Source organism: Cynocephalus volans, chromosome 2, assembly GCF_027409185.1.
Source record: "Cynocephalus volans isolate mCynVol1 chromosome 2, mCynVol1.pri, whole genome shotgun sequence".
NCBI classification, from domain to species: domain Eukaryota; kingdom Metazoa; phylum Chordata; class Mammalia; order Dermoptera; family Cynocephalidae; genus Cynocephalus; species Cynocephalus volans.
In genome coordinates, this window is record NC_084461.1 from 131775711 (window position 1) to 131919889 (window position 144179).

A 144179-nucleotide genomic window follows, 5' to 3' on the forward strand; every position below is an offset into this window, starting at 1 on the left:
CTTCCGCCTGCCCCACCAGGCCACTCACCAGCCCCGGGGCTGCCTCCATTTTCTCAGGTGGTGGCAGCTCCGGCCCGGCTTGGCCAAGCCTGTCCTCCTTGCCTGGCTTGGCTCCTCACTGAGCCTTCCCACTTGCTTGCCCTGGCGCGGGGCTTCCCGGGACCTGCGGGCCGGCCTCCCCTCCCACTCCCTCCATGGTTCTCTGGCGGGGCTGGTGGCGTGGGGCATCCCCGGCCAGTGTCAGGAGGGCAAGGAAGTACTGGCTGGGCCGACTGTCACTCCACCGTACCCTGGGCTCCAGCCCCCGGTAAATTTCCTGTTACCGGGAGGCAGATACCATCTCTGCAGCCACCAGTTCAGAAAAATGCCTAACCGATTTCTGGTTAGGAATAGTGTGGACAGAGAGTTCCCAAGTTTGCTTGAACCTGCCGGAGAGCTGACTGCGGGCGGGCACCGGACTTGGTCCACGCCAGGGGGATGCAAAGGTGAACTGTGTGCTGCAGGCTCCTCCCCCAAGGAGCTCACACTCTGGTGTGGGAGATAAGACAAGTACACAAATAACCGCGATACCAGGAGGAAGGTGATAAGTCCCGAGAAAGATCTACACAGTGCTACAAAGGCACCCAGAGTGACCAGTCGTCTGCACCTAGCAGAAACCTGGTAGACTTCCTGCGTGAGGTGGTGCCGAGCAGGGTCTTGAAGGCCCAGCTGATAGACGAGGGCTGCAGAAGACACATCCCAGCCCAGCCCAGTGTGCACAGAGCAGAGAGACGTCCGGCTAAGGAGGCGGAGACTCGACAGAAACCACGCACCCTGTGGGGTCACCACTGCATGATCCAAAAGCCCAGGCCAGAGCTCACAGAACAGGGAGAAGTCCTGCACGGGAAGTGGAAGCTCAGCAGAGACCACACACTCTGCGGTACCACCCCGTGACCAGCAGCCCAGCAGAGTCCAAGCTGAACAGAGAGGTGGCTCCCCGGAGAGGCCCAAGACCTGAGGCAACCACACACACAAGGCACTAGAGGCCAACTGAGCAGTCACGGAGGTAGCCATACCAAATTGGCAACCACAGCAACATCTTAGGTAGTCAATAGTCTCAAACCGGTGGACTGTGAAACCCCCTGCCACAATGAATAAACATCAAAAAAAAGATACCAGAAATACAAAAAAATCACCAAAGTACACCACCAAAAATTAATAAATCTAAAATTCTAGATCCTATAGAACAAGAAGCCCTTGAAATGACTGACAAGGAATTTCGAGTGATAATTCTAAGGAAACTGAATGAGATACACGAAAACTCAGATAGACATCATGATGAAACGAGGAAAAGTATACAGGACCTGAAAGAGGAAATGTACAAGGAAATCAATGTCCTGAAAAAAAATGTAGCGGAACTTGCTGAACTGAAGAAGTTATTCAGCGAAATAAAAAACACGATGGAGAGTTTAACCAGCAGGCTTGTCGAAGTTGAAGAGAGAACCTCTGAACTTGAAGATGGGCTGTTTGAAATAACACAAGCAGGAAAAAAAAGAAAAAAGAATCAAAGACATTGAAGAAAATCTGACAGAGATATCAGACAGCCTTAAGTGCTCAAATATGCGAGTCATGGGTATCCCAGAAGGGGAGGAAAATGGAGATCCCATTGAAAACATATTTAACAAAATAGTGGCAGAAAACTTCCCAGGTATAGGAAAAATCACAGATCTTCAGATCCAGGAAGCTCAACGATCTCCAAACATATTCAACCCAAAAAGGTCTTCTCCAAGACATGTCATAGTCAAATTGGCAAAACTCAGAGACAAAGAGAGAATCTTAAAAGCTGCAAGAGAGAAGTGTCAAATCACATATAAGGGAGCCCCAATCAGGCTAACATCAGACTTTTCATCACAAAACCTAAAACCTAGAAAGGAATGGGATGATATATTCAAAATACTAAAAGACAAAGATTGCCAGCCAAGAATACTCTACCTTGCAAGGCTATCCTTCCGAAATGAAGGGCAAATAGTATATTTCTCAGACAAACAAAAACTGTGGGAGTTCACTACCACACGACCACCCTTACAAGAAATCCTCAAGGGAGTACTGGGTTTGGTTCCTGAAAAATAACTACCATTGCCATAAAAACCCAAGAAAAATCAAAACCCACTAGTATAATAAAAATGGCATTCATGAAGAGAAAACAAGCAAACAAAAATGCTGTCTACAACCTAAGGAACCAAGAAACACAGAAACCAAACAGTAAATCAGAAAGCGAGGAACAAAAGACACCTAAGACAACCAAACAACCAATAAAATGCTAGGAATAAATCAACACCTTTCAATAACAACTCTTAATGTAAAAGGCTTAAATTCCCCAATCAAAAGACACAGACTGGCTGACTGGATTAAAAAGGAGGACCCAACGATATGCTGCCTACAAGAGACCCACCTCACCCATAAAGATTCACACAGACTAAGAGTAAAAGGATGGAAAAAGATTTACCATGCAAACAGAAAAGAAAAACGAGCTGGAGTAGCTATTCTTATATCTGACAAAATAGACTTTAAACTAAAAACCATAAAAAGAGACAATGAGGGACACTACTTAATGATAAAAGGACTGATCCATCAAGAAGACATAACAATCATAAATATGTACGCACCCAATGTTGGAGCAGCCAGATTTATAAAACAAACTCTATTAGACCTAAAGAAGGAAATAGACACTAATACCATAATAGCAGGGGACCTGAACACCCCACTGTCAATATTAGACAGATCATCTAGGCAAAGAGTCAGTAGAGAAACACAAGATCTAAACAAGACTCTAGACCAATTGGAATTGGCAGATATCTACAGAACATTCCATCCAACCACCTCAGAATATTCATTCTTCTCATCAGCACATGGATCATTCTCCAGGATAGATCACATATTAGGTCACAAATCAAGTCTCAATAAATACAAAAATATTGGAATTATCCCATGTATTTTCTCAGACCACAATGGATTAAAACTAGAAATTAATAACAAATGAAACTCTGGGAACTATACAAACACAGGGAAATTAAACAGCATTCTACTTAATGACATATGGGTCCAAGAAGAAATCAAGCAGGAAATCAAAAAATTTCTTGAAACTAATGAAAACAATGATACATCATACCAAAACCTGTGGGATACTGCAAAAGCAGTATTGAGGGGGAAATTTATTGCATTAAATGTTCACTTCAGAAGAATGGGAAGATGGCAATTGAACAACCTAACACTTCACCTTAAAGATCTAGAAAAACAAGGACAATCCAAACCTAAAGTTAGCAGATGGAAAGAAATCATTAAGATCAGAGCAGAACTGAATGAAATTGAAACCCAAAAAACAATACAAAAGATCAATGAATCAAAAAGTTGGTTTTTTGAAAAGAGAAATAAAATTGACAAACCATTAGTATGGCTAACAAAAAAAAGAAGAGAGAAGACTCAAATAACGAAAATTAGAAATGAAAAAGGCGATATTACAACTGATTCATCTGAAATACAAGGAATCATTCGAGACTACTATAAAGAACTATACGCCAACAAATTTGAAAATCTGGAGGAAATTGATAAATTTCTGGACACACACAAGCTCCCAAAACTGAACCATGAAGACGTAGAAAATTTGAACAGACCAATTACAATAAAGGAGATTGAGGCTGTTATCAGAAGGCTCCCAACAAAGAAAAGCCCAGGACCAGACGGATTCACAGCAGAATTTTACCAAACATTCAAAGAGGAATTGACACTGATTCTTTACAAACTTTTCCAAAAGATTGAAACAGACGCAAATCTCCCAAACTCATTCTATGAAGCAAACATCATCCTGATACCAAAACCAGGTAAAGATATAACCAAAAAAGAAAACTATAGGCCGATATCCTTGATGAATATAGATGCAAAAATCCTCAATAAAATAATAGCAAACGGAATACAGCAACACATGCGTAAAATTATTCACCATGATCAAGTGGGATTCATCCCAGGGATGCAAGGTTGGTTCAACATATACAAATCAATAAATGTGATACACCATATTAATAAAGTCAAACAGAAGGAACATATGATCATCTCTATAGATGCTGAAAAAGCATTTGATAAATTTCAGCACTTATTCATGACAAAGACCCTCTATAAATTAGGTATAGAGGGAAAGTATCTCAACATAATTAAAGCCATACATGACAAACCCACTGCCAATATCGTCCTGAATGGGGAAAAGCTGAAAGCTTTTCCTTTAAGAACAGGAACTAGACAAGGATGCCCACTCTCACCACTCCTATTCAACATAGTGTTGGAAGTACTAGCCAGAGCAATCAGAGAAGAGAAGGAAATAAAGGGCATCCAGATTGGAAAAGATGAAGTCAACCTGTTCCTGTTTGCAGATGACATGATCCTATATATCGAACAGTCTAAAATCTCTACAAAAAAACTGTTGGAATTGATAAATGATTTCAGCACAGTAGCAGGATACAAAATCAACAGACAAAAATCAGTAGCATTTCTTTTCTCCAATAGTGAACATGCAGAATGAGAAATCAAGAAAGCCTGCCCATTTACAATAGCCACCAAAAAAATAAAATACTTAGGAATTGAGTTAACCAAGGAGGTGAAAAATCTCTATAATGAGAACTACAAACCACTGCTGAGAGAAATTAGAGAGGATACAAGAAGATGGAAAGATATCCCATGATCTTGGATTGGAAGAATCAACATAGTGAAAATGTCCCTACTACCCAAAGTGATATACAAATTCAATGCACTCCCCATCAAAATTCCAAAGACATTTTTCTCAGAAATGGAAAGAACTATCCAGACATTTATATGGAATAATAAAAGACCACACATAGCCAAAGCAATGCTGAGCAAAAAAAAAATAAAGCTGGAGGCATAACACTACCTGACTTTAAGCTATACTACAAAGCTATAATAACCAAAACAGTATGGGACTGGCATAAAAACATACACACTGACCAATGGAATAGAATAGAGAATCCAGAAATCAACCCACACACTTACTGCCATCTGATCTTTGACAAAGGCACCAAGCCTATTCACTGGGGAAGGGACTGCCTCTTCAGCAAATGGTGCTGGGATAACTGGATATCCATATGCAGGAGAATGAAACTAGACCCATACCTCTCACCATATACTAAAATCAACTCAAAATGGATTAAGGATTTAAATATACACCCTGAAACTATAAAAGTTCTTAAAGAAAACATAGGAGAAACACTTCAGGAAATAGGACTGGACACAGACTTCATGAATACGACCCCAAAAGCACAGGCAACCAAAGGAAAAATAAACAAATTGGATTATATCAAACTAAAAAGCTTCTGCACAGCAAAGGAAACAATTAACAGAGTTAAAAGACAACCAACAGAGTGGGAGAAAATATTTGCAAAATATACATCGGACAAAAGATTAATATCCAGAATATATAAGGAACTCAAACAACTTTACAAGAAAAAAACAAGAAACCCAATTAAAAAATGGGCAAAAGAGCGAAGTAGGCATTTCTCTAAGGAAGATATGCAAATGGCCAACAGACATATGAAAAAATGCTCCACATCACTCAGCATCCGGGAAATGCAAATCAAAACCACACTGAGATACCATCTAAACCCAGTTAGGATGGCTAAAATCCAAAAGACTCTGATCGATAAATGCTGGCGAGCTTGCGGAGAAAAAGGAACTCTCGTACATTGTTGGTGGGACTGCAAAATGGTGCAGCCTCTATGGAAAATGGTATGGAGGTTCCTCAAACAATTGCAGATAGATCTACCATATGACCCAGGTATCCCACTGCTGGGAATATACCCAGAGGAATGGAAATTATCAAGTCGAAGGTATACCTGTTCCCCAATGTTCATCGCAGCACTCTTTACAATAGCCAAGCGTTGGAACCAGCCCAAATGTCCATCATCAGATGAGTGGATACAGAAAATGTGGTACATCTACACAATGGAATACTACTCTGCTATAAAAACGAATGAAATACTGCCATTTGCAACAACATGGATGGACCTTGAGAGAAGTATATTAAGTGAAACAAGTCAGGCACAGAAAGAGAAATACCACATGTTCTCACTGATTGGTGGGAACTAAAAATTAATATATAAATTCACACACACACACAAAAAAAAAAAAAAAAAAAAAAACCAGGGGAGGTGGGGAAGAAGATATAACAACCACAATTACTTGAAGTTGATACGACAAGCAAACAGAAAGGACATTGTTGCGGGGGAGGGAGGAGAGGGAGGAGGGAGGGAGGTTTTGGTAAGGGGCAACAGTAATCAACCACAATGTATATCGACAAAATAAAAGTTAAAAAAAAAAAAAATAAAATAAAATAAAATGCTTAAAAAACAAACAAACAAAAAATACCAATGACATTCTTAACAGAAATGGAAAAAACAATCTTACCTTTCATATGGAAAAACAAAAGACCCCGAAAAGCCAAATAAATCCTGAGCAAAAAAAATAAAGCTGGAGTCATAACTCTGCCTGACTTCAAATTATACTACAAAGCAATTGTAACCAAAACAGCATGGTACTGGTATAAAAATAGACATTCAGACCAGTGGAGTAGAATAGAGAACCCTGAAATCACTCCTCAGGCTTTTAGCCATCTGATATTAGACAAAGGCAACAAAAATCTACATTGGGGAAAAGATTGCTTCTTCAACAAGTGGTGCTGGGAAAACTGGATATCCATATGCAGAAGAATGAAACTAGATATGCATCTCTCACCATACACTAAAATCAACTCAAAATGGATTAAAGGCCTAAATATAAGACCCAAAACTGTAAAATTACTAAGGGAAAATATATGTGAAACACTTCAGCAGTTAGGTCAGGGCACAGCCTTTATGAACATGAGCCCAAAAGCACAAGCAGCAAAAGAAAAAAATAAATAAATGGGGCCATATCAAACTAAAAAGTTTCTGCACAGCAAAATAAAGAATCAACAGTGAAAAGACAACCTACAGAGTGGGAGAAAATTTGTGTCAACTATGCATCCAACAAGGGACTAATATCCAGAATATACATAGAACTCAAGCAATTATACAGTGAAAAAATAAATGACCCAATTAAAAAATGGGTAAGGGAACTGAATAGACATTTTTCAAAGGAAGACATACTAATGGGCGACAGATACATGAAAAAATGCTCAACATCACTAGTCATCAGGGAAATGCAAATTAAAACCACACTGAGATACCACTTCACTACAGTTAGACTGGCTATGATCAAAAAGATGGTGAATAACAAATGCTGGTGAGGGTGTGGAGAGAAGGGAACACTACTGCACTGTTGGTGGGAATGTAAATTAGTACAACCACTTTGGAAAACAATTTGGAGTTTTCTCAAACAACTACAGATAAATCTTCCATATGATCCAGTAATCCCTCTTCTGGGTATATACACAGAGGAATGGAAATCATCATGTCAAAGAGATACATGCACTCCCATGTTTATTGCAGCTCTGTTTACAATAGCCAAGATATGGAATCAACCTAAATGTCCATCAATAGATGATTGGATAAGGGAACTGTGGTATATATATACTATGGAATACTACTCTGCCATAAAAAAGAATGAAATACTCCCATTTGCAACAACATGGATGAACCTGGAGAAATTTACATTGAGTGAAACAAGCAAAGCACAGAGGGATAAATACCACATGTGCTCACTCATATGTGGGAGCTAAGAGAGAAAGCAAGTCAGGAAAGAAAGACCGCAGTAGTGCCATGATCCAACAGAGGGAGGGAACATTCCTAGGGCTACAAGTTGAAGTTGAGGGGAGAGGGAAAGGGGGAGGGAGGTTGGGGGATAATTGGAAGGGGACAAAGGGGACAAAAGCAATTTCTGGTAATGGGTATGTCCCGAATATGAATCTGCCCCTACATCATGGGCAGGAGGGGGGACAATCAGCTTTGTATCTCATGAATATTTGAAATAAATTTTTAAAAAGAAAACATATCTTCCTTAAACCAGCTTTTCTTGCCGTCTCTCATAGGCAAACCATCTTGGGGAAACTGAGAGCCCCCCAAAAAAATTTCACAGTGGTGTTCTCTGGCGTGGGGTAGGTGGCTGTGTTTTTTTCTTTCTCCAACTTATTTCTATCTCTAGTCACACCTGCAGTTCCTTTCTCCTTCTAGGACATTGGCTAGGAAATGTTCATACCTCCCTTCACAAGCAAGCTGGCCCTTGTCAACACACACACACATAAATGTGCTCGCATACACATTGTTCTGCTTATTGGTTGACAGGAGGATGACTGGATGGTCAGGTTAAACTCAAGACAAAATGCTGAACAAAGGAAGAGAGAGAAGGAGAAAGAGAGAAAAAGGAAGGAAGGACCACAATAATTCATGGAACTTTCAGAAGGAGAGAACAAAACTAAGGTTACTAGAGGTGGAGGGGAGAGAGGGATGGGGTTTGGGGAAGGATAGGTTGGGTAAAGGGCATAAAGAAAAATCATGATTTGTAATACTGAATATGCCAATAATAATAAATATTATTAGTGTTCTCATAATATTATCTATAATTATTACCAATATTCAATTCTCAAAATATTTATGCCATTGAAACAAGGAACGAAGACTCAGAGGCTGTCTGCCTTGCTCAGAATCCCATAGGTGGGCCCAGCACTCTCTCCACAACCGCCTGCCTACAGCTGAAACCAGCAGAGCAGAGGAGGTGCTTACAGGTGGGTCGTGTGCACCTCTTGCTGTGCTCTGAGGAAGGGAGTCCATTTCACCAGTTATAAAATCCACGGTTCCCTCAACAATGAAGCTAAACCCAGCTGTATGAGATCATTCTATATTTCCCAGTGCCCGGGAGCCTTTGGAAGTTTCTTGAGCAGGCTTCCACCTTAGTTTTTGCTTTGAGTCAGATAATAAGGTGGTCATATCTGAAGGTTTCCACAAGAGGCTACAGCTCTTCCAGTGGTAGTGACATTAAGCAGTCTCCAGACATTGCAGTTGGGTGTTTGAAATGTCTGCTCTGGGAGTGGCAGCCAGTCAGCTGGGCTTACAAAAACTTTGTAATTAGAATTAGGGTGACTAATTTCCAGGTAGAATCAGAGGCTCTTACAAATTGCTTTTGCAGACATCCAACCTTCCCTGAATCACTCTGTACTCACAGCAAAAACAGCAGGTGTCAGAGAGCTCTACAAATATGGCAAATAATCACATGGGACTTGATCCATGGAGACAGGCCTCCTCTTGCATTGGAAAGTGGTATGCTGATGACGTCACATCAGTTGCCAAATTCTTCCAGTATCTAAGATGAGTGTCAGAGTGCAGCCCTGCCACTCGTGAGTTGGGTGCCCTTGGGTGAGACTTCTCTGTTTCGGTTCTCCCTTTATAAAATGAGAGAGCTGAGCCAGATGGTCTCCAAAGCCTGCTAGCTGTTAACAGCTACCACTTTGTATGATAAAACATTTGTTCATTGAAGAGGTAATAAGAAGTAACTTAATTGAATGTTTAGCTGTTTCATGTAATAGCTCTATGAAGTTTATACTATTAATATTCTCATATTATAGATACAGAAATGGAGGCCCAAAATGGTTAAGTGTCTTGTCCAAGATCATGTATAGAGTGGGGATTTTTACTCAGGCAGCATAATTCCAAGGTCTTTGCTCCTAAACATTAATAATATTAATGAAAATACTAATAAACCAACCATGCATACTAAGGGTTTCAGATTCTCCTTTTCTAGTGTTCTCCATTTTTATCCATTAAGACTGTGTGTCAGTCTCAGGCATCACTGGCAGATGTATACATAACACCTACCTACATCCCAGTGTATCAACCCTGGACAGGTCCTGACAGATCACCTCGGCTAAAGGTTCTTAACTTATCACCCTTGGGCATGCATTAAAGGGTTCATAAGCCCTCTGAAATTATGTGAGAAATATGGGTTTATGTCCATAATTCTGAGGGGAGATGATATTTTTCATATTTTCAAAGGGGTCTGTGAAATGAGGTCTAGAGACTAACCCACATTTTGACAGTTGGTAAAATGGACCTTAGGTGAGAAATGGACTTGCCCACGTACACATAACAAGGAGTGACAGAACTAGGTTTAGACCCTAGATCACCTGACCCTAAGCCCATGGTTCATAGGTGCGTCACCCAGACCTCAGATGCCCCATGTACACCAAGGGTCTGCCGGGGTTGAGATGTTGTAGTGCGTATAACACGCACAGCGCTCCAGTCTTTGGGTAGGTTTAGAAAATCATCATGCTTCATGTATGTCTTTGAGTTTAATATTGAGCCTGTGCATTTTGCCATTTCTTTGAAGCTCTTATCATCGATCATTAGCACTGATCTCTCTCTCCACTTATCAGCTGTGAATGAAAACTTTGCCCACAGCATTTCATTTATATCTGGTCCAGTCTGCCTTTACCTGGCCCCAGTCCTGGCCTCTGTAGATGCTTAAGAGGGTTGGATATTTGTCCCTCACTGTTTGGGTTGAAATAATCAGCCCAAAATAAAACTGACAACAGCTAAACTACTGAAAGCAAAATGTATTCATGACTAAACATTGACCGAGGAATCAAACTGTCCTGACAAAATTCATATCAATCAAATTCAAACCAGGAAAGCTGGACTTAGTAGAAATAAAGCTGCAATAGAAAATTTACAGTGGCAGAAGCCAAAATATGACACAGCTAGATCATAATCAATAAATTAAGCCATCCTTATAAAACTTCATTTGCAAAAGAATTACTCTCTATAAAATGATTCTGATAAAGTAAAAAGGAGATAGAAAAAAGTAGAAATAGTTTAATTGCACTATACTGAACGTTGATCTCGGAGTGAAATGGCTTCATGAACATTAATTCAAGTGTTGTTGGAGCTTTCAATGCTATAGTTATAAGCATGGAATCAAAGCATTCTCAGTAGCAAATCATGGAGGTCAAAACATCCATCAGGTTAAACAGTAGGTTCAAAAGGACAGCCCCATATAGGGCAGTCAGAACCTCCTGTACCAGCGCTCGGTGAGTGATTAGTGCCATCATTTGCAGATGATGCTCTGAAAAAGTAAGACTGAGATCATCACTGCCTGTAGGCTCACTTGAACAGCCAAGCAACTAACAGACTCCATTCTTCCATGCATGCCTTCACCCCACAAGTTCAACAAAGCAGTGAAACACCAAGGAACAAATGTTAGGGGTATTCAGTGAAGAATTTCCTGAAGCTGGAGGAGAGTTCTAGAGCATTTCATTTACATTTTGAGTAAGAGGGGCTCTTTCCTCTGTACCATCCACTTACAGTGGGTGCCAGGAATTTCTTGCCCCATGTCATCCCCAGTACTAGTCACTGGCTCATCCACCAGACTTCGGAACTTCATGCCCACTCACTCTCTCATCTTCATCTTCTTTGACTGGGCTGGGGCTAGTGGTGTGCTAGCCTGCTCATGCCTACTCCTGAAAGCCGATTGTTAAATTTTCAGGAATTTTGAGAGCTGGTTATTAAACACTTTCATTCTTAAAATTTAAATTATACAAATAATATAAACTTATAATTAAATATATCACATTCGAAAGAAATAATAGGGCGGAACGCGTGGCGCACTCGGGAGAGTGTGGCACTGGGAGCAGCGGCGCTCCCGCTGCGCAGGTTCGGATCCTACATAGGGATGGCCGGTGCGCTCACTGGCTGAGCGTGGTGCGGGCAACACCAAGCCAAGGGTTGCGATCCCCTTACCGGTCACAAAAAGGACAAAAAAAAAAAAAGAAAAAGAAATAATAAATATTCAAAACTCATCACTCCTAATTAGCTAGATTTTGCTATTATCTATGCTCTTGGGCTTATTTACACCTACGGTATCTGTACGGTAGAAATACTATTCAAGATGCTCTGGTTTCTCTTCAGATCGTATAAATCTTTCGCCTTTTACTAAAGATTTCCGTGGAGAAATACTATTCAAGGGTACTTCAAAAAGTTCATGGAAAGATTCATTTCATCTTTTCATTCTGTTTTTCCATGAACTTTTTGAACTGCCCTTGTATAATGCTGTGCTCCAACACATCTTTCTTGACTCCTTATTAGCAGCTTGAAATCAGCCAAGGTGGAAGTATTCACACCATAGAAATTTGCAAAACTACAAATTAGAGCTTAGTTTACAGTTTTGTTGATTGTCTAGACTTAACAAAATTATGCTAATAATGAAGATTATCGGGGTGAGCACGAAACACTGAGGCAATGTTCTTTCTGATTCAGCAAAAAAGTCATTCACATGATTGATAAATGAATAATTTTCCAACGCCTTTGTGGTTTCACTTTCATCTTACTTGTTAATGAAAATATCAACCAATTCATGTCAAAACTATACTTGTTATCCAATTGCAACCACAGTTAGCTCTAGATATGAGTTCCCCATAAATCAATAAATGCATTGTCTGAGAAGCAATTGCCTATCTAGAATTTACAATAAAGAGAGTTGATATTTTATTATTTGTGAATTGTATGTTATAATCCTTTATAAAAGTAAAATTTATGATAAACTTTACATGTACACATTTTGTTCTTCAGAGAGCCAGTTGTCAGACACTTACCTCTGACTTCTGTCAAAAGCCTCTCCATCTCTTCACATAAGATCACCAGGACCTGCCATAGTCATCAGGCCTTTAGGGCAAGTGAGGTCATGGTGGGCCCAGGGAAGTGCCTGGAAGCTTCAGGCCAGAGAAGAGGAAAGCCAATGTTTACAGTGAGGCTTGGCTCCAGAATGGCTTTTGTCTGCTCCAGGCCTTTATTTATTTTCGCACCAGCCTAAGGCCTTTGACCCTAGTTTGAAGTCAAAGGACAAGAAGAATGGTTCTTTTCTTTCATAGAGATTGACCACATAGTTGGCTGGCGAAGAACTTCAGGCCTGGCCCAGGACATCCCAGAGCCCTGAAATGACACCTCATGTTGAAACTAGAAAGAGAACAACCCCCAACTTCCTTCTGGAAGCTGCATGTCCTGCAAGTCTAGAGGAAGCCCACACTCACACACGTACATCTCTATTTCAGGTCATGCTGGTAAACTATAGGGGGCATCCTTATTTATTACATTATTTTAGCCATGTACAACTTATGCCCTAAATAATTACTACAGTCCATTCATTTATTTGTTCATTCATTTATCCAGTAAATATGGAGCACCTTCCATGGGTCAGATACTGTTCTAGTGCTATGGGTGCAGAAGTGATCCAGACAGACATCTTTGACCTCGTAGCACATAAGGCCAAGTGGACAATATGGACATTCAACTGGTTTCACATCCAGTTGGTTGCAAACTGTATGCTCTTGCTCTACATGTTCCAGGATGAGTTCAATACCTTCTTAATCCAAACAAGTACTCTTCTGAAATATCTGTCAGCACAACAACAACAATAATAGCCAACACTTATATAACATGTGCCAGGCACTTTACACACATTAACTCATTTGATCTACACAACAATCTCTGAGATACGTATTATCATCACCCCCATTTTACCAGTGATGAAAGTGAGGAACCAAGAGCTTAAAAGCTTGTCTGAGGATGTAAATAGTAGAGTTGTTCGATGGTAGCACCATTCATTCCAGCCAGAATGTTTGGGTGAGCAAGATCTATCTAGATGAAGCTTCATGACATTTAGTAAAGTCAAGTTTAAGTTTTATGCAATATTTGCAGTATGAACTAGACTTGAATTGGTATCCTGAGTCTTGCCACTTTCTAACTGTGGGACTTTGGGTAAGAGTTAATCTCTTACTTAGCCTGTCTGAAGTTGTTCCTTCATATGTGCTACTAAACAACTAAAGTATGCAATTACTTCTTTGACGTGGGGGAGAAGTTAAGAGGAGTCAATGATATAACAGAAGTGCAACATTTAGTGCCTGAAGGATAAATGGACAAATCTAAGCTGTGATAGTGAGCATGATAGAGAACTTCATCAGGGGACTCTGGCCCACCCAGAAACCCCTAGAGTCCATGAGATCAGGGACTGTCATTACCGTGCTCACTGGAGTGTGAGCCTAGCACAGAAGAGGTTAAGTATTTGTTGGTTGGTTGGCTGGCTGGCTGGTTAGTTGGTTGGACAGATAAATGGATAGGCAGATGAATTAATGGATGAATGGATAGATGAACAGATGGATGGGTGGATGTGTGGATGGATGGATGGATGGATGGATGGATGGATGGATGGATGGATGGATGGATGGATGGATGGATGGATGGATTAGGTGGATGGATGGATGAGTAGGTGGATGGATGGATGGGTGGATGGGTGGATGGACAGATGTATGTACATATGAGTGGATAGGTGGATGGATGGGTGGATGGCTCTCTGCCTCCTCTGTCCCACAAGAGCTAAACTCAGATCTTCCTCCTAGCCCTTCTCACATATGCATCCAGTCTTCTCCAAGCAGACTGACAGGTACTCGAGGGCAGGGACCAAGTATTTTATCCTGCATTTCACCACACCCCCAATTTATGATTCCCCACAGAAGGAGACTTAGGATTCCACTTTCTACCTGTGGGACTTTGGGTAAGAAACAATACTCTGTGAAACAATACTCTGACTACTTAGAGCCCAAAATACCCTAAAAGTGTCATCTGTCCCCTGGTGATCTTTATTCCATGGAGCACTCATCGCTGAAGAAATTTCCTGTGGTGTTTGATGCAGTAATGTTTATACAAACCGTGGTTCTTGCTTCTAGATTTTCTGGTCATCTCTCTTCCTTAAAACAAAAGGAAACTATCAAATGTTCACAAGGGATATATTTCTCTTCAAGATCCTAAGTTCTGAAAAAGAAATTTGTAGCCAGAATTGCATAGTTATTGAAAGCAGTGATTTTCAGGTCAGGCAGAACTGATTTTGAAAATCTGCAAGTGTCTTAACTACTTTGAGCCTTGATTCTTTCCTCTGCAAAAGGGGGATAACAACACCTTCTCTGTGGGTTCATTTGGAGGACCAAATCCTACACTTCAGGTGAGTTACTTGGTATATGTCTGGTATGGATTCAATAAAAGATCACAATTATCCCTAGTCATAACTACTACCAGTTTGAAAACTAGGAAGAGACCCACTACATCTATCGCAACTAATTTTAAACAAATGAAAATGATGCTTAATATTCTCAACAAACTTTTACTGTGCACCTGCTATGTGTGCAAGGAGCCCTATAACCTGATATCTTAATCACTCATAAGCAATAAGCAGGTAGATTATGGTTTTAATACTTTCTCGCTCTCATAAGGCATAAGAAGGGGTCAAAAGCTGAATCCAAAGTTTCATTCATTCATTTTTTATTCACCCATTCAACAAATATTTATTGAGAGTCTGCCATGTGTCAGACACTGGGCTAAGCTCTGAAAATACAGACGTGAGTAATCCAGACAAGGTCCCTGCTCTCATGGAGCTTCCAGTCTAGGTGGTACACAGTATTATTTACACAAAAACTAAATTAATTAATTTAATTAAATTAAAAACAAACCTAAGCCACCCAACGTATAATTTTAAACTATGATAAGTGCTCTGAAGGAAAAGTACAAGGATCTATGAGAACATGCAAAAGAAAGAACTTAATCTAAGGACATGATTAAAAAGAAAGAGAGACAGACAGACTTTACATAACTGGAAAGAAAGAACGGAATGTCACAGGACTTGGAAGAGGTTCAGAATATCAGTCTACATAATACTTTAGGACTTTAAAACAACTCAAAATGCAAATCCTCCAAGTCGTCTTTCTCTTTGGCTATCCTTTCCTCCACCCACTGGAGTCCCAGAGCTACATGTTCTAGGACAGACAAAAGCCAGTTTTGTTTTGTTTCACGAATAAATAGCTGTTTGGTCACCAGGATTACCATGCAGCTGTTATTTCAGCCTGGTTCATGGCTGCTCCCCTGGGGAGGAAAGCAGATGTAGCTGCTGTCACAGCTGTCTGGTACAATGTTCAGAGAATTCAGGGGCATTCCTGTGAGCCTCTCTATGAAGCAGATGTCCAATATATCTCCAGATGAACAAACATCAAAAGTTCTCAATATACAAGAAAGTTCAGGAACAAAAAATTTATCTTCACACATAATATTTGGCCCATGCAAGAAAGGTAAAGTAGTTTAGAATGATACAAATCACATTTAAATACTCTACATCTGAAAGGTTAAAATCAAAGACAGAAGAGATCACCTATTTTAAGAGTCCTTTCCATAGGTAATGGCAAAAACTTGCAACCCCAAATAAAAATAAAATAGAAGGTTAAGAGAATAGATATTTAAACATGCCTGAATACTGTGAGTGAGTAAAAAAAAGTGCTTCTACCACTATTTATGCGTAAGAGTTAAAGCTTCTCTTCTGAACGTGGGCTTCTTCGGACTGTTTCACAAGACACATGTGGAGGATGATAATGTCCTGAACAGCTTTTCCATGATATCGCAAATAGGTTATTCCCTCATGCCTGTGAGCTCTTTCTGCCTCTGCCATTCAAGCTCTACGTAACATGCTGGCTGAGACTCATGAGGCTGCACCTGGCTGACTCCACTGCTCAGGTATCCAGAGTTTTCTGTTATTGACTCTGGGATCTCTTGCAAGGTCGCTTCACTCACCCCACTCCCCACCTGGAATTTTCTTCCACTCTAATTTGGAATTGGTTTTCACCTATCACCACTATGCCATTATAACCTTTCTGTTCCTCCTTCCCTTTTCCATTTGGGAAAGATGGTCTATCATTATTTTTCCAGGCTAAGTTACCTGACTGTGGTCAACTATATCCCCATATTTTTTTCAGGACCTCTTGGAAAATCAGGTTTCCCCAATCTTGTTCTGCAGTAATCCATTTTTTGATCCACTAGAATCACCATGTTGATTTCAGCCCAATATTGCAGGTTGCTGAAATAAGTTTTAATCTAGGTTCTATTCATGATCACATTAGTGATAGCATCTCTCCCAAAAATGTGTCACCTGACATAGACACACAATATAATGTAATGGTTTAGCACTCTAGTTATAGCATCAGAGAGACAGGTTCAAATCTTATCTCGACCACTTACTAACTGGAATTTTCTAAACCTCATTGGTGGCAAAATGTAATAGGATCTGCCCCAAATTGTTGTTGGACTACAGGAGAGAGTCCTCACAAAGGTTTTATATGGGACCTAGTGCATAACATGTATTCAGTGTCAAAAATTATTTTTATTTTGATATGTACACTTTCTCTGGTCTCACAAAGTTGTCCACCAAATGATATGTTAAGAAGACCAAAGGCCAGAACTCCGCTGCACTTTTATAGAGATCTCCCTCCAGGTCAGTGCTTTTCAGACTATAGGTTAGTGAATAAAAAATCCATTTAGTGAGTCATAAATTGGATATTTTTTAACTAGAATAGAATGTTTAAAAAATAAATAGAATAGAATGTGTCAGAGTACATTTCATGTTGCAAGGAATAAATGGTGTTTTGTCAAACCTATTATATATGTCTGTCTGTGCATGTTCATAATGGGATACAACCTGAAGTGCCTTTCTTACTTAGTGAGGCTCACAGTAAAAAAGTCACTGCTCTAAGCTGATCCAGAGCTATTAACCGGCATTCTTTGGTAATGATTTACTAGTTAGGAAAGACATTACTGCCCCCTGCTGGAGCTCTTGATTTCTCACAGAGAGGAACAACCATAGATTAGCCTCTCTTCTCACCATTACCCAGGTGACCTCAGCCATCCTCCCCACACCTACGCTGTCTGGAAGCTCCCCTAGAAGTCACTCATCCCTCAAGCTAGCTTGATGCCCTGGACAATGAGTCAAAGGCAGCACTAGAAGTGGAAGCTGGCATTCCCACCTTTAAAATAAAATTGAAAGCAGCGTCCTTCCCTCCCACCTTCCTCCCACAGTTTCTCTGAGCAGCCCCATTGTGTAGTCTCAGAGAACATGTTGTTCTTGGTCCCACCTCCGCCCCATCACAGCTGGGCCGAGTCCCCACTCCCTAAGCAGCCACCTGTCTCTGTTTCTCTGGGGAGAAAACACCCCTTAAAGGAATGTGAACCAACTGCATGTTCTCAGAGCCAGGGTTTTCATTCTCTAATTCCCCTGAGTTCTGAAATAATTGACTGGGGTTGGAGGAGCAGAGAGGTACACGCTGGGAAGATACGTTGTCCCAACCAAGAGGTAAGACTGCCAAGGTCAAAGCCCAGGAGCAAAGAGCACCCCCAACACACACACACGCACACGCACACGCACACACACACGCACACACACACGCACACACACACACACACACACGCACACGCACACACACACGCACACGCACACACACACACAGAGGTATAGGGCCCAGAACCAGACATGCTTACTAAGAATCTGTTTAATTCTGCTTCATTGTGACAGCTACCACTAATAGAGCACTCGTACCAAGTCATCCACACGTTACCGCGATTGCAACTCCAAGCAGAGGAATAACTGAGGCTTAAAGAGGTGAAACAAGTGGCTCAGGTCGCCCAAAAGAAGAAGGAGAGGCCGGCTGCAGACCCAAGTGTCCCTGAATGGAGGACCAGAGTTCCCAGCCACAGCTCTTGGTTGGCCTGCACTTCTTAACATCAAAGCTTGGGTTGAGAAAGAAGCAAAACATGACTGAATCGCAAAGTGGCAGATAAAACCTAATATAAAAAAAAAAGTTTAAACCTACCTTTAAAATAAATAAGCTGAGAGGTAGAGTCATAGAAGGCACCCAATTAACTCCCTTTAACAATAGCCTCCTTTGTTTAGAGTCCTGAATTAGGCTTCTTTCTTGCTTGGGTAGAGGCCTGTCCCCGAAGATAGAGTGGCTTCAGAACTGTTTATCAGATCATCTAGCTACATATGACAGGCTTTCTGCATGCACAGCACTTTTACATGCACTGTCTGATGTGATTCTGACGGCATTGGGCTCAGAAAAGTTAATTTGCTGAAGGTCACACAGTTAGTAAAAAGCAGATTCTAACCCTGGTGTGCCCAACTCTAATAGCTATTCCTTTGGTCCCACTCAGACTTCCTCCTGGGTGAGTGCAGAGCCTATTCCCTTGACTTCTCCCTCCCTTGCTCTTGGTGCACATATCTCAATGGTAGCAACTATCAAAAGGAAAGGCCAATCCTATCAAGGTCATGAAAAACAAGGGAAGACCGGAAACTATCACAGACCAGAGATGGCTAGGGAAACGTGACAGCTAAATGCAATGTGTTATCCTTGGAGGGATCCTGATCAGAAAAAGGACACAGGGAAACTAGTGAAATCTAAATAAAGGCTGAAGAATGCTGTTGCAATAACCAAGTCCTAAGTGTTCTTACACCTTCCTTCCTGCTGTCCTGTGATCAATCCATTCTCACGCTGCTTCCAGAATCATCTTTCCAAAGCACAAATATGACCACCTCTCTCTCCTCTGCTTATAACCTTTGTATGGCTCCTCACCATCAAGACGGAGTCCAAACTCCCTAAGGGTCTGTGTCCACCTCCCCTCTCCAACCTACCCTCCTCTCCCCTCCCTGCTTCCCTGACTCTCTCCAGTCCAGTCCCACTGAACTCACTGCTGTTCTCAGAAAATGTCATGCCCTCTCCACCTTCTGGAACTTTGCTTGACCCATGCCCTTTCTGTCAACAATAACCTACTGGCCTGCAGTTAGAATTAAGTAGATCTCTCTTTCAGAACTCAGTTTAAATGTCCCTTCCTCCAGAAAGCCCCCCGCCGATGCCCTCATTCCCGTGCCTTAGTCCCCTTCCCTGAGTGTCCACAGCATCCTGTAGTCAACTCCCATCACAATGCTTCTGATCCTGAATCATGTTACATAGTCTATCATTTGTCCCTTTCCTGTCACCCAACTGAGTCCCCACGTGGCACTGGATGTCATTGACTCTCATTGGGAGGTCAGTCCTCTTCCCACTTTCTTCGATTCTCTGATTGCTCCAGGAGAAAGTGGTGGATGCCAGTCTGTCTTCTGCACTCCCCACCGCTTGCCAATCTCTCTATTTCCAAACAATGGAATCAGACCTAGACTAGACACTTGCAGTAGGCAACAGGACCTGGTTGGACTTAGTGCATTGATTTGTTTTTATCGTATTTGTTATTATTTATGGAGTTCTTTTTATGGAAAGAAATATAGCTTTTTCTTCCACATAAGCCAGTCATTTTATAAAGTGAGTTGATATGGGTAAATGCAGTAAATCAATTTAGAAAGAGTTTGGTAAATGGTTCTTCAGGTGGTACATGGTGATAAATGCATGTATACATACACACATGCATACATATGCACGTGCAACTGTGAAGGTAGCCCTGAATGTCAGAAATCCTGTCATTTGCACAACTAAGTCCTTCAGTCATGAGATCTAGAATACTGCTGTGTTTGCCACTAACTACCTATGTAGCTGGGAGAAAATCAGTTTTCTGTTTCTCAGTTTACTCACCTGTAAAAAGAAGAGAATAAAATTGGGCTATAAAAATATATGATCTCATCTCCCAGATACCGTCTCTCATGCTGTTCCTACAGTGTGGAAATAACATTGCTGAAAAGAAACCAGAGGTGGTCATATTTTAGAGATCAGAGATCTGAGGTGTATAGAGGTTAAGTGACTTGTCCAAGGTCACTGAAATTTAATGTCAAAATCAAGACCAAAATCCAGGTATCCCCCCACTGGTGGTCTGCCTCCCCCCCAATTCTGATACCCTCCAACCTTCCCATACTCCCTTCACCAGATAAACTTGTCAGATAAGTTACACTGTATTTACAAAGTATAAGCAAACACACACATACACAGTATAATGGCATCTTAAAATAATAATTAAAAAAAGGATAAAAGCAATATTAGATTTCAGAGTGTTAATGCATTGGATTGGGAAGCAGTGTACCTGAATGCTGAGAAAACATGTTACAGGGTTTTCCACAATGTTGCAATTCCCTTCTTGTTTTTTATTTAGATGAATACAGGAACCAGGAGCCAGGTAGCCCAAGCAAGTTTTGGGGGGAGGGTTAGTACAAAGAGGTTATTTAATTCATCTTTGCCTTTGATATACAAATGTGTACTGTATAGTAAAATCTTCTTACACAGAGACCAGATCCAATCACCACTTCACTCTCTGTAGATCATGAAAAAAATAGCATCAACATGATTCCAAAGGGAATAGTTAGCCCACATTTTTAAAATAATATAGTTAAAACACTCTCAAAGACTATTTAAGCAAGTAGTTTACATATAAAATGTAGAAATTGATATTAGATAGCCTTGCCTTTGGAAGCATATTAAACATTTTTATAACTGACCTGGTTAGAGACAAATTTACCAGAATCAAATTTACAGGTGAATCAAAGTGCACAGAATTGGAAGATTTTAACCAAAATTCCCATTGAAATGTAAAATGGATAGATAAAATGCCCTTCACATATGTGTGTATGCATGAATGTATGTACGTGCATATTTGTAGCAATTGAGAAAGATCTGGCCGAACAGGAGATCACGCGAGAAGATGTAGAGGTTTCAAATGTTTATAAGCTCAATGTGAGCCAAGGGAAGATGTGACTGCTAGGGAGAAGAAAAACCTTAATACAAAGTTAAAATACAACATTAAATTACATTAAGTACATAAAATCCCTCTGCACTCTTCACCCACCCACCAACATCAAAAGCAGTTATGGGATCCACACTTTTAGAGGAACAGAAACAAATCTGGCTAGAGGAGAGTGATGGGTTGGTGGGGAAGAGGAAGGGATCTGTAACCTGAGTCAAATGGAGAATGGCTTGTGGCATGGGTACCAGAGCCAAGCAAGCTTTCCACAAATATAAGATGTGTAACTGCTCTGGAACGCATGAGCCTCTGACCGTCTCCCAGGAACGTTGCTGAAAGGACGCTGCATGAGAGATTAGACTAAATAACCTCAACCACAACAACTCTCCCAGCTCAGGGATTTTATGGCTTGTGGTGGGAGCAAACCCACATCTATTTTACATGGTAGTGGATTAGATCATTTCATGTCCTTCCTGGCAAAGAATACTCTCTAGAGTGTTTTGACAACTAACCAAGAATATATGTAGACAACCTTGGTGACTAGAAGATGCAACAGTCATTCAACTCACCACTCCCATCCCACCCTCCCACACAACCTACCATCTGGTCAGCCCAGAAAGCTAGAAATTAAGGGCAGATGCTCTGACTGTAAAATCTAAGCTAATGCACATCAGGTAGAGAGATTTATGGCTAGATTTCCTTGTATGTTGGCACACTCCAGAGCAAGCGTGGACCATTTGCATCAGGATGACTTGAGTTTCTTGATAAAAATGTATGTTCCTGGGTCAGATAGATCCCAGACCTACTGAATCAGAATTATTAGGGGTAGGAATCAGGAAGTTCATGTTCAACAAGTCCCGCAGGTAATTTGTATCACATTGAGAACACCTGTTGCAGAGCAGTGCTTCTCGGACTTTAGTGTGCAATGGAATCATCTGCAGAGCTTTTTATACCCAGGATTCTGGGCTCTAGAGATTCTGATTTAGAGGCCTTAGGTGGGGCCCCAGAATTTGCATTTCAAACAATCTCACAGGTGATGCCAATGTTGCTGGTCAGTGGGCAATACTTTGAGTTTACTGCCTTAGAGAATTGCTGGTTCCATTATCAAAGAACTCAGGTACTGAGGTAGGTATCTTCTGAAACGATCCCCAATGATTCCCTGCTTCCTAGTATTCCGCCCTTGGTAACCCCCTTCTTCCTTCAGTGTGGGCCAGACCTAGTGACTCACTTATAATGAACAAAATAGGCAAAACTATGGGGTTGTCACTTCTGCAATTAGGTTATGAAGAGACACTGACTTCTCTCTCACTCGCCCTCACTCCTGCCCCTCTCACTCACTCTCTGATGCAGCTACCATGCTGTGAACTGCTCCGTGGAAATGCCCACATGCCCATCACTGTAAGCAGCCCTTGGCCAACAGCCAGTGGGGACTGACTCCTGCCAACAACCATGAGTGAGCTTGCAAATGATCCTTCTCTAGCTGACCTTGAGATGACTGCAGGCTTGTGAGCCACCCAGAGCCAGAGGACCTAGCTAAGTCACATTGGATTCCTGCCCTATGGAAACAGTGAGATAATAAATGTTTCAAGCCACTCAGTGTGTTCTGCAATGACAGATAACGCATACAGATGCTTTGTAAAGGAGCTACACTAAAATCAGTAAGATACATTGGTATTTAATCCATCCTTCAAGTCTCCCATCTCATCTGTCCCTATTATAAAGGAGACAAAATGTGTGTGTAAATGTAAACATGCGATATTTAATGATATACACTATTTACATGTAATTTATGTCATAATTTTCTTAGTGCTCTGTTTTCAAGCCTTGGCCCTTGGAAAGCTTCCCTGGAGTTTCTGAGAGGTTATGTGGCAGGACGGAGATGGTGGTTCCGAGTCAGACCTCATGCCCTGTGCATTCCATCCGGCCATTCTGAGGCTGTGTCTTCTGAGCTAAGAGCATGGTGAAGTCTCTCCTGCTAGTCCCCATGAGCATGAGGACGGGCACCTCCTTTGGTTCTGAAGAAACAAAAGAAAGAAACCCCTGGCAAGGGGAAGGGGCTTTCCCTGAGAAAATCAGTGAAGAGCACAAACTCTCATCTGCTTGCCCTTTAGCCAGTGCGGTGCCTGATTTCCTCACTGGGGGAAGGAAAGAAGGTTCCCAGAGAGCAAGGTTTCTCATCTTCAGAATTATGTGTCAAGAAAGTGCATTTTAGAGGCCAGGATTTTTAATCATTGCTCCATCATCCACTCCTTGTGTGGCTGGAATGATCCCCTCTCCCTCTGGACTTCGCTCTTCTCATTGTAAAATGAGGGGCTGAGCCAGGTGATGACTCAGACCCTGCTGATTAGTATTTAAGAGGCTGGGGCAGAGAGGCAGCCTCTGGCCATGGCAACCAGTCAGCTCTCCTCAGAGGGCCAGGCCCCCACTACTCAGCCACCTCGCCCTCTCCGAGGAACACCCGGAGGGATTGCTGTGCCACAGGGGGCTCTGACAGATGGTGTCCAGCCTGTTCCTAATGGTGTCCTGCAGTTCTTTGTCACCCAGCATGACCGCTGCTGCCAGGGCCAGCAGGAAGTACTCAGTGGCGTCGTGGGCATCCTAACCCCATGGTATGGGGGCAAAGAAGAGACAGCATTAGCAAACACTTCCAGGGCAGATGGGGAGGCAGTGCTGGGGACTCTAGCTTCCTCTGCCCAACATCCCATCCCCATCTTCTCATTCCTTAAGGGAGCTCCTCTCCCACCCCTCTATGGTCCCCAGGGCATTGCTAATCACAGTCCCCCTCCACCTGAGGCAGAGGTGGTACCTTACCAGGCTCGGCCAATCATGAAACATCATTGCTCTGGCAACGGTGCTTCAGGGATGTATTCATGACCCACACATGGCCTACCCATCACTCCCCAGAACTTTTCAGTGTGACCCAGTAGGGGAAATGGTCCCTCCAGTAGCTGGAGGGGAAGGAGGCCAAGAAACAAAGAGAAGTAGAGACATACAGAGTGAAGGGATACACAGAGAGGTAGGAAATCCATGATGACATTTGAGTGCCAGGATCCAGAACTACCTGAAACTAAATCTATACCTCAATTTCCAGTTGTTTAGGTCAATAAATTGCCTTTTTTGCTTAAGGCAGTTTGAGTTGAGTTCTTCCCTTGGAAATCCCTAGAATCCGTGGTTGATACAATCAGACCACACCCTCTTGCCTGCTGAACCACTTCCTGGGAGCTGTGGGCAGAGGCAAGATGGCTAGGGAGTCCTTCGCTACCCCTGTCCCTCCCTACGTAATAGGGATGAGGAATAGATGCTTCTTTGAGTGAGACTCAAAAATGAATGTCTGGTTCCCATTAACCCTCATAAGTCAATAACTAATTCAGGCCAGAAATGAAGTCTGGTAAATCAGGAAAGGACAGCAGAGCTGCCCTGAGGGTCCCTTCAGAGCCAGACACAGGTATGACTCAGAGGCCACTGTATAAAGAGATTAAGGCTGGAGAGGACAGAAACCTCTGGGAAGAGGAAGCCATACCTGGGGACACAGTTTGAGGGTCAGAGTTGTAACAGAGAATTGCAGACCCCCAACACAATTCTAGAAGTGACTGGCAAAACAAGAGGTTCTGGGCAAGCAGGGCAAGCAGGGCTAAAGCCTTCTCAGGACCTAAGCATACCTATATTCAAGGGCCCCATACCTCATTGTCTCAAATACACACCAACATTTCTTATAAAATATAGTTTGATATAATTTTATAAGAAATGAGTTGCAGTTGACCAGTTACCCTGTAACATTTTGTGGACATACAATTAGGTATTAATTTTGATTTTAATTTTGAAGCTTATATTTATTTTGTTTTGGGGTCTCATATATTTTCATAGACTATTGAGGGGACTCACATGTACTAGACAATGTGCGTGTACTGCCTGACAGATAAAGCAGCCCCAGAAATTACAGCAGGGTAAAGAGAAAGAGGAGCTACTATCTATTTCTTCAGCAGAGATGGGATCACTTTTGAGGTCTCCAGTGGGGCCAAGTAGAAATAGTCATTGTGTCCCCTGTGGAGCCACTCCCCACTCTATGAGGCAAGACTCCCCATCTTGGCTCTTTAGTCATCTCAGCTTTACCCCAAAGGATCTCCACCACCTTTGTGTGAGTCAGAAAAGCATATAGCTCTCACATAACCTTGGAAGTCTAGCTCTTACCTTCAGCTGGTAGAAGGTGAGTTGGCCCAGGCGATAATACACCTTGGTATAGTACAGGGCTTCCTTGGGACTCTGCAGCCAGGGTGGACAGAGGGACAGAGTCTTCAGGTAGCAGTCCTCAGCCATCTCATACATATGCAGGGAGTAGTACACTGTAGCCAAGCGGTGAAAGGCCACCAGCTTCTCCTTCTGATTTCCTAGGAATCAGAAGACAGAAAGGTATCCTGTGGCCAACATTTTGCGTCATCATTCACTCACTCATTCCGTAAAACATTTTAAAGGTCTACTAAATGTCAGGGACTGTGCTTGGGGCATAAGAAACAAAACAGATAGGAGATCTCTGCCCTCGTGAAGTTTATTGTCTTCATAGGACACAGAGATTCCTTACATAGTTTCACAAACAACAAATGCAGAATTACACCTGTGCTAAGTGCTGCAGAAGAAAGCCTGGAGCTCTCTAGGAGAGTTCCTCAGTAGACTACATGTGCTGGTCAAAGTTTGCTGAGACAATTCTCTGAAGAAAACTGTCTCCTTATTGCAGATGTCACTAACTCAGAACTGAGAAAGAATTATTTCTAAATCCCTGTGATGGGACCTGCTGACAAGACTAGCTTGATCGAGTAGCTAAGAATACCGTGCAATAATACACAGTTATACAGAATAAGTCCGTATAACAAGCGTCTTCTCCACATAAAAGTCTCTCCTTCAGAGAGTTCTCTGGACTGCTGCCAAGGAGCAGTCACTCCACAGCCCCTTTACCAACTCTCAGTCTCAGATAGGTTGCAGAGACCCAGTCACTTCTAAACCATGCTTTACAACACTGGTTTCCAATGGGTCTATGACTTGTTGTTTGGGGTTTTGGTGGGTTTGTTTTTTTTAATGACTAACCAACCCCTTTAATACAAAGTGACCTTTATAGGGAACAAAGGCTTCCAATGACAACTTTGGAATATTTGCAAGGTAGCTGTTTGATACCATCTAAAAACATGACTTTTAAGCTTCAAAGGGCCAAAAGCAAAAATTAAGACATAGTCCAAGAGGAAGAAAATTCACTGATATGGAAAAATCCAGTCACAGGGAAGTACATGTAGGAAGGGTGTAAATAAAGCCTCTTTCCAGCTCCCGTCCAGGGAGGGGTAGAGATTGCTAAGAGAAAGCTGCCTGGGACCGTTGAGCCTTTCCTGAGATTAGCAAACAGTCACTCAGATGAGGTTTCTTGCAGTAAAGAAAAAGGTAGAAAAGAGAGAGAAAAGTGCAATTAGATACAATAAAGTCCAGTATCATCCACACTGGATGCTCTTGAAAATACCCAGAAGTCCCTTCTAGAATCATCACAGAAGACTCCATTTACCCCTACATCTAATCAAGGCTTCTTTAATAAAACCTGCTTTTCCTCAAGTACCAACATTCATGATGAGTAATTTTTTATCTTTTTTATTCTGCAGTTTTTCTGTTTTAATGACTTACATTATTTCCCACTAGCTTTTGCCGTAAATGCAAGCTATTTCAGCTATATTGTGAGTTAGGTTAATGAGAACCTGACCTTCATTTACACTTTGATTCCATGGGAGAATGTGATTTTGACTAACAACCAATTAAATATTCAGGACACAGTCCTTTTTTAATGGGGGCAAAGCCTATGCATAGAATAAAATACCATTTACCTCATACTCAGGGAACAATACAAACTGTAATATCATAATGATTATAATATAATAATTAGGATTTTTAGCAGCATGTACACATTTTATGTTTTAATAGTTAAGTATTTATTTTAATGTTTTGGAAAAAAGATCAATGATGCATCAAACCTGTGATTTCAGATAAGGCTAAGTTTAAAAAGCAAAGTTAATTTGAATAATTTGGAAGATGCAAAGTTAGTGTGGCATAGATAACACTTACCAAGGGCATAGATAACACTTACCAAGGACTTGCTATGTACCTAGCCCTGTGTTGCAGTCTTTATATGAATAATCACGGGTCTTCATAAAACTGCATGAGGTGGGTGCTATTTTTAATCCTGATTTGGCAATGATAAATTTGAGGCTTATAGAGGTTCAGTAGCTTGTTTCACTTAGGTCTCCCTGACTTTGGACCTGGGATTTGAACCCATGCAATCTAATCTGACTCCAGAGCCTGTGCCATTACTGTTTTGTTGTCCATCCTTGAGTAGTGTTTACCCCTCCCATTCAATATGCCCGACAGTGAAGACCACCGACCTGTGACTGTGCTCAGTCTGGCAGCCAGGGTGGCAAATTCCAGGGCCTTCTCATAGCCTGCAAGGCTGATCTGCAGTTCCGTCAGCTTGTTGAATATCCGGAGCTCTGTTCTCATCACTTTCATCCTCCTTGCTAAAGGAACAGCCCCAGCCTGAGAACAGAGGCACAAGGAACATTTGTGTAGCTGAGAATCATCAGTGCATACCAGGGTCTAGGAGGCCTCTATTCTCCCGGCCGGGGCTGGGTGGATGGGCTAAAGTGAAGGGGGCCGGTGCATTCCCGTGCATGCCTTTTCTCAACTCACTCTCCTGGTCCTTTCTCGTGGTGCTTTATCCAAATCTTAGAGGTGGAAGGATTAGAGGTCATCAGGTCTCCTGAAATTGGGGAAACCTAGAGCAGGAAAGGGAAGTGACTTTTCCCAAGATCACGTGGGAAGTTATTCGCCTCTCAGCTATGTGCTCTCTTAGCGTCCACAGCTCTAATTCATGAAGTACACATATGCATATGCTCATAGTGTCTGAAAGTTCTCAATAAATGTTCATTTCTATATTTTTTTATGGTAGGATTATAGGCAGGTCACTTCGTCTCTCTGAGCCTTAGTTTTCTTGTCTACAAAATGTATATGAAAATAAGCACCTCACTAGTCAGGGACGTGTTTCTTGTACTCCCCACCCCTTGCTCAGTGCCTGGCACAGACTGGGAGCTTGATAATGTTAGAAGACTAAACAATTGAACACACAAATGAATGAATTGCTGAATAAATGAAATTTTAGGATCAAATAAGATAATGAGGTTTCCAAACTTCAGTCAGTGATGAACAATAATTATGATATTTGACATATTTGCTTAACATCTGGACATTTCTTTAATTTGTATTATTTCTCAAATCTTTTATTATCTTGCCTCACTCTTTGCAATAATATCTGTGAAATCATGGGTTTGATGAGCTGGTATTATACACTTTTATTTTTTTTAAATACTTTTTAATACATGCTCAGTAAAATCATAGTAAACAAAAATGTTTATCCATGTACCACTTTATATCATCTCTACCGTGCCACCAGTGGTACATGGAAAACACTGGTAAATGTGGAAGTGTGCTACAAACTGTAAAGTACCATGCACAAAAGAGATGTAATTATTATGGTGTATAATCTTGGGAAGGATCATTTATCAAGCCTGAGAATGACATTTTATCAGATCCTTCCCTGAGCGCCTTCTAGGTTGAAGAGAGGAAGAGTAGGTGGGTGCTGGATATGTAAGGGAGGGAAGAAAAACACCAGCAAGAAAGGTGAAGAGGAATCTGAGATGAAAGCCCAGTGTGTCCCTGCCTACGTTTGTGCCAGAGCCCAGCTCAACACACTGCACAGCCGTGACTTACTCGGTAATACTCCACTGCACGATGCCTATGGCGGGTCCCATTGAAGAACACGTCACCTGCTTCTTCGTAGAGCTTGAGAGCCAGGAAGGGCTCCTCTGCCTTCAGGGCTGTCTGGATGGCAGCCTGGGTGGGATAGAGACGGCTGTCAAAGAAGAGTGAGGGGCTTCCAGACCTCCCCAGGACTGGCAGGAGTAAGATGCAGACCACCTAGTTTAACCCTCTGTTACAGTCCCCCAAATCCAAAATTGTCCTACGCACTCATAGGGCTAGAAAAAAGACAGAGCATTTCCCCATCATGGTACAAGAGGTTACTTTTGGTGGTGCTAGAGATGAATTTTAGCAGCACATGGATAGGCATTTTATATTTTAATAGTTATGTATTTATTTTAATGTATTTTAGAAAAAAGGATCGATAAAGTATCAAGTCTGTGATTTCAGACAGCATTGTTTAGCATAAGGTTAAGTGTAAAGCAAGGTTAATTTGAAGTTGGATTTAAAAAAATAAGCAAATAATGGTATAGAATGTACATGGATATAGCAAAACTATTTTCTTGATGTGTAAATGACTGAGATTAAAAAACAGTGATCTAATCCAACACCTACTCTTTCTGGATTAAGATAGTAAGGCTCAGAAAGAATGTGGAAACTCTCCAAGTTCACACCAATAGTTAGTGGCAAATAAATGCTAGTGTCTTCCAGCCCACTACCCTTCTCTTAGCCCCAACAGTCTCTTTATCTCTAGCAAGCTATTTCATATTGCACCTCAACCAAATGTGAAGAGGAAGTTGAACAGTGGAGAGTGTCAAGCCGCATCTGCAGCACAGTTACACAACCTCAAATAGCCTTAGGTGGAGAATGATTCACATTAATGAAAACAACCCCACCGAACATCACGTTAGGTGTCAGCCTGGGGTTGTGCGGGACCTTAGACCAGTTCTGGCCAGTGAGCACTTAAACACTCGGGCAACTCTGCAGTTATTGCTGTTGCATGTGCAGCTACACAGAGAGGGCCAGTGGCATGGAATCCCGGAGTCAGGAGTTTTGCATGATACAGTGCACAACCCAAACAGCTACCTCTCGGCTCCAGTCTCCCAGTCATGACAGAAGATTGAATTGTCTGCTCTTTGAAAACCCTTCTAGCTCTAAAATCCCAAGGCAGAATAGTGTAGAAGCTGAGAAGTGAAGACTCTAAGTCAGACTGCCTGTGTGCAACTCTCAGCTGCACCACTTGCCAGCTGTATCATCTTGGGCAAGTTACTCAGCCTCTCTGAGCTTCATCTGTACAGTGAAAATTATACTAGAAACTTCTACTTCACTTGTAATGAGAACTGAACTACATTAGCCTGGTGAAGTGTTTAGCAAAGTCTCCTGTTCATAGGAAGCATGCAACAATGTTATGCAGCCATTGTTAAGTCTCAACAGAAGGGAGTCTGTGCAAATTTACATAACAGTATAAAGGAGAATTAAATGAGAGAAAATAAAACATGGGAAGGAAGAAAAGATAACAGGCAGTTTTTGATGAAATAAAACATTTCACATACCATCATATTATCTAATGTCAGTATTGTACAGATAATAGTTATAATAGTAATAACAATAAAATACCATTTATTTATTTATTTTTTTTACGTGTGTTATACATGAGTGTTTAATAGAGTTAAATATGAATAACAAGCCATCATAATGGTAAAGAAATTGACTACCCGAATGAAACATTTCTCCCAGTAAGGCCAGCAACTCCAGGTATATAACTAAGCATATACACACGCACACATGCACACACATGTGTATACCATCACTGTCATTTTATTTATTTATTTATTTATTTTCCTAATTTATTTATTTATTTATTTTCGACTAAGAGATATTTTATTTTCTTTTTTTTTCTTCTTCTTTTTTTTTTTTATTTTATTTTGTCGATATACATTGTGGCTGATTATTGCTCCCCATCACCAAAACCTCCCTCCCTTCTCCCTCCCCCCCTCCCCCCCAACAATGTCCTTTCTGTTTGCTTGTCGTATCAACTTTAAGTAATTGTGGTTGTTATATCTTCTCCCCCCCCCCCCCGGTTTCGTGTGTGTGTGTGTGTGTGTGTGTGTGTGTGTGCGCGTGCGCGCGTGTGTGTGAATTTATATATTAATTTTTAGCTCCCACCAATAAGTGAGAACGTGGTATTTCTCTTTCTGTGCCTGACTTGTTTCACTTAATATAATTCTCTCAAGGTCCATCCATGTTGTTGCAAATGGCAGTATTTCATTCGTTTTTATAGCTGAGTAGTATTCCATTGTGTAGATGTACCACATTTTCCATATCCACTCATCCGATGATGGACATTTGGGCTGGTTCCAACTCTTGGCTATTGTAAAGAGTGCTGTGATGAACATTGGGGAACAGGTATACCTTCGACTTGATGATTTCCATTCCTCTGGGTATATTCCCAGCAGTGGGATAGCTGGGTCGTATGGTAGATCTATCTGCAATTGTTTGAGGAACCTCCATACCATTTTCCATAGAGGCTGCACCATTTTGCAGTCCCACCAACAGTGTATGAGAGTTCCTTTTTCTCCGCAACCTCGCCAGCATTTATCGTTCAGAGTCTTTTGGATTTTAGCCATCCTAACTGGGGTTAGATGGTATCTCAATGTGCTTTTGATTTGCATTTTCCGGATGCTGAGTGATGTGGAGCATTTTTTCATATGTCTGTTGGCCATTTGTATATCTTCCTTAGAGAAATGCCTACTTAGCTCTTTTGCCCATTTTTTAATTGGGTTGCTTGTTTTCTTCTTGTAAAGTTGTTTGAGTTCCTTATATATTCTGGATATTAATCCTTTGTCAGATGTATATTTTGCAAATATTTTCTCCCACTCTGTTGGTTGTCTTTTAACTCTGTTAATTGTTTCTTTTGCTGTGCAGAAGCTTTTTAGTTTGATATAATCCCATTTGTTTATTTTTCCTTTGGTTGCCCGTGCTTTTGGGGTCGTATTCATGAAGTCTGTGCCCAGTCCTATTTCCTGAAGTGTTTCTCCTATGTTTTCTTTAAGAAGTTTTATTGTTTCAGGGTGTATATTTAAATCCTTAATACATTTTGAGTTGATTTTAGTGTACGGTGAGAGGTATGGATCTAGTTTCATTCTCCTGCATATGGATATCCAGTTATTCCAGCACCATTTGCTGAAGAGGCAGTCCCTTCCCCAGTGAATAGGCTTGGTGCCTTTGTCAAAGATCAGATGGCAGTAAGTGTGTGGGTTGATTTCTGGATTCTCTATTCTATTCCATTGATCAGTGTGTCTGTTTTTATGCCAGTACCATACTGTTTTGGTTATTATAGCTTTGTAGTATAACTTAAATACCATTTATTAAGCCTTTACTAAGTCCTGAGCACTTAGTAAGTGTGTACAATGCATTTGCCACTATGCACATGAGATGTATGTTTGTGTGTGTGTGTGTGTGTGTAGTGCACATATAAGGTAAGATTAGGTAAGAGATATATATATACATATAACATGTATACAAATATGTATCTTACCTAATCCTTGCACTAAGAGATTGGGTTTCCCCATGAAGAAATTGAGGCCCAGAGTGCTCATGTAGCAAGCCCAAAGTCACACAGTCCATGATCAATGCCTCCATGATCTGATTCCAGGCTTTTGTCTCTTCAAAGCTCAGGCTTTTAATCACTACACTATACCACATTTCAGATATTAAAAGTATGAAAACAAAAAAATACCCACGAGAGAACAATGTTGTTAAATACCCCCACACATCAACCTTGCCTCAAATTGCAGCAAAATCCTAAAGTCAAAGTGCACATTGAGCTTTGGAAAGATGGGTATTCTTAATGTGATAGGTGAGCAATGGCTCACATCCCCCCAGGGCTCACATCCTCCCAGGGCTCACACATGGATATGGGACTCAGGGACTGGCTGTTTGCCACCAGTACTCAGCCTGCCGGACTGCTTAGTTTCCGTCATGTGTCCAGGGAGCAGCCCAGTGTTGATCCTCTGTCCAAGGGCTTGGCATGGACATCATGCCTCTCTAATTCCAGCTGGTCAATTTGGAGAGCACACCTACCGCTCCAAATAGCCCAAGTCGTCAGATCCCTGAGAGCTCTGCAGGAAGCCTACCTGCAGGTACAGCTCCACCAGCTCATCTTCTCGCATGAGGTAGTGGAGTCGCCCTGCCCCGAGCCAGGCCTCAGCGGCCTTATCTCTCTCCCCCAGGTCGATGAAGATACGCAGGCTCTCCTTGATGCATGTGAGGGACTTCCTGAGGGACCTGGAAGGTAGACACACATTTGTGAGATGTAAGGACTCAGAGTTCACTCAGCACAGAAAGAAACTGAGGCTTTGGAGGGAAAAACTGTCACAGATCACACAGAGAGGTCAGGATTTGATTTCAGTCCTGCCTCTGCCCCCAACCAGCTATGTGACCTTGAGAAAGTACAGAACCTGTCTGTGCCTTGGTTTCCCCATCCCATAAAATAGGGTTGTGTTTGTACCTGCCTAAGAGGATTGTTGTGAGATTTAAATGAGATAATAAATCTAGAGTGATTAGAGACAGTGCCTATCACATAGAAAGCACTTCATGAATATTTAAATTTAGTTATTATTATTATCATTATTATTATTGACCCATAGTCCATCAATCTTTCGACTGCACTATAGCATTTTTTTCATTAGCATCTAGCACTCAGTAGATACTGAATCCATATTTATTGAATGGATGCACAAATGAGTGATCATAGAGGTAACCTTATATCATCAAAAGATTTTGATGTTTGTACGAGAAGAGAAATCAAAGTAGGGTAAAAGTTTTAAAAGGCTGGTGTTTAATGGAGTATTTAGTTATGTGGAAAACCGTCTTACGTAGAAAACTCTTCCTGCCTGACAGGGATTAAGGAAGAAATGAGTCATAGGTAATGTAGTGTCACACAAATTCAGAATTCTAGAACAGGAACGAACACTGGGCATTATCTAGACAGTAGTTCTCAACCCCAGCAGCAATTAGAATCACCTGGAAGCTTTTTAAACATACATACACAGCCAAACTCTTCCCTAGTGTGTTGAAAGGCCAGAGCCCTGCATTCTGGGAGTGTGGCTCAGGCACCAGCATTGTGTCAAAGCTCCCCATGTGACTCTACCATGGGGCCTGGGTTGAGACTTGCTAATCTAGTGCAACCCCCTTATTTTATAAAGAAAACAGGCCCAGAGATAGAAGGAACTCACATAAAGTTGTACAGCACGTTAGGGGAAGATCCAAGACCAGCTTTCCCTTCTCCTGAGTCCCAGCCCAGGACTCGTCCACAACACCCCTACTTCTCAAAGTGTGATTCCTGGCATATCTGCATGTCATTCACTAAGGGGCTCATTAAAAACACAGACCCCCAGAGCTACCTCGGACTGACTGAATCAGAATCATTACAATTGCAATCCAGGAATCTGAATTACTAAAACACGTCCAGGTTACGCTCATGCACACCAATGTCTGAGAACCACTGCACCAAACCATGCAACTCCTGAACATGCTGATCAGCATCAGCCACACCTGGGGACAATTAGGTAGGAAGTCCTCGTCAAATGCAGCTACCACCTCATCATGGACAATTCAGCCACTGGAGCCCTTTGTGCACAGTGATGCAAACAAGCATTGCCTCTAACTAATGAGGCCCTCAGTCTTTCTTGGCAGTAGGCAGCTGTTGGCCTTCTGCAGAGAGTGCCAGGCACTTGGCCCAGGTAAGAACTGGGAAGAAAGAACTCAAGCTGTCTCCACTGCCCTGTCTTTGACACGAGATTTGCTGAGGATGATCACTGGCCACCCTCTCTCAAGTATTAGAATGTCAAACTTGCTGCTGCTGACAATGTTCTGTGAGCTGAGAAGCTGCACACAATGCCAAGGTGATCCCCAGCCTCCCTGGTTGAGCTCCAATAACCACAGGCCTCCTTCCCTATAGGAAGCTCTGTTCTCTCCCCACTCTGTACCCACGAACCTCAAGCAGGGTTAAGAGGCTTGGTAAGCCTGGCCTCCACCGCTCTCCCTACTCTCACTGGAACAGCTGATGAAGACAGGACCCATAAATCTCATCCTGATCCTATTTCCTGCTGTCCTGGGATACCCTTGGGCTTTAGTTGTTTTCCCCAGACCCTCAAAAAGCAAGATTTAGGTTATTACAAAGAGGTCAACTCACAGAGCAGGAATTTGCTTCTTGGATTTTCCTGAGTTCATTATGACTATGGAAGAGAGCAGATCACTATTTCTCTCCAAGAAACACCCATTGGCAGAAGGCAAGACAACAGAGACTCCGATACTCACACAGCACCATTGAGACTCCTTGTGAACGGAAGATTGTCCAAAGACAACTGCTTCTCACCAAGACTTACACCTGATCCATGATCTTCAGTAAAAAACAAGTGCCTCTGTGAAATTGGGAAGTGCTCTCCAGCTTTCTTGGTTTTTTCCTATCATCATTCACCACCTCACTATTTTACATCTGCCGGTGGCTGTGCTGTGTCACACACCAGCTGAGCCCTGGCTTGACCTGCAATGGCCCAGCAGCCCAATTTCTCCAGCCACCACCTGCAGGCTCTAGGTCCGGTTCAGCTTTTAAATGAAGAGAAGCAAGGAGCACTGCTGGTGGGTCAGCATTGACTCAGCCTTGTGCACTCCTGGGTCTCTTATGCATGTGCCCTGCTGTGATCTCTCTCTCCTTTCCCATCTTGATTCTTCTTTTTTTCTCATTTTTCCTGTCCCCAAGTTCAGTCTCTGAGGCTGAGTCCCTGTTTCTTCTTTCTTATCTGAACATCAGGTATGAGCCTGTGGCAAAGTGACCCCAATACACCTGCACTCCCAGACTTCCTCCTACCCACCTTGCTGAGGCTTTCCAGATCCCTGCCTTGCCTGAATGAGTCTAACCTCTGGCCAAAACCCAGCATCCTCTAATTGGTCCTGTCCTGTTTTGATAACAAGAACTGCCATTCACTGAAGGCTGACCCTGTTCCCGGTGTTGGGATATGCAACTTCAGTATACATTCTCTCATTTAGTTCCCAGAGAAATCCTGAACCATTAGGGTTCTTAGCCCATTTTACAAATAAAGAAACCCAGTGTTTTTTGTTTGTTTGTTTGTTGTTGTTTTTGAAACTTATCCAAGTCTCCCTGCTCATTTCTAAAGCTTTATTTTGAGCTCTCTGCTGCTTCATCTTATAACAGTGACAATGGCAGTGTTGTTACCTGGCATTTGCTGAGCACTTAGCATGTGCTAGATGCTTTACAAACAAAATTTATTTAATCATCACAACAGCCCCAAGAGATCAGTACTATTATTTTATCTATTTTGCAAATAGAAAAAAATAAGGCTCAGAAAGGGTAAGTAGCTTGCACCCGGTAATGAACGCTCTTTAAACCAGGATCTAACCCTGAGTCTGACTCCAGAATCCCCACACTCACACCCTCAAGTGATACTTAATTTCTGACTCAGATATCACCCTGTGGGAATATTTTTGCTTTCCTGTACCACTTTAAAAACCCTGGGGTTTTTAAGGACATAAACTGTTTTAAACCTTGACAAAGTTTCCTCATCTGCAAAAGTGGGGTGGTAGCCTTGTAATAAAGTGAGGACATACTGGCGAGAGAAATTCTTTCCTTGTTTAGGATCATAGAAGCGGTAGGGATCAGTCATATTAGTTATACTGAAAAAAGCAAATACTGAAGCACATTTTTCAGTTCCACAGAAAGAAGAAGCATAAGAATAAGTAAAAGCCAGAAGCAATGTTTCCTAGGCTACTATCATGTTCACATGCAAAGAACTGATCATTATTTCATAAAAACCTATTACAGGCAAGGAATTCCTTCTTCCTAAAAATAATATTATGTATATCCCTTGCGGGCACTCACCACAACTCATGTGATAACTTTGGTGACTATTTATATAATGTCTACTTCCTGTACTATTCTGTAAGCATTGTGAGCTCAGGGACTCCTTTTCCTTTGTCCAGTTTCTAGCACAGTGCCTGGGCCATAGTAAATGCTCAGTAAGTATTTGTTGAATTGATTCAATAGAGTCACAAAATTCTCATGGACTCAACCTGGCTCAGCTCTAGAGCATGGTGTCAATCTGTGTGTGTCATCTGAAGACAGAAGTCGAGAGCCTCTCCCATTGAGAAGCTGAAAAATATACCAGACTAGATTCTGTAGTTGTCACCGGGAAGGCAGAGAGAGCATGATCCTGAAGGTATTAGACAAAGGGACAGCAAAGTGTCCCAAGGCAAAAACCTGAAGGCTGGGCCAAGGTTTGCAGCATCTACTTGCCCTCCCCCACTATCTCCCACCTCTAAACGCTAGAGGAATTCAAATAGGAGGAATTAAAATCAGTTAAAAGCAGCATGGGACAGTAAAAACCACCTTAAATTGAGGTGTCAGTGATCTGAGCTAACAGCAGTGAAACCAAGAGATGTAATCAGTCTGCATCTCTGTAACAGGCAGCAATCCTACCTGATGAAAAATGAGACCATTGTCATTCATACAACTCCATGAGGTTTCACTATATAGCCACCCACACCTGTTGTTTATCTAGGGCGAAAATTGTTGGCTGGGCAGATAGAGTACATACAGCATACTTAAGAATATGCACTCTAGATCAAGAGTTGGCAAACTATGACCCAGGAGCCAAATACAGCTTTCCACCTGCTTTTATAAATAAAGATTTATTGGAACAGAGTCACATTCATTCATTGATGTATTGTCTATGCCTGTTTTCTCACTACAACTGCAAAGTAGAGTAGTTGTGACAGAGACCAGATGGCCCACCAAGCCTAAAACATTTACCATCTGACCCTTTATTAAAAAGTTTGCTAACCCTGCACTAGATTCAGCCTGTTTGAGTATCAATCCCTGCTGTGTGGTCTCATGCAAGCTGTTTGGCTTCTTTAGCTCTCAATTTCCACAACTCCTTCTACTTCATATGGTTATTCTGTGATTTATGCATTGCTTAGTAGACAACGCATGCTCACTGAATGCTTTCTGTTACTATCATCACCTCCGTTTTCATTATGGATGCTCACTGTGTAGCTCCGGAGGCCCACTGCAATGCCCTACACCCACCCTACTTCCACATCCCCTCCTAAAGGACAGGTTTGAGTCTTCTTTCTACCCATATTCAGTTCATTACCAAACTCTGTTAAATCTACAAAATGTCCTTCAAATGTGTCCCCACCTTTCTGTTGCAACATATATTTTCTCTACCTGAAATGCTATTTTCTACTTTTTAAAATGGTTCTTATCCTTTAAGGGCCTCCTCACAAGCTACCACCTCATAAAGTCTTCCCTGACAGATATCCCCACCTTTGCTGAAAATATTCTCCCCTTTCCCACCAACCTATCCCTGTAGAAGCCTGTCCCTTCTCCCGTGAACACTTCCTGCCTATGCTTGCAATGGCTTTGAGCTTTGTGAGAATGAAAATCCCTTTAGGGGAGTTTAGTTGAAGAAATGTGTCCTTTACATCAAGACCCACTTAATAAATTCCTCCTAGAAATTGGTGTTGGGAAAAAATTGCTCTGACAGGTACACTTATTTATGTCCTTTTTCAGACAGTGAGAACCTCATATGGATTTCCCCCTTTTATCTCAGCTACCAGGAAGTTTAGCACTAAATTACAGTAACCACTCTCAGGTGTGTGGAAACACCTATTTATCTGTGTCTGTTAATTGGTCTTTGTTCTTTTTTATTTTTTGAGTTCCTTGTAGGAGCAGGTTTATACATGCTAAATAAACATTGTATTACAACATATTCTCTTTGATGAACTGGCCATTCTGCAACGAGAAAGTGACCTTATATTTGCAGGGGTTTTCTCTGACACCTAAGGTATTCCCAGTCTTCCTCTTAGTATTACACAGATTGGAAGTAAAGCAGAAGAAGTGAGTGTTTATTTCCTCTCTATTATGTAAATAAGAATCTCAGAATTTAGAACTATAGAATATTAGGATTAAAAATCCTAATCCAGATCAACTTCCAGATGATGGAGTAAGAACCTCCAAAAATTCACTCCTCCATAAAAGCAATGAGAACACTGGCAAAAATTGTCAAAGTAAGCCTTTTCAGAACTCTAAAAATTAACCAAAGTTTTGCAAAAAGTGTTTATTCAAGAAAAATGGCTGGATATTATTAAAAATAGTGAGATTTGCTGCTTTTCAACTGGACCTTGAGTCATCCTAGTTGTCCCAGCTCTGTGGTAGCCTTAAAATTCAACAGCCTTACAATCGAGGTAGCTGGAAAAACCAGCAGCCTAGCAACCACTGTAGGAAACAATGAGTTTGGAATCCCCCAAAGTTCCATCCCCAGAGAATTGTAAAATTTTGCCCTGTCTGGACATTCTCTGAAAGCCCCACTAACAGGGCTCATTTTTATTTGGCCTGACTCAGAGCTCATCCAATGCAAAACACCCTTTTCCCTGGGGTGTTCAACAAAAAAAAAAAGAAAGAAAAGGAAAAAAATCAGCAGTAATTATTTAACACTATCACTTTCTGAGGTGGTGAAAACATCTAGAATAACAAGAATCTGAAAAAAACATAAAAGGAAAAGTTGGAGAATGAGATGGTCATAAGAAAGCTCTGACATATTCTGGGAAATCTAGAAGATCACATGTATGCGCAGGGCTGTGTGCATGCCCAGGAAACACCTGAGATTGCTATAAGTTAAAATGTTAATTATAATCCCCAGGGTTACCACTAAGAAAATAACTAAAAGAAATGCAGTATAATAAGTAACAAAAAAAGTAAGATGAAACACTAGGAAATATCTATTGAACACAAAAGAAGTAAATAACTGAGGAATAGAAACAGAAAGATATAAGATATATAGAAAACAAATTACAAAATGGCAGACATAAACCTATCTTACCTGTGATTAATTAACTGTAAATAGATCAAACAATTCAGTTGAAAAACAGGGATTGACAGAATGGGATTTTAAAGAATGACTGCTATATGCTGCCTACAGTAGAAACTCTTTAGATTCAAAGACACAAATAGTCTAAAAGTACCTTGTGAACAGTAACCAAAGACAGCTGGAGTAGCTATACCAATATCAGATAAAAAGACAAAAATTGTCACTAAAGATGATGAAGGACACTTTATGATGATAAAAGACTCAGTCCATCAGAAAGACATAATAATATATACATGTGCCCAATAACAGAGCCCCAAAGTGCATGTAGAAAAAGCTGACAGAATTGAAGGGAGAAATAGACAATTCAACATAATTGGAGATTTTAATAAGCCACTTTAATAATGGATAGAACAGCTAGACATAGAACAACAGGAACTAGAAGACTTTAACTGTAATTAGACCTAACAGATATCGATAGAACACTACACCAAACAACAACAGAACACACGTTCTTCTCAAGAGCACATGAAACATCCTCCAGCATAGACCGTGTTAGGACACAAAACAAAAGTCAACAAATTTAAAAGGAATTAAATCATACCAAGGATGTTTTCCCACCCCAATGGAATGAAATTAGAAATCAGTAACAGAAGAAAATTTGGGAAATTCACAAATATCTGGAAATTGAACAACATAATCATAAATAACCAATGCGTCAAAGAAGAAACCACAGGAATATTAGAAAATACTTTGAGATGAATGAAAACAAAAACAAAATTTACGAAATGGAGTGAAAGCCATGCTCAGAGAAAATTTTATAGCTGTAAATGTTTATATTAAAAAAGAAAAATAATCTTAAATTAGTAGCCTAACATTTCACCTTTAAACACTAGACATGAAAGAACAAAGTAAACCCAAAGCAAGCAGAAAAATGGAAATAATAAAGATTGGAGCAGATATACTAGATACAGAGACTAGAAAAGCAATAGAGAAAATCAATAAAACCAAGAGTTGATTTGTTTAAAAGACTTTTTTTAAAAAATAGTAGACCTTTCTTTGGCTAGTCTGATCAAGAAAAAAAAAGAAGGAAGAGACTCAGTGATTAAAGTGGGGACTACCAGCAGCCTTACAGAAACAAAAATGATTATAAGAAAATAGTATGAACAATTGTGTACCAACAAATTATATAAATTAGATTAAATGGGCAAATTCCTAGAAAGACAAAAACTATCAAAACTGCTCAAGAAGAAACAGAAAATCTGAATGAATCTACAACAATGGAATACTACTCTATCATAAAAAAGAATGAAATTCTGTCATTTTCAGCAACATGAATGAACTTAGAGAAAGTTATGTTAAGTGAAATAAGCCAGGCACAGAAAGTGAGATACCGCATGTCCTCACACATAAGAGCTAAAAAAATAAACAAATAAAAGAGGAAATAAAGAAATATACAACAATCACAATAATTTGTTGAACTTTCAAAAGGAGAGAACAGAACTGAGGCCACCAGAGGTGGGAAAGAGGGAGGGGTAGAGGAGGGTAGCAAGAAATTGGTAATGGGCCACAAAAAATGATTACATGGTGTAATGTTGAATATACTAACTATCCTGATTTGAGCACCACATACTGCACATAGGTATTGATATTCAACACTATATCCCACATATATACATGATCAATTATGTTCCAATTGAAAGATAAAAAACTCAAAATGCTGAAGAGATTGAATTAGTACTGAAGAAACATCTTACAAAGAAAAGCCCAGGCCAAAGGGATAAAGGGCCACAAATAACAATGATAGTGTATACTATTGAATATAATAGTTATTCTGACAAGTGAGCATCACATATTGCACATGGGGATTGATGTTCAGCTCTGTACCCCACAGATATGTACAATCAACTCTATTACAATATAAATAAATAAACAAATAAATAAATAAGATAGTGGAAAAGCCCAGGCCCATATGGCTTTACCTGTGAATTCTACCAAATGTTTTAAAAAGAATTAACACCAATTCCTCACAAACTCTTTCAAAAAATAGAAGAGGAGGGAACATTTCTCAGCTCATTCTATGAGGAACAAAAAGTGAAAAGACAATCAATGGGCTGGGAGAAAATCATATATCTGATTTACAAATAGCATATCTGATAAGGGACTTGTATCTAGAATATATCAAGAATTCTTACATCTGACAATAAAAAGACAAACTGCCCAATTTTAAAATGGGCAAACGACTTGAAGAGACATGTCTCCAAAGCTGAGATACGAAGGGCAAGTAAGTGCATGAATCAATGCTCAATATCTTTAGTCACTCGGGAAATGCAAATCAAAACCACAATGAGATACCATTTGCCACCCATTAGGATGGCTAAAATGAAAAAGACGATAACAAGGCTGGAGAGGATATGGAGACAGAGAAACCCCCATCCATTGCTCATGAGAACGTAAAATGGTGCAGTCACTTTGGAAAACAGTCTGGCAGTTCCCCAAAAGTTTACACATAGAATTACCATACAACTCTGTAATTCTGCTCCTAGGTAGATACCAAGAGAACTGAAAACACACCTTCACACAAAAACTTTCATGAATGTTCACTGGCAGCATTATTCATAATTGTCACAAAGTGGGCACAATCCAAATGTCCATTAACTGATGAATGATTAACAAATGTGTTATATCCATACGATGGAATATATTATTCAGCAGTAAAAAGGAACAAAGTACTGACACATGTGGCAATGTGGATGAAACTTGAAAACATTATGGTAAGTGAAAGAAGCTAATCACAAAAAGACAAATATTGTAAGATTCCATTTACAGCAAATGTCCAGAACAGGCAAATCCATAGAGACAGAAAGTAGACTAGTGGTTTCCAGGGCTGGGGTGGGCGTGGGTAATGAGGAGTGACTGCTAATGGGTACAGGCTGTCTCGTGGAGGGCATGAAATTTTCTGAAATTAATACATAACTGTGAATGTACTAAAAACTGAGTCGCACACTTCAAAGGCTGAGTTTTGTGGTATGTGATGTTGTTAAGAAGATCCAGATCCAACTCAATTCGGGAAACTCTTCTGTGACTTTCCTGAACAGCCAGCCGCTGCTTGAATACTTGCAATGACAACAGGCTCAACCTCACATAGTGTAGATTGTTCTGGTTTAGGATAGTTATTTCCATTTTTTTCCCCCTAATCATTGAATTCCCCAGCACCTACCACAGTACCTGACACACAAGAAGGGCTCCCATAGTGTGACAAAATGCTGGATCAACATTTCATACTGATATTTATAAATGTAAAAGACAAGTAACAGAACAGCATATTATATAAAAGAACTTTTATCATGATCCCACTTATGTAATTTAAACATTTGCCTATTATACTTAATATATCTAATATTTATTTAATATAGAGAATATGTATCATACATAATCTTTCATATTCACGAAATATTTCTCATTGGATACTTGAAAATCTTTAAGTAGTTACTTCTGAAGGGTCTTGGGAAAAGAGAAATTGGTTTATTGGTTTAATGTTTTTCACCTTATGCAAATATTTAATTTTAGAAAAAACTGCATTCCTCATTTGGGTGCAAATCCCTGATAATCAATACACTATGCATGATTTGGTTTCTTTTTTGTTGTTGTTTTTGGTTTTTGGCAGCTGGCTGGTTTGGAGATATGAACACTTGACCCTGATGTTACCAACACCAAGCTCTAACCAGCTGAGCTAACTGGCCAGTCCTGGTTTCTTATTAGTGAAGACTCCCCAAGAAAAGACCCACTGTGTTCTATGGCTAATGTGATATAGGCCAGTGTTCTCAAAGGGCTGTTGGAATGGGCATCTGAGGTTCCACTGATGACACTCTGACTACTATAACTGTCACTAAAGACCAGAGAGCCTGTCACCAAGCTGCAAGCACCTTTCTTTCTTTACCTGAGTCCTGAGCTAAGGAACCAGAAACTCTCTTGGGCAAAGCTCCCCCATTCTCCATTTTTTTAATTTTATTTTTTTGCATTTTATTTATTTATTTATTATTGATTATATATATATGTGTGTGTGTGTATATATATATATATGTGGGGTACAGAATCAAATGTCAATACATGTGTACAATATGTGGTGATCAAATCAGGATAATTAGTATACTCATGTTTACAAAACATAATCAATCTTTGTGACCTTAATTAGTTTTCTCACCAGTTCCCCTCTCCCTCCCCCCTTCTCACCTCTAATAACCACAGTTCTGTTCTTTTTCTTTTGGGAAATTTAATGTATTGTTGTGATTCTTTCTTTCTTTCTTTCTTTCTTCCTTCCTTCCTTCCTTCCTTCCTTCCTTCCTTCCTTCCTTCCTTCCTTCCTTCTCTCCTTCCTTCCTTCCTTCCTTTCCTTTTCTTTCTTTATTTTAGCTCCCACTTAACATAATTTCACTTAACATAATTTTCTCTAAGTTCATCCATGTTGCTTCAAATGGCAGAATTTCATTCTTTTTTATGGTAGAGTAGTATTCCATTGAGTATGTATACCACATTTTCCTCATCCAGTCATCTGTCAATGAACACACTCTTAGCTATTGTAAATAGAGCTGCAATAAACATGGGGGTACAGATATTCCTCTAACATGATGATTTCCATTCCTTCCCCATTCTCCATCTTAATCATCAGTGGCCAAGTCAGTATATAGCTGCAGCTCGAGGGCTGTGAGCTAATGGATCAAACAACTAATTAACCACTTGGCTTCCCCCCACAGACATGTACTGTATGTCTCCTCTGTGCTGAGTTCTGTGCTAGACATAATGTTTGCCCACAAGAACTTCTAAACATACTGCAGAGTCTTTTAAACCCTGAAAGTTTAGGTCTCTAGTCTCAAAGGCCCCCTAGGAGGCCCACAACTTTAAAATCTGCCCCCCAAATTCAAGACTCTTTATAGAGGTAGCAAGAATTCTGCTATTAATAGCCAGTGTCAGAATAGCATAGCTAGCTGGTCCCAGACTTGACATTTTAGAACTGGAAAGTACCTGATTCAATTCAACTTTATAAATAGAGCAACCAAGAGAAGAAGTGACTTGTTTAGGGTTGCATGATTAGGTGATAGCAGGATCGGTTCCTGAGTCTTAACCCCGTTTGGGTTGCTCCTCTCCCAGCTCTGTGGGTTCTGACTTCCTCAGGTTACTTCTTGGACCAACTGCAGCCCCACTCCTCACCCCCTCTCCATCACCCCATCACCTAAGAATCACAGTGATTCTGTACACCGTCTTAAATAAGGCCTCCACAGTCGGCGATGAAAGTGTCCATGGCTTTCTCTCTGGCTTACCCCATGGGATTTCAGTGGTTTTTAACAACTGGTGATGGGGAGCTGGTGAGCAAAGGGTGGCAGAGGGGTAAGGGTGGCTGGGAGCAGTGATTAGCTGAGACTGAGCTTGCACAGCAGCAAGAGGCAACAGTAAGGGTAACCCACATTTGGCACCCTTGCTCCAGTCCCACGATGCTGCACATGAGCATATGACTGTTTCATCTCAAAGATTAATTCAAGCCTGCTTTCTGGATCTGCTCCAAAAGCATCCAGACTCCTAGAGTGCCCTGGAATGGCAGCAGAGTGTGCTGGGCCAGGCTTCCCTCCTGTCCCCTCACATGCTGCATGGATCCAAAACTTCTTCCCTGGGACTAAAGGCAAAGTCAGTAGGAGGTTTGGAGGACACCTGATTCTTGTAAGAGAAAGAAAGAATGAGGGAAGGGGAGGGGGAGATAGAGTGGGCCAGAGCAAGAGACAGAGATAGAAAGAGAGAGAATTCATTTTATGATTATTCGTTATCTGATTGTCCAGGTGCCCAAGGTCACTGTGTAGCCTAGAAAAGCAATTGTCACTTAATTAGCCTCTCCTCAACCATCTGTCTCTGCTCCACACTAACAATCATCCCTGCTCTATTTTAGAAGCCATTCATAATTACGACTACAATGCTACAATGCAAATATATTGCAAAGTAAAACTGAAAACCTTGCAAACCACATGGGAATCAATTCAAGGCTTGTTAGAGCATAGAACTTCAAGCTGCCCACTGGCTTGTGAGGATCGAGAAGCTAGACCAGTGGAGAGACAAAGAAGAGAAAATCACCAGGAAATGACAAGATACCTAAAGTGAGAATAATTTGAATACCAAAGATTAGAAGAGGCCCTTGGGTTAACTGGTTATGTTTTGGTATATTTTTGCAAAAATTAGGCTTTTAAAGATAGTCCTGAAAAGTCGATCGCAAAACAAAGGATGTCCGTTGTGCTGTTATATATTTTGTCATCACAAGCAAGCCAGAAAGTCAACACTTCTTTTATTGTATGTTTATTCTTAGACTTAGTGCATAGTTGCAATACTATTCTAAGTATTCTTGACTAACAGGTGAAAATAAACTTTGTTTCATAATCTCCAGTTTCATTTTAAAGGTAAGGTCCCAATCAAACTTTTTTTGCCATGAAATTTTACACCCCTGCTTTAGGTGGATTTATTTACCTTACGTGTCCTTTCTCTAATGCCAATCGTTCCTAGATAATAAAGATATCCTGAAGGTTCCTCTGTCCTTGGCATAACTGCCACCTCTCTGAACTGTACACTTTCAGCCATGGTCACAGGATGGGTAGTTATGGAAACACACAGTAATAGTGACCTAGTTAACATTACTGAGCCCTTTTTATGTATCAGGCACTGTTCCAAGTGTTCCATGAGCATTAATTCATTTAGTCCTCAGAATAACACTATAGGATAGATGCCATTCTCCTCCTCCTTTGACTGATGAGGAAACTGAGGCATGGAGAAATTAAATAACTTGCCCAAGGCCACACAGCTAATAAGTAATGGAAGGCAGGTGCAAAGCCCCAACTCTTTTCCTTGATGCATGCATGTACTGTGTGCATTTGGACTTGACTTCCTGAGGGAAGGAACACTGTTTCTCCTTCAGGAAGAAAAGATGCTTCTGGGACTGTCCCTATGCCCTGACTCACCTGGCCGTGTTCAGGTTCCGATAGAGCTGCCCGAGGGACTCCAGCAGCCTCCCCTCCATCTCCCGGTCCCTGAGTTGCTGAGCCAAGGCAAGCCAGTGTTCGTGGTAGGTGATGCATGCCTCAGGATTTGGGGACACAGAGCTGTAGAAATGGCAGAGGGATTTGGTGACCTGGAGCTGACCTGAACATAAAGCAGGGACATGAGTGAGATGACTTGAGATAGGATATGGGCAAAATATGCTCCAAAGCTTTTCTCTAAAGCTTCCCAGCAGCACAGGATATACTTACTCTTTAGGTGTCGATGCTTTAAGCCAAACAGCAATGCCATTTCATAACAAAGGCAGCCATGGGTCAGCTGGCGTCCAGACACCAGAACTTGGGCCAGCCAGAGAAGCACCTGTACTAATTCCATGTCCGTCTCCTTGCTGGTCTGCAGTTCAGAATAGAGTCGAACAGCCTGCAGGAGGTAGTCCCTGGCTGGCTGCTGAGCCCAGGACTTAAGGGTCAGGTGGCCAAGATTGGCCATTGTCACTGCCTGGTTACGCACGTCCCCCATCTCCCTGGCTCTGTTCAGGGCCCAGAGATAGCTCTTGGTTGCCCTGTTTACCCGGCCTTCACTTTGAAGTGCAAGTCCCAGTAGGTTATGGACCACTCCCCTTTGGGTGAAATTCTCTGTCCCCTTCAGGGAGCAAGACAGTGGCTCAAGAATGTCCAAAGCCTCCTTTGCCTGGCTGGCTAAGAGATAGGCCCATGCCAGGCACAGAGAAGACTCAAAGGCTTCCTGCTCACCCAGCAGCCGCCCCAGCACCAAGGCCTGGCTCAGGTAGTAGATGGCACCATCAGGAGACCTGTGCTGGAGGTACATTTTGGACAGGATGAGACACAGTGTCCTCTGGGTGCTATGGTCTTCCTGTTCCTCACAGGCAACCAGTGCCTGCCTGAGAGTCGGACAGGCCAGGATGGAAACATCTCCCCAGTTTGGGGAGGGAACACGAAGGAGCTTGGAGGCATTCTGGAGGACCAGGTGGGCCTGCCAAATAGGAAGAGACATCCCTTGGGCACTCTGGGTACCACGTTGCTGGACAGAGGCCACTGCAAGGTGTGGGAGATATTTCTTGTCATATAGATAACTCAAGATGGTGGCCACAGCCTCCGAGGCAGGAGGGTGTCCAGAGAGAAGCTGCAGGCGCTCAGCAAAGGGCAGGACCTCCTCGTGTTGGCCGAGGCTCAGGAGCGATCGTATGGCCAGAAAGCAGGCCCTGGCCTCCAGGGGGCTGCTGCCAGCCACAATCCCCTGGCGCAGCACATAGGCCACCACATCAAGCTCATTCTTGGCACTGGACTCATGGTCGGGCAGGCAGGCCAGCAGGACACCTGCCTTGTCCAGCAGGGCCGAGCCTTTATGCCTCAACCTCTGCCGCAGGTAGATGGCGGCCAAATTGACGTACAGGGCAGCAGCCAGGGAAAGGTCCTCAAATGCCCCACTGAGAACATGGATGGCCTCCTCAAAGTACACCCTGGCCTGGGACAGTTTGACTTTCCTGACGCTCAGCCGGCCCAGGAGGAAGCAGAGCCGGGTGTGGGCCCAGGTCCGGTGGCTCCTCTTGGCCCACTTCCTCGAGGCCTCCAGGTAGGCCACAAGCTCGTCCTCCTCCGAAAAGCTATAAAAGGAAGAAGTGAGGAAGGAGAAAGAGGAATCGTAGAGGCTCTTAAAGTGGTCGGTGTAACCCTCATGATCCAGAAAAGCCAATATGGGAGCAAAGTTCCCAGCCTCCTCCTCCTCCTGACCAGTGCTAAGGTCCATGAACAGCTCTGGGTCATCGAGGTCATCAGGCTCTGGCAGGTGATAGCTGTCCGAGGCGGCTGAGAGGAGCTCCTCCTCTGGGCTGGAGTCCTCGGAGCTGCTGGACTGTCTGGAGCCCGCAGCCTGACGTTCCTCCCAGGCTCTGCCAGGCCTGGCCTCCTTAAAGCCTTCGGTCTGGGATGCTGTAAGGACACGCAAAGTGGAGCCACACTGAGCACCTGCAATGAAGGTCCTCACCCTTGGCAAGAGGACAAGAGTGTTGCCCTCAAGACCTGGAAGTCAGGCTCAGCATGATCTCTACTCACCACTCAGGTCATTCGAAAGGTTCTGGATGGATTCGAACCCACCTGAGTAGGGATAAAGAACAGACCTGACATTAGGTCAGAATGCGCCACTGTGCCTACACCTCCAGGTATACCCCAGACCAGTGGTCCCTTAGGAGACTGTGCTAAAGTTTCAGACTATCTGTCATCATTAAGGAATGGGACAAATTCCCCCCTTTATCATCAGTTTAAGAACTGCAGGGACCCGATCATTTTGTTTATCCCACTCACTTTATAATTGGGAACTGAGGTAGAAGTGAGACCCAGAGTCAGAAAAGAAAAGCTGGAAAAAAGCTCTGTGCCAAGAGGTGTGGGTGTGGGGGGATGATGGAATCTGAAGACCAGAGGGATGTGGCTCCCAGATCTCTCAGAAAGTTTATGATGGGGTGGGGACAGAATTCCACCCGGGGGCACATGGCACTGCCTCCCATTTCTGTGTGTATCACATCCTTCTGTCTTCCATCCTCCATCATTCATCATCATTCTCCTCGACAGACGTTAATCTAATGCGCACGATGTGCTGGACACCATGCATTGTAAAAGTGGCAGGACCAAGTGGCCAGAAGTCAATGGTGAAGAAAAAAGAGCAAAGATGCACAGAAGTTTCCCAGTTTTGTTCCCTGAAGCAGCTTAGTGGCATTAGGTGGAGAAAGGGACAGTCTTGAGTACGGTTTTAAAGGTTTTGAGTTTGAGGTACTTGCAGAAGATCTAGATAGAGAATGAAATAGGTCTGGACCCAAGAAAAAAAAGTGGAGACTTTACAAATACAGATTTGTGATCCACAGTAGATCACAAGGAGCTGGCCAAAGTCCCAGGACTGAATGTGGATCACACAGGTGAAGCATTTGGAAGAAAGAAAAAGTAAAGCAGGGGATGGGAGGGGGGTTGTTAATGAGCCTGAAGAACGTCAGCATTCACGGCAGACAGTAGCCAGCGAAGGAGACTGAAAAGGCAGTCAGAGAGAAAAGAGGAGTCACAGAGGACCACATGACTAACAATACAGCCACCTACTGCCACAAAACAAGAATAAGTAAAAACCGAGAAGACACCTTGGGTTGGGCAGCAAAGAACTGAAGACTCCTCGCTAAAGCAGCCACAGTGGAGTTATCTAAAATCGAAGTGAAATGCTGCCAATCAAATAAGATCCAGGTCATCAACTGAATAAGGGTCATAGCACAAATTCACAGCTGGGCTAGAATATAGAGGTATTCATTCTATTTCTGGTCAGGGACACTCTCTTAATCTTGAGGAACCTGGGCTTTCATTGGGGTCTGAGGACCAAGTACTCACTAAGTCGGTAGACAGACGTGATGTCAGTATGTGCAAGTGTGCAAAGGAAGCTAACACACTCAGCTTTACTGTCGTTTCCCAAAGCCCACAGGGAGCATCTTTCCTCATCACTGAAAAAGGGAGAGTTCTTGCTCCTGCATTGAAATAAAAACAAAGAGATAGATCAGTGCAAGGTTCCAGACTTGACCTCTTCTCTCCACACGAGGATGTAACAGGGGATGTAGGGAAGCCACCAACCCCTTTGTCCATGGCTCAAATCTCATGGTTGCATACTGTATTTAAACTGTCAAGGAAGAAAAGCTATTAGCACCTCATGCATGGAAAACTGAGCTGTGTGGTTGCCAAGTAGGTCAAAGTGGGAATGAAAATGCCCCTCCTATCAAAGCTCCATCTCCCCAAAAAACAAAGCTCCTTCTCACAACCCCTACCCATTCTTTGAGACCACGTGGTACCCATTTTTAATGGGAGAAATAGGAATTGCTTGCCATAAATGTTAGGGTTGGAAAGGAACAATTAAAAGGAGTTTCTTTGTCCTTAGGTTATTTTGGAAAAAGTTAAGAGACAAGTGACACAATCTAGAGAAACTGTGAAGAAATTTTCACTGTGGTCAGAAGGAATCTTTCACAATGGTTGAGATCTGATTCCATGACATAGAACTACAGCAATATGTAATATTAAGAGATGAAAGTGGGTAGGAGAGTCAAAGGCTAGAAGAAATTATTGTAAACCATAGAGAACTTTATACTTACCCTGTTTATAAACTAATTGTGAAGACTAATTTGCTTACTAGAGATCTGTCATAGAATTAGAGAATTTGAAAACTAGAAATCCCTTAGAAACCAGAAGTTCAGAAGGATACAGTCCAGTGTCAATCTGAACAATTTTTAAGCTCTAAATAAAGATTTTTTTTTACTTCAAAACCCTTTTTAAGAACAAAATTAATTTAGAAGGCTAAGAGTTAATAATAATAGGTAATATATATGGGGGGCTTATGATGAATCAGACACTGTTATTTCATTTAATCCACACCATTGCCCTATAAGACAGGTACTATTCTTATCTCTTTTTTACAGATGAAGAAACTGAGGCATAGCAAAATGAAGTTGGTGATTAGGGAATGGTAGAACAGGATATAAGACGTTTCTTGTCAGAGAGAGAACACCGCCAGCGCTGTTTTGCGCCCTCCCGCCGTGCTGACTCCTGCTCAGCCTCATTCCTTCACTTCGCTGAGCAGTTACACCTTAACCTGAGGGCAAGTGTAAAGGGAATGTAGGTTCAGGGTTGAGTGATTTATTTCTGCAGATGGCGTCTGTGGTCTAAACACTAAAATCACAAGACCTCCGCCTCATGGATCAAAAGATACCTGGTGAATGATATTACTGCCTTATTTTTTCTTAAGTCGTTTCCTTGAAGTTATTCTTAGTAACAAGGGCTTTGCTACAATAAACATTGTCTAACCTCAGAGAGTCAGAGCTCTCAGCTGCCAGCATCCGATTCTTCACTGCATCCGGCTTTCCTGCTCTGTGAGTCACCCCGATTAATAAATATCTCCTGATTACTGAATGGACCTGCCTGCTTTCTTCTTCAGTCTCAAAGTACCTTCTCAATTTGAAGGGCATTATGCTTTAACCCCCTCCTCACACACTTCTCTAGTTATAGCAAGGTTCAGAGAGGGGCTGGGATGCGAGTGCTATGGTCAGCCACTTACCATTTGTCTCCATAGCTCAGACAGACGCAGTTTGAAAGCCCGTGATGAGAAAACTAGCAGCTGCATGAACTGCTCAAGATCACATCACTAATTAGTGGCAGAACTGGCACTTACATCTGGCCAGGGATCTTCCCACCACACTTAATTAGCCCCATCTGTCTGGCCTGACTTCCAGAGTCTCCCCAGCACCATGAAAGTTTCCAGCCCCAAAACAGCATGTTGTGGACATCTACAACTAAATTCAGTTGGGATAAAAAAATAATATTTGGTCCCAAATTTTTGTGGAACTCTTAAATTTTCCAGAGCATTCCTAAATTTACTATTTCATTTATTCTTCATAAAAATCCAGTGATGTGGGTTTTTACAATTCATGTTTGCAGATGAACAAAATAGTTCAGAAAGGTTCAGACATGCTCAGAATTGCACAGCTTGAAAATAGTAAAGCTAAGACCTACACTGAGATCTTCTGTCTCTGCATCCATTGCCTTACAGTGGATCTGCTAGTGTCCTGAGTCCTGGGTATTTAGAGAGTCCAAGAAACTGGACAAATTACATTAAGAATTTCCAAACATGAAAATTTAGTTAGAAGAATATGGCAAAGCTTCTAACAATATGGTAGGCTGAAGTGTTCCTAAAGGGACTACTCTCCTCCATATACACAGAAAAGTCCTGGGTAAAATGTAACAAAGACGAATATTTTAATACATGCTTCAACTTGAGAGAAAGAAAGGAAAATCCCTGGGAGCCAGGAACAAAAGGATAAACCACACCCAGGTTGGTAGGTGAGAGCAGATGGCCCAGAGGATCTGGTGGTTTCAGCTGGGACATTGACTCTCAGAGCTGGGCTGACCTTGTAATGCTCCTTGAGAGACAGGAGATGTGTTTTTGGACCTGTGTGAAGCAGGGAGCTGAATTAGGCTCCCTACATAAAGCCTAGAGTCTGGAAGGGCTGCAACTTCCATAAAGAGGGGATTGGAAAACTTCTTATTACCTGCCAAGAACACATCCTCTCTCTGTTTGAGACCCTGGGAAAAATCAAACAACTAGGCCTACACCATTACAAGGTGTGGGATCTAAACTTACACTGCACAGTGCAGGTATCACATTCTGAGAACTTAACATTAAAAAATCAGTCCTGGATCATGAGTTCCTAAGGTTCCAGGAGAAGCAAATGCAAAACTTACTCCACAAGGAGGCTCTCTGCAGTCAGGATTCATGCAAAGTCCATCTTTTAAAATGTTGAAAATTAGTTCACATAACAAGAAATACAAACCACACAAGAAAGCCAGCTACTCACAAAGAGAGCCAGCAGTGCATAAATAGATAAACTAACACTACAAAAATTAGATATGACAATGATCTAAAGAATAATTTATCATAAGCATGGTTAAAATGATGAAATAAAAAGAATGAATAGAAGCTACAATGAAAAGATGGAGCATTGTGGGGGGAAACAACTGCATGTGAAAAATAGCAAAATACAAATTCTAGAAATAGAAAATAAAAGCATGGAAATTAAGGACTACATGGGTGGGTTAAACAGAAGGTTTAGTCATAGCAAAAGAGAGAATTAGTGAAACTGAAGATCGTTTGGAGGAAATCACCAGAATTTAGCCTAGAGTGACAAAAAGATGAAAAATGAAAGAACTGATTAAACAAGATTGAGGATAGAATAAGTTCAACATACCTCTACCAGGAATTCCTGAAGACAGACTAAAAAGAATGAGAGAGAGGCAATATTCAAAGGAAGAATGACTGAGAATTTTCCAGAATTGAAGAAAGATATGAGTCTTCAGACTGAAGAAACACACCAAGTCCTGAGCAAAATAAATGAAAATAATATCATTTTAACATGATGTCCATTTCTTAAAGGTTGTATGTCTTTTCAAGTTATCTATTTCTCCTACTCCTTCTTTCTGGGTTCAATTACTCTTTACTTAACTATTCAATTTCATGTGATGAAAGAATTAAATACAAAAGACAACAATAAATTAATAAAATAAAAACAAAGGAGAAAAATAATCAAGGTAAATGCTATAATAAATAAAATAGAAAACAAAGAAACAATAAAGATGGTCAACAAAAGAAAAATTGGTTCTCCAAAAAGACTAGTAAAATAGAAAAAACCCTGACAAAATGGATTTGCAATTTTATATTAATAGTTATTTTTTCCTCTACACTTTGAAAACGTAGTTCCGTACCTAGCTAAATTATCATTTAAGAGTATATTTTAAGTATATTTATGTCAAACAATGACTTAGGACTAAGAGTATTTATAACTCACAGATCTCTATTGAAATAACTACTAAACGATGTATGTTATAAAGAAGTGGACAATTTTCCATAAATATGTAATAGAATATATCACATCTAGACAAATCATAGTTCAATTAAAAAACATCAACGATAAAGAGAAAAACCTTAAAAAAACAACCAGTAAGAAAAAAACTGCCTCTCTGCAAAAAAAGGCAATGAGACTAACAGCAAAATTCTCATTAGCAAAAATAGATGCCACGAGAAATGGAATTACAAAGAAGACATAGACAAACAATCTGAAGGATAAAGAGGGGATATAACAAAAGATAGAATTCTTGAAATTTTAATGCTATGAAGTACTGTTCTTTGTCCTGTGTCCTTTGTTCTGGTTTTGAGTGCATTAATTTATCAGTCTTGCTTATTTTTTAATTTAGGCATTTAAATATATAAATTTCCTTTAAGTAACAATTTATTAAAATGAACTATATCTATTACAACGTGAACAAATCCTAAATTTAAATATATAAATTTCCTTTAAGTAACAATTTATTAAAATGAACTATATCTATTACAACGTGAACAAATCCTAAATTTACAATATCAACTGGGAAAAAAAGGCCAGTTGTAGGAAAAAAAATTATACAAAATCTTAAATACACAAAATCATAGTATTTTTGTTTATGAACCAATACCCATCATTAAAATATATCAAAATAAGGATGGGAGAGACACATATCAACTTCAAACAGCCTTTGCCTCTAAGATAGAAATCAATAACAGAAAATAAAAGTAGTAAGGGGTAATGAGGCATCTTCAACTGTATCTAAAATCTTTTTTTTCCATTAATACATACACACATACACAAACACACACATCGTATATTTTTGAAAGCATCAAACATTTTTTAAAAATAAGAAGGTGTGGCATTGTCACCCTCAAAATCTCTGAGATCCCCCAATTCTATGGGGAAACCCAAATTCTGAATAAATGCAAATTCGATGTCTATTTGGACAAAATGCCTGCTAAAGTTTGAAGAACTGGTTTTTCAGCAGCTGTTGCTGCAAAATTAGGTAGGTGGTATTTAAATCTGTGCAGTGAAAAAAAGGAAACCGACAAATTTGCTTCCATGGACTAGCAGGAACCATTTCCCATGCATCAGAGGTACAGATTAAATTTGACTCTGAAAACAGTTTCTGGAGAAATTTCACTCTCTGTAGACTGCGAATTTAGAAAACACACACACACACACACGCACGCACGCACGCACACGCACACGCACACGCACTTTATGGAGACTTCAGCAAATGCTGAGAACTTGCTCAGAAGCCTAATACCAAATGAACACAGGCGAAGAGTGACCCCCAGTGGCCAAACCACAGGCACATGCACAGACTTCAGCACCCTGGCTGCCACTTGTGTCAGCTTGTTTGGCTGTCTCTCCTCTGAGCCCAAAAATCGATCCCTCATTCACTGTGGTTCAAGGATGTCTGAAGTCTAGAGATTGCTTTGGGGAAATGGGCCAGTTCTCTTTTCCACTCCTCTCCCAGCCCTCCTGTTTCCTGACTCGATTCCCAACCAAGTGTGCAATCCACAGTGCATCTGGTCCCATAGGTGACCATTGTAGACCAACCAAAGTCACTGTGGAAATAAGGAGAAAGTGGTATTGCCACCTCAAGTGGTCTGGGGGATGCTGTTCCTCAGTGTGAATGTGTCCCTTCAATTAAGCCAGCTAAAATGTGATGAGTAGATTCATCTAGTGGTGCAGAATTATTGTCATTTGGGGTAAGGTGTGAGGTGCAGAAGTCCAAATAGAATGTATGAAACCTGACGCCTGACACAATATCCTATAAAAAACAGTTTCTTAAAGACAACCATCAACAACAATAACAAGAGCAACAACAACCATAATAAGAGGCAACAGCTATTGATCACACACACACACTGTGCCAGGCACCATTCTAAGTGCTTTACATGTATTATTAGCTCATTTAAACTCATGACAACCCTATTAGGCAAGTAGTAATAGTGTACACATTTTACAGATGAGAAAACTGAGGCATAGAGAGAGTAATGAATGTGTCCAAAGTCACAGAGCTGGTAAGCTAATGAAGACATGGGATGCACTCGCAGGGTCCCAAAATGCTTTTGGGCCAGTTTGACTCCAGTACTCTGTAAACCATTCAGCTACACTGCCTCTCAATGACATCCCAATGGCTGGTACAAGAGGCCTTTCCTCAGCCGGCCCCACATTTCCTCTCTGAGGACAGCGACAGTGTTAACCATCCCCCCACATCCCCCACAGCTGCTTTCTCTCTCCCAGGGGGCTCCTCTGCCGTCTTTGCTATGTTCTTTCTTCCTCTGCTCTGGGAGTGCTTCTTCCTCACCAAGTCCCTGTTCTCTTTATTCTTTCTCCCTTTCACCAGGACCCCTCACCAGAACTCACTGGGTTTAACATCAGGATTCTGGGGTTCAGCCCCTTCACTGCTGGGGTCCTCACTTCCCCCTGCGGTAACATGGGGGGTGGTTTGGAGTGATTGTTCTCATCTTGGCTGCCCATTAGCCCCCCAAGGAGCTTTAATAAATATCGTTGCCCAGGCCCCTCCTGACCAACTAGATGAGAGTCTCTGGGGGCGGAACACAGGTATCTGTGTTTGTAAAGCTCCCAGACTCTTTAACTTCCTGTCGATCGGTCCTCAGCAGTGGCCTCTCCTCTCCTTTCCCACTGCCTCTCCTAAGTGTCCCCCTTGGCCTTCTCACTGGTCTCCTGCCTCCAAGTCCTCCTGCTGGTGCACACCTTACCCAAAGCCAGGTTTAGCGTCATACAGAAAATTCCAGTCATATTTGTTGGCCTTGCTCAGAGACATCCAGGGTCTCTCAGTTCTCTGCCAGGTGAAGGACAGGCCATGACACAGTCATTCCCCATCTTCCATATCATGAAAGTCCCCACAGAGTCTTTGCAACACCAGTGCCCTCCTGGTAACCTACCTCCCGACACAAGTCATTCCTCAAGCAGCCAACCACTTTCCTACTTGTGACTTCCTTTCCCCATTCACATCTGTTAAAATGTCTTACATCATGCAAAGCTTAACTCAATCAATGTCACATTTCTCATGAAAGTTCTGTCGATACCCTTTTCCTTCTTATAAATCCCATAGCACTTGGTAACTCGTCAGGAGCTCAGTGAGAAGGCTTCCTTGTTTAGAGTTATTTGGGTTCCCACATTTCTGCATAGGGAAAATGGCCTTCTGTCTCCTCTTCCCTTGAAGGGCATGGAACAGAGGGAGCATCTGTCCTTGGTCCACTCTCCTCATTGGCTCTTTCCCAGGAGAGGGGGAATTCCAGGCTGAATGTTCAGATCTGTAGACATTCCTTGGTGACATTTTCCCAGTGTGGAGAGCTATAGTGTCTAAATATTAGTAGCCAATTCTCCATTTCCTCTCATAATTCCTAAGCCCAGGCTTTCTTCTCTTTCTTATCCCTGTGCAGGAAGCCCAGCTCAGAGAGACTGGGCAGTACTCCTGACCTCTGCCCCTCAGTGACGGGGGCGTGGAGCAGGCTGCTGATAATCTACTGCTTTTTGGTCAGGTGGATGGAGCTGCTCCTCAAAACCAGCCCTTCTGGATTCAAGGCAGAAAAGAGCTCTCCTAGACAATACTGACTTCATACATTAAGCTTTCAGCTTGAAAACTGAATGTGTGAAGACCTGCATGGGACCTACCTCCCAGACCAACATGGGAGGAAATGTTCATTTACTAAGCTGATGATCTACTGCTCCCTGTGTGCCCATCCCTTGATGGGGCCCCTTACTTGGATAGTTAAGTGTCAGGGTTTGAGTAGCAAAACCACACCCTCTGTGCCTAACAGCAGGCCCTTTGTCTTGGAGTTGTGTTTCTCTACTTGCACAGAGGAAGGCTTCAATGACCATCTGGTGAAATGAGCTGAATGACCCATTCCCTGATCACTCACCCCTCCTTCCTATCACTCTCTGTGTCAGACTCAGTTGCCAGAATGTGCTTCTCTAGCTCCGTGTTACCAGGGCATCCCTGAAGCTCAACTGCAAGCCTGCTCAGAGATGGGAGCAGCCACTGGGGAAGGCAGCCCAGCTCCAGGACACACTCTCTGTCATACTCACAGTGGGGAATAAGAATCAGGATCTATGTTCCTGGTGGGGACAAAGCCCACCTCTCCTGAGCTCATTGACTTCCCAATGAACCACTGCAGCCCAGGTATGACAAAGCCGATGATCTCAATGCTTTCTCCCTGGCAGACGCTCAGTTCATCCTTCTCTTCCTGCTGATAATCCTTCAAGGCCTTACATCTTCCTCTTCCTGTGGGAAATAGCACATAGGTCAACTAAATAAGGCATAAACAGATAAGCCTCCCACTACCTTCCAAGTACGAAATGAGGTATTCTCAGACCTAAGAATTTCAAAGACCAGTAAAATTTTACCACTCCACCTCCTCGACCAAAAAAAGAAAAACAAATTGGCAGGAATGGCACAGGGTAACTGACTTGTCATTTTGCCAAACTAGGACATTCAAAAAAAGGAACTACAATACACTTTTACCATCATTTTGTAAAAGAAAAGATATTTTAACAAACGTAAGAGATATTCCCAGAATACTGGATAAGCCTTAAAACTGAATAAATGTTACTTATGAAAAACTAGAAAGCTCACTATATTATCCTGGTTTGTCTGATTTTGCCACTGTCCTGTAAACACATTGTCGTGGTTAGCACAAATCCACAGATGAGCGTGTGAGAACGAATGTACCAGAAGATCTCTACATGTCCTTCTAGCTCCTTTGGCCACTATGACCCTCAGTCTCCCCAACTGCAAAATGGGAGTGATAAGGATACCTGACACATAAATATCAGGAAGAGTCAAAGAGGTAAAATGCACAATGCCCAGTACCTAGTCAACCCTCAATAAACATCAGCTTCTGATCACTGGGGGAACAGAAAGCTGCTAATGATCCAGAGGGATCTGAAAGACTCTCCTTCTGACTATGGTCATGACTCAGTCTGATATCTTGCCTAATTAGGATCTAGTGATGACATTTTTATGAGTGTTGTACTGTCCGGTTTGCAAAGTACTTTTGTGTTCATTTTCTCAGTTCTTCCCAAGAGCCACAAAAGGCAGGCAGGGTAACTATCAGAATCCCCTTTTTATAGATTAGAGAGTTGAAGCACAGAGGGGGCACATGATTTGTCCAAAGAACTTATAAGTGGCAAAACTGGGGCTAGAAGTTAAGTCTTCTGACTCCCAGTTGGTCCCTCTTTCCACTAACCCTGCTCTGATAGAAAGAAGGGCTTTTAGGTGCCTCAGTTTTCACATTTGCTTTAGTTCCTCTTCCGAAATCTGCTAGCTTACTTTTTTCTGACATTTTTGGTCAAGTTTCTGTTGATTGCATCTTCAAGATCAGAAATTCCCACTGTTTTGTGGGTTAACAGTCTCTCTCATATGAGCAAGAAACTGTACTAAGTGATTTACAGATGCCATTTTGTTTAGTTCCCATGACAACATTTGAAGGCAGTTTTACTGTATCATTTTACTAATGAGGAACTTGCAGAATAGTGAGGTCAGGTGAACTGGCCAAGGTCATACTGGTTCTAAGTTGGAGAGCCAGAATTTGAACCTAGAACAGACTTCAATTCAAAGCCCTGTGTTCCCAACTACAAGGCCGTACTGCCTCAGAAAGATAAAAATTTTGTTTGCACTTGATAATTGATTAGAGTTAATGTCTGGGTTTCATATTCCTTCAATGTCTTTTTTAAAGTGTTATTTAGGCTTAGAACCTACGAAATTACTATTTGTACTAGGGGTGTGTGGCAGGGGTAGGGGGAGCTCTAAGGATAAAGATGAAAGAAGGGTATATTCTAGCTATCTAAAAAACATTGGACTTCATTATCCAGTAGATACATATATACTTAAATATACGTGTGTATGTACACATACATACAGATATAGCAACTGCCTGAAATGTATGCATGTGTGTATACATATGTGTGTTGTGTGTGCATATATGTATTTTTTTCATTCATTTGTTCAACAAGTATTTACTGAGAACCCACTGTGTGCCGGGCATTCCTACTCTTCCTAAATTCAAGGTTAATTTCACAAAACTCTAAGGTAAATTAGAAAGTGTCATGACCAGAAATTGAAAACAGGCTGCCTGCAAGGCCAAATTTGGCTCACAAAATGTTTAGTTTGGTCCATGCCAGGGGTCTTTTTTTTGCCCATATATCTTTAAATCCCTATCATCCCTTCATTCCCTAACGCCTTCCACCAGACCTGCTCCTATAAGCATTTGTATCTGCAGCCCTGAATTGAGACTTCTCATTTCACAAGCAAGGAAATCCATGTGCACAGACAGTAACTGGCTTCTCTAAATCCAATCAGTAGCAGAGGCAAGACAGGAATTCACATCAACTGACTCCAAACCTGCAAGTAAAGTTAAGAAGCAAGACAACATTATCTCCTTAACAACACTATGTTTTCAACAGAACCATACCGATCTGATAGGAGCCTGTCCAATCCCTCTTCCTGGAAAGGCCACAGCTTCCTGGATAATTCTTTAGGAACCATCTGCCAGTGGAAACATGGGATTTGCAAACACGGATTTCAGAAAATTAGAACAGTGAACAGAGTGGTCCATTAGAATGATGATGATGATGATGATGGTAAGTACTGTTATTTATCTTAGTTTAATGAGGGCAAACATGTACTGAGAACTTTAGCTTTACACCAGGCACTGTGAAAAGGAGAGAAGGTCAGCAGACCTGGAATGCTTTCTGGCTCTGCCATTAGTTTGTTAGTTAAGTAACTAACAAAGGATCCCTTTACATTCTCACTGTCAGATTCTCTGCACAGGGTCCACGGCCTGGGATAATGCTTATTGACACTACATGATTGAGTTTAGAATGTCTTTCAACTAGGATTCTCAAACTTTAGTGTGAAAAATGTCTCCTGGGGGGCTTATTTAAAATGCAGATTCCTGGACCATCCCCAAAAGAGTCCAAGGAGGGCCCAGGGGTCTGGAGATATAGTAAAGTCCCCAGGCAGTGCTGATACAAGTGACCCCAGTTCACATATTAAGAGACACTGCAGTGGAGGCTCTGTGGTATATTTCCTCCTAGAGACAATGTCCACCTGAAATTTAGAGTCATCTCCAATTTCATCAAACTGTGGAAACCTTGGCTGCTAAAAAAAATAACAGGAGATAAAAAGTGGCCCAGATTTTGTTTTCTCCCCATCACTGTGGGTGCCCATATCTGAAAGCATGTCCGTTCTGTTCTGTGCAGACCTCAGTCTGCTCTGGGATCATCTCCCAGGAGGTGGGTAGCTACTCACTGGTGGAAAGGGAGAGGCAGGGGCTCCAGAGCTGACACAGGCACCAGACCCCGCTGACCCGTCACCAGGGACACGCCTTCCCACTCAGACCCGCCTTCATCTATCTTCACTGAGATTAACTCGTTCTTGCAAAGCGTCAGATACTCCCCTTCCTTCTCAGCTGGCTGAGCCACGGAGCACATGGCTCTGCAGAAGAAGTGGCCTGTAGATAATGAGAAAAGCCCTTTCCTAGGAGTAGCAGGAAGTAAAAAGGGATTATCACATAATGTATTGTTTCTGTTCAGAGCCCAGATACTTTTCTTCCTGGGAGTAAAGCAGACAGTCCAGGGGGAGGCACTGTAAGAGGTCCTTGCGATCCCAGGAAAACTGGTACCAAGAAAAAAAGCCACTGAGAAGGAATTCACTTAAAATAGACACCAACATTTCTGAATAATTTGTAAGCATAATGCTTAATTGGGACTTTGAAAAAGAAATGAAACAAAAACTTATGAAAATGTATTTATATTTAACAGAAATCCAGTTATAATTGCCACCTCACACTTAATCTTAGATCCAATGAAGAATAAATTAAGTTGATTTGGGTGAAGATAATTACTCCAACTAAGGTTTATAATGGCCCAATGTGAAATTGTTTCCCTCACATGTGATTTGTACAATGCAATCATAAGGAGAATAGTTTTTGCAAAAATATCATGCGGAAATCCGGCTTTTTCAATGTGTCTACTATGTCATCAGCCTAGTCCACCTCCGTTGTTAACTGGCTGGTGGTAACCCTGACAGGATCCTCACTTGTAAACAGAGCCAGGGGTGCTTCAAGGCATTCATCAAAATTATGTTCTTGATTTCATGAAAAACTTCAGGTTTTGCAAGATTTGCAATTTTATCTTACAATCAAATTATATCACATGTTTCAGAAAGTGTTTCTCAATCTTGAATACACATTAGGATTATGTGTGAAACTTTCAAAAAATGCCCCACTTCCAGAATTCAATTGGTCTTGATGGAGCCCTGAATGAGCATCTTTTTAAAACTCCCCAAGAAGATCTAACATCAATCAGTGAGAATGACCAACACAGCTCATCGTAGCTCTGCATGTCAGCATTGAACTGAGAGAGATGTTTGGAGTACCATTATAACAGATAGGTTCACCTGTGAATATTTTCACGTTTGAATGATTTTTGTCTCCCTTTGTATTCTAATTATTTCAGGGACTCTGATAACAAATATCCAGGTAAGACCCCATCCCCAACCCTACACCACGCTCACCTTCCTGTATCAGGAGTCCCAGATATATTGTTTCCAGATGTGTATCATCTATAGACACTTGGATCTCTGTATCTTCCACCAATCTGCAGTTGAGCCAGTACTTGTGGTCAAAGAGGAGATGTTCCAGACATGTGGATACATAGCCTAAGAAGTCAAGCCAACAATATTCCTGAACAAAATGATTTCTGCCATTAGCTGAGCACAGGAGAGGGTGAGCAAGCTCCCTCCTGAGCTTGATCCCCAAACCCCGGTGCCCAACCTGCCATTTATTTAACTGCAATTAGAACAGCACTAGAGAGGTAGCTAGAAATCTTCAGAATGAATTGATTCTTCTCAGCATTTGTTGGGAAATACAAGGTGTTATTACATGATGTTTACCATTCGATATATTTTGGGTCTCCAAAAATGCGTAAGAAGATGACCAAACCCAACTACCTTTTGCTAATAGATCCTGGAGGTCTCCAAGTTTACAATTTTGAGTCTGGAAGTTTCTACTCCACATCCTTAAAGTTCTCCTGACCTGAGTTCCGAATTCCTGTGCTGCTGATGACACAGTGGCTGAGGAGGTTCTCCATGGCCCTCAGAAGAGCCAAGGCTTTTACTTCATGACCTGCTCCTCATCCAATGCCCAGGAAGCTCTCTCTATCATCAAAAGCAGACTAAAAACTATCTAAATTTCAAAATTCTAATATTTATGTACAGCATTTTAAACAAGCCTATAAACACAAATTATTTGTATTAAAATTTTGTTTCTTTGGGGGTTTCCTCTCTTTCTTATGATGCAAAAACTTGTCTCCTTCCATCCTGACTGTCCGTTGTACTGATTTTGGCTTTGCGTATCTCCTATAATTGTGCTTCTTGAACTCTGATGTGCACACAAATCACCTGGATATCTTATTAAAATAAAGATACTGATTCAGTAGGTCTGGGGTGGGGTCTGAGACTCAACTTTTCTAACAGGTCCTGTAAGATGCTGGAATGGAGCTAGTCCATGGCACACAGTTTGAACAGTGAGGATCACTAATGGTCACAGGAGATGTGTAGTGTGGAGAGCAGAAAATCACCAAGACTGAAAGAGGAGAACTTATACCTTCCAGCCATAAGCTATCTTGACCTTCCACCTCTGCACAACATCTCTTCCTGTGTGCATCTGCATGGAGCCCAGTATTTTCTTGGAGATGTAAAACATGTTTCATATCAGGTGAATTCTTGCTTGGCTTGGCTTGGCTTTGTACCAATAACTCCCAACCATAAGCTGTTCTCCCTAGAGAAGTCAGGTGAACCATTTTGCACCACAGTGGTACTTACTGATACTATGCCCCAATATTCTTCTTTACATCTAGGAAACCCTGCAGCCCGAGGCTGCTATTAGCAGATAATTCCCCCATCTCTTTCTTTGACTCTTTTCCAAATACATGGGATAAAGTATCTGAAGTTTTCTACTTAGTACTTTGAGCAGCTCCTTTGATCTTACTGAAGACTAGTTTCCTTTAAAAATAAATTGACTTCACATCTATCTCAGCAATTTGAATTTAGTAGATGGCCAATAATGTTTGCCAATTTATTGGTTATCTAATAAAGAACGCTCTCCCTAAACACAAAGAAGAGAATCCCTCCATGTGGCATTTTAATGTAATAGTTAATATTTGCTTTATATTTAGTTTCAGGTAGTTTGTGATGTTTCAGAAATTAACCATCCATTTTAGGACTCTCTTTTCTTTTCTTTTCTTTTAATTTCTAAATATTTTTTAATTTTTTAAAAAAAATTTAACTTTTTTGTTTTACATACATGTGGGGTACAGTATTGATTTTCAATAATTGTGTAGAATGTGTGGTGGTTAGATCAGTATAGCTAGCTTATTCATCACCAGACCAATTTTTTAAAGTCAAGCCCTACAAATTGGCTGAACTGTGCAGTAGGTCCTCCTCTACTTGCCCACTCCATGTCATACCTAAACTCAGGTAGGTGGAGAACTTCCAGATTTCCTCCATGGTCTTGAAGGTGAGGAGGAACTGGGCCCTCTGGGACTGGATACTCACCAGCCTTGCTGAGAGGTCCTGAACACAGAGAACGTGAGTCAGCCTGGGGCGACAGAAGCGACCTGTTCACAATCTCACATATGAAGAAAATGCTTTGTGTGAGCTTTTTGATTGTGACAATGGTTTTTACATTAGCAAAAAAAGGAAGCAACCTAAATGTTCATCAATACAAAAATGATTAAAGCAGAGTACAGTTCATCTATATAGTGAAATATTATATCATGCAGTCATAAAAAAATGAAGAAGCTCTTTGTGTACTGATACAGTTACATAAATGAATAGCAGCAGCAACAAAAAGAAACCAGGTGTGGAACTATGTGCAGGATATGCTACCTTTTGTGTAGTAAAAAAAGAAAAAAGTATGGATGGGAGGGTGGAAGATGAGTCATGGAAGGCACCTTGGAAGCAAATTTGATTGTGAATCTATATCTAATTATTATTTTTATAAAGCTGCCAAACAAAAAACCAAAGCACACAAAAATAAAAATCATCCATAATCCCTTCTCCTGGAGAACATCAATGTTAATGCCTTCATGTATCAGCTTTGAATCTTTCTTCTTATACATAAGTTTCTGTGCAACTATTTTATGTAAAAAGAATCATATTTCATAAATTTTTTGCAATCTCTTTCATTACTAAACAATATTTTGTGAACCATCTCCCATGTCACTAAGTAGTCTGCATTATTTTTAATGGTTGCATATACCATTGTTATATTAATATAATTATTATTTCCTTGTGGTTTCTCATTTGAATTGTTTTAAATTTGTTAGCAAATTAAAACGGTACTGTGATAAACATCTTTATACCTAAATCTTTGTGCACATCCTTGATTCTTTTGACACAAGTAATTCCAGGATGTACAATTGGGAATGCAAGGATATGCACATTTTTAATCCTAAAATGCAGGTGCACAACTGCCCTCCAGAAAGGTTGTTCCAATTTATGTGCTCTCAAGCAGAGCGAGAAGAGGGCTGCAAGTCTTGTTTTCAATACCTGAAAAAACAGGCCTGACTTGGTTTTCCCCTAACTCTTTCTCTGTTGCTTGCCCAAGCCCCTGGAGCTGGCTATAACTAGAGATAGTCAGAGTCCCACCATCAAAGCCCAACCCCTGGAATGCTATCCTAAGGAAAACTTAGGGGAAGACGAAGAGGATAGAAGGATCCAAAGAAAGAGCATATAGTCAGCAAAGTCAGAACTCTGGGGTTCCTTGATATCAAACCTCAGAAGGCCCCAGATTCTTGGAGGATGTAGATCCTATAATCAGGGAAGAGTTTCTAGGTCAAAGTTGATTTATAGAGAATTTGCTACATACCAGGCACTTCACCAAGAGCTTTATGAGCAACACCTCATTTCACTCAAACAATAACCCTATGAAGAGAGCGCATTACAGTATTTAATCCATTTTAAGATGTACTTTTATTACATTTGGTCATATTTGAAATAAGCATGGCATCATACTTAGTTGGTAGCATTTGTTTTCTTTCTTGGAGGAACAAAAAATAGTGGTACATTTTATAATCAATAGCATCTTGGATTTAATAGACAATAGTATTATTCCTGTTTTACACTCAAATAGGCTAGGGTACAGAGAGGTTAAGTAACTTGTCCGAGGTCACCTGTGGCAAGTAAGCTATAGATCTCTGATTGGATCTCAGATCCAGCCCATTCCAGGCCTCAGCTTCAGCCACAACCTTGTCTGGCTTGAGCCTCAGCCTGGCAGGCCAGCTCTCTCAATCAAACCCTGCTCCTGACTAAACCAAAGGTGACTCAAATTAAAGGAAAAGCTATTGTACCAATTAGTGACCAGTTTCTCCAGGCTCCTGAATTCTGGAGCTTAAAAAACTAAACAATGTAAAGTGACATACTCTTCGCTACTACTTATGGAGTACATACCAATACCCAAGCACAATGCCAAACTCTCTAGACACTATCTCATTTTCTCCTCCTGAAAAACCAGTCACTATTTTTTTGCTGCCTGACAGATTTAGGGCACCTTTTTCTTTCAATTTCTACCAAGTTAATGCAGAGACTGTAAAAATAACTAGAACATATTCATTTATTATGTAAACAATATTCTCCTTCCCTCCACCTCTAGTTGCAACAACTTTTGTCCATTTCTGACTCTAGTTCTGCTAGTTAATCCCTCCTAAACTGTAAATAATTTTATAATGCTTTTCTTTCTTGGTTTAACACTTGAAGATATTATCTACCCACATTTAAAGGTGAGAAATTGGTTTATTTACTTATGATCTTTTCCTGTCATCATAATATTTGTGGTTATTGTTTTTTGATTGGCAATTTCGGTACTTTAAAAATATATGTATACTTAGTGGTTATCAGGGGCTGGGGATAAGGGATAATGGGAGTTATTGTTCAGCAGGTACAGAGTTTCAGTTAGGGAAGATGAAAAAGTTCTGGAGATGGACAGGTTGTGAATGTATTTAATATCATAGTGAATTGTACACTTCAAAATGATTAAAATGGAAAGTTTTATATTATACATAATCACATTTAAAAAACAACAAAAGTCAAAATTACCACATTAGTAAAAAAGTATATTTATGAGGTAGGTGTTATAAAGATTCCCATTCTACAGAGGTTAAGTAACTTGCAGACGGTTACAACAGTAGCAGATTTTAAACCAGGTTTTCTCTGATGCAGCAACTTTAGGTGGCCCCATGCTAAGTTCCTGCACATCTCTGTGAAGCAGAGAATGTGTACGTAATCATTCGCTCAGTCTGTCAGTCAGATGTTTTCTTGAGTGCCTACTGTGTTCTGGGCGCTGTCCTGGGTGCTAGGGATCCTGTAGCGAATGGACACAGCTGGTTCTCAGATTTTACCTGCTTCCTCTTAAGCTCACCTTAAACAGTGCGCGAACCTCCTGGTCCTCATTCTCCAGAGCCCAGAGCCGCCTCCGGGCGGCTTCCTGCAAGGGTGCATTTACACACTTCCTGGAGCGGCTCTTCACACAGAAGGAGAGGGTCAGATCTTCAAGAGAACGGAGCGAGATGGATCAGGATGTAAACGCAACAAAAAGGAAGTATTAGGTAAACCCCCAATGTTTCCTCTGCATGTTTATCTGAACCCTAAATTGGTGTCCTCATTAATTACAGATTAAAATAGTCTTAATGATCCTCTGAGCACCCCTTTAAACTGTCCTCCCCAGGGGGGAAAAATACTGAAGCCCAGGAGGGCTCTGGAATCCCAGAAGTTGAAGCACTCGAGCTGGTTATTTCTGCTTTGTACAAGGATATTTCTACACTGCCTGGCACCGATGTGATGGTGCTGACACAGAACTAGCTAGAACATATATTTCCTCCTGTGCATGATTTGTAAAAGTTTTGAGTCAATACTACTTTATCTGTGTTTAAGGAAATTTTATATGTCATATTTGTAATATGCAATAGACATTATATATTTTATGCATTGTGTGCCCATACACATACATTTTTCTCTAACCTGTTTCTTTTTAATAATGCATTCATTAATGTTTGTCAGCATCATTGGTTATTAAAGTCTATATTTTCTTCAAAATGCGTATTCATTTAACAAATACTTATTGAGAGTCTCCTATGAGCCACAAGCTGTTTTAGGTGCTGAGGACAAAGCAAAGAACAAGATAAAGATGGTTCCTGTTCTCATGGAGCTTGTATTCTACCTGGCAAATAAAATTCATGAACACAATAGTTTCAGATAGAGAAAAGTGGTATGAAAAAAATGTAATAGGGTCAAGAGTGATGAGGGTGAGGTATGCCTTTGAACTAAGTTGTCAAGAAAGGCCACGCTGAGGGGGTCATCTTATAATTCTTTTTGCAATGGGTCTTTTTTAGACAATAAGTAGTAATCCCATTAATAATTATCCAATCAAATCAACCAAAAAGGCATTGTAATGGGTAATTACAGAAGTCTCTCTTCCAGTCTTAACTTGCCAGGACCTTTGCAAATCCTGAGCATTTTAGAGACTGCCCCTATCATGACACAAGGCAGCACTGGACTCCTACCTTTGAAAGGCCTGAAGAAGTCCTGAAAAGGCTATGGCTGCAGATCAGCTCCTATATGACATGCCCAAATGGCCTGACTCTGATGTGAAGTTGGGGTAGACGTTTGTTCCACTCAGCTCCTCCCCGGCCTGTGTTCCAATCTCATCCAACACCCCCATCTTCAGCAGCCCCTGTCCAGCCCTGCATCTGGCAGCCTCACTGCACACTGATCTCTAGGAGGGTATGCAGCACAAAGATGAAGCCCAGGGAGGGGTCACACAGACTCAGGCTCAAGGTGTGGCATGGCCCCTCAGTAACTGCAGACTCTGAAAAATTAATTGTCTCTGTGTGCTTGACTTTTCCCATTAGCAAAATGGCTTTTATAGTACCTCTCCCACAAAGTATCTAAGAGGCTTTCTAAATGAGATTATGCATATAAGCCTTTTTGCTCAGTGCCTAGTACATAATAAATGTTCAATAAACACATTAAGCATTAGCTTTTGCCTCCCACACCCACCCCAATACTCCAGCAATTACTGCTTGTGGCTGCCCTTATCTGGTCATGATGATTAACCGTGACAATAACTGATTCTGGAATTCCTTTCCACCAAATCCCATCTCTCAAATCCTTCCAAAGCCTGATCCAAACCTCCCTCTAGAATCTCTCTCCCCGAATATCCCCTGCTGAATGAGAGCACCTCCAGTATGAATCTCCTTGCCAAGCATGTGAATCCATGTGTATGGAATGCAAAAGACCTGGACTTAAATAAACAAACTGCTTTTGAGATCCCAGCAGTGAGTGGTAATACTTAGAACAGAACCTCTGGGCCCATGGTGGGGTCATACAGTGCCCTCTGCATCACCAGAGCAGAGACTAAATCAGGATCACTCCAGTTTTAGTGTGAAGTGTATTGTATCATATTTTAATCCTCTGGAAGCCAGTCCCATAATCATGATAATGTATCTGATTGATTGTGGCTGCAACTGTTCTGCATAAAGGAGAAACTGTGCAGTTAGAGCCGAGTGTCCCCTTCTCACTCTGTAACCTTCCTAGGAACAGCATCCTGGTGGAAAATGCTGAAAGATGGATGAGTTCAGCCTGTGGTCGGTTCTGTCTCACCTACAGATACCCTCCTTTCAGTAGCCTTCAAGCATTGATAAAGCAAAATGCTGACTCCACTGCACTCATGAAACAACAGATGGTAATGCATGCTTGTTCAGGGATGGGCCAAGCTGAGAGACAGATAAACAGATTGCCACAATACCAAGAAACAGGGGGCAAGGTTTTTCTCATTGTCAGCCAAATAGTTTGACAGAATTTAAAATTAAGAAAAGAAAGAACTGGGTATGACATTTATACAATATCTATTTACATGATTTATATTCTTAAAAACATTTATAATGTAAATCTTTTTTTCACCAATCTATATTTTGTATCCCATAGAGAAGTACATTTTTGGAGGCACTATGGAGTATCACGGTTATGAACAAGGAATGGGGTTTTCACCTCCTCCTCAACATGCATCAACTCCATGATAGTGAAGTCATTTCCTTCACTGAGATTGTTTCCCATCTGCTAAGAAGGGATTTGGTGTCTCCACCTAGAAGCGAGCATGTGAGAATTAGATTATGTGAGGATCGCCTGGCATATGATTTGCCCTCAAAAATGTTCCCTCCTACTGTACAACAGAAATCAAGTCTTCTGTAAGATTGTCCTCAGAGTTTCTGGTACAGGGTTCAGCCCAGGTGTAGCTTTCTCTGATGACAGCTTTCTCTTTCGGGCTTCTTTGAGGTCTTGTAAAGGGGACCTCGTGAGAGATGTGTATTGAGAATAAGATTTTTTTTTCTAATTAATTTCTAAATCTTTTTCTGCTTCTGAAAGATTCATATAGATGCCCTTCTGCTCAGCCAATCTCACCCCACAATATTCAACCCTTCATTCTCATATTTATTTATTTATTTAACAAATCTTTATTCAGAACCTACTACATATAAGATACTGTGTTAGGTATTATATAGAATATAAACATGACCTTTACATATCCATTCAATGATTCATGTATTTATTTATCAAATGTTTTCTGAGCACCAACTATGTACAAACAACTCTTTGAGGTACCACGATGAACACATGATTATTTTTTAAAAATTATCTCTGCTCCCTCTGCCAGCACCTTAAAAACTAATCAATGATATACTTTCTTTAACACAGCCAGCAAATATGTATGGAGCTCCTAATATGTGTCAGACTGTGAAGGGCTTTGAGTGCCAGCCTGAGAAGTTTTAAATTAACCTTACAGGTAATGGAGAGTAATGGAAGATTTGTGAGCAAGTGAATGCCATAGCCAAAGTCATGCTTACAAAGAGGTATTTAGTGGTGGCACCTGGGAATAGGAAGAGGGAGGAAGTGATCAGATGGGAGAGATAAGGCGGTTATTGCAATACTCTACATGGAAAGTATTTTTTAAAAATAGGGCTCATCTTTGTGATTTAGATACCTGTTGTCATGTTCCGTGGCAGAAAACATTTTTCCTTATATTCAGTTGCGGATAGACACTCACTCAATATGGTTGGATCCTTGGAAGAAGTTCCTTTACCTGGAGAAGATAAAATGAAATTATGAATATGAAAAATGAAATAATGTAATTGCTTACACTATTTCTGAGAATGTAAGCAAATTATAGCCAAGGACTGCAATCCTCTGTCAAGTGACAGTTTTTCTCCAGTACTGGTGGCATGGAAGAATTTTAACTATTATCACTATTGCCTTATAATTATTATACTATCAAATCAAAGAACTGTCATATATGCTGTCTCAATCCTGCAGCAGCCTCAGTGTCCCCATTTATTAAAAAGACAGTTCCCTCGCCACAGGTCAGACCGAGTGCCATGGCTTAGTACACTGAAGGAACTCAATGTACATTGAGTCTGTGCAGATTGTTATGGAACTGACTGCTACAATGTTCAAAGTCAGTGAGTGGATAACGGGGGGCCAGAGTAGAGTGAGGGAGAGTGGCACGATTAGAGAGATGACTGGGCGTAGCAGTAATGGCCTTGAAATGTGTGGTTTTCCCCAGGCTGTCCTATCAGCCCACTAAACAGGGTCCTGTCTGGGACCTCTCTCCTCCCAGCTCTCCAAAAAGTTCATGTCTTTACAGCTGTAGAAGTGGAGAGAATTGGAGAAGAAAGATCAAGACAGGGCTGGGGAGGAGGTTATTTTGATGGCAGAGAGTTGAAAAGAGAGAAGAGAGTGCAGCTATAAAGCATTAAGGAACTACATATAAAAGAACAGAGGGGAATCTCACCAGTATTGTTATAGAATGTGTGTTTCCTTCATGGTATTCTCAAAATACAGCAAGGGAACTCAAGTACTTAACACATTAATTTTGATTGCTGGACTCCATCCTTTTGACTGCGAAACTCAAGGACTATCTCATGGGGTCAGAATATTATAAGCATTAACTGGTCCTGGAAAGAAGGGCTGCGAATCTTGGCTTAACCACTGTTTATTTGTGAGTCACTCATTTAATCCTCCCAGTTTCTTGTAAAATTGTGGATCAAGGTCAAGCAGGCCTACCAGGTTTTGCATCCTGGACCTGTGCTCCTAATGACACAGCCCAAGAGTGCACCAGGGATGGAGCAGTCACACACATTGTTGGTTAGTGCCGACCCTGAGTTCTCATATTGCTACCAAGAGCCCTTGTCTCCATTCTGTGGCTATGCAGAGAGATTTTGACACCCAAGTGGAGGACCTTCCATTTTTTCATAGCAGGAGCAGTTAGCACTGTTTTGGGTGAAATACAGAGAGAAGAAATGGTTTTCAGCTTGAATAGGCAGAAGGAGAGGTCCATCAACTCACAGTTCTTCATCCAGTAAATCATGTTAGCTGCTCAGTGCTGAAGCCTAAGTAGCTTACTTGGAAATCTGGCAGTAATGAGCTATCGTTGAACAAGATCACTCTGTTGTTCTGTCCCGAGGAACCAAATACTACTGCAGCAAAAAAGCACTGGCTTGGGAATCATGAGATATGAGAATGAGCACAAATCCGATTCTCCCATACTCTAGTTAAATGACTGTGGGCAAGACACTTCCCCTGTCCATTTTTTGAGATTTCACTTTCCCCATTTATAAATGAAGGAATGATCTAAATTAGTGGTACTGAACCCAGACTGCCTATTTGAATCACCCAAGTTGTTTTTAACAAATACCAATGCCTAAGCTTCATACCCAGAGATTCTGATTTTTGTGGTCCATAGCTCAGCCACAGATTTTTTGTTTGTTTGTTTGTTTGTTTGTTAAATGATTCTAATTTGAGCCAGTGTTGAGAACCACATGTCTGGATTGATGCTTCTAGAACTTTAATGTCTGTATGAATCACCTGGGGATACTGATAAAATGCAGTTTCTGCTTCCGTAGTTGAAAGCTGAGGTTTTGCATTTCTAACATGTTGCCAGGTGACGCTTAGACCACTGGTCCCAGGACCACCCTTGGAGTGACAGCCTGCTTCTCCACCCTAAGATAAAGCTGGACCATAGACTATAGCAAACTCACCAACATTGTTTTGTTTTGGGGTTTTTTTTTCACCCACACAATGAGTTTTTAGTTTGAATTGCTTGACATCATTTAGAAATAGGAATATTTCTAAGGTGCTTCAGTTTGCTTTGAAACTTGGAAGATCTGTAGCCCAAGGCCCTCATTTTCACATGGCAACAGTCATCAGGGGCTGAGTGGTTGCTGTCCTTCCACAGGATATTTATGTTAAACCATGTCCAGCCACCATGGTCCCCAACCTGTCCACTCACTCATTTATATCTGGCTTTGGCAAGTTTGAGAGTATGTCCCTATCATAGGACTCCGTAAGAAGAGACAATGGCCTGAGGATGAGAGCTTGTGAGATGAGCCCACCTTGAAGAAGGGAAGTCCAGAATGGTGACCCTGGCTTCGGGTGGAGGGTGCATAGCTTTTAAAGGACATGTAAGGTTTAGAGCAAAAATTCACAGAGCTTTGCAAAATGTGATCTGTGGACTCCACATCAGAATTACTTAGGTACTTATTTCTTAAAAAGATGTCTGTGCCAAAAAAAAAAAAAAAAACTTGTAGAAAATATGGAAGAATATCTGCATGCTTTGAGGTTGCCAGTGATTTCCTAAACAGGATGGAAAAAGCACTACCCTCAAAAGAAATAATGAATAAATTGTAATACATTAAAATAAGCTCTGTTAATCAAAAGATGCAATTAAGAGAGTGAAAAGCAAGCTACAGAGCAGAAGAAAGTACTGACAATATGTATAGTCATCAAAGAACCCAAACCTAATATATATAAGGAATGCTAAAAATCTTTAAGAACTAGGTAGGCAGCCCACTAGAAAAATGCACAAAATGCTTCCAAAGGCATTTCACAAAAGACAATACCCAGTCAATAAATACATGAAAATTCACTCAATCTCATGAAAATTAAAACCACAATAGAATACCACCACACAGACTGGCTAAAATGAAAACGAGAGATAAAGCCAAGTGCTTGTAAGGATAGAGGGAAACTGGAACTCCCATATAGCAAGTGTGAGAATAAACTTTGAAAATTTTCTCTTTGGAAAACTGACAGTCTCAATTCAAGCTGAAAATATGCATATAGTAACACTCAGCAATTCCACTTCTACATATATACCCTAAAGAACTCATACATATGTTCACCAAAAGACATTAACTAAAATATTCGAAGCAGTACTATTCATAACAGCCAAAACCTGGCAACAACTCAAATGTCCATTTACACTAGAATGGATAAGTAAATGAAGGTATGTATAATTAAATCTAATACAGCAATGAGAATAGTGAATTACAACCTCACAAAACAACATAGATGGGTATGCTCACTTTGTAAAAATTCAGCAAGCTGTACACATGATTTCATGTACAATTCTGTGTGAATGGTAAATTTTAATTAAAAGGCTAATTTAAAAATATTCCTGAAGCCATTCTCTACCTATTGTACCTTGGGATGTACAGGGGTGGAGTCTAGATTATTATTTGGGTTTTTTTTTATTGATTATATATATGTGTGGGGTACAGAATCAAATAACAATACATGTGTACAGCATGTGGTGATCAAATCAGGATAATTAGTATGCTCATGTTTACAAAACATAATCAAGATTAGTGCATTTTTAATTAGTGCCTTGGATATTTCTAATGATCTCTAGAGTGTGAGAATCTTCAAGCCAATTCACCTAAGGCTGCAGGACCCATGAGCCAGAAGGGCAGCTCTGTGAGAAACAATAAGGAAGCTAGAAAATTAGAGTAAGTTCTATAATAGGAAGAACAGGTAAGAGTTGCACAGGGATTTACAGTTTACAGAGCTCTTTCACACATGGAGTTGTATTTCAACGTGAAAGTACTTGAAGTCTTGAGCTAGGCCTTGAAAAAGACCCAGAGAAAATTCAAGGCAAAAAACAACAACAACCAAAAAAACCCCTATCATATAGAATGAAGTGCCTTAGGAAAAATATGGTTTTTTTAATGATTAAATGAAAATAAATCAAAAGTTCTATGGTGATTATTGCTGAGTTATTTTTTTTAATCATGCTTTCTATATTTTTCCCTACTTTAGAAATATTCCACTTTCCAAACATTCTGTAAGGACATGAATTTGCTTTCTAAAACTGAAGGCAGATGGAGAAGTGGCTAAGAACAAGTAACAATCAGACAGTCCTGGACCCAAACCCTGGCTTCATCATTAGCCATGTGATCCATGTCACTGCAGTCTATGTAGCTCATGTGGGGCTGATTCCATCCCTAGCTCCAAAAGTAGGCACATGACACAGATACAAGCCAATTAGGTTATGCTGTGCCATGGCCACATGACCAAAGTTAAGTCAATGAGAATTAGCCCTAGGACTCTAATCAACACTCTTAGAGAAGAGAAAATTTCTTTCCACTGCACCTGTAGCTGTGAATATGACAACCTTGAGTTGTGGGGCCCACCACAAGGAGAAAGCATGCCTGAGGTTGAGGCTAATCCAGTACAAACAGAGCTTAGGGAAAACAGCTTCCTGATAACATCATTTGAATATCTCGATCCAGCCACACCTGAAGCAAAAATCCCTGGACTTCCATTTATGAATCAATAAATTACTTTTGATATAAGCTTCTTTCATTCTTAGTATTGATCAAAAAGCGTTACTAACGCTCAATTCAAAAAAAAAAAAATTGAGATTTATTTTTAAATTGTCAAACTAGTTTCCAAAGTGACTGTACCACTTTTTATTCCCACCAGCAACATATGAGAATTCCAGTTGCTCCACATCCTCATCAACACTTGATATTATCAGTCTTTTTCATTTAAGCCATTCTAGTAGGTATGCAGTTTTATCTTGTTTTTTCAATTTGTGTTTCCCTAATAGCTAATGATGTTAATGCATTTTTTCATGTGCTTATTTGCCATTTGTATATTTTCCATATAGAAGTGTCTATACAAACATTTTGCACAGTTTTTGTTGGGTTATTTATCTTCTCATTATTGATTTGTAAGAGTTTTTTATGCTTTAGGTATAAGTATCAGACATGTATTTTGCAAATATTGTTCCCCAGTCCATGGCTTCCTTTTTATTTTCTTGGCAGATTTATATGGGTGGGAGGAAAACAGGATTACCAGTAAAGAGATCGGTGGGATAGACAAGAATGAGCTTTGTATGCACATGAGATGATAGAAACCAGCCTGTACATACTGGAGAGGTGGGTGGTTGTGGAATTAAATTGGTAAGTATGGTAGGGTAGGATGGGGGGCACTTTAAGGCAGGCAGAGGTGTTTAGAATAGATACAATAAGCAATGGGGAGCCGTGAAACATTCTTAAGCATGGGAGTGGCATTAGTAAAAGTGAAAATTCTACTTGGAGTGGCATAGGAAGGACAGAAAGAGGGAAGCACGGGAGGCAGAGACACAGCTTAAAACCTGATTTGGAAATCCAGGGGTGTGAGTGTGAGAATGTGGACACAATCTTGGCAATGAGAAGTTAGGGAAGAGAGTGATTGGCAAAGTAAAAGTAAGAGAATAGAAGGCATCTTGTCATATTGAATATGAGGGATAAAGATGGGGAAGAGGCAATAATTACAGAAAATCAACATTGGAAGGGATTTAAGATGTCACTTAGTTCCACTCATAATTTTACTGTTGAGAAACTAAGGCCCAGAGAGTAGTAGTAATTTTACCAAAATCACATAGCAAGTTAGCAACAGAGTCAGAGGTCATCCAAAGCATTGCGTGCAGACGTTGCTGTTTCTACTACAATAAACCTAACCTCAGAAATCCAAAGTCTACGGTCTCACCTCTGATCAGGGAAACATCTCACACACAGCAACTTACTGGAAATGAGAATTCACTCCCATTTCTCCTCTCTCAGCCTCTCTCTGCTCCTGCACACCCACCACCACCCCAAACTTTAAGAAGAAAACTAAAGAGCAAACATTTTCCTGCATGCTTTTTTCCTCCACCCACATACTTTTTTCTTTTTTGACCCAACAAGCATACCATCAGCAGTTTTTATGATGTAAATCCTCATTCTTCTTGCTGGGACAAATACCATATCAGAACCACAGCTACATCTATCCACATGAATATATCTCAGATCATAATGTTGAGGGTAAAAAAGCAAATTGCATAGTGATAGGATTTTGTTTACATTTAAAAATCTGCAAAACAATTATTTGCAATGATTTTGGGTACATGAATATGTAGTAAAAGCACAAAATCACTGAATTCAGGAAAGTGATTAACTTTGTGGAGAGAGAGGAGAATGAGACTGGAAAGAGCTATCCAGGGGACACCAATTTTATCTGTAATGTTTTATTTCTTCAAAAAGTAAGTGAAAGAAATAAAGACATCCTGAAGCTGAGATAGGATAAAGTAGAAATTCACTAAAGCTGGATTACTATTCTAATATTCTCTATTATAGATACGTTCAAAATGCCTCACAAGTCCTTTAAAATTCAAAAGTGAAGCATCATTTACTATTGTCAGCACTCACCCCCAATCTATTATTATGCTAATGATTCACATTTACCAAAAGGGTCGAGAGGAAAGTTACAAACACCAGTGTTCAATGTAAGCGATGTGTCTCTGCCACATCTCTGTTTAAGGGTGTTGGTTTGCCAGATTTCTTCAAAAGATGACTAAGATGAAGAAAAAGTGTTAGACGCTTTAGACCAGTGAACTTTGACATGACTTTCATTGTAGTCTAAAGTGAGCAACTGCAGTTTATTAAACAATACGAAGAAACTCAAAGGGTCGTGGAAGTCAGAAATGATGGCAATTGACCAAAAACACATCCTCTCACCATGTGCAGTAGGGAGCTTCCTGTGAGCAAATGAGAAGCATTGCAGGAGCAGATTCTGCAGGCAGAGCTGGGAAGGCAGCTCGACTGGGGACGTCAGAGCCAGTATTCACGACTGAATTGCATGCAGCAAACCAGCCAGCTGCCCAGTTCTCAGTGCTATCAGAGCCTTCCCCTTGCTTGCCTCTCCCACCCCAAGGACACCCTGTTTAGTCCTCACTGTCAACTCCCACGTCAACAGATACAGTGACAGAAACAGTCAAAGAAAAATGAACAATGACTCCTCCAGTGGAGTCAAGAATTAGGAAGAAAGGATATTAGCTAACAATATCCTTAGTGGTCCATATAAGCTAACAATAAGAAAAGCCCATAACTACTGAGGGGTTACCAGAAGCCAGACCCTGTGCTAAATCCATGAGATGAATAATTCCATTGAACCCTCACAAAAGTTCCATGTGACAGGTGCTACCATTAGATTCACTTTACAGCCAGGAAAACTGAGGGTCAAATATACAAGACTAGCCCAAGGTCATAAAACTATTAAGTTGCTCCAGGAAGTGTCTCATACTTTGCTCCATTTCTCTAGGATAAATAGGGGACTATAGAATGGGGATGTTTATATCAGCTGGCCTCATACCTACAACACCCATATCAACCTCCCTAGGGAAAAGCCCTGACAAGTATGGATAAAAATATGGCAAATGGCATGAAAAGCCTCGTTATAAATAAACAGCAGGCTGACTCAGTGAAAAAGTGAATCCAGGGTGCCAACTAGTTATCAAGGGCAAAAAATAGGTGAAAGAATAAAATAATTGAATGACAGTGTCATACGAATTTTGAGAATGCCTTCTTCAATATTGGTTTCTCTGTTTTGAGCTGCAGAAATCTATTCTACGTGAAATCTTTGGCTGAAGGACAGAAGGTCAAACAGAGGCAGAGGTGCTCCAGCTGAAGCTGGGGGTCAGGGGACAGCACCAGAGCTCCCTGAGACACCTCCACACAGCCATTTATACCCCCTGAATTTTATAGATGACTAAATGGAGGCCCAGAGAGAACGTGATATGCTAGGGTCATAGAAACATAATTAACAATGGCTAACATTCCTCGCGCTTAATTGACTGTGTACCAGGCTGTTTTAAGTGTTTTACATATAGACTTATTCCCTTATGAGGAAGGCATACTTATTTCATGAAATCTACAGATGAGGATACTAAAACACTGAGAGGTTATGTAAATTGCTCAAGGCAAGTAAAAGAACCAATGTCAAACACAGACACTTTGGTCTCAAAGACTGGGTAGTTAACTACGATGACACTGCCTAACCCAAGGTAGACTGGGTCAGATCTAGAATCCAGGTCCTGACTTCCATGTCAGAGATCCCATCTGTCCCCTACCCTATGCTATGTCTGCTCTCATGGGGTAAAATGACAACAGAATTTAGGGGGAGGGTCTGAAAATTTACAAATCTCACAAATCTGGAGAAGCAGAATGTTTCATAGCTAAGGTCATGTCTTTTGTGCCAAGAGCATTGTTTGGGGTTTGTTTGCTTATAGTTTTAGGTCCAAAGGTACACCTTGTCTGGGAGACACTCCCTGCTGTAGGTGCCAGTGTGCCTAGGCTGGGACTTTGAGAAGAGGAAGCAAAATATGGCTGCTTCAGATTCACTTTAATGACCTCAAGTACCTTCTACAAGCCCAGGTCAAAACTCTATAATAGAAAGTCATCTGTCAGAGAGTAGAAAGCTCTTAGTCAAGGGGCGCTCCTTGGCTCCTTGCTCAGGTGGTGGTGATCCAGGATGACACAGAATCCTAACAAGAGTTAGGAATAATTCCTTGAAATAATGCTCCTATATCTCACAAGTGAGTCCCCAACCTCCCAATCCACCCCCACCTTCCCCCAAAGCCACCACTCATCCTGAAAAACGCCATACAAGAAACCACAGTGTTTCACCTTGGTTCTTTTCTGAAAAGAGGCAAGGAGCTTGTATTAGGGTGACCAACCATCCTGGGTTGCCTGGGACTGTCCAGGTTTTAGTACCGACTGCATCCCAGGAAAGCCCTCTGTCCCAGGCAACCCAGGACAGTTGGTCACCCTATGTCAAGTCTCAGATGACTTGACAGCTTTTTAGAGCCATAGCGCTCATGGCTTCAACCTGACATACCAAAAAAAATTGTACTGCAAAAGGTAGGAGGCAGGAAACTGCCTGTTTTTCTCCAATAATAGCAACTCTGATGAAAATAGGACTGAGTGACCAAGGCCAAGCTGATGACTACCCATAGGCCACAAAGGACTCACTGCCTGAACTGCCTTCCTGTTCCAGGGACTCCTGGGAAGAAAGGAAGGAAGGGGTTAGTCACACCCTGGGAGCGGTGGCCAAGAACAGCACTCACTCCTCGGCAGAGCAAGCTCCAAGTCTCTTTCTTTAAGGAAAAGTAGATGCTTCCCAGGCTTCACTCCCTTTTCATAAAGCCGGAATGACAAATACTGAACTAGGGAGGGAGGAGAGGCAGCTGGAAAGCACAACCATCTCCCCATCTTTGGAAGAGCAGCTTCCGCAACCCAGCAGGTCCCTGAGCTTTCGCTGGACCAACCACCTCACCCAAGCCAGAGGCCAGGCCCCCTGGGAAACTCACCTGGGGCACAGGACAGACTTCGCTCCCCGGGGATGCAGAAGCAGCCACCCATATGTGCACCATCCTCCCCAGGCCAAGGCCCCTGGGAACACCGGTCAGAAGAGTGCTGGGAGGGGACTGCCTCCCAACAGTGTCCCTCCTCCCGCCTCCTCCCTGGCACACGAGGGACCAAGACCCAGCTCAATGCACAATGCAGCCTTTGATATCCCTGTGCGGCAGGAGGAGGCCCAGGCAGGGTGGGAGGGGCAGCCCAGCCTTCAGGCCAGAGAGTCCTTGCACTGTCAGGCCTCTGCCTCTCTGTACATTGCTTCATGCCTGTCAGGCTGTGGCACATTCCTCGCATTCTAGGATTGAGATACACAGTTTGGTTCTTGTAGGGGCGGCCAGGGCAGGGAAGGAGGCCAGAGAGCCTCCCAGGAATCAAGACTGCTGTTCTTGCTCCCTCCCTGACTGGCTGGGCCCACACTGACTCGCCTGCCACCCTTGGAAAGTGACTCCAGCCAGCTTCTCTCTGCAATCCCTTCTCCTGGCTGTCTGACACAGCTGGAGCTGTGGATGCAGCATCTAACCTCAGCCCCAGCAGCGTCCATGGGTCAGCTACTCACTAGGGAATGTGCAGACTCCAGCCCTGGCTCCCAAAGTATTGGTGGGAAGGAATCCAGGAGATCTCCTGATGTCACCAACATTCTACAGGTGAGGAGATGGAGGACCACGTACGTTAAAGGGTGGGAAGAGGTTGGTCAACAGTTAGATAGGAGGAATAAGTTCTGGTGTTTAATTAATTGCACAATAGGGTGACAGTAGATAACAATTATGCATTGTATGTTTCAAAATATTTAGAAGAGAGGATTTTGAATGTTCTCACTACAAAGAAGTGATACACATTTGAGGTAATGAGTATGCTAATTTACCAGATTTGATCATTGCACAAAGTATAAATGTATCAAAACATCACACACTGTACCCCATAAATATGTTACAATTATTATGTGTCAATTAAAATAAAATAAAACTTTAAAAAAATACATTAGAGTTACAAGTGTGTATGAAAAACTGGTCCTGCCAGACTAACCTCTTTTCTGTTTCAAATAGGCAGCGCAGCAAGGGAATGTAGTTGACACTGTGTGGCTGGACTTCAGAAAACCTCCCATGAGATCTTGCAAAGGAGATAGAGAAATATGGCTTAATGCAAATGAGGCTGGACAGAGGCATGGCTGATCTACTAACCAAGCTCAAGAATCACTGATCACTCAGTGTCTCCTGCATGCCCAGAGCAAAGGTCCATGGGGAGTGGTCCAGAGACAAGGAGGTGCAGGCCAAGAGGAGGCAGGGTCCTGACGGGCCTGTGTTGGAGACTACTGAGAAGCTGAACGTGAGAACAGTCCCACAAACATTTTTCAAGGAGGGCAGTGGCCTGATCAAGATTATATTCTGGGAGGAGCACTGGGGCAAGAATGTGAAGGATGGCCTAGGCATCGGTTGCACCTGAGTGGTCAGGAGTGTCCACTGTACACACCCATTCATTGACCCCAGGTGACAGATCTCGAGCACTCTGAAGTCCAGCTTCAGTTTCAATGCTGACTCATCTTGAGTCTCAGTTACTGTATGTTTGCTACAGGCCAGGCACTTATCATGTTACTTTATTTAAATCCCATAACAGCCCCATAATGGAGGCATTATCATTTTATTTTGTAAGTGAAGAAATGGATGAAGAGGGGTGTATAACTTGTCCATGGGCCCCCATTTAAGAATGTCAGATTCAGGGCTTGAGCCAGGTCTACTTGATTCCGCAGCCCAGAGCATTGCCTTTCTGATATATGGACTCCTTCCATGATTACTAGGACATGCAATGAGGAAGGACTAGGTGATCTGATAGTGAAACCTCTGGGGCCAACTGACCACTGTGGAAGGCTCAGGAGAGGAGGGCTGGGGTGGGAGCAGGGGGTTCAGGGGGGACAGTGTCTCTCTGATCACACTGCCTCCATGGAGGACGTTTTCTCTATGCATATCTATTTAAAGTATGTGCTTCCCATAATGTGTCCCATGCCCCTCCCCTCACCAGAGCAGTGTTTTGAGTATGAATTGCATGTTTTCTTGGGCCCTAGATGACAGGCCAAGTGTTGCTTTAGAAAGCAGCCTCCCAGAACTCTGGGAGGCAGGCGGGAACCCGACTGTGAAGAGGAACCTATGGCCTAACCTGCACGTGCCAACAGGAGCTCGGGCTTATCTCTTCTCCTTCTCTTGTCTGCACAGCATTCTTAAAAAGGTACGGCAACAATCAGAAACTATATATGATCAAGACCAACTTTCGGAAGGATCCCGGGCCATCTGTCATAGATGACACCCTGAGGCAGTTGGCTGAGACACACTTTGGCAAATCTGAAATGAATAGTCCATTCTAGATAAAGTCATTTCTTCTTTTGAGATACAAGAAAATAGTGCTGCTCTGCTCATGGGTAGCTCAGATGAATTTATCAGAACAAGCAGATTTCTAGGCAGAGACAGCAGCAGGGGCAAAGACTCCGAGGCTGGAACCTGCTTGGAGTGTTAGACGAAGAGCATGTGTAGCTGGAGTCTAGTGAGGCTGGGGAAGATATAAAGATGAGATCAGAGAAAGCAGCAGGAGGCCAAATAGCGTAGGCCCTTAAATGCCATCTACAGACTTCAGCTTTCACTCTAAATGAGATGGAGCCAATGGAGGACACTAAAGAGAGGAGTAACGTGGTTGACTTATGGTTTTAAAGAGTTACGTGGCTGCTCCATGAAAAACTGGGATTCCAGGTATGCAGCAATTATAACATCCAGCAGAGAGACAATTAGGGCTTGAGCCAGTGTGATATCAGAGGAAGTGATGAAAAAGGCTTAGGTATTAGAAATATTTTGAAAGACTAGTATATTAATCAAGATTCTCCAGAGAAACAGAACCATGGGAGATGAGAGAGAGGAGAGATTTTAAGAAATTGGCTCATGTAACTGTGGGGATTGCCAAACCCAAAATCCACAGGGCAGGCCAGCAAGCTAGAGACTCAGGTAAAGAGCTGATATTGCAGTTTTGAGTCTGAATTCCACAGGGGAGCAGGTTAGAAACTCAGAGTTTCCACATTGTGGTCTTGAGAAGGATTCCTTCTTCTTTAGAAAACTTTAGCCTTTGCTTTTAAGGCCTCCAGCTGATTGAATGAGGTCCACCCACATTATGGAGGGTAATCTACTTGATTCAAAGTCTACTGGTTTAAATGTTAATCACATCTAAAAAAAATACCTTCACAGCAACATTTATTCAGGTGTTTGACCAAACAGCTGGGCCCCGTGGCCTAGCCAAGTTGACACATAAAATTAACCATCACAAAGAGCCACAAGGCTGTATTGAATGCATTCAATATGTGAAGGAAAAAAATTCAATCAAGGGTAGTTCTAAGTTATTTTACCTGAACAATTGGAATAATGAATTTGATATTTATTGAGATATTGAATGCTGGGAGAGGAGAATATTTGTGAATTAAAACCAGGAGTTTGGTTTTATACATGTGAAGCTTAAGAGTCCTTTAATACATTCAAGCAGAGACAAATGAAGGAGCCTGAAGTTCAGGGGGAACTTACAAGCTGAAGGTAAATATTTGGGAGTTGTCAGTGTATAGAAGGTATTTATTTAAAGTCACAAGATTGGTTGAGATCTCCTAGGGAGTGAGAGGAGGGTAGAACATAGAGGATATGTCAAGATTGAACCCTGCGAACACACCACTTTTCATAGGAATAAGAGAGGAGGAAAAACCAGCAAAAGAGGCTGAGAAAGAGTGGGCAGTGAGAGAATCAGGAGAGTGTGCTGGTGCACAGTTCATGGGAAGAAAGTGTCGCAAGAACAGGAGGCGATCGACTGTGTCAATGCTGCTGATGAGTAAGATATGGACAGAGAACTTACTCCTGGACATCAGGGTGGAACAGTGGGATAAATCCTTCATTGGGGAAGGTTCAAAAGTAGATAATAAAAGAAAAAGTGGAAATGCAAGCTACATTTCAGTTCACCACCATTGCCATCATCACCATCATCACCAAACATTTGTTGCTCACTTGATATTTTCTTGGTGCTCGGGAATTGCAAACTCATATGTCTGCAAGAGCCAGGCAGCTGAGAGAGGTGAGTGAAGCTGGCTGGGTGACAAGTGGCAGCTGGTCCCAGCTTCAGGGTTGAAGTGCAACAGGGAGAGGTGTAACTGTGGTGCACAGAAGGCACTGCCCAGTCTAAGGAGAAGCCCCTGCAGGGCCCCAGGCAAGGAGGAACAGGGGGCAAGACAGCCCATGTGACCAGGCATTCCGTATTTTCATGGAAACCCAGAAATCCCAATTTGCAGAGGAAGTTTCCAAACTTTTAAATGGTCACAAACTAATTCAATAAATCTTTCAAAGCACTGTGTGTCAGGGCGAGTACTTCAGGGCAGACAAATGTGCCTGCAGACCAAACCCAGCCCAAGAGGAGCCAATTTGCCACTTCAGATGTAAAATTAAATTTTTTTCTTGGAAAATGTATAATCTAGTTGGAGAAGTAATGACTTGGATACTATAATTGCAGGGGAAAAATGCAAAGATCCTGTTATGAGTTGAACTGTGTACCCCTCACCCCAAAAAATGTTGGAGTCCTAACCCTTGGTACTTCAGAATGTGACTTTATTTGGAAATGGGGTTGCTGGATATGGAATTATTTAAGGTCAGATGAGGTCATACTGGAGGTGGGCAGGTCCCTAGTTCAATATCACTGGTGTCCTTATTTAAAAAACAAAACAACAACAACAACAACAAAAACACCACATGAAGCCACAGGGGCACAGGACAGTGCTCACAAGGAGCACTCCATGAGACAGTGAAGACCAAGATGCACTTGCAAGCCAAAGGATGCCAAGGACTGCCAGCAAATGACCAGAAACTAGCCAGAGGCTGGGAAAGATTCTTCCTACAGGGTGGAGAGAGACCTTGGCCCTGCTGATACCTTGAATTTAAACTTCCAGCCTCCAGAACTGTGACACAATACACTTCTGTTGTTTTAAACTACCCAGTTTATGGTACTTTGTTATGGTAGCCCTAGGAAACCAATACAGACCCCACAAGAGATAAGAACATGTCCCTTTTTCAATTCCATTACTCAGTGAACAAATATTTACTGAGCACCTGCTACATCTAGGCAGCGATCTAAATGGTGAGGAGACAGCAGATAACAAATCAGACAAAATCTCTCCCTCATATAGTTTACATTCCAGTGAGGAAGAGAGACAAGAAACAGAATAAATAAGTAAATTATGTAGTGTGTTAGATGGCAAAAAGTGTTTTTGGGGGAAAAAAAAAAAAAAAACAGGCCTGCCAGAATAGAGGGGCAGCAATTTTCAAAAGGGCAGAGACAGAAGTCTTCCCTGAGAAGGGGAAAACTGAGCAAAGACTGAAAGGACATGAGGGCAGGATCCATGTGTACCTAGGAGAAGAGCATGCCAGGAAAGGGGAAGAGTCGGTTCAAAGGCCCGGAGGCAGGAGAGTGCCCGGCATGTCAGAGGAAGAGAAGCAGAGACTGTAACTTGAGCAGCGTCAGAAAGGGGCAGGAAGCAGAGGATGCCCTCAAAGGCGTAATGACGAGAGTATAAAGAAGGAGCTATTTACAAAAGCGTGGTCTGTGTTAAGGTAAACCAGCAAGTGTGGTAAGATACCCCATGGCTAGGAGTGACAGGAAGCCAGGATAAAACATTAGCCAGGCCTGAAGGCACAAGAGGAGGGAGTGGCAATTGAAACCTAGCAAGAGCTGGCTGCAGCCAAGGGCTGAGAGACAGGAGCTGTTTCTCTGATAGAGAAATAGCCATTGCCTAGCCAAGGCCATGAAGTGAAAGGGGCCAGAGGAATAAATGCTCCATCCTCTCAACTCCATCTTCCCATCAACTGGACACAACTGAAGGGTAAGAGAGCCCTGTTGAGGAAGCATGTGGAGGCCTGACTCCTGGGGCACACGGCAGGGTAGAGGAGAGTAGAGAGTGGATGTCGATGGATGACTGAAGATGACCCAACACAGGGAGACTGGTAGGAGATGAAGTCAGAGGGGTAGCAGGTGCCCGGGTGTGTAGAGCTTGCTTGACCATCTTAAGGACTTTGGTTTTCAATCTGAGTGAAATGGTGGCCCTCAGAGGGTTTTTAGCTAAAGAGTGATATGATATGACTCATGATTTGAGAAAGAACCACCCTGGCTGCTGTGCTGAGTAGATTGGGTGGAAGACAACAGGAGTAAGGCAGGTGACCAGTAAGAGGCTATTGCACCAGTGCAAGTGAGAGAAGGGTGTGGCTTGCAGCAGGGCAGATGCAGTGGAGGTGGTGAGAATGGTGAGATCATGGTTTGTTTTGAAGGTAGAGGCAGAATTGCCTGATGCATGAGGGTGTGGGAAAAAGCCTGAGCACCTGGAAGGATGGGGTTGCCTTGAACTACTGCAGGGGTGGGTGTGATATCGTGAGATAATAAGAAATACATATTTGGTCTCTGGCCCTGGTTCCTGAGACAGAGCTCCTAAAACCTGTGTGATTTCCTGAGTACTAAGGTCTTCTGAACACAGAACTCTTAAATCCCTTGGAATTTCCTGGGTGATAGGAGCATCTTTTGTTCTAGAGACCACTCTTGGTGGGCTCCTGGATAGCCTCTGCATGGTGGCTGGTTGCCAGGGAAACCAATCATGTAATTAGAGGATTGGAACTTTCAAGTACCCCTCCCCCCGCCCCCGGGCCTCTAAGAAGGTGGAGTTGATCACCAATGGCCAATGATTTAATCAATCATACCTACATATACATAATGAAGCCTTCATAAAACTCCAAAAGGATGGGGTTTCGAGAGCTTCCCGTGGCCAAACACGTGGAGGTGCTGGAAAGGTGGCGCACCTAGAGAGGGCACGGAAGCTTTATGTCCCTTCCCACATGCCTTGCCCTATGCATCTCTTCCATCTGGCTATACATCTGTATCCTTTGTAACAAATGGGTAAATGTAAGCAAATTGTTTCCCTGAGTTCTGTGACCTGCTCTAGAAAATTAATTGAACTCAAGGAGGGAATCTTGGGAATCCCTGATGTATAGTCAGGTGGTCAGAAGTACAGGTCATATCCTGGGACTTGCAACTGCCATCTGAAATGAGGGCAGCTTTGTGAGACTAAGCTCTTAAACTGTGGGTTCTGATGCTATCTCTAGGTAGATAGTGTCAGAATTGAATTGGATTATAGGGCTCCCAGTTGGTGTCTGCTGGAGAATTGCTCAGTGTGTGGGGAACATTTTGGTGACCAGAAGTAAAATAATCTGTGCTGTGTTAGCTGTTATGCTATGTGCGAGAACAGGAAAAACAGTTTGGTTTTTCCTACATCCTACAGTTGTTTCGGGAGCAGGTGTGGTCAGCGTGTGGAGTTTGAGAAGTCTATTCAACATCCATCTGAAAGTGTCATATGGGTAGTAGAATGCATAAGACAGGCATTCAGGGAAAAGGTCTCTACTGGGAATGTAAACTCAGGAATTTTAGTAGTCAGTTTTCTGTTACTGATAATAGAATACCTGAAACTGTCTAATGTATAAAGAAAAAAGGTTTATTTCCTACAGTTTTGGAGACTGGGAAGTTCAAGGTCTGGGGGCACATCTGGTGGGGGCCTTCTTCATGGAGATCCCATGAAGTCAGAGTCCTGTGGCAACACGGGGTATCACATAGCAAGGGCTGGGCAAGAGCATTTTTGACGTGCTCACTTGGTCTCCTTACAAAGCCACCAGTCACTCCCTGATAATCTATTAAATCATTAACCCATTAATCCATGAATGGATTAATCCATCCACAAGGACAGAGTCCTCCCGATCCAATCACCTCCTAAAGGCCCCAGCTTTCAAACGTAATATTGGAGATGAAGCTCCAACATGAGCTGGGGGGACATTCAAACCACAGCAGGAATCATCAGTATACAGAGATATATTGGAGCTATGAGAAGGAAGTTAGCACTTCTCAGTCAGAAAAACAAAGCAGGCTTCATGGAAGAGGGGGCATGTGATTGGGGGCCTTGAAGGATGGTATTTTGACAGGCAGAAATAGCTGGGAAAAGAGTCCTAGACTGAGAAAAAGCTATTAATAAAAGTGCTAGGATTGGCATTGGGAGTGACTTTAGGGAACAGTCTCAGTTTGAATGAGCTGCAGGACTGTTGGAGGGACCCAGCGGCAGAATTGTGACCAGAAAGTTAAGTTAGCTTCCAGTTTATCTGTGCATTTGTTCACATATTCATCAGTCATTAGTAGTTACCTTAAAAGCTGTGTTCATTGTGCAGATTAATAAGAATAAGAATAAATGCTTACTGAGCCCTTCTGACAAACTCATGTGAAAAGTCCACATTTAATCTCTACCTAACCTATTTAAAGAAAAGAAAACTAAGAGTCTGAGTGATTTGCCCCAGCTCACTCAACCAGCAAGGTAGAGCAGTCAGGATTTACCCCGGGCAGTGTGACCCGGGGCCTTGCCCTACCACTCTGTTTTACTGCTCTGTCATAAGTACCGACCCAGGCATCTGTGGGTGCAGCTCAGCAGCTGTCAGACTCGCACATTACTAAGCCATGGGTGAGGTGTTCTCCAGACCTCCCTCTGCGGGGACATAAAACGCTCCCCGGCCAGGGGTCAGCTGGGGAACAGGCAGCCCCAGCTCCAGGAGAGGAGGTGCGCTGCTGACCCGGCCAGAGGTCACCATCCTGCAAGCGGCGAGCTTCTGTGACCTCACGCAGGAAAGCTGACTGCTCTTTCCAAAACGTCAGTTCTTCACTTCTTGGCTCCCACAGCAAAGAGGAGGTCAAGGGCAGGCAACCGAAGCCTTGTCCTGGAAGGTCAGCACTGAAAGCGTCCTGAACAGCAATGTGTCCACTCCTCTCCCCCTCTTTCTCCTCTAAACCCATTTTAAAGATGAGGAAACTGAAGACCACAGAGGCTGTCACTTGTTCTACATTTTCTTGGAATGTTTGTGACAAATTCTACACTAGAACTCAAACCTCAGGACCCTCAGTCCAGTGTGTTTCCACAGAACATGCTAACGTTAATCCGTTCATGCTTTGAAATTAGGTTCGCTAGTGAGGAGGCTGGGATAGGACAGTGTGCGTGTGTGTGTGTCTGTGTGTGCGCGTCCGTGTGTGTGTGTACATGTGCAAGTGTGTGCGTGTTTGCCATGATACAAGCCCAGGACTGACACTCCCTACCACTCCCAGGGAAAAGAATTTCTCTTCAACTCAGCTTATCTCTCAGGGAAATCCAGGTTTTCAAGTGTCCGGCCCAGTGAGTCCTGCTCAGGCGTCTTTCCTGGGGAAACTCCAGAAGCCTGTGCAATGAGGTGGACCACAGGAGCTTGAACACCCATCAAAATGGGAGTGAGCAGTTAAAAAGAATGAAGTAGGTCTTCATAGAGTCCAGGAAAGAGTCCAAAGATGCACATATCATATTCAAAAAAGGAGGAGGAAGAGAAGGGGGAAAAAAAAGCCCTATGTATGCGCGTGTCCGTGTGTGTGTACAGCCTTGTTTATTCCTTCCGGACGGGGGGCACTGAGTGCCCGCTCTGTGCCAGCTCTGCACTGGGTGAGGGGGCTCAGCAGGGAGCAGAGCAGGCCACACCCCTGCCCTCTCTAGCTGGGTAAGGGAGTAGAGGTGATATAGTGTGTAAGGGGAGAGAAACTCTCTCTCTTTTAATTTTATGAATTTCTGCATTATCAGAAGTGTTTCAACTTGAAATTTCATGATGGTGTCATTACAAATACAAAAAATATGAACATGCCATAGGTGGTGGAGCAGTCCCACCCTTCAGCACATGAGCCAACCTGGTGTCCCAGCCCCAGTGAATCAAACCCTCAGCCCAGGGGAGCAGCCGTGACCACATTGCACCCTGCCCTCCCCCCCCCCCAGGGACCAAGCACACTGGCCCAGCCCAGCAGAGCAACCAGACCTGAGCCAGCAAAGCATCTGAGCCCCCGCATAGCCTGAACAAAAGCGGTGCCTCCCCCTCCCCAAATTGTATTGGGCCTTTGGCCTAGGGAAGCAGCCACGACCCTGGGGCTCAAGCCTACCTGGCACCTGGCCCCTCAGGAACCCAGAGCCTGGCCCAGCAGTGAACCCACACACCCTGAGTGCCTGAGCTGACATGGCACCTTGCCTTCCAGGGAAACAGCCTTGGCTGAACTGCTCTACCCTGCCCTCTGGGCCAAACAGCCACAGCAGCCTGCCTCCCTGGTTCTGAACCAGCCCTCCAGAGTCTGAGCTGCTGAGATGCCCCACCTCTCGAAGGAGTGGAGCCATAATTGCCCTGCTCCCCACCCCCTAGAATCTAAGCCATAGCAGTGCCCCACCATTCTTGGGTCCAGAGTGACCACTACATGGTACCCTTTCTCCACTGAACCCTGTTGGCTGCAGTACCCGAATTGCAGCTGTGCCTGCTCCCTGGGGCCAGGACCTCCTTCTCCAGAGTTCTGCCAGTATTGCACCCTGACCCCCAGGATCAGAGTCCCAGCTGCACCCCTGACCCCTGGGCCTGAGCTACTAGGGGGTGTTACAGAGTCACGGTCCTTGAATTGGTGGGAGAGCTACATCCACCCATGTCTCAGAAAGTAAAATTGCATCATGTCATGAGTGACACTGAGCCCAGGACCCAAGCTCCACAGCCATTCCAATCACCAGGGTCCTGGAATACAGCACTGCTGTGGCTGCCTGTGGCCCCTGCCAGGCCCAACATCGAGAGAGACCCCTTAACCTAAGTCTCCCCACTGTGGGGAAAAGGAGAACAGGAGGACCCTTAAAGACTTTGCTATGGAGAACCCTAGCACTACTGTGTTATATATATATATTAATTTGCTTGCTGCCTCACTCTTGGCACTGGAATTACTCCACATGTGAGAATGACAGCTCTGACTTTGCCTGTTTAACTTGACTTGTGCTGGATCTTTCACGTAAGAAAGATGGGAGCTTTTCGTGGAGAAGGGAACCTACTGAGGACAGACCAAGTGGCCACCTGTGAAGGGGGAGGCAACCACCGTGGGTGGAGCTGGCCTGGAAAGGTGTCCTCTCCCCTTGATAAAGCCAGAAGAGTTGTGGCCCAATGGCTTTGCCAAGCGGTTTTCCAACATGTAGAAATATTTTTGTCTTTCCAGGTGGAAGTTGTTTCGCTCCCTTCCTGGAATCTAAACAAGTTCAAAACAAACTTCTAAACAAAGGAAGCTGCCGCTCTGTGGGTCTCAACTCCATTCCCTTGGGAGGAATGAGCCAAGATTCTACAGTCGCAACGACTTTCCCAGCTAAGCCTCCAGAGAATCCCACCCCAGGCTTCCTCTTGCACCTTCCCGGTGGCCACCGATTGTTGCAGACATCCTCATGGGTGTAGCATTTTACTTCTATTGACCCCTTTCTTCATGTCCTCATAATTACACAGAGAAAAGAAGATTGTTTTCCTGGTAGAAGTTATTTGGGGCTTTAAAATGGTCCAAAGTTCAATATCTCTCTAAGAGCTGAATTCTAAAAAGAATCCTAGACAAAGGATAGCTCAGGGGCCCACATTCAGGTCCTGATGCTGCCCCTGCCTCACAGGGAGGCCGAGAGGCTGAGCAGCTTGTCCCAGGGCGAGTTCATCAGCTATAAAATGGGAATGCAACCTGTTCCTTGTGGGCCTTATTAAGTGGCTTGTGAAAGAAAATTAGAAATACCCCTGGAAGCATTTTGTTAATTGTGAGGTGCTGGGGGCATTAGATGTGTTTCATTAAATCGAGTTCACACAACTGGGGAAAATGTTTGGTCACAGAGAGAAAAATTTGTCTCAGCCTAGAATAAAGGGAAAGGATTTAAGACCATGTCACCTTGGTATATGAATTTATGCTCCTTTGAAAGCACTTTCATTCGGATCCTCACGAGCCTGTGAAATAAAAAGACAGGATTAAGTTCCTATTGCACTTGCAAAGGAAGGGACAGAGACTGAGAAGGGAGGCAACCAGAAGCCTGGGGATTTCTCTGTAAGGAGATGGAAACAGGGACCCAGGCCGGCCTCATTTAGCATGATTGCAATTGGCCCAGAGGAAAGACCATGCCCTGAAATCCCAATTGCAACAGAGCTCACCACACATTCCCAGGCAGGAAAATGCAGAGACAGGAATGAACTGTGGAAAGGTCCAGCAGGCCTGCACAAGTAGAAAGAGAGGTGATGGGCTTGTCAATCAAATACGGCAGGTGTAAGGGAACAATGGCAATAATAGTTAATGTATACACTGAGGGCTTCATACACACTATACTAGGTATGTTAATGTATTCTACTCATTTAATGTACACATCCACCCCATGACGCAGGTACCATGATTATCCTCATCTTACAGATGAAGAATTTGAGGCTCTTTGGGGCCAAATAAATTTCCAAAGGTCACACACCGAGCAAGTGATGAAACTGAGCAGGCTCAACACAGAGCCGGGCTCTTGACCAGAGCACCATCGAGTTTCCGTAATTATTGCATTTTGCAAAGAATAATGCAATGCACATTTACAGAACCTGGCATATGGAGAGTGGAAGAAATTCTAAAAATGACCTGGGGTGTTTATTCAACAAATATTTATCAAGCACTAACTACGGGCGGGCACTACCTTAGGTTGGGAGGAGAAACGAAGCACAGTGGTAAAATCCAGACAAGATCTATTTTTTCATGCAGCTAACAGTCTAGGGGAGGAGAGAATAAAGAAACAACAAATTATTTAGCAATGGGAGCAAAGGGAGATAGGGTACAATGACAGAAAATGTGGAAACATAATTTAGGAGGCTCTCTGGAGGAACCCCTAATGTCTCATCCACTTGTCCAGCCGCCACAGTTGCGGAACACGAGGCAGAGACAGCAGTGACCCGCTCAGGGCTAGACTGCACGGAGCTTGCCAGCAGCAGGGCTGGGGTGGAAACTGTCTTCCTGCAGAGCCAGTCTTTTCCTTCACCGCCCCTCGCGGTGGGAAGTTTCTTTCCCTGTCATCGTCTAGCCCTTAGACCCAGCTCCGAGGGAGGGAAACAGTGCTCGACAACCCCCCACCCCACCCCTTTGGCCCCAGGACACCAGGGGCCCGTCCATCCCCCATCACTGCCCAGGACCCAGGCAGAAGCTAGGCGGGGCGGGGCGGGGCGGGGCCTCGGGCACGCGTCCGCGCGTCCAGCAGGTGGCGGCAGCGAGCGGCCGCGCCCCCCGCGCTGCCACCCCGCCAGCCCGCGTCATGGATGTCCCGCTCTCCTATTTCGCTCTGCTCGCCCTGCAATTCCAGACCCCAGACGAGGACCAGAATTCATGAACCGCTCGCAGGGGCCGGGGCAGGGGCCTCTGGCTCCCGACGCTGGCCGAGAGGTGGGTCCCGGGGCGGGTCCCTGTTCCCCGAGGCCGGGCGGGGACGCGCTGCCCCCGCCCTGCCTCCCCGTGGTCCACACCCCCTTTGGGCTCCGGAGCCGCTGGGCTGGAACAGTCGCCGTGCGCGCGAGCAGGCGCCGCCAGCCCCGCAGCTGCCCGGGATCCGGGTCCCAGGAGCAGGAGACCCGGGGCGCCCGTGTCCTCCCCGCCTCCTCGTGCTCCTTCTCGCTCTCACCTGCGCCTATTAGTCCACTCGCCTTCAAGGCGGTGGTGACAGCCCAGACGGAGAGGGGACAGCAGAGGGACAGAGAGCACCTGAGGATACGGAGCTGGCACTGCACTGCCTTTTCACCCCCAGGTGATGAGTGAGGTCGGAAGGAGATTTACAGAGCAACCGGGACAAAAAAAAAAAAAAAAAAAAAAGGAAAAGGAAGGAAGGAAGAAAAGGAAAGAAACAGAACAAAACGAAATGAAAGACATTAAGATTGGAAAGGAAGCTCAAGTGACGTAATATTCATACAGAAAATCATAAGGAATCTAACAAAAACTATTAGAACTAATAAAGATGTTCAGCAAGGTCACAGAATATAGGAACAATATACAGAAATCATCTGTATTTCTATGCACTAGCAATAATGAACAATCTGAAAATGAAACTAAGAAAACAATTCTGTCTACAATACATCAAAAAGAATAAAATACTTAGAAATTAATTTAACAAAAGTAGAACAAAATTTACTCTGAAATGTACAAAACATTGTTGAAAGAAATTAAAGATTCAAATAAACAAACAAAAAAATCTCACGTTCATAGATTGGAAGACTTGGGTGGCAATACTCCCCAAATTAATCTTTAAATTCAATGCAATCCCTATGAGAATCCCAGAATCTTCTATCATTTTAGAAATTGACAAGCTGACATTTGAAATTCATATGGAGACTTGGGAACCCAGAATAGCAAAAATAGTCTAGAAAATGAAAAACAAAGTTGGAAAACTGACACTTCTCAATTTCAAAACTTATCATAAAGCAAGAATAAATCAAGACAGTGTGGTACTGGTATTGGATAGATCAATGTAATAGAACTGAGAGTCTAGAAATAAATTTATATATGAATAGTCAATTGATTTTCCATGGGGTGTCAAATCAATTCAATGGGGAAGAATAGTGTTTCAGCAAATAGTGCTGGGACAAGTAGATGGCCATATGCAAAAGAATGAAGTTGAATCCTTACCTCACACCATATACATAAACTAACTCAAAGTATATCAAAGACCTAAATGTAAAAGCCAAAACTATAAAACTCTTAGAAGAAAACATTAAATCTTTATGACCTCAGATAGAGTCTAAGATATGATGCTAAAAGCACAAGCAACAAAAGAAAAATTAGATAAGTTGGACATGAAATTTAAAACTTTTGTGCTTCAAAGAACATTATCAAGAAGTGAAAAGACAGCCACAGAATGGGAGAGTATATTTGCAAATCTTATATCTGACTAGGGACTTACACCTAGAATATGTAAATAATCATTACAATTCAAAAATCAAAGAAAAAATAACCAATTTAATTATAGACAAAGAATCTGAATAGACATTTTTTTAAAGAAGATATACAAATGATTAATAAGAACATGAATAGATGTTCAGCATCATTAGTCATCAGGGAAACAAGTCAAAACCATAATAAGATTCCACTTCACTCCCACTAAGGCTACAATCAAAAACTTAGATAATAACAAGTGTTAGCAAGGATGTGAAGAAATCAGAGTCTTCATATACTGCTGGTTGGAATGTAAAATGGTGCAGCCACTTTAGAAACCAGTCTTTTAGTTCCTCATAATGTTAAACATGAGTTACCATTTGATCCAGCAACTCTACTCCTAGGTTTGTATCCCCAAGAGAAATGAAAACTCATATCCACACAAAAACTTGTGCACAAATGTTCATAGCAACATTATTCATAATAGTGAAAAGGTAAGAACAGCCCAAATGCCTGGCAATGGATGAACTAGTAAACAAATGTGGTATATTCAAACAGTGGAATATTATTCCACAATAAAAAGAGATGAAATACTGATAACATGGTACAACATGGATGAAACTTGAAAACATTGTGCTAAACAAAAGAAGACAACAGCAAAAGACCACATGTGGCATGATTCTATTTCTTTGAAATGTCTAGAATGGGCAAATTTATAGAGACAGACAGTGACTGGTTAGGGCTGAGTGGCATGAGAGAATTGGGGAGTGATAGCTAAACGGCACAGAGTTTCTTTTTGAAGTGTCAAAAATGTTCTAAAATTGATTGTGGTTGTATTAGCCCTTTTCTGTTGCTTATAACAGAATACACAGAACTGGGTAATTTGTAAAGAAAACAAAATTTATTGCTTACATTTTCTGAGGCTGGGAAGTCCAAAGTCCAAGGAACGCATCTGGTGGTGGCGACAGTGACCCAGGGGTCTCACGTTGCAAGGTGGTGGAAACAGAGAGAGCAGAGAGAGAAACAGATTCTCTTCTCCTCTTCTTTTAAAGCCCTCAGAACCACACCCCCGACCACCATTTTTAATCCATTCACTACTACACGGTCCTACAATCCAATCACCTCATCAAGACCCCACCTTTCAATTACCATAATAGGATTTCCCAACCTCTTAACAGTCACAATGGGAGCCAAATTTCTAATACATAAAACATGGGGGACACAATTCAAGCTTCAGTGAGTTTTGGGAGACATAATTCAATCCACTACAGTGGTGATGGTTGCACAACTCTGTCAATGTACTAAAAATTATCAAGTTGTACACTTTAAATATGTGAATTATATGGCTTATGAGTTCTATCTCATTAAAACTGTTACCCAGTGCGAAGACATCACCATGAACACGAGCAGTAAGTGGATCCTCCTCTCCTTTGCCATGGGAACAGGGGTGGGGGCGGGAGGTGCAGGAGCCTGATCTGGGGCTGCCTGGAGGGAGGAAGGAAGCCTGGCACTGCATGGACACATGACCCCAGACTCCTTTTTGGTGCTTCCTGTGCTCCCCAACACAGGGATAGCTTCAGGGTCTGGCTTTCCATGATAATTTTGCTAATATTTTAGCAGCGCCAGTTGCCTCTGCTGGGAAGGGTGCTTGTCTCCTTCTAGCCATGCCTGGGAAGGCCTAGGAAGCAGTGTGTGGCCATTGTCTGACTGTGGGGGCTCTGAGGAGACCTCCCTGTGCACATCTGGAAAACCATGGAGCATCTTGCTTGTCCTGGAGCTGGGAAGGGAGGCCGGCCTGCGGGCGGGAGGGTGAGTGGGTGTGGACAGGCAGTGCGATGGGAAACAGCAATTTAATAAACAAATCATTAGAAAGCTGCCTTTAGATCTGGAGATTGTGGAAGACTCAGCTCCTGCTCCCCTCCGGCCTTGGCTGATTTCTCTACATACCAACAACCTAGTTTTCCATCCCAGAGAAAAACAGAAAAAGGACAAGCCTGGATAATGCCCTGGAAGGGGACCTCTATCCCACTCCTTGGTCAGCATAGCTTGCCTAGGTCAACCCAGAATCAGGTGGGAGTTGTTGAACCAGAGGTATACTACTGGTATGGATTGAATATTTGTGTCGCCCCAAAATTCTTATGTTGAAATCCCAACCCCCAATGCGATGGTATTATGAGGTGGGGTATTCAAGAGGTAATTAGATCTTGAGGTTGGAGGCCTCATGAATGAGACTAATGCCCTTATGAAGACACAAGAGAGCATGCTTTATCTCTCTCTCTCTCTCTCTCTCTCTCTCTCTCTCTCTCTCTGCTCTGCTCTTTGCTGTGTGAGGGTACAGCAAGAAGATGGTCACCTGCAAACTAGGAAGTGGGCCCTCACCAGCCACCAGATCTGCCAGTGCCTTGATCACGGACTTCCCAGAGCTGTGAGAAATAAGTTTCTGTTGTTTAAGACACCCAGTCTATGGTATTCTGTTATAGCAGCCCAAATGGACTAAGACACCTGCAAACATTTACTTCCCTGAGTCTGTGACTTTGCTATCGGTCCCCTCTCTGCATCTCAGATTGCTCATCTGTAAGATGATAGAAGGTGATATGAAAATAGAGACATTTCTGGGGTCTTTTCAATTCAAAGAATCTATAAACTCTTCTGAAAAAGCTGGGGTTGAGCAGTGATCCCAGGAAAATGAGTATTCATGAGGCTGTGTTCCAACAAAACCCACCATTTCCCCATGTTCAATTCAAAGCTGGTAGTGTGGAGGGGAGCAAAGTAAAGCAAAGTAAAACACTAAGGTGGGGGGGGGAGAAACCATTTCTTTGCTATGTAATTGTATGACCAGTCTCTCTGTTGTCTTCTTTGTGTGTCACACATCCAAGGAAAGCAAGGGAATGTAGCTGGAGTCCCTTTGCCTCATACAGCCAAAGAGCTTTGGAAAGAGCTAAATTCTGTAGACCCCACCAGGCTGCCATAGCCCGTGTTTTCACCTGTATGCATTCAGACATGTTGAGGGTGTTCTTTGCCTGTTGCTTCTCAATTATACCAGGAAGAAATACTACTTTGGGAGCCTCTGTCCCTCTCAAAGAGGACGGAAAGAAGCAGTGGTCATCTGTATCCCAGTTGGTAAAAAATAAGAGGACAGGTGACCAGATCTCAGCTTCATGTCTCCAGAATCCTGAGGAACTCGAGTCCTGTTACACTGAGTATTCCTGAAACAAAAGAAAAATAATTTAAATTTTTAAAAAGAAAATATGGCCTATAGTGTTGAATACCAAAAAGAGAACTTTTGTAAGATGCCATTCCAGCCTCACATCCTTTTTCTAAATAGTCCAGATGAGAATTTATTTTCTGGAGCCATTGGAATGTATCTTCAAGGTCATCTTAAGAGTCAAGCACAGTAGAGTGGGATGGCTGGGTTTGGGAGACCCTGACCTTTCCATCAAGGGAAGTATTTCCATAAATGACTACTAGGTGGGATATTGCAGGGGGTTCAAGCACAAGGCCCTAGGGTTAGAAGTGACCACTGAGATTCCTTCCAAACCTGTTGGGAATAGAATGCATATGATATCACATGTCATGTGGCCTATGGTTAAAAAGGAATAAACTACTAATCCAACCAGTAACACATACAAATGTCAAAAATATTCTGTGGGGGTGGGGGGAAGCCAGTCACGAAAGAATACATACTGTTTGAGTCCATTTGTATGAAGTCCAGCAGGCAACACTAATCTTTTGTTGCCTCTGGTGTGGGAGTGGGGTTTGGGGGATGGTATTGATTGGAAAGGGCATGAGGTGACTCTCAGGGGATGAAACTGTCCTCTATCTTGATTGTGGTGTCAGTGCTATGCATGTATACACTTACGATCTGGGTACTGTATGCATTAGAACACTTTCAGCTGTTCAGTGGATCCATCCAATCCATCTCGCTTATGTCAAAAGACTAATATCCAATAAAATAGCACCTGTCGTTTTATTGTTAAATGCCGCACATTTCAAGAGGCTTGTCTCTAACTTATTTTGTGTGGATCTCTCCCTGGCCCTGGTGGCCCAGCAACACCAGTCTCCTCAAACTCGCCACATGCTTTTCAGCCTCAGGGCCCTTGCACGTGCTGTTCCTCCACCTGCATTGTTCTTGCCCCTGGTCTTCCATGGCTGGCTTCTGCTCATCCTTCCTGTCTTATAACTGACATATTTTATCCTCAGATTACATGTCCCCACCTATTATACATTTCCTTCATTCTACTGTCCTGCTTCGTTATTATCTATTTATTTGTTTACTTATTGTATTGTGCCCCCTAATGGTAAGCTTTTTTGGTTTTAATGGACCAATGTGTCCTGAGTGCTTACCCACACAAGTATCCACAAAATATTTGCTGAATAAAGGAATGTGCTAGTGCATATTGGTTTTAGTGCATGGACTTTGTAATCCATTTTTGATGACTGTAAATTGCATAAAGTGGTATAGTCACCCATCCCTGAGCCAGGCTTCAGTAGCCTTGTCTTTCTCCCCCAGGTTGATGAAGATGAGGGAGCTGGAAAGTGGACATGGACTCATGAATTGTGAGGGCTTAAAGAAGCCTCAGAAGTCACTTAGCACAATAGGAAACTGACACTTTGGAGGAAACAACCTTGTCCTAGTTCACACAGAAAGGTTAGGTCCTGATTTGAATCCTACCTCTGCCCCAGCCAGTTATGTGACCTTGAGAAAGTATGGAACCTCTTTTTGTCTTGGTCTGCCCATCTGTAAAGCAGGAATATGATTTTACCTGCCTCAGAGGATTGTTGGGAGGATTAAGTGAGGTGATAAAACTACAATGTTTAGAACGGTGCCTTGCATGTAATAAAGAATTAATAAATATTAGTCATTAGTATTATTTTATTTTGTCCTGAACTCTGGTTCTACAATCTTTCAACCTCTCTCTAGCACTTCTGTAACAGACACCTAACACATAGCAGCTGCTAGATAAATATTTGTTGGATAAATGAACAATGCTCATCAATAGTGGTGATTCTAAATTTTTTTTTTTTAAATGACGTTTTCTTCTGATTCTTCTGCTTAAGAAAAATAATATACTGGTGCTTAGTTTTAATATACTGGTGCTTAAGAGTGTACTCTTTAATTTTCTGGAAAATTCTCTTCTGTGGAACTCTTCCTCCATGACAGGGATTAACTAGAAAATGAGACACAAAGCAATGTAGTATTGTATAGGCTGAAAATCTAGAACTTCAAAGAACATTAAACATAATGTAGATTAATAGTTCTCAACCCTGAAGTACACTTGCCCAGAGGGATTTTATACATACATGTGCAGTGTGCTGAAATGCTGTGCTGGTCTGAGGCTCTAGACTCCCTGGGAGTGGGGTCATGTGTCAGTATTGGCCAGACCTCTCCAAGTGATTTTATTATGCCACCAGGTTTGAGAACTGATCTAGTCTAATTTCTTCATTTTATAGAGAAAATTTAGGCCCAGAGATGGAAATGAACTTTCATAAGATTGCACAGCATATAAGAGAACTTTCCAAAGCAGAAATTTTCTTCTCCCAAGTCACAGCCCAGCTCTGGTCCCACAACACTGAAGAAATTGTCATGATGTGCTAGTAAACCAGCAATCCAGAGGGGGGAAAACGGCTCTGATTTGTAGTATGTGCCAATTTCTGTTGTGTAAATACTATCACCATGGCTGATGTCAAGTTCCAATGTTTAAACAAACAGCTCACAAAATTCCTGAACATTTACTAATCAGCTCTCAAGAGCAGGTACGTGCTGGCTCTAGGACATTACTATCACCATTGACCACCTGCATCTGTGTTATATCAGAAATCCTAGCCCTGTCTGAGACTAACTGAATCCAAATCATTTTGGTTGCAACCCAGGAATATGACTTTCTCCAAAGCAATTTTGATGAAACTCATGCAAGCCAAAGTTGAGCACCGTACTGCACTGAACAATACAGTAGTCTCCTGGGCATCCTGGATGGTCATGAGCTGGTTCTATGAACAAACAGAGGTTCGCATCCAATGTAGGCACCATCTCATCATGGACAACCCAGACCCCAGAACACCTTGTGCACAGTGATGCAAACATAGCATTGCCTTTGATGCATGAGTCCCTGATTAATTTTGGCAGAGGCAGCTGTTGGCCTTCTGAAGAACATGTCAGGCATTTGGCCCTTACAAGGACTGGGAAGAAAGAGCACACACTGTCCCTACTGCCCTGCCCCTGACATATTTATAACATCCCAGGATTGACCCATCCTCTCTTAAGTAATGGAAATGTCAAGATTGCTGCTGAGATTTTGTTATGAGCTGAAAAGCTCCGTAATAAGCCAAGGTGATCCCCAGCCTCCCTGAGCTAAAATAATCACAGGCTTCTTTTCCTGAGGGCGCCCATCCTACTCTCAGTCTCATTATATCCTCAAACCTCGTAGAGTTGAGAGGTAGGGCAGGACTTGCCTACTATTCTCCCTACTTCCACTGGACACAACACAGTGTGCGCTATGTAACCCTGGATTTTTTATACCATTATACCAATCAAATATTATCCAAGTCATCAGCTGAATGGTGGCCATAGCCCCAAATGCATGGATGGGATTGGAATAACCAGATTTCTGGTTAAAAAGGCCCAATAGATCTTGAGGAGCTTGGGCCTTCAAAAGCTATTAGGAGCATACAGTCAGCTGGTAGACAAATGTTCTGTCAATATGAGCAACGTGGAGAGGGGGCACACTCTGATTTCCTGTCACCTCCCTGAACCAAAGAGAGCATTTCACCTTTTCACTGTGAACGGTAGAGTTCCTACACCTGACTTATGGCCAAGGGGGATAAAAGGTCACCTGAGATCTGCCACTATCTGCACTTCAAACTGGGATGTGGTGAAAATCAGAGGGGAGACCACCAACCCTCATTGCTCACTGCCAATCATGGCTCGAGTTCTCACCAGTTCATAATGTAGTCATGCTGCAATGTAAAAAGAGCTATCACCAGCTCATCAGTGGAGAATTTGGCTGCAGAGTTGCTGAGTGGGTTGAAGAGAGAATGAAAATGCCTCTCCCCACAGCACCTTCTCTCTGGAGACAAAGCAAAGCCCTTCTCTTAATTCCTGTCCTTTCCGTGAGTCTACATGCATTCCACTTTCAGGGGAAATGCAGAAGAGTTTGCCACAAATGTAAAGGGTAGAGAGAGACCATTAAACAAATTTTGTTTACGATTAGGTATTTCAGAAAAAAAACCTAGGGACAGGTGACACAAAATTGACAAACCAGGAACAAGGCTGACTTTGGTCAGATGGAAGCTTATACAACCATTAAGACCTCACTCATGACTTACAACATGTTCCTTGTGAATCACTAAGAAAAGAATACAATTTCCAAAGGATGGGAAGTTGGATTGAAGGAATGTCAGGGGTTGGAAGGAAATGATTATTAACAGTCAAAATCTTTATACCAACCCAGCTAGGTCTCAAGCTTTGCTAAAACTAACTTTCCTACTATACAGTTGATGTACAAGTAAAGAATTTCCAAACTAGAAGGTCTTCTAGAAAGCATCTAGTCCAGAAAGTATAGAGTTTTTAAAGCCCTTTTCTAAATCTAAAAAGGCATTGTATTTTAGTTCAGAAGCACTTTTAAAAGAAACGTGACTTGGAGCTCAATAATTAATCACAACATCACTTACTGAGTGCTTATTTTGAATCAGGGACTGATCTTAGAGCTTGTTGTATATTATCTCATTTAATCCTCACAACACTCCTGAGAAGCAAGAACTACCATTATCATCTTTTATACATGGGGAAACTGAGGCACAGAAAGATTAAAGTACTTGCCAGGGTCACACAGCTAGGTTGTCATGGAGCAGGAGACAAGAGCTGCCCTGTTTAAAGCAGAGTAGAGGGCAGGGTTTACAGTCAGAGGTGTCTGTGGTCTTGCCACTTATCCTTCTCCCACACAGCTAGATGACCATGTTTAAAAACCACTGATAAGTAAAACAGAAAATAAACTGAATTGTTCAAGGTCAGGGTGGGAACGAATATGACAAAGATAAATATTGTAATACATATGTAGCTTTAAAGAAGGAAAGAGAAAACCCTGGGGTCCAGAAATAAAAGCAGAAATTTAAGCCCTATATGAAAGTGAGGTCAGATGCCATGGGGACCCTAGGGGCTCTCAGGCTGAACACTGGTCCTCAGAGCCAAGGGCTGGCCTTCTAATGCCACCCAGACACTAGCTATGACCTTGGTCCTGTGTGAAGTGGAAAAGCTGGAAATTTGCTCCCTGCATAAAGCCTGAAGCCTAGAAGGGTTGCTATTCCATCAAAAAGCAATTAGAAAACTTCCTTCTACCTTCCACGGATACCCTGAAGAACCTTTGTGTCTGTCTGAGGTCTTATGTGAAAAAAATTAAACACCCAGGCCTGGACCTTGAGAAGGTATAGGATCTGAACTCACCGTGCACTGTGCAAGAATCCCATTCAGAGGAGTTAGTGACAAAAACTGGTCCCTGAATGTTGGTTCTCTAAACATACATCAGAAACAATGGCAAAAAAATTCTCTCTGAGGATACTTTCACAGTGCAGGGTTCATGAGAAGTCCATGTTTTTAAAATGTTTAAGAGTAGTTCATAGTTAAACAGATAAAAAGCACACAAGGAAATTAACTACCAAGAGAGAAAACCAGCAGATGCAACCAAACACTGCATCAGGACTGCAAGAATGGGAAAGAAAAGTACTGAAAATGAAAGAGAACAGAGTAAGCATGCTAAAGTGTTGAAAAGGTAGATCTCATGCTAAGCATTCTTACCACAACTTAAAACAAACAGAGAGAAAAGACAGACTAAGTGCAAAGAAATGACTATTAGGAAGACAGCAAAATTCTAAACAGCAAAAATAGACACAGGAAGAGAATGGAATTATAAAGAAAGCACGAGCAAACAGTATTAAGAAACCATTTTTGTAAACTTTTTTAAATGCACAAAAACCATACTGTTAACTATTTATGAACATGTACATACTTACTAAGAGTATCAGAATATGGTCCAGAGGGATATCCACCAACATCAGAACAGAGAACTCCTCCAGGATGGAATGAAGGAGAATACAATCAAAGAGGATTATAAAGGGAACCTCAATTGTATCTGAAACCTGCTCTTTCCTTTAAAACAGTATTCACACCCACACACACATACACAGAGACACACAAACACGTGTATCAAATATTTTTAAATGTCATTATGAAAAAGCAAGTTCTGTCACCTTCGAAAGATCAAAGATCCCCAGTCACCTTGGCCAAACTCAACACCATATCTGTTCGATTGGAATGTCTGTTCGATGCTCATAAGAGCTCGTTTTCAAACTGCTGTTGCTGTAGAGCAAATTACTGATGCTGGAATTGCTTTGCTCCCCTGGCAAGCTGACTAGTTTCCCATGGGTGGATCAGAAGTCAGCTTTTGGGTTGATTTCATTCTCAATATACTGCCTGCATGATCAATAAAAGCTTCTTGGTGTGCTATACAGGCACAAGAAGGAACCCTATGTGGAAGAGAATGGAGACCAGCAAATGTGGAGGCCTTGATACCAAACCACCATAGGCAAAGAATAGACCCCCAGTGGCCAGGCCACTGGCACATGTTCAGACTTCAACACCCTGGGTGCTGCCTGTGTCAGGTTGTTTAGCTGTCACTCCTCTGAGCCCAAAAATCCATCTCTCAATCACTGTGGTTCAAGGATGTGTGTAGTCTAGAGTGCTTTGGGGGTGGGTAGGGGATAATACAAGGAGCCAGTCCTCTTCTCTTCTCCTTCTTCCAGCCTTCCTGTTTCCTGGTTCACTTTCCCCTTCCCTAACCAAGTGTACAATCTATAGTGCATTGGGTCCCACTAGCAAACAGAACTGCAGGTGTTTCTAAACACTCTAGCAACAGCCAACTTGGAGATTATTCTAAGAAAATTATAAAATCTGACACTTCTCTTACTACCCAATTAAAATTGTCTCTCAAAAAAATCATCATATAATTGTTTGAGTTCCTTATACATTCTGGATATTACTCCCTTGTCAAATGTATAGTTTGCAAATATTTTTCTCCCATTCTGTAGGTTGTCTTTCCACTCTGTTGATTGCTTCCTTTGCTGTGCAGAAGCTTTTTAGTGTGATATAATCCCATCTTGTTTATTTTTTCTTTAGTTGCTTGTACTTTTGGGTGTTATTCATAAAGTTTTTTCCCAGTCCTACTACCTGGAGTGTTTCCCCTATGTTTTCTTTTAGTAACTTTATGGCTTCAGTTCTCATATATTTAAGTCTTTAATCCATTTTGAGTTCATTTTGGTATATGGTAAGAGGCACAGGTCCAATTTCATTCTTCTGCATATGGATGTCCAGTTTTCCCAGCACCATTTATTGAAGAGGCAGTCTTTTCCCCAATGTATGTTTCTTGTTGCCTTTATCAAAGATCAGTTGGCTGTAAGTATGTGGGTTGATCCCCAGGTGTTCTTCTCTGTTCCATTGATCCAAGTGTCTGTTTTTATGCCAGTACCATGCTGTTTTGGTTACAGTAGCTTTGTAGTATAATTGAAAGTCAGGTAGTGTTATGCCTCTGGCTTTATTTTATTTATTTATTTATTTATTTATTTATTTATTTTTTGCTCAGGATTGCTTTGGTTATTCAGGATCTTTTGTTGTTCCATCTGAATGTTAGGGTTGCTTTTTCTATTTCTATGAAAAAATAATCCAATTAAAAAATAGGCAAAGGAGATGAGTAGACATTTTTCAAAGGAAGACATACTAATGGCCAACAGGTATGTGAAAATATGCTCAGCATCACTAATCTTCAGGGAAATACAAATCAAAACCACACTGAGATATCATCTCACCCCAGTTAGACTGGCCATTATTAAAAAGACTAAAAATAACAAATGCTGGCAAGGATGCAGGGAAAGTGGAACTCTTCTACACTGTTGGTAGAACTGTAAATTAGCACAGTCATTTTGGAAAATGGTACAGAGGTTTCTAAAACAGCTACAGATGGAACTAACATATGATCCAGCAACCCCACTAATGGGTATATATCCTGGAATGGAAATCATCATGTTGAAGGGATACCTGCACTCCCATGTGCATTGCAGCTCTATTTACAGTAGATAAAATATAGAAACAAACTAAATGTCCATTGACAGATGACTTGATAAGGAAAATGTGGTATATATACACAATGGAATACTACTCAGCAACAAAAAAGAATGAAATACTGCCATTTGCAGCAACATGGGCAAGTCTGGAGAAAATTATGTTAAGTGAAATAACCCAGGCACAGAAAGAGAAATACCACATGTCCTCGCTAATAACTAGGTGCTAAGAAAGAATAAAAGAAAGAAGAAAAAGATAGAAAGAAAGATGAAAGAAGGAAGGAAGGAAGGAAGGAAGGAAGGAAGGAAGGAAGGAAGGAAGGAAGGAAGAATGAAAGAAAGAAAGAAAGAAAGAAAGAAAGAAAGAAAGAAAGAAAGAAAGAAAGAAAGAAAGAAAGAAAGAAAGAAAGAAAGAAAGAAAGAAAGAAAGACCACAACAATACATTGAACTTTCAAAAGGAGAGAACAAACCTAAGGGTACTAGAGAGATGGGAAGGAGGGAGGGAGTAGGGTTGGGGAGTGATGGGTCAGGTAAAAGGCATGAAGAAAAATTATGATTTGTAATAATGAATATGCCAATAACACAAAAAAGACTAAAGAAAAAATCCAGCACCAATAGTAAGAACAATAACCATAATAAGAGGCAACAAATATTGATCACACACACACTGTGCCAGGCACCATTCTAAGTGCTTTACATGTATTATTAGCTCATTTAAACTCATGACAACCCTATTAGGCAAGTAGTAATAGTGTACACATTTTACAGATGAGAAAACTAAGGCTTAGATAGAGCAATGAATGTGTCCAAAGTCACAGAACTGGCAAGCTAATGGAGACATGGGATGTACTCACAGGGTCCCAAAATGCCCTTTGGCCAGTTTGACTCTAGAACTCTGTAAACCATTCAGTTACGCTGCCTCCCAGTGATCTCCCAATGGCTGACACCAAAGGCCTTTCCTCAGCCGGCCCCGCATTTCCTCTCTGAGGACAGCGACAGTGTTAACCATCCCCCCACATCCCCCACAGCTGCTTTCTCTCTCCCAGGGGGCTCCTCTGCCGTCTTTGCTATGTTCTTTCTTCCTCTGCTCTGGGAGTGGTTCTTCCTCACAAAGTCCCTATTCTTTCACCAGGACCCCTCACCAGAACTCACTGGGTTTAACATCAGGATTCTGGGGTTCAGCCGCTTCACTGCTGGGGTCCTCACTTCCCCCTGCGATAACATGGGGGGTGGTTTGGAGCGATTGTTCCCATCTTGGCTGCCCATTAGCCCCCAAGGAGTTTTAATAAATATCGTTGCCCAGGCCCCTCCTGACCAACTAGATGAGAGTCTCTGGGGGCGGAACACAGGTATCCGTGTTTGTAAAGCTCCCAGACTCTTTAACTTCCTGTCGATCGGTCCTCAGCAGTGGCCTCTCCTCTCCTTTCCCACTGCCTCTCCTAAGTGTCCCCCTTGGCCTTCTCACTGGTCTCTTGCCTCCAAGTCCTCCTGCTGGTGCACACCTTACCCAAAGCCAGGTTTAGCGTCATACAGAAAATTCCAGTCATATTTGTTGGCCTTGCTCAGAGACATCCAGAGTTTCCCCATTCTCTGCCAACTGAAGGACAGGCTGTGGCATAGGCATTCCCCATCTTCCACATCATGGAAGTCCCCACAGAGTCTTTGCAACACCAGTGCCCTCCTAGTAACCTACCTCCCGACAATAAGAGTCATTCCTCAAGCTGTTTTCCAATTCTGATTGTTTAATAAAAAGGGTCGCTCTGAAGGCAAGAAAGACAAATTCTTCACATGGCATTTTAGGGCAATGGTTAACACTTGTTTTAGGTTTATTACCAGCAGTTTGATATATTTCAAAAGCTAATCATCCACATCCTCTTCAGGGCTTTATGTCACAGTTTTCAGGGACAGATTAATTTCTTAATGTCAAGTTCTACAAATTGGCTGGGCTGGAGAGGGGCTGTGTCTCTGCCTGCCTTCTCCATGCTTGACTTTTGACTTAACTAGCCATGGTCCAAATGTTCCTTCTTTTCAAGGCCAAGTCATTTCATCAAGGATTAGCCAACAGTGGAACCCAGCAAAGAGAGAGAACCCCCAGCCTCAATGATCAGAGGAGACATCATGAAGGAGAAGATAACTGAGCTGAACCTTGGAGGCTCAAGAAGATCCTGAGCAAAGATGTGAGGGAGGGCAAAAAGTAGTAGGGGGAAAAAAGTAGATGAAGACTTGGAAGCAAATGCATAATGTATGTGTGGTAGACAATATAGAGTCCATATTAACTATGGCAAAAAAAAAAAAAAAAACTGTATGGAAAGGAATATTGTGAGGAGTGAAGACAGAGGTGAAAATTGCAGCCAGACCATGAAGAGTTCTGTATGTCAGCCTGAAGAGATTTAAATTAGCCTTGTAGGCAATGGAGAGTGATGGAAGATTTGTAAGCAAGTAAACATCGGCATCAAAGTAGTGTTTTTGAAAATGTGCATTTGGTTGTCATGTCTGCAGCATCTGCAGATAAGGTATGGGTCTGAGCATGGGTCATACTCTCCCACAGACTCGGTCTATCTTGATAAATATACCATGTTCACATCAAAAAAAAAAAAAAAGATCTGCTCTACAGTTGGAAGATACAGTGTTCTACAAATATCAGTGATGTCAAAATATTGATTATTGTTCAGAGGGTGTTAAAATAAAATCCCCAACTGTGATTGTGGAATTTTTGCTTCTCCCTTTAATTCTCTCAATTGCCTCTTTGTGTGGTTCAGCTATCTATTATTCAGCACATGTGTTTATGATGTGGATGTCTCTTTGTGCATTAACAGCCACTCCAGCCTTCTTGTGCTTGCAGTTTATGTGATATATCTTTTTCAGTCCATTTGCTTTTATCCTATATTTATATTTAATGTGTATCTCCTGTGAATAGCATGTATTTGAGTCTTAGTTTTTAAAAAGTCCCTTTTAATTTTTTAATTAGAGTATTGTTTCACATTCGTCTGGCCTCCGTGATGTCTGATGAGAAGTCAGAGATCTTTGGAATTTATATTCTACTGTGTGTAACATGTTGTTTTCTTTAGCTCATCCCTAAATGTGTATGCGTGTAACAAAACAGCTTAAAATACACAAAGCAGTAAGTAATAGAACTAAAAGAATGAGAAAAATCCACTATTTTAGTTGGATATTTTAAGACTTCCCTCTCAGTAATTAATATAACATATAGACCAAAAAAAATCAGTATGGATGTAGAAGACTTGAATAACACTGTTGATCAACTTGATCTAATTGACGTTTATATAATACTTCACCAAAAAACAGCAGAATAGACATTCTTTTCAAGAGCATATGGTACATTCACCAAGACAGCACATATTCTGGGACAAAAAGCAAATGTCAAGAAATTTAAAAGGATCAAAAGGCAAAGTATGTTCTCTAACCACAAAGGAATTAAATTAGAAATCAATAAAAAAGATCTATCTAGAAAAATACCCAAATATGTGCAAATTAAACAGAACACTCCTAAAAAACTCAGGGGACAAAAGAGAAATCACAAAGGAAATTAGAAAATAGTCTGAATGCAATGAAATCAAAACACAGCATGTCAAAATTTGGCAGGTGCAGCAAAAGCAGGGCTTAAAGGGAACTTTATAGCACTGAATGCTTGTATTCGAAAAGAAGAAAATCTGAAATCAATGATCTAAACAGAGCAAATTGAATCAAAAGTAAGGAGAAGGAAAAAAGAAAATAATAAAGAGCAGAAATCAAATAGAAACAGAACCAACAAAAAAATGGAGAACATCAATGAAACCAAAGAGCTGTTTCTTTGAAAAGGTCAGTAAAACTCATCTGGACTCAAGGATAGATTCTGCTCCCCAAGATGCAGAAACAACCACCTATGTTAGCATCATTCTTCCAGGGCTGAGTGATCATGGAACATGGGCCAGAATAATGCTGGGTGGGGCCCCTTTCTTTTCTTTTTTTTTCATTCATCAATATACAAGATAGTTGATTTTCATGTCCCTTCACCAATTCCTCCTTTTCCTCCCTCTGTCTCTCCCCTCTCCCCACCCCTTCCATCAACATCATAATTGTTCATTTGTCTTAACAAGATCAAGGAATTGTGTCATAACTGTCCACTTAAGATCAAGGAATTGTTGTGTCTTCTTCCCCACCCCCATTCATTTGTATATTTACTTATTTATTTTTATTAGCTCTCACAAATAAGTGAGAACATGTGGTATTTCTCTTTCTGTGTCTGGCTTATTTCACTTAACATAATTTTCTCCAAGTCCATCCATGTTGCTGTGAATGGTAATATTTCATTTTTTTTTATATAGCAGAGTAGTATTCCATTGTGTAGATATATCACATTTTCCTTATCCACTCATCTGATGATGGACATTTAGGCTAGTTCCAACTCTTGGCTACTATAAATAGCACTGCAATAAACATGGGAGTACAGGTGTTCCTTCAACATGATGATTTCCATTCCTCTGGGTATATACCCAGTAGTGGAATAGCTGGATCACATGGTAGATCTATGTGTAATTGTTTGAGGAACCACCATACCATTTTCCATAAAGTCTGCACTATCTTGCAGTCCCACCAACCATGTAGGAGGGTTCCTTTTTCTCTGCTTCCTCGCCAGGTTTTGTCATTCTCAGCCTTTTGGATATTAGCCATCCTAACTGGAGTGAGATGGTATCACAAAGTGTTTTTGATTTGCATTTCCCAAATGCTGAGTGATGTCGAGCATTTTTCATGTGTCTGTTGGCCACTTGTATATCTTCCTTTGAGAATGCCTACTCAGCTCCTTTGCCCATATTTAAATTGGGTTATTTGGTTTTTTGCTGTTAAGTTGTTTGAGTTCCTTGTATATTCTGCTTATTAAGCCCTTGTCAGATGTACATTTTGCAAATATTTTCTCCCACTCTGTTGGTTGTCTTTTTGCTCTGTTAATTGTTTCTTTTGCTGTGCAGAAGCTTTTTAGTTTGATATAATACCATTTGGTTATTTTTCCTTTGGTTGCCTGCACTTTTGGGGTCATATTCATAAAGTCTGTACCCAATCCTACTTCCTGGAGTATTTCCCCTATGTTTTCTTTATGGAGTTGTATTGTTTCAGGACATATGTTGAATTCTTTAATCCATTTTGAGTTGATTTTGGTATATGGTGAGAGATACAGGTATAGTTTCATTCTCCTACATATGAATGTCCAATTTTCCCAGCACCGTTTACTGAAGAGGCAGTCTCTTCCCCAGCATGTAGTTTTGGTGCCTTTGTTGAAGATCTGATGGCTGTAGGTGCATGAATTGATTTTTGGATTCTCTATTCTATTCCATTGGTCCATGTGTCTGTTTTTATGCCAGTACCATGCTATTTTGGTTACTATAGTTTTGTAGTATAGTTTAAAGTAAGATGGCGTTATGCCTCTGGCTTTATTTTTTTTTTGCTCAGGATTGCTTTGGCTGCTCATGGTCTTTTGTTCTTCCATATGAATATTAGGATTTTTTTTCCAATTCTGAGAAAAATGTCATTGGAATTTTGATGGGGATTGCATTGAATCTGTAGATCACTTTGGGTAGTATCAACACTTTCACAATGTTAATTCTTCCAATCCAAGAGCATGGGATATCTCTCTATCTTCTTGTGTCCTCTTTAACTTCTCTCGACAGTGGTTTGTAGTTCTCATCGTAGAGATTTTTCACACCCTTGGTTAAATTTATTCCTAGGTATTTTATCTTTTTGGTGGCTATTGTAAATGGACTAGCTTTCTTGATTTCTTTTTCTGCCAGTTCATTATTAGAACATAGAAATGCTACTGATTTTTGTATGTTGATTTTGTATCCTGCAACTTTGCTGAAATCATTTATTAACTCTAAGTGTTTTTTTGTAGAGTCTTTAGGCTGTTCTATATATAGGATCATGTCATCTGTGAACAGAGACACTTTGACCTCATCTTTTCCAGTCTGAATGCCCTTGATTTCCTTCTCTTCCCTGATTGCTCTGGCTAGTACTTCCAACACTGTGTTGAATAGGGTGGTGAGAGTGCGCATCCTTGTCTTTCTCCTGTTCTTAGGGGAAAGGCTTTCAATTTTTCTCCATTCAGGATGATATTGGCATTGGGTTTGTCATATATGACTTTAATTGTGTTGAGATACTTTCCTTCTATACCCAATTTATATACCCTTTATCATGAACGAATGTTGAATTTTGTCAAATGATTTTTCAGCATCTATAGAGATTATCGTATGGTTTTTGAGTTTGATTTTATTAATGTGGTAAATCACATTTATTGATTTGCATATGCTGAACCAAACTTTCTCCCTGGGATGAATCCCACTTGATCGTGGTATGTAATTTTATGTATGTGTTGCTGTATTCTATTAGCTAGTATTTTACTGAGGGTTTTTGCATCTATATTCATCAATGATATTGGCCTGTAGTTTTCTTTTTTTGTTGTATCTTTGTCTGGTTTTGCAATCAGGGTGATATTTGCCTCATAGAATGAGTTTGGGAGAGTGGCCTCTGTTTCAATTTTTTGGAATAGTTTGTAGAGAATTGGTACTAATTCTTCTTTAAAGGTTTGGTAGAATTCTGCAGTGTAGCCATCCAGTTCTGGGCTTTTCTTTGTTGGGAGACTGCTGGTAACAGCTTCAATCTCCTTGATAGTTATTGGTCTCTTCAGATTTTCTATGTCGTCTTGGCTCAGTCTTGGTAGTTTGTGTGTGTCCAAAAATTTATCCATTTCCTCCAGATTTTCAAATTTGTTGGTGTATAGTTGTTTATAGTAGTCTATAATGATTCCTTGTATTCCTGAGGTATCAGTTGTAGTATCACCATTTTCATTTCTAATTTTTGTTATTTGTGTCTTCTCTCTTCTTTTTTAAGTTAGCCTTGTTAATGGTTTGTCAATTCTATTTATCTTTTCAAAAAAACAACTTTTTGTTTCATTGATCTGTTATATCATTTTTTGGGTTTCATTTCATTTAGTTCTGCTCTGATCTTAATTATTTCTTTCCATGTACGAACTGTGGGTTTGGATTGTTATTGTTTTTCTAATTCTTTAAGGTGAAGTGTTAGGTTGTTTATTTTCCATCTTTCCATTCTTCTGAAGTAAGCATTTAGTGCAATAAATTTCCTCCTTAGTACTGTTTTTGCAGTATCCCACAGGTTTCGGTATAATGTGTCATTATTTTCATTAGTTTCAATAAGTTGTTTGATTTCCTGTTTAATTTCTTCTTGGACCCACATGTCATTAAGTAGAATGTTGTTTAATTTCCACATATTTGTATAGTTTCCAGAGTTTCATTTGTTATTGATTTCTAGTTTTAATCCATTGTGGTCTGAAAAAATACATGAACTTGTATTTTGAACTTGTTGAGACTTGATTTGTGACCTAACGTGTGATCTATCCTAGAGAATGTTCCATGTGCTGAAGAGAAGAATGAATATTCTGACATTGTTGGATGAAGTACTCTGTACATATCGTACAAGTCCAATTGGTCTAAAGTGTTATTTAGGTCTTGTGTTTCTCTGTTGATTTTTTGTCTAGATGGTCTGTCCAATGTCGAGAGTGAGGTGTTCAGATCTCCAACTATTATGGTATTACTGTCTATCTCTTTCTTTAGGTCTAATAGTGTTTGCTTTTTAAATCTGGCTGCTACAATGTTGGCTGCATAAATATTTTTGATTGTTATATCTTCTTGTTGGATAGATCCTTTTATCATTATATGGTGGCCTTTTTTATATTTTTTTATGGTTTTTGGTTTAAAGTCTATTTTATCTCATATAAGAATAGCTACACCAGCTCTTTTTTCATTTCTGTTTGCATGGTATATCTTTTTCCATCCTTTCACTCTTAGTCTGTGTCTCTTTACAGACAAAGTGGATCTCTTGAAGGCAGCATATTGTTGGGTCCATCTTTTTAATCCAATCATTCAGTCTGTGTCTCTTGAGAGGGGAATTTAATACTTTTACATTAAGAGTTATTATTGAAAGGTATTGATTTACTCCTGGCATTATATTGATTTTGGTTTGGATGTTTTAAATATCTTTTGTTCCTTTCTTTCTGATTTACTGATTGTCTTCTGTGTTTGTTAGTTTCTTGGAATAGTGGATAAACTTTTTTTTCTCCGTATTGTCAACATTTTATTTTACTGGTGTGTTTTGTTCGCTCTTGAGTATTCATAGTAGTGACGGTTGTTTTTCAGGTACCAGACCCAGTACTCCCTTGAGAATTTCTTGTAAGGCTGGTCGTGTGGTAGTGAACTCCCACAGTTTTTGCTTATCTGGAAAATATACTATTTGTCCTTCATTTTGGAGGGATAGCCTTGCTGGGTACAGTATTCTTGGCTGGCAATTTTTGTCTTTAAGTATTCTGAATATATCATCCCATTCTCTTCTGGCGTTTAGAGTTTCTGATGAAAAGTCTGATATTAGTCTGATAGGGGCTCCCTTGTAGATGACTTGATGCTTCTCTCTTGCAGCTTTTAGGATTCTCTCTTTGTCTTTGGGTTTTGCCAATTTGACTATAATATGTCTTGGAGAGGACCTTTTGAGTTGAATATGTTGGGAGATCTTTGAGCTTCCTGTATCTGAAGATCTGTATCTCTCCCTATACCTGGGAAGTTTTCTGCTATTATTTTGTTGAATATGTTTTCAATGTCTTTTTCCTTCCCCTCTGGAATACCCATGATTTGGATATTAGAACCCTTGAGGTTGTCTGTTATCTCTCTTTGATTTTCTTCAAGTTTTTAAATTCTTTTTTCTTTTCTTTTTTTTTCCCCCACCTGTGTTATTTCAAGCAAACCATCTTCAAGTTCAGAAATTCTCTCTCCTCTGCTTGTTCTAGACTTTCTGTTGTGTTTTTTATTTCATTGAATGAATCCTTCAGCTCCACAAGCTCTGCAACATTCCTTTCCGGGGCACTGATTTCTTTGAACATTTCCTCTTTCTGGTCCTGTGTACTTTTTTCATCTCGTTGTGTTGTCTGAGTCTTCTTCTATCTCATTTTGCTTCCTTAGGATTGTTGCTCGAGATTCCTTGTCAGTCATGGCAAAAACTTCCTGTTCTGTAGGGTCTAGAACTTGAGTTATTATATTCCTCTGGTGGTGTCATACTTTCTTGGTTTTTCGTATTTCCAGTGTCTCTCCATTGGTGTTTAGTCACTGTGGCTAAGGCTATCAAAGTCTACTTGTTCCACGCTGGTGTCTGGAGCAATATCAGGGAGTTTTGTTGATGCTCAGCTGCCTGTTGCTGCCTCAGGTCCCAAGGTCGGTGACAGCTGGGGCTTCTCTCGGGGGCAGGGACTTACCCGGTGGTGGCCTGGCTGTCCCACACGGAGGGCACTGTGAACTCTGCAGCTCCACTGCCTCAGTTCCCAGGGGTCAGCAGTGTCTGGGGCCTCTCTCAGGGGTGGGAACTCCCCTTTCTAACAGTGTCCACCCCCTAGTAGACACATGAGGGACACAAAGCTGGGCTAAATGCACAATGCAGGCTTTGATATCCCTGTGCGGTAGGAGGAGGCCCAGAGAAGGTGGGAGGAGCAGCTCAGCCTTCAGGCCAGAGAGTCCTTGCACTGTCAGGCCTCTGCTTCTCTGCACATTGCTTCATGCTTGTCAAGCTGTGGCACATTCCTCTCATTCTAGGATTGAGATACACAGTTTGGTTCTTGTGGAGGCAGCCAGGGCGGGGGAGGAGGGCAGAGAGGTCCCAGGAATCAAGGCTGCTATTTTTGCTCCCTCCCTGACTGGCTTGGCCCACACTGACTTGCCTACCACCCTTGGAAAGTGACCCCACCCAACCTCTCTCTGCCAAAGCCTCCCCTGGCTGTCTGATTCAGGTGGAGCTGTGGGTGCAGCATCTAACCTCAGCCCCAGCAGCGCCCATGGGCCAGCTGCTCACTAGGGAACGTGCAAACTCCAGCTCTGGTTCCCAAAGTCTTGCTGGGAAGGAATCCAGGAGATCTCCTGATGTCACCAGCATTCTACAGGTGAGGGGATGGAGGAATACATACATTAAGGCTACAAGTATGTACAAAATCTAGTCACCCAAAACTGATCTTCTTTGCTTTTTCAATAGGCAGCAGAGCAAGGGAGTGCAGCTGACATAGTGAACTGAACTTTTAAAAAGCTTCACTTGAGATCTCACAAATGAGATGGAAAAAAATATAGACTGAGTGCAAATAAGATTAGACAGCTTGATGACTGATTTAGAGACCACTAACAAATTATTGAATTCTCCACTGGATATTTTGTTCTGAGCAAATTCTTAGCCTCCACCCTCATCCCATTCCAATATATAATAAAATCTTAGATGAAGGCACAAATATACCCCTTTAAATGGTATTGAATGAGCATCTAGTTCATATTGGGCACAAGTGACACTGTTGAGTGTGAACAGAGCCCTGCCCCCACAGAACCTACAATCCACTGGGAACCCAGAGGTGCATCCCACAGTCAGACAAATGGTTGTGCAGCACAGGCTATGATGTGGAGGAAGATGGAGGTATAAGAGCACGTAAAATGGGAGTTTCACCCAGTCAGGAAGATCGAGGGGAACTTCCTCTTAAGCTGATATCTGAAAATAAGTAGCATTACATGGACAGAGATGGGAAGAAAAAGAATTCCAGAGAGAGGGACCAGCATGTCCCTTGGAGGACCTGTGCCAGGAGAGAATATGACTAGTGTGAGGGAATGAAAGGCCAGTGAGCACAGGGACAGGGTCCTCATCTGCTAGAATGTGAGCACCATGAGGGCAGGAAATTTTTACAGCTTTGTTCACAGCTGTAGCCCTAGTACCTGGAATTGTGCTTGACACATAGTAGGTACTAAGAAATACTGAACTAATCAATGAACAAATGAATGTATGGAGCTGGTAGAGTACACATGGGATATGAGCAGTGGAAACTTTGCAGGGTTTTAGGCAATGGGATGTCGTGAACAGATTTCTCTGCTTTATAGGGATTAGTATAGCCAAAAGTCTTGAGGGGGACAGGAGTCGACAAAAGTGTGTGGGATCGACTAGGATAAGAATTCCTTTTCTAGATGAAGGCAGTTCATCCAGAACTAAACTAAACTAAACTGCAGTACTGCAGGTAGAGCAAGGTGAGGAGTATAAAGAGATGTTTAGGGGACTTGGTGATCAACTCCTGGACACAGGCTGATCAAAGTTATTGGGAAGGGTGCAGAGTGTACAAAGGAAAACAGAATCAGAATTCACCATTATATCAAAAAGCTTGAAGGAAATGTCAAAGTAAGATTTTTTTTTTAAATGAAATAACTGTGAAAATCTCAATTCAAAATACACTCAAAAATACAATGACACAAATATAGGTGGAAAAAATGACTAAAACAGCACATATATGAAACACTTCAGGCTTTTAGGCACCCTCAAGCTCAAGCATGAATTATTCATGAGTGAGGCTGCCAAACATTAATGCAATTTAGGCCACATGAGGAGACTTAACTGTGTGAGAAAACAAGATAAATCCTGCTGTACTTTGGGCTAGCTGATGGTACTGTGCATTCAGCTCTAGGTGTCAGATATTATAATAGATATTTATCATCTGGAACTCACTAAGAAAAAGACAACTAATAACACAGTAAAGAAGTCAGTACATCAAGGAATACCTAAGTTAGCAGAGGATATATAGTACACATGAGAAAAATCTCAGAGGAAATAGTCACATTTAAGTGCTTCAAGGCTCTCAAAAAAGTGAGGGATTGTACATCTGTGGCCTCGAGGAACCTAACCTAGGGTGGGGATTACAGGAACTAAGATTGTCACTTAGTGATAGAAAGAGTTTCCTAAATCAAATCTGTCCCCAAAGGGAAGACTTCAACAAGCCTAGGTCCTACCTTGGAAAGTAAATGTGAAGGCTGAAAAAAGCCCAAGGCCAGGTCATGACTGGCCAGTGCTTCTGGCTGTTTGGAAGTAAATTTGATCCTCAAAGCTACATGAGAGCCTCACATGCATTTTAAGGAGGGCATCAGCCTGATTCTGTTTAAATTCTGGGAGAACCACTCCAGTACTGAGGATAGGCTGTTCTCACTGAAGTGGTCCACAGCTCATGCCCAGATGCTGATACTTTGATTGGGATTTCACTGAGTCATAGATCAATTTGGGGAGAATCAACATCTTGACAGTATTGTCTTCCAATTCATGAACACACAGTGTCTCCATTTCTTTAGGTCTAGTTCAGTTTCTCTCATCCGTGTTTTGTGTCTCATCAGCATATAAATCTTGCATATTGTATTAGTTTGTTTCCGCTGCTTATAACAAAGTATCTGGAACTGGGTGATTTATAGGAAAACAAAATTTATTGCTTATGGTTTTGGAGGCTTGGAAGTCCAAAGTCCAGGGAACACATCTGGTGAGGGTCTTGGTGGTGGCAACAGTGACCCAGGGATTTCACATGGCAGAAAATGGCAGAGCAGAGAGAGAAAACTTCTCATGTGCTCGTCTTTTAAATCCCTCAGAACCATGTCCCTGACCACCATTATTAGTTCATTCACTGTGACATGGTCCTACAATCTAATCACCTCTTTAAGACCCCATCTTTCAGTTACCATAATAGGACTTCCCACCCTCTTTATGCTGTCACAGTGGGGGCTAAGTTTTGGGGGTACATTCAACCCAAGGCACATATATTTTATTAGACTTAGCTCTATGTATTTCATGTTTTTGGTGCTAATATAAATGGTATTGTTTGCAGATTATTTAGGATGTCCTAAACAGATAATCATATCATCTGCAAATAAACACAATTTTTGTTTCTTCCTTTCCAGTCTGTATGCCACTTATTTCTTATTCATTTCTTCAGCACAGTTTTGAATAGAAGTAGTGAGAATGAATATCCTTACTTTGCTCCTGATTTGGGGATAAAGCATTCAGTCTTTCAACATTAAGTATGATGTTAACTATCTCTTTTCATAGCTGATTTTTATTAGGTTGAGGAAGTTCCCTATTACTCCTAGTTTCTTGAGAGATTCTATTATAAATGAATGTTGACTTTTGCTAAAATGCTTTTTCTGCATTTAAAAAAATAAGCACAAGATTTGTTCTTTTCTTATCTGTTGATATGGTGAATTACAATGATTAATTTTCAAATATTGAACCAACCTTTCATTTCTAGGATAAACCCACTTAGTCATTATGTGTTATCATTTTCACATATTGCTGGATTTGAATGCTAATATTTTGCTAAGTACTTTCACATGTAATATAGAATAATATTTTGCTAAGGACCTTTGCATATATTCGTGAGGGATATTTGTGCTGTAGAATTCTTTTCATGAAATGTCTTTGTTTAATTTTTATATCAGGTTAATATTGACCTTATAAAATAAGTTGGGAAGTGTTTCTCTCTCTGCCATTTCTTGGAAAAATTTCTGTAGAATTGGTATTATTTCTTCCTTAAATGTTTGGTAAAATTCACCACCAAACTCATATAGGCCAGGAGTTCTCTTTTTTGGAAAGTTTTTAGCTACAAATTTAATTTTTTAATAGATAAAGTACTGTTTGAGCTATTTCTTTCTTCTCTAGTGAGTTCTGGGAGTTTGGATCTTTCAAACAATTTGTTCATTTCATATAAGTTCTCAAATGTATTGGCATAAAGTTGTTCATAGTATTTACTCATTGCCCTTCTCTTTCATTTCTGATATGGTAATTGGTGTCTTCTCTCTTTTTTTCCTTCCTGGTCAGGCTAGCTAGAAATTTATAAATTATAGTTTCATTGATTTTCTCTATTGTTTTTCATTTTTATTTTATTGATTTCTGCTCTTATCTTTATTTCCTTCTGTTGAGTTGCTTTGTGTCTAACTTGCTTTCTTTTTTGTAATTTATTAAGGTAGAAGATAAAATCATCATTTTGAGATTTGTCTTCTTTTGTAAGTAATGCATTTTCCTCTAACATTTCTTCAGCTATATCACAGTCATTTTTATATATTGTGTTTTTATTCATTTAACTCTAAATGGTTTAGAATTTCTTTATGATTTCTTCTTTGACCCATGGTTTATTTAGAAGTGTGTAATTTTTTTAATGTGTAATTATTTTGAGTTTTTCTCTATATCTTTATTTCATTCATCTCTACTTTAATTATATCATGAACAGAGAACATGCTTTGTTTTATTTCAGTCCTTACAAATTTATGGAGATTAGTTTTATGACCCAGAATATGATTTATCTTTATGAATGCTCTATGAATACTTTAAAACAATGTTTATTTTGCTATTATTAAGTAGAGTATTTCATACATGCTAATTAAGTCAAACAGGTAGATAGTATCCTTCAGGTCTTCAATCAAAAGTTGGTAGATAGTGTCTTCAGTGTCCTTCAGGTCCTTCAGTGTTCTTAAGGTCTTCTTCGGGAGTCATACAATCTTAAATATGTAGGCACCTAATAATAGAGTTTTAGAATACATAGAGCAAAACTGATGTAACTGAAAAAAAAATAAACAAATCCACAATTATATTTGGAGACATCAACACTAATCAATAGAACAATTATTTAAAGAAGAGAAGTTGCAAGAGAAAATAGTGGGAGAAATAGAAAGGCAACCCATATTTCTCCGTCATCAGCATCACATCATCAAATGTTTGTTACTACACTGGTATATGCTTGACTATCAGGGATGGCAAACTCCTGTGTCTGTAAAGGCCAAGCAGGTAAGTAAGTGTGTTGGCTGGGTGATACTCAGCTTTAGAGGAATCAGTAAAACAACAGGAAGAGGTACGGTCCTGATGCCCAGGGGTAGGAGGGACAGCAGAATATATCCAGTCTAAGGACGAAGGCCCTGCTCAGCTTTTAGAGAAAAAGAAAATGACATAAACTAGAACCAGACCTTCTAATCTGGCATGAAAATCAGAAATCCACATCTTTAAGTGAGATATCTTCCTTTTTATAATGTTGGAAAGGTAAATCAAAGTAATATTTGAAACACTGTGTGGGCTTACTTCAGGGCAAATAAACTTGCCTGTAGGCCAAGTCCAGCCTAAGGGCCTCCACTTTGCAGTCTCAGGTGTAAACACTGGTTCTTCTCTTTGGAGACCTCACAATCTCGCGGGGTGATAAGTTGTGCACTTGGGCCCTATATTTCAAGGGAAAATGTCGTGGGATGCATTGAGAGATAAGGGCAAAGAGGGATATATTCAAACTTTTACTCATTCAGTAAACATGCATTGGTCATGCTAAGCATTATTCTTGATAGTAGGAATTCATCAGTGAACCAACAGACAAAATCTCTGCCCTTGGGGATCCTATAGACTAGTAAGAGAATAAAGACAATGAAAATCACAAACAAATAAATAATGTAATGAGTTATAAGATAAGTACTACTTAAAAAAATTGCAACTTCCAGGGTGCAGGATCTACAATTTTTATTAGTGCAGAGAAGGTGACAACTGAGCAAAGACTAAAGGACATAAAAGAGAGATGCACCAACATCCAGGAGAAGAGCATGCCAGAAAAAGGGAAGAGCCAGTGCAAAGGCCCTGAGGCAGGAGTATGCCTAGCATGCTGGAGGAAGGCCAAGGCAGAGAGTGTTGCTTGAACAGAGAGAGCTTGGGTGAGTAGATTGATCAGAGTTGAGCAGGAAACAAAGGGTGCCTTTAACAAAAAGAGTAATTAAAAAGCATTAAATAAAGAGATTATTTACAAAGCAATGGGCAAAGTTAAGATACACCGACAAGATCAGGCACCTGAGAGCTGGCAACAGCTGGATGCCTTTAGCGTTCCTAAGCCAGCATTATTATTGGAACCTGTAGAGAGCAGGCTGCAGGACAGAGCTGCGGACAGGACCTGTGGTTCTGGTAATAAAACACAGCCATGGCCACCACCAATCTTGGCAAGGAAGAAACAAGAGGAACAAATGCCTTGACCCCCCTCAGCAATCATCTACCTGTTACACCTCTTTTCCCTGTGTAATGGATATGAAGAAAAGAATTACGTGAATACTCAAGCACTATGTATGCTTTGAGGCCCAGACAGACTGCACTTCAGTAATTTCTCCATTAAGAGGAGCAAAACTGAAAGTGGCAGCCACTTCCAAAGTTAGCCTTTCCCTCTTATTGTAAAGACAAGGAAGTTTTATAAGAGAATTCAGTTGATTTAAACATTACAAAGACACAAGGATATTGGCAGAATTATGGCTAAAAATGGAAAACTAGTAATATCATTGAAATAGACAAGGTGACATTCCATAATGCAATTTGCAAGAGGTTAAGTCGATCCACCAACAAAAGCTTGATCTTAGCAAACATTCTCTCTCCCAACAGCAATTTCCCAGTATCTTTACATATAAATCAGTAACTTGTCTGTCCTTGAGTCAGTAACCTTGCTGTGCTACAATTCTTTATCTTGCAATAAAGACTTTTAGCCTGGGGAAAATTTCCTGTCTTTCGCAAAGTTAACATTTTTATATGTACTTTTAAGAAGTTAGGCTAAATCTGAAACTACAAGAAACTAGGCCCTGTGAAATATATTTGCTTTATAAATATTGGTATACTCCACATCGCCCCATCCCATATCAGTGCCTGCCATCAGCTGACCCCATCAGCTGACCCAACTGCAAGCCAAAAGGAAGCAGAGCATGTTTGAAGATTCCTGTGGCCAGTCTCCTGGAGAAGAGAGCAGGGTGAAGAAGGCTGGAAAGTGGATCTGTAAAGACAAAAAGAGAAGGTCCAGGACAGGGAGGGTAGTGGCAGGTGAAGGCAGAGAGGTATGGGGTATATGGTTTGTAAAGCCTGGTTAACCATTTCAGAATGTTGGCTTTTATTCTAAGTGAACGTGAGCTACTGCAGGATGTTTAGCAGAAGATTGCTATGATCTGACTTATATTTTGTAAGGAATCGCTTTGGCTGCTCTGTGGAAAGAGACTGTGGGTGAGGGAAGGGCAGGGATAGAGGCTATTGGCCCTGACTTGGACCATGGTGGTAGCAGTGGAGGTAGTGAGAGGTGTTCCAGTTGTCGATATAGATCCCCATACTGGCCAAGCCAGCTGGAAAAAAAAAAAAAGTTGATCCAATTCTGTGTATACCTAAGGAGATCCAACAGGATTTCTGGATGAACTAGATGTAGGGTATGGGAGACACAGAAGCATCAAAGATGGATTTCAAATGTTTTGTCTTGAGCACCTGGAAAGATAGAGCTGCCTTTAACTGAGATGGGGAAGCCTGAGAGTGGAGCTGACTTAGCTAAGTGGGTGGCTGGGGTGTGGACATATTGAGTCTATTAGAAGTCCAACTGGAGATATTGAATAGACAGTTGGATACACTAGTTTGGAATTCATAAGGAAGAGACAGACTGAAAACATGAATTTGAGAACCATCAACAGAGAAATACATTGGACATGTCAGAAGGGAGATAGCACCTCAAAGTGGGGAAAACAACGAAAGCTTCAGGGAGGAGGTGGTATGTATTTTGCATCTTAAAAGATGGAATTTTGACAGCAGAAGTAAGTGAGAAGAACATTCCAGATGGAGGAAAAGCCACTAGTAAAAGTGTGAGAATAGGAAATTGGAGGCATGTTTGGGGAAGGTCAGTAGAGCTGGGAGGAGCGTGGTGTTGAGGGAAGTCAGAGGCAGAAATAGAACTAGAACACGGCCCCTGTCTGCAGTTCACTTACACATTCATTATTTACTCTTCACGCATTCACTGACCACCTACTTGGTCTAGGGGCTGTGCTGTGTTCTGAACGTTAACAATATAAACACATGTGGAACACTAATTGTGCACTAAAAGAAAAAACAAAACTTTATTTAATCTTACAACATCCCATAAGAGCTATACTAACATTATCCCTAGTTTAAAGAAAAGAAAATGAAGAGTCTGAGTGATTTGCCCCAGCTCACTCAACCAGCAAGGTAGAGCAGTCAGGATTCACCCTGGGCAGTGTGACCCGGGGCCTTGTCCTGCCACTCTGCTTTACTGCTCTGTCAGAAGGACCAACCCGGGCATCTGTGCGTGCAGCTCAGCAGCTGTCAGACTCGCACATTACTAAGCCATGGGCGAGGTGTTCTCCAGACCTCCCTCTGCGGGGACATAAAACGTTCCCTGGCCAGGGGTCAGCTGGGGAACAGGCAGCACCAGCTCCAGGAGAGGAGGTACACTGCTGACCCGGCCAGAAGTCGCCACCCTGCAAGCGGCGAGCTTCTGTGACCTCACCCAGGAAAGCTGACTGCTCTTTCCAAAACATCAGTTCTTCACTTCTTGGCTCCCACAGCAAAGAGGGGGTCAAGGGCAGGCAACTGAAGCCTTGTCCTGGAAGGTCAGCACTGAAAGCGTCCTGAAGAGCAATGTGTCCACTCCTCTCCTCCTCTTTCTCCTCCAAACCCATTTTAAGGATGAGGAAACTGAAGACCACAGAGGCTGTCACTTGTTCTACATTTTCTTGGAATGTTTGTGACAAATTCTACACTAGAACTCAAACCTCAGGACCCTCAGTCCGTGTGTTTCCACAGAACATGCTAACGCTAATCCGCTCATGCTTTGAAATTAGGTTCCCTAATGAGGAGGCTGGGATAGGACCATGTGTGTGTGTGTGTGTGTGTGTGTGTGTGTGTGTGTGTGTGTTTGCCAAGTTCATGATACAAGCCCAGGACTGACACTCCCTACCACTCCCAGGGAAAAGAATTTCTCTTCAACTCAGCTTATCTCTCAGGGAAATCCAGGTTTCAAGTGTCCGGCCCAGTGTATGGGATAGGAAGGAGGAGCCTTGAAGCCAGTGAGTCCTGCTCAGGCGTCTTTCCTGGGGAAACACCAGAGGCCTGTGCAACGAGGTGGACCACAGGAGCTTGAACACCCATCCAAACGGGAGTGATTACTCAGCAGTTAAATAGAAGGAGGTAGGTCTTCATAGAGTCCAGGAAAGAGCCCAAAGACATATTATATTCAAAAAAGAAAAGAAGAAGAAGAAAGAAAAAAGACACTGGCAGTAAAATGCATATAGTATGATCCCATTTATGTAGGGAAAAAAAAAAATCCCAACCGTGTGTGTGTGTTTGTGTGTGTGTGAGTGTGTGTGCGTGTGTGTATGAGTGAGTGTGTGTGCGTGTGTGTGAGTGACTGTGTGTGTGTGCGCGTGTGTGTGTGCGTGCGTGTGAGTGAGTGTGTGTATGTGTGAGTGTGTGTGCATGTGTGTGTGTAGAAAAACCGAGCACCCCAGCCTGAGGATGGCACTGCACTCATTCCCTCACACGTGGGCGCTGAGTGCCCGCTCTGTACCAGCTCTGCGCTGGGTGAGGGAGCTCAGCAGGGAGCAGAGCAGGCCACACCCCTTCCCTCTCTAGCTGGGTAAGGGAGAGGGAGAGGTTTAGGGGGTAAGAGGAAAAGAGACGCTATCTCTTTTCTAAAGTATTCTGTGTTATCCAAAGTTTTCACAACAATAATTTATTCACGAATGTGTCATCTCAAATATGTAAATAGGTAAATAAACAAAAGAGGAAAGTGGAGGGAGAAGGGGGCCTGTAGCTGGTTACAGCTCCTGGAAGGTTTCTTCCGGCCAATCTCATGCAAATGGCAGCGTCATCCTCCACAAATGTCATCACCTGCAGACCTGGTCTCCACACTGTTTTCTCTCCGACCATGTGTCTCCTTCTAGCCCATGTCCTCCACAGAGAGCCAGCCATTGGGAGACCCCTCCTCATTCTCTCTTCTTGAAGGTGCACTCGGTTACCTGCACAGACTAAAGAGCAGATCATAGAGTAACACAAACTACACAGAGGGACACACCTTGCAGCCTGACCCCCACCCTGACCTTAGACTTGTCTAAGAAAAATTGACAAGATAAACTATTGGCCAACAGAGTAGCAAAAACTTGTCCACAACTCAATGTACTCTTGCCTCTTAATAATAAATTGTATCACTGAATTTGGAGTCAGAGCCCTCCTTTCAAATCCTAGCTCTGTCCATTTCAAGCTATTTTCCCTTAGGCATATTTACTCCTATGTAAAATATATATATATCATTATTATTATTATTATTATTAAGTGGCAATAATAAAAATGTCTACCTGACAGAATAGCCCTGAGGATTGAAACAGGTGTTTACAAGTGTTTGGGTTTTGTTACACATGCAAATCTTGCACAAGTGTGTCCCATTCTGCTGGTTTCAGGCGATATCCACATGTATGGAGTGGGCAGGGTGGTGAGGAGGACAAGGTGAGCAGGATGTGCCTGGCAGCCATGACAGAGATAAAATCTCAGTCCCCACCGGAAAGCCCACACGGAAATACATACAGGTAAAATCAGACTGCTTGTCCTCAGAGGAAATCAGAAAGATTCCTTTCAGTTGCCCCAGACCTGGCTGCATTTCTCTCCTCTGGCTTCAACTGGCTGGCAATTTCCATTGACTTGAGTTTTGAAAGCTATTTAGTTAGGAATGAAAAAATGAAGTTATATACTCAGTTACTTTTATCATTATGATATTTGGCTTCATAGTCTAATAAATCTATTTTAATGATAAGAAAAATATAAGGTGTTTGTCTCATTCTTTTCCAGAGTGTTTTTATTGATAAATTTCAGTGGGAGACCTTGATCAAACCAAACATTTCCTTCGATTTGCAGGAGCTTCCCCTCTTCCGTATGCGACATAGCTTTGAGTCCCCACACCGTTCTGGTCTTGCTCCTTTGAGACCTTGGCCGAGTCTCTCTGGAAGTGGCATGCCCAGAACTCCATCCAGAAGTCCAGGTATGTGGTATCCAATACACAGCTTGAAGGCACTGGCTCTCTCTTCGTTCCACTCACTATCCTTGTATTGTAGTCCACATTTACATCAGCCAGTGATTCAGGAGATAGTCCACACTTTAAGAAACACTCATGGACCAGTGCCTCTGAAATTTGACTGCACTTCTGACTCACTTGGACAGATCTATCAAAATGCAGATTCCCAGACCTTGCACTGCACAGTGAATTAGAGGTTCTGGAGGAAGGGTCCCTGGGAATCTTATTATATACTTCCTGGGTAATTCTAATTAGCTGAAATATCGGCAAACACGGCTTCGAGTGTTCCTTTCACAGGGATGAGGGACAGTGCATAGAATTCAGGGGTCTTTAATGCCCATTTTCTTTCTTAACGTCTGATCCACACTAATGTTAATTAAATGCCTTAACCAGCAGGGAGCAGCATGTGCAGGGCATTTGGGCTACAGAGAAAATAATCTGTAGTGACCCTTTTCGATTCCTCACAGCTACAGCGATCACAAATAACAACCTATAATTTCACAGAAGGTCCTTGCTTTATGAAGCTCCTCCAAAGTCATTGATTCATCATATCCTTGCACCTTGTCTGCAAAGTAGATGTCAGTCCATATTTGTGTGAGGAATGTGTTGTCTGAGAGAAGTCAGGTGACTTCTCTAAAGCCTTATTTCTAATAATTGGCGGAGATGGAGTTTCCCACACATTTGTGGGGGGTGGTGAAAAGAGGAGGAATCACACGCAGTAGCTTCATCACTTAAAACTTATGAAAACATGAACCAGAAACACACCCAGAGAGCACAAGCTTCACTACCAAACCTCACCTCTACTTTCAGCAACTCAGCCTAATAGGAAAGTCTAGGATGCTTCTAACCTACACAAACCGCTTTCATACAGAGGTTACACAAGCAGGGGAAACAAACTTATCTTCCATGCACAGTCAGCAGAAGTGGAAGTAAGGGAGAGAGAACTATTTAAATACCATAGACTAGTTGTATTAGTCCATTTTGTGTTGCTATAACAGAAATACCTTGAACTGGGTAATTTATAAGAAAATGAAATTTATTGCTTACAGTTTCTGAGGCTGGGAAGTCCAAAGTCCATCTGGTGGTGGTGACAGTGACCCAGGGGTCTCACATTGCAAGATGGAGGAGCAGAGAAAGAGAGAGAGAGAAAGAGAAAGACAGAACTCTCCTCTTCTTTCAAAGCCCTCAGAACCACGCACCTGACCACCACTTTTAATCCATTCACTACTGCACGGTCCTACAATCCAATCACCTCTTCAAGGCCCCACCTTTCAATTACCATAATGGGATTTCCCACCCTCTTAACTGTTATGGTGGGGGCTAAGTTTCTAATATATAAAATTTGGGGAACACAACTCAATCTTCAATGAGTTTGGGGGGACATAATTCAATCCACTACACTAGTTCTTCTCACTTCTCAAAGTGCATTTCTTTTTATCTATGAGTGACCTTATGGTGGATTAAGGTGGCCAGGGGAGTCTTAACAACGATTGAGGTAGAATTTTGCATCATTGTGGCTGGCTGAGACCTTGAAATTATATTTCATTTTAATAATCTAATATGACATTTAATTTGACATATCAGAGTTGTGAACTAAAATTCACACGCACTGCATTAAAGCACATTTTAATACTGTAGACTACTACATTTCAAACCTTAAAGTGCACAAAGACCACCTGGGAGTCTTATTAAAACACAGATTATGATTCTGTAGGATTGAGGCAGAGCCTGAGTTTCTGCATTTTCTAGCAAGTTCCCAGGAGACACAGAGATCTGCTGGTCCATACACCACATTTTGAGCGGGAAGGCCATTGCCTATGTCACCCTCTAGCCTCTGCCATTCCTCTCCATGGGTAGAGGCCCCAACTGGCATAAGATTGGAGCAGTGCAGCTGTCGACCCCTTAGTTTCCTGTCATTTACCGTGTGAGCATCTCCCCCCACTAAGAGTAGATCCAGTATTAAATGCGTCTTGTTTATACATGGCCCCTAAACCGAGCTCATCACTTCACCTCATACTCACCTGAAGAAATTATGATCATTCCATGGCTCCAAGCTTCTAAGTCATTCTAAGAATTATTTTGATTCAGTTAGGAGACACTGAGGTACTAACCCCCACTATGATGTGAGTCCCATGTATGCAACACTATCTTTGGCTGGGAGCAGAGGAAGGTTTTTTGTGTTTTATTTTAATTTTCTTCACTCTGTTCTAGTGGTTCTCAATCAGGGAAGGTTTTGCCTCCCTGAGGACATTTGGCAATATCTGGAGACATGTTTGGCTGTCACCACTGGCTACTAGCTTCTAGTGGGCAGAGGCCAGAGATACTGCTAAATGTCACACAATGCACAGAACAGTGCCCTGCAACAATGGATTATCTTGCCCAAAATGTCAATGGCACCGCTCTTGAGAAACCCTGCTATATTCTGTCCAACTCATGTTCCTCAATATGTTTGGCAATTTATTGAATGATTTTTAAATTTATTTCCACAGATCAGGAGTTAGAAAAAGATTATAGGCAGCCATTCAACATGGAAACCATCGAGATCTTGCTTTCCACTGGGCAGGAAGATTTGGTGGCTGAGGATCCGGTGATGAGGTTTGAGTGCCAGTCCTGCCACCAGTGAGCTGGATGGAATTGGACATGCTACTCAAAATCTCTCAGTTTTCATTTCCTCAAATGTGAAATGACTGTAAGCCCCAGAAGGGCAAGGACTCTTTCTGTTTGGGGCAACGAAGTTTGAGGGTACTTCAAAAAGTTCATGGAAATATTCATATTACCTTTTAATTCTATTTTCCACGAACTTTTTGAAGTACCCTTGTAATATACATTCTCCCGCACAGAGTAAGTGCTTGTGTGCTTATGGAAAAAAGAGTACTGCCTGATTTACTTACAAATCTGATGTTGAATACTACCTTTTAAATCTTGATTAGAGAGTTGAATGTTAGGGATTGATGTTACTAGCCGTACTTTATCCTGGCAGAGCCAGAGTTCCACTCCAGGACACGCACAGTTTCCTGTACTATACACACACCAATATTGTAGTGGGAAAGACTGTGAGCTCTAGCACCAGACAGCCTGGGCTCAAATCTTAACTCCACCACTATGTGAGCTCAGACATTTGATTTACCCTCTCTATGCCTCAGTTTCTTTACTAGAAAAATGGGGATAATAACAATTGTTATCTCACAGGGCTTTTGGGAGAATTAAAATTATATGAGGTAATGCATACAAAGCCCTTCACACAGTGCCTGACACACAGCGAGCTCTCAGTAAAAGGAGGCTTTATTATGCTTTTAGCCTCCAGCCCCCAAATCAAGGGCACCTGATCAGTTACCTCTCAAAAGACAGGTGGAGACACAGGACTGAAATCAGGATCTGGCCTCAGAGACCAAGTTGACCTGGCTTCTTTCTGCTGAATGAGAAGTCAGGGGCTCTCCCTTCTCACTCTCCACTCCACATACATGAATGAGGAGCTTTGGAATAAATATTCCAGGCTCTTCTGCATGCCCTCTTAGTCATATCCAGAATACAACCCCGATGACTAAGTACCCAGCATTTTTGCTCTGCTGCAAGGCCAAACAATGCTAATAAAGGCATCAACACTGAAAACTGTTTGGAGAGCAAAGAAAGAGGTGAGGAGAGAAAACTGCAGCCTTTGATTCAATAATGAATTTTGCATAAAGGGCTCTGTATTACAATGCACAAGAGACCATACTGCCACACACTCCACATTCCATTTTTTATGAGAAAGAGGAAAATGGAAAAAAAAATTCAAACTGATAGTAGGGAAGTATTCAAGAAAGCAAGTTTATGCATTACATCTTGATTTGAGCACATGGATTGACCCAAACCATTTATATTTTATAGTAAAAGCTTGGAGCTGAAAAGAAGCCTCTAATCCAATCCTTTCATCTCCCAGATGAGCGAATTGAAGCATCGGAAGATTAAGTAACAGACCCCACACTTTCAGCCTGTAGTGACTGACTTAAGCAGCTATGGGCTCGCTCCTTTTCCCAATCCTGCCTGACTCAGATATAATACTCCTGGATGGTAGAGCTAGAAGGAAACGTGGAGTTCTTCTCCAGGTGCACTCTTCTCTCTGGGCTTGTGAAGTTCATTCGTTCATTTGAGTAATAGTTACTGAGTACTTACTATGTGCCAGATGTCATTCTTAGTACTTGGGCCACAGAGGAGGACAGAACCGGCGCCTACCCCTTCTGCACCTAAGTGGGCAGCACAGTCAATAAACAGGTGCACAACATTAACTTCAGGTAGGATTCTGTGCTCTGCATGAAATAAAACAGCACATCTCAATAAAAGCCATTTACAACAAACCCACCACCAATATCAATATCAAAAGCTTTCATGGGGCCAGCCTGTGGCTCACTTGGGAGAGTGTGGTGCTGATAACACCAAGGCCACAGGTTCGGATCCCTATATAGGGATGGCTGATTAGCTCACTGGGTGAGCGTAGTGCTGACAACACCAAGTCAAGGGTTAAGATCCCCTTACCAGCCATATGTAAAAAAAAAAAAAAAAAAAAAGAAAAAGAAAAAGAAAAAAGCTTTCAGCTTTTCCCTTAAGAACGGGAAGAAGGGGTTTCAAGATGGCGGCGGCTGCGGCGGCTGGCGCGGAGTAGCTGAGGTGGAAAAGGTGGCCACTGGGCCTCAGGCAGCCGGGAAACTTGTGGACCTTCCTCTGGCCATCTCTTAAGGGAGGACTGCTGCTGCTGGCCGGTCGTGGGGGCTCAACGCCACTTTGCCCCCGGCAGGAGAGGCTGCCTCATTTACAGGCAACAGCTTTGAAGTGTGGAGCAGGAAAAGAACTGATTCTTAGCTGCAAAAGTGAGTCTTGAAACAGGGAACACGGCGCCAAGGCTGCTGTGGATGCAGCCAGGATCCCGGAGGCTGGGGCCGCACTGAAGGCGGCCAGCTGCCCTATCCAGGATTCGAGGTTTCAGGCCGGCATTAAAGAAGACTCCTGGGAGCGCCCGAGCGGCGCCGCGACTGAACAGCCCGAGGCGGCAGCGCCGAGAACACGGAAGGCAACAAACCAGAGACAGAGCGAGCGCCCGACCTGGCACAGCACTGTGAGTGATCCCTGGCACAGCTCTGTTCGGGGGGTGGTTGCCCACGCGGCTCCCCGACTGCACCACCAGGCCACTCACTGCCCCGGTGCTGCCTCCATTTTCCCAGGTGCGGGCAGCTCCGCCCAGCTCGGCCATCACTGAGCCCATTTGCTTGGCCTGGCGCAGGGCTTTCCGGACCCTGCGGGCCGGCTTCCTCTCCCACTCCCTCCACGGTTCTCTGGCAGGGCTGGGGGTGTGGGGCGTCCCGACCAGTTTTGGGAGGGCTAGGAAGTACGGGCAGGCCGACTGTCACTCCACCACACCCTGGACTCCGCCCCGGTAAACTTCCTGTTACTGGGAGGCAGATACCATCTCTGCGACCACCAGTTTGGAAAAAAGCCTAACGAATTTCTGGTTGGGAATAGTGTGGTAGGAGAGTTCCCAGGTCCGCTTGAACCTGCCGGAGAGCAGGCTGCAGGCGGGCACTAGACTCGGTTTATACCGGGGGGATACAAAGGTGAACAAGACCCGAGAAATATCTACACAGTGTTACAAAGGCACCCAGAGAGACCGGTCGTCTGTGCCTAGCAGAAACCTGGTAGACTTCCTGGGCGAGGCGGTGCTGAGCAGGGTCTTGAAGGCCCAGCTGATAGACGAGGGGTGCAGAAGACACGCCCCAACCCAGCACAGTGTGCACAGAGGGGGGAGACGTGCGGCCAGGGAGGCGGAGACTCGACAGAAACCACACACCAGGTGGGGTCGCCACTGCACGATCTAACAGCCTGGGCCAGAGCACACGGAACGGGGAGAAGTCCTGTACAGAAAGTGAAAGCTCAACAGAGATCACACACCCTGTGGTACGTGATCCACCAGCCCAGCAGAGTACAAGCTGACCAGAAAGGTGGATCCCCGGAGAAGCCCAAGACCCGAGGCAACCACACACACAAGACACTAGAGGCCAACTGAGCAGTCACGGCGGGAGCCATACCAAATTGGCAACAACAGCAACATCCTAGTTAGTCATTAGTCTTAAACCGGTGGACTGTGAAACCCCCTGCCACAATGAATAAACACCAAAAAAAAGACACCAGAAATACAAAAAATCAAGAAAGTACACCACCAAAAGTTAATAAATCTCATACTCTAGATCCTATAGAACAAGAAGCCCTTGAAATAACTGACAAGGAATTTCGAGTGATAATTCTAAAGAAACTGAATGAGATACAAGAAAACTCAGCTAGACATCATGATGAAATGAGGAAAAGTATACAGGATCTGAAAGAGGAAATATACAAGGAAATCAATGTCCTGAAAAAAAATGTAGCAGAACTTGCTGAACTGAAGAAGTTATTCAGCGAAATAAAAAACACAACGGAGAGTTTAACCAGCAGGCTTGTCGAAGTTGAAGAGAGAACCTCTGAACTTGAAGATGGGCTGTTTGAAATAACACAAGCAGACAAAAAGAAAGAAAAAAGAATCAAGAACATGGAAGAAAATCTGAGAGAGATATCAGACAACCTCAAGCGCTCAAATATCCGAGTCATGGGTATTCCAGAAGGGGAGGAAAATGGAGATTCCATTGAAAACATATTCAACAAAATAGTGGCAGAAAACTTCCCAGGTATAGGAAAAATCACAGATCTTCAGATCCAGGAAGCTCAACGATCTCCAAACGTATTCAACCCAAAAAGGCCTTCTCCAAGACATGTCATAGTCAAATTGGCAAAACTCAGAGACAAAGAGAGAATCTTAAAAGCTGCAAGAGAGAAGCGTCAAATCACCTATAAGGGAGCCCCAATCAGGTTAACATCAGACTTTTCATCACAAACCCTAAAAGCTAGAAAGGAATGGGATGATATTTTCAAAATACTAAAAGACAAAGATTGCCAACCAAGAATACTCTACCCTGCAAGGCTATCCTTCCGAAATGAGGGGCAAATAGTATATTTCTCAGACAAACAAAAACTGCGGGAGTTCACTACCACAAGACCACCCTTACAAGAAATCCTCAAGGGAGTACTGGGTTTGGTTCCTGAAAAATAACTACCACTGCCATAAAAACCTAAGAAAAATCTAAACCCGCTAGTACAATAAAAATGGCATTCATGAAGAGAAAACAAGCTAACAAAAACACTATCTACAACCTAAGGAACCAACAAACAAAGAAACCAAACAGTAAATCAGAAAGCAAGGAACAAAGGACACCTAAGACAACCAAACAACCAATAAAATGCTAAGAATAAATCAACACCTTTCAATAACAACTCTTAATGTTAAAGGCTTAAATTCCCCAATTAAAAGACACAGACTAGCTGACTGGATCAAAAAGCAGGACCCAACTATATGCTGCCTACAAGAGACCCACCTCACCCATAAAGATTCACACAGACTAAGAGTGAAAGGATGGAAAAAGATTTACCATGCAAACAGAAAAGAAAAACGAGCTGGAGTGGCTATTCTTATATCTGACAAAATAGACTTTAAACTAAAAACCATAAAAAGAGACAATGAGGGACACTACTTAATGATAAAAGGACTGATCCATCAAGAAGACATAACAATCATAAATATGTACGCACCCAATGTTGGAGCAGCCAGATTTATAAAACAAACTCTATTAGACCTAAAGAAGGAAATAGACACTAATACCATAATAGCAGGGGACCTGAACACTCCACTGTCAATATTAGACAGATCATCTAGGCAAAGAATCAGTAGAGAAACACAAGATCTAAACAAGACTCTAGACCAATTGGAATTGGCAGATATCTACAGAACATTCCACCCAACAACCTCAGAATATTCATTCTTCTCATCAGCACATGGATCATTCTCCAAGATAGATCACATATTAGGTCACAAATCAAGTCTCAATAAATTCAAAAAAATTGGAATTATCCCATGTATCTTCTCAGACCACAATGGATTAAAACTAGAAATTAATAACAAGCGAAACTCAGGAAACTATACAAACACATGGAAATTAAACAGCATTCTACTTAATGACATATGGGTCCAAGAAGAAATCAAGCAGGAAATCAAAAAGTTTATTGAAACTAATGAAAACAATGATACATCATACCAAAACCTGTGGGATACTGCAAAAGCAGTATTGAGGGGAAAATTTATTGCATTAAATGCTCACTTCAGAAGAATGGAAAGATGGCAAGGGAACAACCTAACACTTCACCTTAAAGAACTAGAAAAACAAGAACAATCCAATCCTAAAGTTAGCAGACGGAGAGAAATCATTAAGATCAGAGCAGAACTAAATGAAATTGAAAACCAAAAAACAATTCAAAAGATCAACGAATCAAAAAGTTGGTTTTTTGAAAAGATAAATAAAATTGACAAACCATTAGCATGGCTAACAAAAAAAAGAAGAGAGAAGACTCAAATAACAAAAATTAGAAATGAAAAAGGCGATATTACAACTGATTCATCTGAAATACAAGGAATCATTCGAGACTACTATAAACAACTATACGCCAACAAATTTGAAAATCTGGAGGAAATGGATAAATTTCTGGACACACACAAGCTCCCAAACCTGAACCGTGAAGACGTAGAAAATTTGAACAGACCAATAACAATAAAGGAGATTGAAGCTGTTATCAGAAGGCTCCCAACAAAGAAAAGCCCAGGACCAGATGGATTCACAGCAGAATTTTACCAAACATTCAAAGAGGAATTGACACCGATTCTTTACAAACTATTCCAAAAGATTGAAACGGACGCAAATCTCCCAAACTCATTCTATGAAGCAAACATCATCCTGATACCAAAACCAGGTAAAGATATAAGCAAAAAAGAAAACTACAGGCCGATATCCTTGATGAATATAGATGCAAAAATCCTCACTAAAATACTAGCAAACAGAATACAGCAACACATACGAAAAATTATTCATCACGATCAAGTGGGATTCATCCCAGGGATGCAAGGTTGGTTCAACATACGCAAATCAATAAATGTGATACACCATATTAATAAACTCAAACACAAGGACCATATGATCATCTCTATAGATGCTGAAAAAGCATTTGATAAAGTTCAGCACTCATTCATGACAAAGACCCTCTATAAGTTAGGTATAGAGGGAAAGTATCTCAACATAATTAAAGCCATATATGCCAAACCCACTGCCAATATCATCCTGAATGGGGAAAAGCTGAAAGCTTTTCCTTTAAGAACAGGAACTAGACAAGGATGCCCACTCTCACCACTCCTATTCAACATAGTGTTGGAAGTACTAGCCAGAGCAATCAGAGAAGAGAAGGAAATAAAGGGCATCCAGATTGGAAAAGATGAAGTCAAACTGTCCCTGTTTGCAGATGACATGATCCTATATATCGAACAGCCTAAAACCTCTACAAAAAAACTGTTGGAATTGATAAATGATTTCAGCACAGTAGCAGGATACAAAATCAACACACAAAAATCAGTAGCATTTCTTTTCTCCAATAGTGAACATGCAGAACGAGAAATCAAGAAAGCCTGCCCATTTACAATAGCCACCAAAAAAATAAAATACTTAGGAATTGAGTTAACCAAGGAGGTGAAAAATCTCTATAATGAGAACTACAAACCACTGCTGAGAGAAATTAGAGAGGATACAAGAAGATGGAAAGATATTCCATGCTCTTGGATTGGAAGAATCAACATAGTGAAAATGTCCATACTACCCAAAGTGATATACAAATTCAATGCAATCCCCATCAAAATTCCAAAGACATTTTTCTCAGAAATGGAAAAAACTATTCAGACATTTATATGGAACAATAAAAGACCACGCATAGCCAAAGCAATGCTCAGCAAAAAAAATAAAGCTGGAGGCATAACACTACCTGACTTTAAGCTATACTACAAAGCTATAATAACCAAAACAGTATGGTACTGGCATAAAAACAGACACACTGACCAATGGAATAGAATAGAGAATCCAGAAATCAACCCACACACTTACTGCCATCTGATCTTTGACAAAGGCACCAAGCCTATTCACTGGGGAAGGGACTGCCTCTTCAGCAAGTGGTGCTGGGATAACTGGATATCGATATGCAGGAGAATGAAACTAGATCCATACCTCTCACCGTATACTAAAATCAACTCAAAATGGATTAAGGATTTAAATATACACCCTGAGACAATAAAACTTCTTAAAGAAAACATAGGGGAAACACTTCAGGAAATAGGACTGGGCACAGACTTCATGAATACGACCCCAAGAGCACGGGCAACCAAAGGAAAAATAAACAAATGGGATTATATCAAACTAAAAAGCTTCTGCACAGCAAAAGAAACAATTAAAAGAGTTAAAAGACAACCAACAGAGTGGGAGAAAATATTTGCAAAATATATATCTGACAAAGGATTAATATCCAGAATATATAAGGAACTCAAACAACTTTACAAGAAGAAAACAAGCAACCCAATTAAAAAATGGGCAAAAGAGCTAAGTAGGCATTTCTCTAAGGAAGATATCCAAATGGCCAGCAGACATATGAAAAAATGCTCAACATCACTCAGCATCCGGGAAATGCAAATCAAAACCACATTGAGATACCATCTAACCCCAGTTAGGATGGCTAAAATCCAAAAGACTATGAACGATAAATGCTGGCGAGGCTGCGGAGAAAAAGGAACTCTCATACATTGTTGGTGGGACTGCAAAATGGTGCAGCCTCTATGGAAAATGGTATGGAGGTTCCTTAAACAATTGCAGATAGATCTACCATACGACCCAGCCATCCCACTGTTGGGAATATACCCAGAGGAATGGAAATCATCAAGTCGAAGGTATACCTGTTCCCCAATGTTTATCGCAGCACTCTTTACAATAGCCAAGAGTTGGAACCAGCCCAAATGCCCATCATCAGATGAGTGGATACGGAAAATGTGGTACATCTACACAATGGAATACTACTCAGCTATAAAAACGAATGAAATACTGCCATTTGCAACAACATGGATGGACCTCGAGAGAATTATATTAAGTGAAACAAGTCAGGCACAGAAAGAGAAATACCACATGTTCTCACTTATTGGTGGGAGCTAAAAATTAATATATAAATTCACACACACACATACACACATACACACACAAACCGGGGGGGGGGGGGGAAGAAGATATAACAACCACAATTATTTGAAGTTGATACAACAAACAAACAGAAAGGACATGGTTGGGGGGAGGGGGGGAGGGAGAAGGGAGGGAGGTTTTGGTGATGGGGAGCATTAATCAGCTACAATGTATATCGACAAAATAAAATTAAAAAAAAAAAAAAAAAAAAGAACGGGAAGAAGAAAAGGATGCCCACTCTCACCACTCCTATTTAACATAGTATTGGAAGTACTAGCCAGGGCAATTTGGCAAGAGAAAGAAATATAGGGCATCCAGATCAGAAAAGATGAAGTCAAATTATCCTTCTGCAGATGACATAATCCTATGTATAGAAAAATCTAGATTCTACAAAAAGAAAAAATCTTAGAGCTGATAAACAATTTCAGTAAAGTTGCAGCATACAAAATCAACACACAAAAATCAGTAGCGTTTTTATACTACAACAACAAATTAACAGAAAAAGAAATCAAGAAAGCTAGCCGATTTACAATAGTCACCAAAAAAATAAAATACCTAGGAATAGATTTAACCGATGAGGTGGAAGATCTCTACAACTACAAATCACTGCTGAAAGAAATTAAAGAGGACACAAAACAATGGAAAGATATTCCATGCTCTTGGATTGGAAGAACTAACATTGTGAAAATGTCCGTACCACCCAAAGTGATCTACAGATTCAATGCAATCCCCATCAAAATACCAATCACATTTTTCACAGAAATATAAAAAACAATCCTAACATTCATATAGAACAATCAAAGACCCCAAAAAGCCAAAGAAATCTTGAGCCAAAAAAAAAAAAAAAAAAAAAAAAAGCTGTAGGCATAATAGTATCTGACTTCAAGTTATACTACAAAGCTATAGTAACCAAACAGCATGGTACTGTTATAAAAACAAGCATTCAGACCAATGGAACAGAATAGAGAAATCAACACACATACTTACAGCCAACTGGTCTTCAAACAAAGGCACCTAGAACATACATTGGGGAACAAACCGCCTCTTCATTAAATGGTGATGGGAAAACAGGACATCCACAGGTAGAAGAATGAAACTAGACCTGTACCTCTTGCCATATACTATAATCAATTCAAAATGGATTAAAGACTTAAATATAATACCTGAAACTATAAAATTCCCAGAAGAAAATATAGGGGAAACACTTCAGGAAGTAGGACTAGGCAAAGACTTTATGAATATGACCCCCAAAGCACAGGCAACCAAAGGAAAAACAAATAAATGGGATTATATCAAACTAAAAAGCTTCTGTTTCTAAAAAGAAATGGTTTACAGAGTGAAAAGACAACCTACAAAGTAGTAGAAAATCTTTGCAAACTATGCATCCAATGAAGGATTAATAACCAGAATATACAAGGCATTCAAACAACTTAACAGTAAAATAATAATAATAATAATAACAATAATAATAATAACAACCCCATTTAAAAATGGGCAAAGGAGTTGAATAGGCATTTGTCAAAGGAAGATATACAAATGGCCAACTGACACATGAAAAAATGCTCAACATCACTAATCATCAAGGAAATGCAAATCAAAACCACAGTGAGATATCATGTCACCCCAGTTATATTGACTATTATCAAAAAGATAGAGAATAACAAATGCTGGTGAGGATGTGGAGAAAGGGGAATCTTCTACACTGTTGGTGGGACTGTAAATTGGTGCAGCCATTATGGAAAACAGTATGGAGTTTTCTCAAACAACTACAGATAGAACTGCCATATGATCCAGCAATTCCACTACTAGGTATATATCCAAAGGAATGGAAATCATCATGTCAAAGGGATACCTGCACTCCCATGTTCATCACAGCTCTATTTTCAATAACCAAGAGTTGGAACCAACCTAATGTCTATCATCAGATGATTGGATAAGGAAAATGTGGCATATTTACACAATAGAATACTACTCTGCCATAAAAAAGAATGAAACACTGCCATTCTCAATAACTCAGATGAACTTAGAAAAAGTTATGTTAAGTGAAATAAACCAGGCACAGAAAAAGAAGTAACACATGTCCTCACTCATAACTGGTAGCTAAAAAACTAAAGAAAGACAGAAAGAAACAACAATCAAAATAATTCGTTGAACTTTCAAAAGGAGAGAACAGAACCAAGGTTACCAAAGGCGGGAAAGGTGGGCGGGGTATAAGAGAGGAATTGGTAAAGGACCATGAAAAACTATTCCATTTAAATAAAGAACAAAAGAACAAAAACAAAAGCAAACAAAAAAAAAAGAAAAACTATTCCATTGAATAATGTTGAATATACTAATTGTCCTGATTTGAGGATGACATATTGCACACGGGTATTGACATTCAACGCTGTACCCCACAGATATGTACAATCAACTATGTTTCAATAAAAAAAATAACAACAGAAACAACCCATTGTGACAGAGAGGAACTATCAGAAGAAGGACGACTTGGAAGGTCTCTCCAGGAGGAAACATTCACTAGAGATGAGACCTGAATGATGAGAAGGAGCCGGTCACATGGAATTCAGAGGGAAGATGGTTCACGTCAGAAGGAACAGCAACTGTGAACACCCTGGGAAAGCGTGGGATGCCGCGTGACCGGAAAGGAAGCCCGTGTCTGGAACAGAGTGAGTGAGAGTGAGATGCTAAGAGAGGAGGTCAAAGCAGTGGACAGGAGCAGGATTCTGGGGCTTCAGGGTCTCACCTCAGGTCCCCCTGGAAAGTGGAAGCAGGACTGAGATTAGAACTGGAGACTGCACACTCACAGTTTTTATGGTTCTGTGTCAATTGTGCTGTGCAGGCCCTTCCATTGCAGCAACCTTATGTCGAGTCACCAGGCCAGTTACAGGAAATACCACACTGGTCCCTAGACAGGCTGTGCTCACCCTAAGGACCTGGCAAGTGACAAGTCTCCAATGGCCAAGGGATCCTCCAGGAGCAGAGTGACCAGAAAGCATTGAGATGGGGAGTGGCCTTTAGCCATCATCACTCATTCAAGCTTAATCAGTCATGAATCATCCCTGCCAGCCCAGACAGTTCAAGCTCGATAGAGTCCAAGGCTAATTTTTTAATTATTATTATTAATTTTTAATTACACAAGAACCTATGAACACATTTTTCTGGTTAAAAAAAGAGAAAATAAAGCATGGTCCCTACAGCTAATGTCCCCTTAGACTCTGGCCATCTTGTCAGTCCCCCACCTCTATCCCACGTAGAGCTAAATGCCATTATTATCAATTCAGTGAATATCCTTCTGGACCATTTCTTATGCCTTAAAATGCACATGCATGTACTCCGGGAAAATATAGTGTGATTTCTACAGGTTTGCTTTAATAAATTATAGTATCTTGTATGAAGTAGCTCTGCAACCTATTTCTGGCCTCATCAGAGAATCGGTCTTGAATAGCTCTCCAGGTTATTACATAAACACCCACCCTGTTTGCCTTATTGCTGTTAATACTACTTGGCATGATATGCCACAGTTTATCTTTCTATGAATTGTAATTTAGACTGTTTCCAATTCTTTCTGTATGACAAACTGTGCTGAAATGAAATTTCCTTGTTGTACACTTTTGTGAGTTTTCCTCTATGGTAGATGGAAGACTCTACCCTGAGATGCAATTCCCAAATTGCATCTGAATTGATCGTGGCGATGTCTAAGCACCTAGTGGCCATCTAGACCCAGAGCTCAGTCCTCATCATCACCGCCTTCATGGACTCACTGCGCGAATTTAGCCAATTCCCTACTCCTTTGGGACTCTGCACAAGGAGGAACTTAGTTTTGCTGAACTCAAAGAATTCTTACAGTTCTTGCATCTTACAACTCTATGATTTGGGGTATTAAACCTGTGGGGTTCTTTGCAAGTAGAAGTTTGATTCCCTTTCAGAGGTTATGAGGCATTGCTGTAAGTTGCAACGTGTCAAGATCACAGTGAAACGCTCCAAGCAGTGGAATGCACTTTAAGGTAGGTGTTCCAGGGGAAATGACTAGCACACACATAGCCACTGACTCCTGATTTCCCTTTTCCATGTTTTTTCTGTATATTAGGGGATATGATGTCACCTTCTTCAAGTTAAAGTAAATACCTCAGTCCGAATAGCTAATTTATGAGACAAGGAAAAAGTAACTACAATCTACTTTGCATATACCTTAGCTTATAAAGCACATGGTTTCTCATTTCATTCCTAGAACAACTCAGAAAAGGGATAAATATATATCATAACAATGTGCAATAATTACTCTTATTCATTACAGCTAAGTAGATTGAGACAAAAAGAATTAATTGGTGCCCAAGGTCACATAGCTAGGATGTAAGGGCTAATCTAGAGGCCAGATGTTCTGATTTCTAATTCTTGTCTCTTGCACAGGGAAACATTGGACTTCCCAGCTGTGTGGCTGTGGACATCCATTTGTAATCCTCACTACAACCTCAGTAGATTCTGAAGGATTTAGTAGAAGAACCTATTCAGAGACAGAATTTTGGTCTTAAAGAGCCAAGTGAATAAAGAGGGAAGAGAACCAAACTTGGGGGAAAAGAGTATGGGAATTAATTTAACTCAACCCCAAGGAGCTGAATAGGTCCATGTTGTCTGAGAGGCTTTTACTCCCCTGATTGACTAAAGATACAGTTTCAGATTCTTTAGCTAGATTGGTCATGGAAGGCCTTCCTAGAGAAGTATCAATTAAGGTAAGACCTAGAAGATGAGGAGGCTCTAGTTTTGCGAAGAAACAGAAGAGCAATTCAGGTGTAAGGAACAGAGAGTGCAAAGTTCCCAAAATGGACAAACTCACTGGAAGGCCAGGGAATTTCCTCTGCTCAGGGAGCCAAAGTTGGGGTGGGGAGTGAAGTTAGACAGGCCCTCCTGATGACTGACCTGGGAAGTCAGTGCTGGAGAAGGATGGACTCAAGGGGAAGATGAGACTTGAGGGAATCTTGAGGAAATGGCCAGCTTTACTCAGGAGAAACACAGCAGAGGTGAACCCTACAAGCGGGAGAACTGAAGGCAGAAGAGAAATCGTGGGTGAAAAATGAATGATACTCAGTCTCCTGGTCTGTAAAATGGAGGAGTAGCATAGAACACTCCCTGACATCCCCTTTAGACTGGCTCTACCAATAAGGAAACTGTGTCCAGAGAACGTTGGCCAAGGGAATGGCAGGGCTGAATTCCGTTCTCAG

The 144179-nt window shown here is 41.7% G+C and overlaps 1 protein-coding gene and 1 non-coding gene across 2 annotated transcripts; one reads left to right on the forward strand and one right to left on the reverse strand.

The window, feature by feature from the left end:
* The first annotated feature begins 11892 nt into the window (after window positions 1-11892).
* Window positions 11893-12009, forward strand: LOC134371274 (U5 spliceosomal RNA). The gene has a single exon (XR_010022716.1). It is a non-coding gene; the product is annotated as a U5 spliceosomal RNA (small nuclear RNA).
* Window positions 12010-23927: 11918 nt separating this feature from the next.
* On the reverse strand, window positions 23928-81215 carry SH3TC2 (SH3 domain and tetratricopeptide repeats 2). The gene is made up of 17 exons (XM_063088082.1): window positions 81164-81215; window positions 71699-71797; window positions 68081-68208; window positions 65130-65235; window positions 63178-63321; window positions 61912-62113; window positions 61073-61146; window positions 58689-58884; window positions 50593-50726; window positions 49285-49326; window positions 47464-49161; window positions 47176-47356; window positions 33434-33584; window positions 29310-29432; window positions 27929-28079; window positions 25710-25906; window positions 23928-24119 (listed from the first exon to the last, which is right to left on the reverse strand). Exons 1-17 carry the CDS (start codon window positions 81213-81215, stop codon window positions 23928-23930), a joined length of 3870 nt encoding a protein of 1289 aa, XP_062944152.1.
* Between the last annotated feature and the right edge of the window lie 62964 nt (window positions 81216-144179).

Excerpts from the sequence above, each read along its gene's own strand:
- SH3TC2 (XM_063088082.1), bottom strand. The coding sequence starts at position 81,215 with ATGGGTGGCTGCTTCTGCATCCCCGGGGAGCGAAGTCTGTCCTGTGCC. Across the intron at positions 65,236-68,080 it reads AGGTTCGCGCACTGTTTAAG|GACCTCTCAGCAAGGCTGGT; the intron begins GTGAGCTTAAGA and ends CTCTGTGTTCAG. Across the intron at positions 28,080-29,309 it reads GTGCAGTGGAGTATTACCGA|GCTGGGGCTGTTCCTTTAGC; the intron begins GTAAGTCACGGC and ends CTCTGTTCTCAG.